This window comes from Pongo abelii, chromosome X (genome assembly GCF_028885655.2).
Source record: "Pongo abelii isolate AG06213 chromosome X, NHGRI_mPonAbe1-v2.0_pri, whole genome shotgun sequence".
NCBI lineage: Eukaryota > Metazoa > Chordata > Mammalia > Primates > Hominidae > Pongo > Pongo abelii.
This window is the reverse complement of record NC_072008.2, coordinates 112365953-112491038: the sequence shown is the minus strand read 5'-3', so window position 1 is coordinate 112491038 and position 125086 is coordinate 112365953. Positions and strand designations below refer to the sequence as shown.

Sequence of the window (125086 nt, the reverse complement as noted above, 5' to 3'; positions counted from 1 at the left end):
GGTAGGTGTATATATTCATGGGGAACATGAGATATTTGAATACAGGCATGCAATGTGTAGAAATCACATCAGGGCAAATGGGATATCCATCACCTCAAGTATTTATCTTCACTTTGTGTTATAAACAATCAAATTATACTCTTCTGGTTATTTGTAAATGTACAACAAATTGTTCCTCTGTTGTGCTATCAAATACTAGATCTTATTCATTCTACCTAACTATATTTTTGTACCCGACAACCATCCCTGCTTCTTCCCTCTGCACTACTCTTGCAGGCCTTGTAACCAACCTTTATCTTTCTATATCCATGAATTCAATTGTTTTAATTTTTATCTTCCACAAATAAGTGAGAACATGCAAAGTTTGTCTTTCTGTGCCTGGCTTATTTCACTTAACATGATGATCTCCAGTTCTACCTATGTTGTTGCAAATGACAGAACCTTATTCTTTTTATAGTGCTCTATTATGTATATATACCACATTTTCTTTATTCATTCGTCTGTTGATGGACGCTTAAGTTGATTCCAAATCATGGTTATTGTGAATAGTGCTGCAATAAACATAGGGGTATAGATATATCTTCGATATGTTGAGTTCCTTTCTTTTGTATATAGACCCAACAATGGGATTGCTGGATCTTATGGCAGTTCTAGTTTAGTTTTTTGAGGAACCTCCAAACTGTTCTCTACAGTAGTTGTACTAGTTTACATTTCCACCAACATTATATGAGAGTTCTCTTTTCTCCACATCTTCATCAGTATTAATTATTGCCTGTCTTTTGGATAAAAGCCATTTTAACTGGGGTAAGATGATATCTCATTGTAGTTTTGTTTTGCATTTCTCTGATGATCAGTGATGTTGAGTACATTTTCGTGAATCTGTTTGCCATTCGTATGTCTTCTTTTGAGAAATCTTTTATCAGATCTTTTGCCCATTTTGATTGGATTATTAGATTTTGTCCTGTAAGTTGCTTTTGTTCCTTATATATTTTGGTTATTAATCCCTAGTTTATAGATGAATAGTTTGCAAATATTTTCTCCCATTTTGTGAATTGTCTCTTCGCTTTGTTGATTGTTTCCTTTGCTGTGCAGAAGCTTTTTAACTTGATGTGAACTCATTTTTTATTTGATTGCCTGTGCTTGTAGAGTATTACTCAAGAAATCTTTGCCCTGTCCAATGACCTGGAGAGTTTCCCCAATGTTTTCTTGCAGTAGTTTCAGAGTTTGAAGTCTTAGATTTAAATCTTTAATTGATTTTGATTTGATTTTTGTATATGGTGAGAGATAGGGTCTAGTTTTATTCCTCTGCGTATGGATATCCAGTTTTCCCATCACCATTTATTGAAGAGACTGTCCATTCCCCAATGTATGTTCTTGGTGTATTTGTTGAAAATGAGTTCACTTTAGATGTATGGATTTATTTCTGGTTTCTCTATTCTGTTCCTTTGGTCTCTGTGTCTGTTTTCATACCAGTGCCATGCTGTTCTGGTTACTATAGCTGTGTAGTACAATTTGAAGTCAGGTAATGTGATTCTGCCAGTTTTGTTCTTTTTGTTCAGGATCACTTTGGCTATTCTGAATCTTTTGGGGTTTTATATAAATATTAGGAATTTTCATTTTCTCTTTGTGAAGAATGTCATTGGTATTTTAGTAGGGATTGTGTTTAATCCCGTAGATCGCTTTGGGTATTGTGGACATTTTAACAATTTTGGTTCTTCCAATCCATAAACATGGACTATCTTTTCATTTTTTTTTTTTGGCCTCTTCAATTTCTTAAGTCAATGTTTTATAGTTTTCATTTTAGAGGTATGTTATTTCTTTGATTAAGTTTACTCCTCTGTATTTTATTTTGTTTTTAGCTTTGGTAAGTGGAATAAATTTTTTGGTCTCCTTTTCAGATTGTTTGCTATCAGCATATAGAAATGCTACTAACTTTTTTTATGTTGATTTTGTATCCTGCAATGTTACTGAATTTATTTATCTGTTCTAATAGTTTTCGGTGGAATCTTTAGATTTTCCTACTACAAGATCATATCATCAGCAAAGAAGGATAATTTGACTTTTTCCTTGCCAATTTAAATGCCCTTTATTTCTTTCTCTTGTCTGATTGTTCTAGGTAGGATTCTCAGTACAATGTTGAATAATAGTGGTGAAAGTGGGCATCCTTGTCATGTTCCAGATCTTAGAGGAAATACTTTGTTTTTCCCCGTTCAACATGATACTTGCAATGGGTCTGTTATATATAGCTTTTATTGTGTTGAGGTATGTTCTTTCTACACGCAGTTCTTTGAAGGTTTTTATCATGAAGGGGTGTTGAACTTTATCATAATGTTTTTAAGCATCAATTGAAATGATCATATGGTTTTTGTCCTTTATTCTGTTGACATGACGTATCACATTGATTGACCTTTTTATGTTGAGCCATCCTTGCATCCTTGGGATAAATCCCTCTTAGTCATGATGCGTGAACTTTTTAATGTGTTGTTGAATTTGGTTTGCTAGTATTTTGTTGAGGATTTTTGCATGAATGTATATCAGGGATATTGGCCTGTAGTTTTCTTTTTGTTTATTTATCTTTTTCTGGTTTTGGTATCAAGTTAATACTGGCCTCATAGGAGTTTGGAAGTATTCCCTCCTTCTCTGTTTTATGGAATAATTTGAGTAGAATTGGTATTAGTTCTTCTTTAATATTTGGTAGAACTCAGCAGTTAAACCATTTGGTCTCTTGTTTCCCTTTACTGGGAAAATTTTTATTATGGCTTAGGTCTCGTTACTTGTTATTGGCCTGTTCAGGTTTTGGATTTCTTCATGGTTCAATCTTGGAAGGTTGTATGAGTCTAGGAATTTATCCATTTCTTCTAAGTTTTCCAATTTATTGGCATACAGTTGCTCATAGCAGCCTTAAATGATCCTTCAAATTTCTGTAGTATCAGTTGAAATGTTTCCTTTTTCACTTCTGATTTTATTTATTTGTATCTTCCTTCTTTTTTTCTTAGCTAGTTTAGCTAAAGGTTTTTTCAATTTTATTTATCTTTTGAAAAAAACGAGTTTTTGTTTCATTGATGTTTTGTATTTTTGTAAATTTCATTTTCATTTATTTCTGCTCTGATCTTTATTACTTTTCCGTACCAATTTCAGATTTTGCTTGCTCTTGCTTTTCTAGTTATTTAAGATGTATTGTTAGGTTGTTTATTTGAAGTTTTTCTACTTTTAAAATGTAGGTGCTTACTGCTATAAACTTTCCTCTTAGCACTGCTTTCGCTGTATATGATACATTTTGATATGTTGTATTTCTATTATCATTTGTTTCAATACATTTTTTAGTTTTGTTCTCAGTTTCTTCATTGGCCCATGGGTCATTCAGGAGCATATTATTTAATTTCTATATGATTGTATAGTTTCAAAAATTCCTCTTGTTATTGATATCTAGTTTTATTCCATTGTGGGCAGAAAATATATTTGATATAATTTCATTATTTTTTGAACTTTAAAAACTTGTTTTGTGGACTAATATATGGTCTATCATTGAGAACGATCCACGTGGTGAGGAGAAGAATGTGTATTCTGCAGCCATTGGATGAAATGTCCTGTAAGTTGGGCTGTGACGATGACATTGTAGATATGGTCATTGCCCAGGAGGTTGCCGGGCTGGCCTAGTTCAGCCCGAATGAGGAGGCTTAGGGCAGTGCCTAGGACTCCAGCTCATGCGCCGAATAACAAGTACAGTGTTCCAATGTCTTTGTGGTTCGTGATCTACTAGGTCCATTTGGTCTATAGTGCAGATTAAGTTCAATGTTTCTTTGTTGATTTTCTGTCTGGAAGATCTGTCTAATGCTGAATGTAGGACGTTGAAGCCTCCAGCTATTATTTTTTGAGGTCTCTCTGTCTTTAGCTCTAATAATATTTATTTTATATATCTAGATACTCTAGTGTTGGGTGCATATACATTTACAATTGTTATATCCTCTTTCTGAATTGACCTGTTTTTCATTATGTAACGATCTCTGTCTCTTCTTATAATTTTTGTCTTGAAATATATTTTGTCTAATGTAAGGATAGCTACTCCTGCTCTTTTTTGGGTTTCCTTTGGCAGGGAATATCTTTTTCTATCCCTTTATTTTCAGTCTATATGTGTCTTTAGAGGTAAAGTGTGTTTTTCATAGATAGCAGATAGTCGGGTCTTGTTTTTTGTTTCATCCATTCGGTCATTGTCTATCTCTTGATTGGAAAGTTCAGTTCATTTATAGTCAATCTTATTATTGATAATTAAGGGCTTACTCTTGACACTTAGTTATTTGTTTTCTGGTTGTCTTGTGGTCTTCTCTTCCTTCTTTCCTTCATTGCTGTGTTTCCTTTAGTAAAGGTGATTTTCTCTGGTGTTATGATTTCTTGATTTTTATTTTTTGTGTATTTGTTGTAGGTTTTTTGAGGTTGCCATGAGGCTGGCAAATAATATTTTATAACTGATTATTTTAAACTGATAACTACTTAACACTGATTGCATAAACAAACAAACAAGCAAAGAGAAAACTAATAAAACTCTATACTTTAACTTCATCCTCCCATGTTTTAACTTTTTGTTTTTTCTATTTATATTTTATTATACTACCTATTTCTTGAAAAGTTGTTGTAGTTTTTATTTTTGATAGGTTCATCTCTTAGTTTTTCTACTCAAGATATATGTAGTTTAGATACCACAAATACAGTGTTATAATATTTTGTGTTTTTCTGTGTACTTACTATTACCAGTGAGTTTTGTCTTTTCAGATGATTTCTTATGACTCATTAACATCCTTTTCTTTCGGATTGAAGAACTCCCTGTAGCATTTTTCATAGGACAGGTCTGGTGTCGATGAAGTCCCTCAGCTTCTGTTTGTCTGGGAAAGTCTTTATTTCTCCTTCATGTTTTAAGAATATTTTATCTGGATAGTCTATTCTAGGATGAAAGCTTCTTTCCTTCAATACTTTAAATATGTCATGCTACTCTCTCCTGGCCTGTAAGGTTTCCACTGAAAAGTTTGCTGCCAGGCATATTGGAGCTCCTTGGTATGTTAGTTGTTTATTTTCTCTTACTGCTTGTAGGATCCTTTCTTTATCCTTGACCTTTGGAAATTTATTACTTAATGCGTTGAGGTAGTCTTCTTTGGGTTAAATCTGGCTGCTGTTCTATAACTTTCTTGTACTTGAATATTCCTATCTTTCTCTAGGTTTGGGAAGTTCTCTATGATTATTCCTTTGAATAAACTTTCAACCCTGATCTCTTTACTTCCTTTTTAAGACCTATAACTCTTAGATTTGCCCTTCTGATGCTATTTTCTAGATCTTGTAGGTGTGTTTCACTCTTTTTTATTCTTTTTTTCTTTTATTTTCTCTTTGTATTTTCAAATAGGCTGTCTTCAAGCACACTAATTCTTTCTTCTGCTTGATCTTTTTGTTGTTGTTGAGAGACTGATGCATCCTTCAGTATGTCATTTGCATTTTTCAGCTCCAGAATTTCAGCTTCTTTTAAAATTATTTCAATCTCTTTGTTAAATTTATCTGATAGGATTCTGAAATCCTTCTCCATGTTACTTTGAATTTCTTTGAGCTTCCTCAAAACAGCTCATTTGACTTCTTTGCCTGAAATATCACATATCTCTGTCTCTTCAGGATTGGTCACTGGTGCCTTGTTTAGTTCATTTGGTGAGGTAATGTTTGCTTGGATGGCCTTGATGCTTGTGGACTTTGGAAATTGAAGGGATAGGTACTTATTGCAGTCTTCACTGTCTGGGCTTGTTTGTACCCATCCTGCTTAAGGAAGCTTGCCAAGTCTTTAAAGGGACTTAGGTATTGTGGTCTAAGTCTTTGGTCCCTGCAGCCATATCTTCATTAGGGGGCACTCCAAACCCGGTAATTCTGTGTCTCTTGTCGACACACAGAGTTACCGCCTTGGTGGTCTTGGGTAAGATCTAAAAGAATTCCCTGGTTTACCAGGCAGAGACTCTTGTTGTCTTCCCTTACTTTCCCCCAAACAAACAGAATCTCTCTCTCTGTGCTGAAATTCCTAGAGCTGAGTGAGGGTTGATACAAGTACCCCTGTTCCCACCACCATTGGAAATGTGCTGGGTCAGATCTGAAGCAAACAGCACTGGGTTTTGCCCAAGACCCATGGTGACCATTCCTGGCTACCACCTATGTTTACTCAAGGCCCTATGGCTTTACAATTAACAAGTGGCAAATGCAACCAGGCTTATGTCCTTCCCTCCAGGGTGGCAAGTTCCTCACCCAATCCTGGGAGGGTCCAGAGATGCTATCCTGGAGCCAAGGGCTGGGGTTGGGACCTTAGGAATCTACCTGGTAGTCTATTCTACTGAAGCTGATGTGGTACCCAAGTTGCAAGACCAAATCTTTTTTACCCTTTCCTCCACTTTTCTCAAGTGGAGGAGTTTTTTCCTGTGGCCATCACCACCCCAGGCTGTGGCAAGTACTGCCTGGCTACCGCTGATGTTTAACGGCCAAGGGTTCTTCTGTCAGCCTGTGGTGAATGCTTCCAGGTCTGGGTCTCTCCCTTAAGGGCACTGGCTCTCCTCTGACCCAGGGAAGGTCCAGAAATACCATCCAGGAGCAAAGGCCTGGTATCAGGAACTCTAGAAGCCTGCTTGGTGCTCTACCCCAATGTGGCTGAGCTGGTGCCCAAGCTGCAAGACAAAGTCCCTTTACTCTTCCCTCTCCTTTCCTCAAGCAGAAAGTCTCTCCCTGTAGCCACCACAGCTGGGAATGTGCTGGGTCACACCTGAAGCCAGCATGTCTCTGAGTCTCACCCATGGCCCACAGTGAGTACTGCCTGGCTACCACTGCCGATTATTCAGGACCCAAGGCCTCTTTAGTCAGCAGGTGATAAATCCTGCTAGCACAGTGTCTTTCCCTTCTAGGCAGTAGGTTATTGTCTGGCCCAGGGTGTGTCTGGAAATGTCATCTGGTAGCTGAGACCTGGAATGGAAGCCTCAGCACTCTGCCTGGTACCTTATCCTACTTTGACTGAACTAGTATCCAAGTTGCAAGACAAAGTCCTCTTTAGTCTCCCCTCTCCTCTCCTTAAGCAGAAGGAAGGAGTCTCTCCTGGAGCTGTAAGCTGCACTGCCTAAGGTTGGGGGAGGGGTGATGCAAGCACTCCCTTGGCTGCCTTAGCCAGTGTCTCACTGCCTGTGAGCCCTGTACAGCACTGTTGCTTGCCCAGGAATTGCAGTCTTGTGGCGTAGACTGCCTTTCATTTATTTAGGACCCCAGAGAACTTCAGCCTGTGGTGGTGGGGCTTGCTGGAATTCAGGTTCCTACCACTGGGATGGAGGATTCCCCTGGCTAGGGCTGTTCTAAATGCTCCCTCTGTGAGCACCGGCTGAATTCTGCCGTGTGTTGCTTTCTTCTGTGACAGGGCAGCACTGAGTTCCAATGCAAAGTCCCACAATCACTGCACTCTCCCTCCCCCATGCACACAGATTCTCTGTCCACACCACATGGTTGCTGCTGGTGGATGGGTGGTGTAGGCAATTCAAGATTGTCTTTTCTACCCTCTTCAGTGCCTCCTTCCTTAATATGTTAAAACCAGGTACTGTGATCACTTGCCTGATTTTTGGTTCCTATAAAGGTGTTTTTGTGTGGATAGTTGTTCAATTTTGTGTTACTTTTGTGCATATAATTGGTGGAGTCTTCTTTTTGACCATCTTGCTCTGCTTCCACCTGAAGTACATGACGTTATGGTAACCATCGTCATATATAATGCACATAAGTGCTTTTACATTTTCCTTTTATGGTTTTCAGAGAGTCATAACTTGCAAATACAATTTTCAATTGTTTTTAAAAATTTGCAGTTGAGTAGAATTAGTCCTAAAATAATAAATATCCATCAATACAATTTTCTTTCTTTTTTTTTTTAAACTCTTAAGATAATTTGCTGCAAGGTGAATGGTCTAAGTGCTTATTCAGTGTTTTTAGTTTGTCTGTGGAACACCTACATTAGGATCCCTTGGAAGCTTACTAAAATGAAGGTTCTTGGGTCCCACCCTCCATCATCTTGAATCAAAATCTGAGGGGAAACCTAGGAAGTTGCTTTTTAAATAAGCTCTCCCGGTAATTTCTATGCACTTTCAAGTTTAAGAACTTTAGATCATACAACTTCTATATGATGTATAGTAACTGGATCTAGTTCTGGTTTTGACAAATGAGTTGCTACCATTTCATTTTAAACTAATTGTGCTTCAACTTCCAATCTATAAATGTTTGATGTTTACTTTTACTTTAAGTGGTACTCTGAACATTTATGGAGCATCTCACAACCCAAAACTTTCCACAAGTGCCAACTCTGCAATAACTAGTATCATATCCTTGGGAAAATAAAAATCTCTCTGGGACCTTTACTTCATTTGCACAATAAACAAGGTTAGACTAGGATTTATCTATAAGGTCTTTTCCAAATGAAAGGCACTAGAGCTCTGTGAAAAACTTGTTTACAAATTACCAATTTCTAATATTTTCCTTCCCAGCAGCACAATTCATAATAAAGCAGAATTAAGAGTACATGAAATTACAGAGCCTAAATAGGCGGTGAGTTTAAAGCATTGTGTGATGCTTGAGCTCTAATAAAACTAACAAATGCTTGAAACAGCACTATATACCAATGATTTGCAAAGTTATTTGCACATTAAAATCACCTGGGGACCTTTTAACTACTCCAGTGCCCAGGCCACACCCCAATTAGAGGTGCATCTCAGGCACAGTAATTATGAAGCTTTCTAGGTGATACCAATATGAAGCTAAGTTTTAGAACCACTACTATATATTGCTGTCAAAATTTAACATTACTAGACCTTTTCAACTACTTGTACTTAATATTAAGTACCTGAATGAAAGTACTTATTACATTTAAAAATCTATATTTTAACTGTAACAAAATCTGCATTTTAATGTTACCTTTAAAATTTATATTGAATTTATCTACCTCTCTCAATATTATTTGTTACCTAGCTGGTCTCCTTGCTTTCACCTTTGCCTCCTACATTTGTAGAATACAGGTTTAACTTCTGTTCAGATACTCAAAATAACAGTGACTTAAAGAAAATAGTTTATTTTTTGTCTCATGTAACAGCCAAAACTGTGGTAAGCAGTGTACAAAGCTGGTATGGCAGCTCCACAATGACAGGGACCTCGGCTCCTAATAGCTGGTTGCTCTGCCATCCCTAGGGTGTTGCTCTTCTCTGAGTGATCCACAATGTCTCATGACTATGCTCACTTTACAGCTAGCAGGAAGAGGGGGGTGGACGGAAATAAAACATTCCCTCTTAACCTTTGAGGAATGGTTCCAAAACTGTACATATCACATATGCTCACTCCCGTTGGTCAGGACTTGGTCATAGGGCCTACGGGCCTACTTAGCTACAAAGGAAGCAGAGCAAGGTATTCTTTATTCTAGGTGGCTTTGTTTCCAGATAAATATTGGGAGATCTATTACTATAGAAGAGAACAGGTATTAGGGTACATCTATTATAGCAGTCTCTGCCAATCTCCTTATAATCCGTTCTCCTTCCAGCAGACAGTGACCATCCTAAAACAGGAATTGAATCATGGCATATACTAGCCACAAATCTTTCAATGGCTTCCCAGTGCTTTAAAGATACAAACTTCTAAAGTCTTTGCCATAGCCTATAAGATGGTACAGTCTGTAAGAGCTTTTGTCTATTTGCCTGTCTCATCTTGTATCTCACTTTCTGCACTCCAGCCATATCAGTCCTTATTCAGTTGTCAAACACACCTTTTGCTGCATGTCCTTTATATCTCAGGAAAAACTTTCCTAGTACCCCCCACTTTGTTAAAAAGCTCTAATATAAATCACGTTTCCATTGACACATTTGTCTCACTTATTTGTGCAATTATTTGGATGTGTTTCTCCTCCATGAGACTTTTAAGTTCCATGAGAATAGGGGCCTTGTTTATTTTTGTTTGTATTGTATTGTGTTCCTAGTGCTAGCTCAGTGCTAGGCATGGAGTGGACACTCCAAGATTTGAATATAAGCTGCAATAATTTAGCTCATTATTTCATGAGCCCCAAGGCATACAATCTATTGTGTAGTGATCTAATATACTAATAGAAATTGTATTATTATTTAAACATTTTACTTTTCCTATTTTTTTAGATGCAGGGGTCTTACCATGTTGCCCAGGCTGGTCTCGAGCTCTTAAGCTCAAGCAATCCACTCATCTTGGCCTCCCAAAGTGCTGGGATTACAGGCGTGAACCACCACACCCAGCCTCAAACATTTTACTTTTTGCTCTAATTAGAGTTTAAAGAAATAGACTTTGGAATATAAGCTCGACCTTACCATTAAATTGTCTTTACTGATTTACATTAAGTCATTTAGTCTTTTTCTCTTTCAGTTCCCCATCTACAAAATAGATATTAAAACCTTGTTAGGGGCAACTTCTAGGTCTCAAGCTACTAGAAGTCAGGTACAATAACCTTAGAATAACATCAGAGTTACTTGAGTTCTTTTAGGGATATTGCTTGATTTTCACTGAAAATGTGCATATAATTTTTCAAAAAGCTAATATAGTTCAGATTTGTTTTGACAACAGTCTTTAAACCCATATGGAAGAATCATCTTGGCTCATTTAGTAAGTATACATTTAGGCCAAAAATATGAAGGAAACGCATCAAATTCATTCAAAATGAGACAGGAGACCAAAAAGTTATTGCATTTTAACTTCTTTAATAATTCACTCAAAACTGTAACACGAGAGGAATCCACTATTTAATTAACATTTACACACAATCATAAAGAATAAAAGACTGAACACATTTATGAACAAACTGCAGTATGTCTTTAGGTTCATAGGCTGCTCAACACATTTAAAGTGTATAGCAAATGAAGTCACAGAACTATGGGGCTACAAGGAAATCCCACAAGTTTATAGCTTAACTGGAATCAGATTTATCTTGATACAGAATAATCTATAAACTCATTTAATGGTCATTTTGTCTCATCTAACAAACCACACAGATGTCAACCACCGGGGCCTTGCAAATGCAGAGTGGCCATTTACATTTAAAATGAAGTATTATAGACAACCAGAATAAAATCAATTCCCGTATTTACTATTTTCCATTTTCAATATGAGCATTTGAAGTGTTAATATGAGATACAATTTCACTATTTAAACTCACATTACATATACTGAAACTACCAAGGAGTACACCAAGAATATAGATATACTGCAGCCTTTGACTTTAACATCAACACACTGGTTAAAATACTGAGAAATTCGAACCACACAAAGTCACAAAATGAAGTGGAAAAACCTTAAGACAATTTAATTTAGCATGCTTATTTTGCAGCTGAGCAAGCTAAGGACCAGGGGCAACTAGACCCTAATAATGTGTACTTTTGAAAATGATACAAACTACCTTGGTTGTGAGAAGTGCAGGTTGAACACTTTAGAACAGTCTTCAAACTGGCAATTCAAAATTTCCCATTATATGTGAATAAAATTGGAAGGATGTTAAATGTCCATGGAAAGTTACTCTTGTAAGTTAGGATGCCTTATACTGAGGCTTTAGAATGAAAGTACACTTCACAAATGGAATAGTGAACATAAATTACTACAAGTCAAGATAATAGTCATACTAGTAAGGTAAGCAAGGTAAATTTCCTTATACATAAAAATTACTTTGATGACCTTTTTCAATAATGAATCTAAAATGAAGTGTTTTAGCTCCCTAAACACAAAACGAACATAAAACTGCTTAATAACTTTAGAGCTCATGTAATATTCTTGCTGAAAACAGTTACTGAAATTACCAGCAAAATGACGGAATATCTTTAAAGCAGTACACTCGTATAATCTGTAATAATTTCATTTGCTAACTTTTAAGAAGTATTCTCTGGACTATAAATCTTGTGCAAATAGACTTCCACTTTATTATTACCCAAATTACAGATATCCAAGATACCGACGATATGCACTCTATCCAGTTCAGTTGCCGCTTTTATAATATCACCTAAAAGTAAAAAGCAGATGGTAAGTACTGTAAAATAGTTAAATATTTACTTGACTTTAGTATCACATAAGCTGTTAATTTTTTCTTATAATATTAACACTGTGTCCCATCCTCTTCCTCTTCCCTCCAATTAATTACATGCATTTACCAAAATCATATGGCAACTTCTGCAGATAGAGGTGAACACATCAAACAGATACACTAACAATGTCAAAGCATGAACTGGTATTCGAAAGCCACATTTAGCTTTTGGGTTTTTGTTTTGCTCTTGGTGGAGCAAAATAAATTCAGATATTTTCAAGGTCATTTACAAGCTTCCAAATAAATAGCTTATTGGTATACTTCAAAGGAATGCAAAGATAAAGTTTTCTATTTTGAAATTCAATTATCAATATTTTTGTAAAACTATAAGCCATAAAGCAAAACTGTATTTGCCTTATATATTTTACCACATAAATATATGTATACATATGTGTATATGTGTAACTGATGCATCTTTTAAAGTGTATTTCCTTTAAAGTGGCTTTATTAATTAAAACTTATCTTTGGATACTCTTGAGAAACTCTGTGAAAAATGTATCAGGTCTCCAGTAAGACAATTCGCTTCTTAGAAAAAAAAAAAAAAAAAATGGATCAGGTGAGTGACATGGCAGAGTAACGAGTTCCAAGGCCCTGTCTTTCTATAAAGCATCTTATAAGCTGACAAAAACTCTTAGAATCAACTTTTGCAGAACTCTAGAATCTACACAAAAACTTAGAGCAACTAGGGAAAAATTAATAAAGAAATAAACTGCTACACGGTGGGTAGAGTGTGCTGTGGTGTTTTAAATTGCTTGCCTACCACTCCTCACTCCGCAGATAAGGGGCAGTCATGAAGACGGCTGCTTGCACTTCTAGTGCAGGTTGCTAGAACCAAAGGGAGCAATGCAGACATTATTCTCAAAGATGTGGTCATGTGTTCTCATCTTTACAGTAGCTCCCTCAAGGAAGATGCAAGGGTTTACTTTTGTTTTACCCAGTTTGGAGCATTCCCACAGCTGGCATGGCTTTTCTGGTGGTGGCATTGCTGAACGCATTTAAAGACAAAAATACTAGCCAGTGCAGCTGGGCAGGTTATAAAGTTGGGACAAGCAAGAAGCAAACCAAAAAATCCTGGGCAGAAAGAAGCTGAGAAAAGATATATATGGTGGAATGTGGGCTTTAAAAGCTCCTTTGTACAACGGGGAATCAAGAAGGCCACATGCATACCCAGGGCAGACATATGGTCAGAAAAAGGCTGAGAAGACTCTAATCACTCATCTGTGGCTGACCTTCATGCTCTGAGCAAGCAGAAAGTGAAGGCTAAGGCAGAATTGTAAATGGCCTGGCTAAGTGTCGAAGGAGTGTTACCACTCCGGGTCAATCTACAAAAACTGGGAGAATATATTTTTTCTTTTTCATTTCTGGGCTCCAGGTGTTTAAGGAAACTTAAAACACTAGCTGACTACTGCTAAGATAATGCATCACAGATTTTAGTGGCTACGCATAAAAATACTTTATTTTCAATATAAGAAAATGAAAACACTTAGAGGTTAAGTAACAAGCAAAGTCACATGGTGATTCTTATCCAGACAAGCTGGCATGAAGGCATTTGCTTTTAATCTTTTATGCTAGAGCTACATCTCTACAAAACTGTGCTACAATATAGTAGTAGATCCAGGTTTTGTGGGACCCCAAGGGTACACTATTTGGGGGCACTTTTTAATGAAAAAATACAAAATATGTAAGAATGCCAAATGGGTTTTAGAAGGGGTTTGTACAAATTTAGGCTACATTAGCATCACAGTAAATCCATCTCTGCTAGACTTATCAAAAGATCTAATTAATGATTTAAAATTGTGTAAGTTCACTAAATCATAATGATTACAACTGGTAGTACTATATAATTTTCTTTTGCCTTGAGTGGGTGGACTTTAATCCAGATGCTTTGGAAAGATTTCAAGATCTTGAGATCTGATGCTAACAGATAATTCTAATTGTTATCATATTTTGACTTTTATGAACAATGACTTACTTCTATCCACAACATAAAATATAAATAAGTCTTCTGTTCAGGTAATTCTGCCTAGTTGTGTAATGCTTTGAACAAATGACAACTTCTCTATGCCTCAATTTGCTTATCTAGTACCTACATCATAGGGTATCTTGAGGATTAAATACACATAAAGCATTTAGAATGGTAGTTGACACATAGCAAGCATTCAATTAAATATTAGCAGTGATAATCTTTACTTAAGGAAACCTATTATGAAATTAGGATAGTATTTATATCATAAAAATTCTTTAAAAAGGACTATAGATTTTACCTAATAAAACGAGCTACTCTTCAGTTCATTTTAAATTGCTAGAATTACAAAAATTATACATTTTTAGGAACCTTACAAATGCATAAGGTAAGTGTGACAAAGGCAACACTATGTGTTCTCCACTCCATTTCTTCTCTTTGGTCACAGGAAAAAACAAAGTGTTCTGGCTTCCCTTGTAGCTAGGCTGGGATCATGTAACTTAGTTCTTGCAAATGAGAATGCAAGTAGAAGTAATGTGTCAATTCTGGTCCAGCGTAATTAAAAGCCAGCATCTCCTTCATCTTTTTCTTCCTCTGCCTTGACGACCCTAGAAGCCATTTTTTCCTGCTTGGGCAGCAACAAGATGGAAGCAGACTGGATTCGTGAATTGCTGCTGGGAAGAGAGCTGATGATTGATTGCATCAGACTTGAGCAAGAAATAAACTTCTTGAGTTAAAGTCTCTGTGACTTTAGAGTTGCTTTGTAATTGAGCATAGTCCAATAGATATTGTAATACAGTGTGGTATTCCTGTCTCTGAAACTAATAAGGGAAACCTTGATTACCTAGAGAATAATAAAATTGTTTTCTTAGATGTGTTAAAACATTTCCATATTATGCTGTACTTCCAAAATGATATCCTTGGACTTCAAAGTTAAAGATGACACCAAGTAGGATATCATATCAGTAATCAGTATTCAATAAATGACTTGGGATAAATGGCTATTTGGAGAAAAATATGAAGCTGGATCCCTATCTCACTCTTTTTTTTTTTTTTTTTTGAGATGGAGTCTCGCTCTGTTGCCAGGCTGGAGTGCAGTGGTGAGATCTCGGCTCACTGCAACCTCCGCCTCCCGGGTTCAAGCGATTCTCCTGCCTCAGCCTCCTGAGTAGCTGGGACTACAGGCGTGCACCAACACGCCTGGCTAATTTTTGTATTTTTAGTAGAGACAGGGTTTCACCATGTTGGCCAGGATGATCTCGATCTCTTGACCTCATGATCCGCCCGCCTCGGCCTCCCAAAGTGCTGGGAGTACAGGCATGAGCCACCGCGCCTGGCCAAGGATCCCTATCTCATTCTTTACACAAAAATAAATTCCAAATGGATTAAAATTTTAAGTTGTAAAGATGAAGCCATATCAACACCCCCCAAATCAAATTCAGACATGGGCAAAGCATTTGAGTAGATATTTCTCCAAAGAAGACATACGAATGGGCAGCAAGCACATGAAAAGATGCTTAACACATCATTAGTAATTAGGGAAAAACAAATCAAAACCACAATGAGATACCACTTCACATCCATTAGGATCGCTGTTGTCAAAACAACAACAACAACAAAACAAAACAGAAAACAAGTGCTGGTGAAGATGTGGAGAAATTGGAATCCTCATGCATTGCTGGTGGGAATGTAAAATAGTGCAGCTGCTATGGGAAAGCTTGGCAGTTCCTCAAAAAGTGCAACATAGAATAACCATTTAATCCAGGAATTCCACTACTGGGTATGTATCCAAAGGAAATGAAATCAAGTTGAGGGATTGGAGGCAGAGCAGGAGGGCGGAATAGAAGGCTCCACCAATTGTCTCCCACCCCTCCCCTGGCAAGGACATTAATTTAACAACTATCTACACACACAAAAAAACATCTTCATGTGAATCAAAAGTCGGGTGAGCACTCACAGTACCTGGTTTTAACTTCATATCACTGAAAGAGGCACTGAAGAAGTAGAAAAAACACTCCTGAATCACCAATACCACTCCCCACCCCCTGCAGCCATGGCAGGGTACAGAGAGCATTTCTGTGCCCTGAGGAGAGGGAGATCCAGCAATTGTGAGGCATTGAACTCAGTGCTGCCCTTGTTACAGCAGAAAGCAAAAGTGGACCAAATTCAGCGGATGCCTGCTCATGGATGGAGCATTGAAACCAGCACTAGCTAGAAAGGAATCACTAATCCCAGCAGTCCACAAGCCTCACCACCACAGGCTGAAGTGCCCTGAGGTCCTAAATAAACTGGAAAGGCAGTCTAGGCTACAAGGACTGCAGCTCCTAGGAGAGTCCTAGTGCTGAACTGGACTCAGAGACAGTGTACCGGGGCGGGGTGTGTGTGTGTGTGTGTGTGTGTGTGCGCGGGGGTGGGGGGGAGACACAACCTACTGAGACATCAGCCAGGGTGTCTAAGGAAGTGCTGGCATCACCGCTCCCTTAACCCCAGGCTGCACAGCTTATGGCTCCCAAAGAGGCCCCTTCCTTCTGCTTGAGGAGAGGAGAGGGAAAAAATGGGCAAAGCATTTGAATAGATATTTCTCCAAAGAAGACACAGCAAGATAGGGCATAGCAGGATAGGGCACCAGTCAGAGTCGTGAAGACCTTGTTTCGGGCCTTAGCTCCCAAATGTTATTTCTAGACACACTCTAAGCCAGGAGGGAACCCAGTGCCTTGAAGGAAAGGATCCAATGCTGGCAGTATTCATCACCTGCTAACTGTAGAGCTCTTGGGCCCTGAATAACCCGCAGTGATACCTCAGGTACTATGTCAAGGATCTTGGGTGAGACTCTGAGACTGGCTGGCTTCAGGTGAGACTCAGCACATTCTCAGCTGTGGTGGCTTTGGGGTGAGACCCCATTTACTTGTGAAAAGCAGAGGGAAAAGTAAAGGGGACTTGTCTTGCATGTTAGATACCAGTGCCGTCACAGGGAGGTAGAGCAACAAGTGGGCACTTGGGGTTCCCGATTCCAGGACTTGGCTCTTAGATGGTATTTCTGGACCTGCCCTGGGCCAGAGGGGAGCCCACTGCCATGAAGGGTGAGTGCCAGGCCAGGCAGCATTCAGCGCAAGCTGACTGAAGAGCCCATAGGTCTTAAGCAAACATTGGTGGAGGTCTGGCAGTGCTCCCCATAGGCCTGTGGTGCTGATAGCCATGGATGAGGTCCCTCCTGCCTTTGGAAAGGGAAGCAAAGAGGGGGAAGGACTGTGTCTTGTTTGAAAGCCAGCTCACCTACAGTACAATACAATACCAGGTAGACGTCTAAGATTTTTGACTCTAGTCACTGACTCCTGGATGGCACGTCTGGACCTGCTTGTGGACTGGAGGAACTAGCTGCACTGAAGGGAAGGTCACAGGCCCGTCTGGCTTTGCCACCGCCTGACTATAGAGCCCTAGGGCATAAGGTGAACATAGGTGGTAGCCAGCGAGTGGTTACAGCAGGCCTTGGGCCAGACTCAGAGTGGTGCTGGCTTCAGGTCTGATCCAGTGCAGTCATAGTGGTGGCTACAGGGCAGCTTGTGTCACTCCAGCCTCAGCTTCAAGTGGCTCAGAATAGAGAGAGAGAGAGAGAGAGTATCTTTGGGAGAAAGTAAGGGAAGAAAACAAGAGTTTCTGCCTGGTAGTTCAGAGAATTCTCCTGGATCTTGTCCAAGACCATCACTCAGCCATAGCCACAAAAAGGAATGAAAAACAGGCAAATTTCTAGAGACAGAAAGTGGAATAGCTGTTACCCAGGGATTGGGAGAGGGGAGAATGGGGAGTTACTGTTCAATGGGTGCAGAGTTTCTGTTTGGGATGATGAAAATGTTTTGGAAATGAATAGTGGTGATGGTTGCACAACATTGTAAATGTACTTAGTGTCATTGAATAGTACATATAAAATGGTTAAAATAGTAAATTTTGATCTGTATGTTTTATCGCAATAAAAATATATCAGTATATATGGGTGAAGCTCTAAAAGTGCTGGATAAAGACAGTGAATTTAAAAAAATGTAGTCTTGATCTGAGTGATGCCTGAGTATGACATAAAACCAGCAGCTACAAGATAAAAAGTCTAGTGTATTTGAGTACATATGAGTAAAATTACTTAAACAACCAAAACAAACATCCCATTGAAACAATGTCAAGCTGGGTAAAAGTCTTTGTAACACATGATAAAAGGTTAATTTCTTTAATATGCAAAGAGAACTTACAAATTATTAAGAAAAAATAGAGACAAATGAAAGGCAAAACTAGCATAGAAAGTATATAGAAAGAAAAAACATATAAATGGCCAAGAAATGTATTAAGATTTTAAAGCTCAGAAATAATTGATAAATGCAAATCAAAATAATAATATATATTTTTGCTTATCTATCCACCATAGATTAGTAAGACCAATAATATCTAGTTTTTACAAGGGCATGAGTAAAGTGGCACTCTTGCTTTTGGTTCTAGTGTAAATTAGCATAACCATTTTAGAGAACCATTTGACAGTATCTACCAAAGTCACATATCTCTTGTATAAGTATGCCCTGTGGAATACTATTTAGCCATAAAAAGAATGAAATTATGTCTTTTCCAGGAACATGGGTGGAACTGGAGGTCATTATCTTAAGTGAAACAAGTGTAAAGATTTTATTGACACACACACAACACATAATGGATATTCATGCAGTACTGTTTGTTAATAGCAAAAACATTTGGAAACAATCTAAATATCTACCAGTAGGAAACTGGTCAAATAAATTTTGGCACATCCACACAGTGGAATACTTTGCGGTTATTAAAAAGAATGAGGTAGCTTTCTATATACTAATATGAAATATGTCAAAGACATACTGTCAAAGGGAAAAAGCTGGATATAGAACCATATGTTTACTAATTCCATTTTTGTGTATTTATTCGAGAAAGAGAGAGAGCAATAGAATACATACTTTCATATGCAAAAATCATTTCTTAAAGAGTTCAAATAATACTGGTTATCTCCTGAGAATAGGTGAGTGAGTTGGTGGAAAGGGCTGGACCTGGGAAGGCAAGGAGGGGAGCTTTCATTTTTACCTGGTACCTTTGTGTACTACTTGAATTTTTAAATTATTAATGTGTATAGCTTTTGTAATAAAAAAGAAACTATAAAGAATGTTTGAAAGATGACACTAGTATTATACCATGAGACACTGCATTATATCATTTTGTAACTATTTTTATCTTTCAGTTGAGAATCATGAAAGGAAAGAAAAAGTTTGGAATCGGATCAGGTTTCAAAATCTAGCTTACTCATGCTAGTGAATCTCTCTGATTTTCAGTCTAGTTATCTATAAATAGGGGATAATAAGGTTCACCTTGTGAGATTCTTATTAGGATTAGTTGTACCATATAAAATGCCCAGGTACAGTGCTTGGCACAGAATTAAATGGACACTATTATTATTATTATATTATACATATTATTAATGCTATGTCATGAAAAACATGGTATTCCTCTCAAAATGAACCACTTTGTTTGTGATTACCAATTAATTTTTCTTCCCTAGTGATTCTTATCCTTCACATCTCAAATATTACCTGTGTTGTCAGAAGGGTACCAGGTATATTTCATATGACCATGTTAGTGACTAATGGAAGAATACTGGCACTAGCACCAAGCAGTTAGCTGAGAACACTGAACTGGTATTTTATATCAATAATAGTATAGACATACAGCAGAAGACACATAACATAAGTGGATATTATATGAAACATGAGCATATATGAGTGCACAAATATTTAAGCTGCATGTTAGGGCACTAATTAAGAAATGTGAAATTACTGAAAGTCTAAGGAGCTCCAATGTAGAAAGTAATACTGCAAGTGTACATCATCTCTAAAATGGACTGTGGAAAAAATAAAAAAAAATCATCTCTTATAAAATTAGGTACCCAAGTTCAATTTGCAGCAACTGTTACTGCCCCAAATTACTTTGTCATCAGGCACAGCTCATAAGACTTGTTCAAAAACAACATACACTCAAGAGTTTCATCAGCTTAGAAAGACCCGCCACAAAATCCCAAGATAATAAGGCCTTTCTTAAAAGCCATTTTAAATGTAATATCCTGATAAGCTCAATGAAAACTGCTAGAAACTTTACCACATGATTAGGAATTAGAAATAACAAAAAAACGTGAATGGGGCAATTATAATTGGACAGATAATTTTATAGGTACATAGAAACAATTTAGAGTTCAGCATATTATGCAGCAACCTGAACAATTAGCTGGTTGAAGAGTTTCATTATTGGGAATACATATGCTCCTAGCAGTTCTCAAGAAATTTATTGCATAGCACTGGAATAACTAAACATTTATAAGAAAGAACAATTTTACTGTATTATACTATAGAGGTATTGCAATTTCAGGCAATTACAAGGTGAAAGGACAAATTGTGTCGCCTGAGAAAAAGGAAGAAAAGAGTAGAATTTGTACTGTTCCATGTGCATACCACTTATGTCTGATGAAATAATTATACTTGGAGTTGTATTATAAGATAATATTCTTAATGCTTGCCTAGAGTAGAAACAGCTATTCAATTTATTTAAAAGACATATTCTCATTTATAAGTCTTGGGGAACATTTACCAAATAACCCTTTAATTAAAACTACATTAAATTTTAAAGCTAAAACTGTTTACATAATAAAATCTTAAGGTTAGGGCTGTTTATAATTATTTTTTTTTTCTGAGTGAAAAGAACACTGAGATTGTTTTACCCGCAACCGCTCTTGGACCTGGCAATCGGTCATTTCCAGTTGTGTCCTGTGGATATGCACAGCTGTAATTCATGGAGGTCAACAGTGTGTCTATTTGAGATGTTCGAATATCTTCTGGACAATACATGGGTAGGAATGCAACATCGATTGCTATCTCATGGTTCAGACCTGTTAAAGAAAATTCATACATTATTAAAAGTTCAGTGGGTTAGCATGTGGTGCTGATGCCGAGTTTGCTGGTTTGATCCCAACATGTTCCAGATAGCTTTAGATCTGAAAAAACCTGTGTTTGAAAACTGGAGACTAAACTCCTAGTATTGCAATTTATGAATACATGGTATTTGTTGAAAGAGTAGACACTCCAGTGCAGCCTTTCACCACTGCTGGAAATAACAGTTCAAAAGGTTTCCCCTACTGATGGAAGATTGGAATCTTACTATCCAAAGGATAGCATGGTCACATAAATGACACGTAGAGTGTTTCCTTGGTCATTTAGGACAGGTGCTATTCTGGGGCAGGGGAGTTTGGAGATGACTATTCGTTCCCTTATTGCCATTTGGACTCAAGGATATCTGACTAATGCAAGGTCAGGGATGACGTAGTAGCTAGATCTCATCTGTCCTCAAATATACAAGACAAGGTTCGCACACTCACCATTAGGGCCATACAAGGTTGTGCTAGAAAAGGGGCTAAGGGGGAAGAACTAAAGTGAATCCTGACCTTTGGCTGTCATCTTTTTATGTGGGTCAATGTCAGTTGGGGTAGATAAAAAAGACTTCCTAGAGGAAGAAAAGAATTCTAGCTATGTACTAAAGGATGAATAGCATTTAAATAAACAGAGAAGAGGGCATTTTAGGCATGGCAGGGAATAGCACAAGCCAAAGGTGTAGACCAGAGTAAAAGACCATCTTGGCTAGAGTAAGGGTAAACAAACACACAGAGCACAGCTTCAAAACTATGAATCCCATTTAGTGACCCAAATCAGAAACCTGAGAGTTATCCTTAACTCCTCCTTTTCGGTCTTTCCCAGATATTTAGTCAGCTAGATTCTATGACCTTAATATTTCTCTGATTCATCCCTTATAGTGATTCGTAAGTACTGAGTACGGGCCAATGATGGGTAACCAAATCCTTCTCGTTAAGCTGCAAATCAATCCAGAAACGCAAGTTCTTTGCTTTTTATGAGGAAATGACATTAAATCTCATATATTTAACTTAACATACAGCTAAAGGCCACTTAGCGCTTTCTAAGGATTATTAAAATTTGGTAGCCATAAATTGAAATAATCATGTTATCTAGAATTTTCCAAGAATTCTAATTCAGTATTATAAGAAGCATAGCCACGTCACAACTCCTAGCAATGCTGCAAGACTCATATGAATGTGCCCATGCTGGTATCTTATATCCTTGATTCTAAGACTAGATTTAACTTAGATATATATCATTAATTTTATTTTTTAATAAAAAGAAAACACTGCATTAAATTTACCATTGACCATTCCAACTTGCAAACAAAAAAGGAAGGACGCCTTAAAACTGAGAAACTATCAGAATTTGGAAATCCTGATATTTTCAAGAAAGTAGACATATTAGTGTGTTATTGATATTATTTTGAGTTGCTTTCTACATTATAAAATATTGGGAGTAGAGCTTCAGCATTATCAGTGAATTTTTTACTGAGCTGTTTGATTAAAACTAGAGTTCTGGTCGGGCGTGGTGGCTCATGCCTGTAATTCCAGCACTTTGGGAGGCCGAGGTGGGTGGATTGCTTGAGTCCAGGAGTTCGAGACCAGCCTGGGCAACATGGTGAAACCCTGTCTCTACTAAAAATACAATAATAAAAATAATAACTGGGTGTAGTGGTGTGCGCCTGTGGTCCCAGCTACTTTGGAGGCAGAGGTGGGAGGATTGCTTGAGCCCGGGAGGTGGAGGTTGTTGCAGTGAGCCAAGATTGTACCACTGTACTCCAGCCTGGGCAAGAGAGTGATAACCTGTCTCAAAAACAAACAAACGAATAAACAAACCACTAGAGTTCAAAGTACAAACGTTTAAGTCAATAGGCCTCAGGGCTTTTGTGCTTGCTGCCTCTGTGCCTAGAATGGCTTTTCCCCAGATAACTACTTCTCCACCAGACCTCTGTTATTTAAAATTTAACCCTTTCCTACTACAACACTCTCCAGCACCTGTTTTTCTTAGCACTTATCACCACCCCACTCTACTACAAGCTCTCATAGGGCAGGGTTTTTATCTGTTGTGTTCACTAATGTGACTTTAGCACTTAGAAGACTGCTAGGCACACAGTAGCTGCCCAGTAAATATTTCTTAAATTGAGTAAATAAATATACATGTGTGCATTTTACCTACAATTTTTCAATAATAGAATTTAAGACATTTGTGCAAGAGCATTCAAATATAAATTCATCCATATTGCCATTACCAAGAAATGAACACAAATATCCTGTACAAACCCCAAGAAAAATGGCTATGATGTAAGGAGAGCTGTTAAAATAATCTTTTCTAGATTTTTTTGTCAAAGCATTTTTTGGAAAAATTTGTCATATGGTTTGTTCTTTTCCTTTACTGTAAAATGCATTTAAAAGATAATTTCAAATTTTAATAACATTAATTGTGACATCAAGGTAATTTAATATACTATAGATACACTGAAATAATAAGGCTTTACTCATCTTTATATTTTCTTTTGTTAAAGCAGTCAAGTAGACCAATATAATTCTTTCCCTCCTTGGTATTAGCCTGTGGGCTCAGGATCAATTATTTCTACCTCTGGGATATGCTGCCTTTCTTGCTGAAAGCCTATTTGAAAGATTAGCTGAGTAGCACTGGGTTCCCTCAATGTTGATTCCCTTACCAATTAATGCTATTATTGGGGTTTATATCTTTTGACTTTTAAAAGACAAATAGGCAGCCTTCAGAGACTTGGAAAGGCTGGCTGGATTATGTTCCTAATTATCGAAGTCAAATGAAAATTGAGGAAATGACTTAAACTTTGATTGACTCATCAGATTTCATGGGTAACCAAATTAGTGTTAGTAGAGCAAAGATACACTATAACATCTGTAAGTTCAATTAAAACTTTTGAAAGGTGTATTCTTATATTTAAGGTGAGAAATAATTCTTAAAATTGGGAAAGACTGACCGACAGATTTTACATTTTGTACTTGGGCTAAGGGCACTGAAAATCTAGTGCGTTACTTCATCTCAATATATTCTATTTAAAGTGTGTGATCTTACATGGTAGGCAATGAGCTGAGGTTTTAATGGTTATAATCTATTGATTTGAGGCAAGTGAGATGGCCCAGCAAGAATTTAAAGGCAAGAACCAGTGCTTCTAGGATAGGTTTCTGACATTGCCATGGTACCAAGCTGGTGGTTGCTGAGAGCCATTAGGACTGTGGGAAAGAAGGAAGACTAATAATTCTACTCAATGTTTTCAAAAACAATTCACCCTTCCAGTCAGAGGTAATGACCAAGTAACAGGTTTGTGGTCCAAATAACATTTTTGGCTCCAAGAATAAGGCACTTCAAAATTATGAGGTCTTCTAGAGACTTGCAAGATATTGAAGAGGTATAATAAACCACTAGAAGATAGTATCACTAAATTAGACAATCTTCGTGCTTGGAGAACCTTAAACATCATACAGATTTATCTGCCTGGATTGGTTTAGGCAGTCTTAACTAAGAACAGGGGTCTAGAACAGGGTAAACGATGACCGGCGGGTTGGGGGGGATGGAAATTCAGCCTGCCCCTGGTTTTGTACATTCCATGAGCTAAGAATAGCTTTCACATTTTTAAATAGTTAAAAAAATCAAAAGAACAATATTTTATGATACATGAAAATATGAAATTCAAATTTTAGTGTACATAGCTTTTTTCAAACAGCCATGTGCATTCATTTACATATGGTCAATGGTTGCTTTCACATTAATACAGCAGAGCTGAGTAGTTGCAAAAGAAATTGTATGGCCTGTAAAAACCTCAAACATTTACTACTTGGCCCTTTACTGACCAAGTGTGCCACCTTGTATAAGATACACTTAAAGTCATCTTTCAGTTTTAGGATTCTACCTTTTAACAAATAGCACAGTAATAAGAGATTTATTCCTCTCTTCTGAGTTTATTGCTCATGTCCATGCTTAAAATATATACAAACCATTTGTCTGGTCTTATAATACAACTTGGGTTCATACTTTTATAAAAGATATGACAAATTCAGCACTTTCACATCAGATATTCAACTCTCATTCCAAGTAGTACTTGAAGTATAGATGTAGATAGTACTTGAATGAATGAAGATATGAATATAGATAGTACTTGAAGTATAGACAATGTATACTTCAAGTACTACTTAAAGCATAGTAGTTTTCAACCTTTAATCTATTCCTTTTTACCTGATGGACAGGATGTGTTCTTGGCAGTGGCATTCTCTCTGTGGCAATAAGTCTCTCTTATGAATGGAGTAGACTGAATGGGCTGCTTCTCTAGTGTGTATCAGAATTCTAAGAAGTATGAGTAGGTCTCTTGTAGATGACTTTGATAAGCTACCACCTCCCACCAAGACTGTATGAGAATCACTGGATCCAGTACCATTTATCCCAGTCCTCTAGGTTTTATCCCTTCATTAAGTTAAACTATTAGAGCGTGAAGTACTTGGATTATATAATAATAACGTGAAAATATATTCCTTTATAGAAATGCTTTATTAAGGTATGACTAATGATTATACTGATTAGGTATATTAAAATGTTGATGCACAAAGCAACTATCTGAAGATCATTTACATAACTTTTTAAAAAAAACTACAGTTGAAGTTTCATACAGTTAATTCAGACATGAATTTTGTTTGAGAGAAAAAATAGCAGGGTTCCTATATGTAATTGTTTTCTCTGCAACAGATGATACGTTTAGAGAATCAGGAGATCTGATTTCCAATCATGGCCTGGCTTTTACCTAGCCAAGGGTAAGACTAGAAGATATCCAAGGTTTTGTTTGGCTTTAAAATTAAATATCTCATCAGAAAAAAAAACAACAACTAAAAAAAAAAAAAAACTCTTCTCCCTTCCTGCCAGAAAACACAGAAAATTATTGCCAATGGTAGAAATTTGGTTATTTGCAAGTACCTAGTAATACCTACTTTTGTGCTTCCTTTAAAATGTTCTGTTTTGTTTCATTCATAAATGGCTTATTTTCCACTGTCTTTTAACTATGTAAACCATCCTTGGAAAAATGTAGGATATAAAATATATATAGAAACAGCATACTTCTAACATGGATTAAAGCTAGTGGGAGGAATGATGAAATTTCCTTCTTCACATTTGATTCCTGCTTTTAGCTGACTCATAGCCAAAGCTACACAAATTTATAGTTACATGTAATACAGCTGAGAAGTCTTAGTCAAGCTGTTTTAATAGAGCACTAACATGTTAAAAGTAAGAAAAAAAATCAAGTTCTATGTTTCTAGATGAACTCATCATTTCCATGGTTACCTTTTTAATTTTTAATTTTGTGGTTATTAAGTGTATATATTTATGGGGTACATGAGATATTTTGATATAGGCATGCAATATGTAAAAATCACATCAGGGTAAATGGGGTATCCATCTCCTCAAGCATTTATCCTTTGAGTTACAAATGATGCAATTATACTCTTTTAGTTATTTTAAAATGTACAATTAAATTATTATTGACCATAGTCACCTTATTCTGCTATAAAATTGTAGGTCTTACGCATTATTTCTAAATTTTTGTATCCATTATCCATGATTATTATTTTTTTGATGGATGGGAAATTTTGCTATAATTTTTGTTTCCTAGATACAAAACTAAAGTTGATGAACTACTTGAAGAGACCAAGTAATACATTCTAGTGAAAAAGCATTTGAAACTTAGGTCTGTGGTTGTCTAATGGAGTCAGTGAGAATTCAGACTTTTCATAGATTACATACATACTCACATGTCTGTACATATTTATATGTGAGGAGGTAGGGAAGAGGGATTGGGAGAGAATAAAAGGGAAAAGAGAATCTTGATAAAGATCAAGGCAATTCATCCAAGGACTGCAAATGTTAGCACCACGCTCTCACCAACTGAGCTAACTGGCCAAGATGTCCAGTACTACAAATGTAAAAATCCATGAACTACATTATTCGGTCATTAAGTTAATTTGCTAATAATTTTTTCCTCATTCCTTCATTTTAAGGTAATAAGACCTAGTACTAAGACCTTCCTGTGAAACACAAATGCATTGTTTTGCTTGACACTGAGAGTCATTTAAACTAAGATTTTGTTTTAGAATTTTTTCGTGTGTAAATTTTTCATCTTTCAGAAACAAAAAAAATCTAAGTTTTAAAATGTTTTGACTTCTTTAAATTTCTGTAAGTTCCATAGCTACATCTCAATTTTGAAAAACCTGGGTAAATCAGCTTATTTTCTCTTATCAGACAAGGGAAGTTTTTTCAATAACTTATTTCTAGTCAACCTCAGTTACTTGATTATTTTATTATCTTGAGGGTCTAAACAGATCTTTTTTTTTTTTTTGTAGGGGCTTCTTTTGATTAGTATTCTTTCTTCTCTTTAACTTACACTTTACCCTTCAGTGGTTCCAATGAATGAAGAGGCAGAGAATATAGGCAAGAAAGTGGTGGCTAAGGGAGAACAGAAGCTGCCTCAGAAGTAGACTGATAGTCAGGAATGAGGAAAATTCCCTTAGTTCTCCCATTCTTCTCTCCCCAGATACTTTCCAAGGACTTGCCAGTGTTTAGAAGCACACAATTAGAGCTTCATTTATTCCATAATTAGTGCTCCATTCCTTTTGTTGGAGCCAAACAAGAACTTCCCTTGGGCTTAATGTTTTTGTGGGAAGGGCTTAAATTTTTAAAGCGAAATAGTAGGTATATTTAAAATATGTTAAATTAATGATATGCAAAAAGAACAGTGAACTTACCTAGTATGGTTACTTCAAAATGTCCAAGGCTTCGGGCGCTCTTAAAATCATCAAGTTTTGGGGGCCTTCCTTCTGGTGGTACATATTTCGCAGGCTGAGAATTATACTGGTCACTAAGAAACTTTCTGTGTTCAAACATAAATTTCCGTGGAATACTTTCAGGATAAACACGGCTGTAGTGTAGGTGATCTATTAAGCCAAACTTTTTCTCTCTCCACAGCTGACTCTCCCACCTATCACTTATAGTTTTTCTGGCTTTCCCTTGCAGACTAGTATTTATATTTGCTCGACCTGTTAAAGACACAAGGAGATAGACACAATTGATCTATAAACTAATCAAATCAAGTCATTCACTGCAAAAAAAAAAAAAAAACACAGATTAATGAGGAAGAGTTTAAGTAACATTAAAAATCAAACCACCACCTACAAAATATAAAATGAATACACAAAAGAAAATTCTTATTAAAGTGAGGAACTAAATTCACTTTCAAAATAAACTTTTACCGTAAAATACTAAAGTGACATGGTTTTCTCTGTTGTTGGAATTACGTAGATTTGTAATTACCTTCTTTCTACTTTTTCTAAATGTTCTAAATGCTCTTAAACATATGTTCTTTTTATATTCAGCGACAAATTCAAATTAAATCAAATTCATGATTGGAGATCACCCACTCTTGGTGGAAATTTGAGCCTAAAATAAACTTTTGTTAATCTCTGCTAAAAGTAAACTGAACAAATACAGTCTCCTTCTTCAATACTTCTCTCCTTCAGAGGGGCCATTTAGGGGTTGGGCATGGTGGCTCATGCCTGTAATCTCAGCATTTTTGGAGGCTGAGGCAGGAGGATCACTTGAAGCCAGGAGTTCAAGACCAGCCTAATTAACATAGAGAGACCTGTCACTAAACAAACAAACAAACAAAAAACAAATAAACAAAAAAGAACAAAAACAAAAAACAAAGGGGCCATTTATTTATTATATATGACACTCCTTTAGGGAAAACAAAAAGGGAACGAAATTGAGATGAAAGACCCCCTCAATTTTTGCTGTTCTCTATCGTCAAATCATCATTTATGTATGATTAAAATCTAACACATTAAGTTTCTAATGCAGAATATAATTTATCCCTTATTGATATGGTTAGGCTTTGTATTCCTACCCAAAACTCACCTTGAGTTGTAATCCCCAGGTGTTGAGGGAGAGACCTAGTGAGAGGTGATTGGATCATGGGGGTGGTTCTCCCATGCTGTTCTCATGAAAATGAGATAGTTCCCACGAGATCTGATGGTTTTATAAGTGTTTGACATTTCTTCCTGCACACATTGTCTCTCTTGCCTGCCACCATATAAGACGTGCCTGGCATGATTGGAGGTTTCCTGAGGCCTCCCCAGCCATGTGGAACTGTGAGCCAATTAAACCTCTTTTCTTTGTAAATTACCCAGTCTCAGGCAGTCATTTATAGCAGTGTGAGAACAGACTAATACACGTATACATTATGACATTCGTTCATCCATTCAACAAACAATTACCGAACACCTATTATGTGCCAGACATTGTGCTAAGGAATTTGGTACAAGTAATATTTTGATTAAATAATGTACCATGGTAGAATCAGAAACACTGTAAAATCAGAATAAAAATTGATTTTGGAACAACAGTTCTGCTAGCTGAGATAGGCTGACAGCTTAAGAGTTTACCAAAGTTGCTGACTTTCTTTCTTGCCTATGTCCTGGTATTCTTATCCTAGCATAAAAAACCTTGCTGAGGCAGAAGGTGGCTGCAATAGCAAGGTTTCAGTATGGTTAAAATACTACTTCTGATTATCAGACTTCATTACATATTCCCAGAGTGCTTGCTTGATTTCTTAAGCCTAGCTGGAGACTTACTGAAAATGTATTACAAGGTAAAGTATTAGTTTGAGTTGTAAGGGAAGATGAAGAAGTTGAACACATACTTCTTACCAGGAATTTAAAATATTGCAATACTACAAAAGAGTTTTTTAAACTAAAAATTCAGTTGATGAACACACAAATTCCTATAATAATGATTGATAACAAAAGGGATAAAAAACTTAGTCACACATGAAAAGATCAAAAGGAATAAATCAAAGCTGAGAAAAAGAGTTAGTAGGACTAAATCAATGATTGGGAAATGCTTCATCTTTGGTATCTTCTAGAAATAAATCTCTTCTCAAACTAATAAAAGTACATAATCAGAACAACAATTAGTAGCTATTGCAATGATCTAACCCATATTAAACATTCCTGCTTGACTTATTTTAGAATACAGCACGCAAAAGAAAAAGTGATATGCTATTCTAATTTTTAAAAATTAAGTATTTACATCTACCTTATAGAAAATGATTATATGATTGACCTGTTTGGAAAAAGCCAGAATATTTTCTATGCATATTTTCTCATTTGAGTGTTAATATTAAGGACTGCCAAGGTACAAATGTTTATATGAAAAATTCCTCTAAAGAAACATGCTTTATTTTTTTTATTTTAGTAACTGGGGACTACAATTACCTACCTCAATTACATCTTCATAATTAAGTAATACAAATGGGTATGAAATCAATACAGGAGACATTGGCAGTTATTGGTTGTGAATAGTAACAAATCAAAGGCAATAAATAGGAAAGAGACAAAATATATCTAAAGCTCAGGTTTTTCTAAAAATAAGATGGAAAATCATGAAGTAGTTTTTTTTGAATATTAATAAAATTACTATATGAAACATGTTATATTTTAAGCTTAATGCATAGCTAAAATACAGGTTACTTAGCAAAATTATATTTTTATATTTTACAATTATAATTTTCATTCTATTATTTCAATTATCTATTTTACTCTTATTTCTGGTGAGATTGGTTCAATGTTTTAATGAGGAACATTTATATTTAGGTCGTAAGGTTAAAAAAAGAATGCAGTTCAAACGTATGTACGTAGGCATCGTGAATTTTTTTTTTTAAATCTACTCCAAGCATTTCATTACGTGGATAAGAGTGGTAGGTTGATAGAGGCAGGCTCACGCCTGTAATCCCAGCACTTTAGGAGCCTGAGGCAGGAGGACTGCTTGAGGCTGGGAGTTCAAGACCAGCTTAGGCAACATAGGGAGACCCTGTCTCTACAAAGTAATAATAATAATAATAGTAATAAAATAAGCAGGCATTATGGCACACACCTATGGTTTCATCTACTTGGTAGCTGAGGTGGGAGGATCGCTTGAGCCTGGGAGGTCGAGGCTGCAGTGAGCCATGATTGTGCCATTGCACTCCTGCCTGGGTGACAGAGCAAGACTCTGTCTCAAAAAAAAAAAAAAATGTAATGGGGTGTATGGAGGCAGGGGGAGGGAAAGGAGCTATTTTCTTTGCCTCTCCTTCTTGCTTGCAAGTATATAACAGACTTTTTAAAGACTAGTGAAAGCCAGAGGCTACCTGTAATGCCTTGTGTTACTGTTAACTTTTCAAATGTATGTCTGAGTTACTAGATAGAAGCACAAACCACACAAACATATTAATTGTATATTCACAAAATGAATGACTTTTGAATTTACAAGCATATAAAAAGCCAAAGTTATCATGAAACTACCTGGGAATACATTAGTGACCATGTTGACACATATAGATCTAATTCATTCATTAAAACTGCAATATAATATTACAGTATATTAATATGCTATATTTATAATCATCTGTTAATTAGCATTTAGCTTTTAATTTTCTCTATTATAAATAATTTTCCAGCGAACATCTTGGAATGTGTCTTCCTATGTGGCCAAAGACATAAATGGAATTTCTAGGTCACAGAGTGTAACACATTTCCAACAAATTAGGTATTGTCAAATTATTCTCAAATGGTGGTTGCAGCATATTTATTCTAAGAAAGGGGGGAGGTGCATGAGTATCTCCCTAATACAAATGCCTACTCCAGCTGGAATACTGAGTTTGTTAAAAAGAGACAAGGAGTAGGTAATTGAGGGATCCTTGACTCTTCTCATTTCTCTACTTTAAATTTTTATCAATATCCAGTTATAGTTGATTGTATCAGAAATCTACTTTTCTGATATAAGTATAGACACTCAAGCTTTCTGTTGTATGGTATGTACTTTTCCATCTTTTTATATCATATCTTTACATTTAAATTGGTTTTCTTTTAGATGGTATATGGTTGGGTCTTACTTTTATACCCAATATAATATTCTCCACTTTTTACTTGGGGTATTTATGCTATTTATTTTAATATAAAGGCATACCTTGTTTTAATGCACTTTATTGTGCTTCACAGATATTGCATTTTTTTGCAAATTGAAGGTCTGTGGGAACCCTGTGTTGAGCAAGTCTATTGGTGACATTTTTTAAACAGCATATGTTCATTTTGTGTCTCTGTGTCACGTTTTGGTAATTATCACAGTATTTCAAACTTTTAAATTATTATATATATTATGGTGACCTGTGATTACTGATCTTTGATGCTACTATTGTAATTGTTATGAGGCGCCACAAACCACACCCATATAAGATAGCAAACTTAATTGAAAAATACTGTGTGTGTTCTAACTGCCCCAATTACTGGCCATTCCCCTGTCTATCCTCTTTTCCTCAAGTCTCCCTATTCCCTAAGACAAAATAATATTGAAATTAGGCCAATTAATAACCTTATAATGTTTTCTAAGTGTTCAAGTGAAAGGAGAGTCACACATCTCTCATTTTAAATCAAAAGCTAGAAACAATTTAGTTTAGTGAGGAAGGCATGTCAAAAACCAAGATAGGCTGAAAACCAAGGCCTTCTGAGCCAAACAATTAGCCAAGTTGAGAATGCAAAGGAAAAGTTCTTGAAGCAAAGTAAAAGTGCTATTCTAGTGAACACATGAATGATAACTAACTGAAACAGCCTTATTGCTGATCTAGAGAAAGTTTTGGTGGTCTGAATAGAAGATCATGCTAGCCACAACAATATTCCCTAAGGCCAAAGCCTAATTCCTAGCAAGGCCCTAACCTAACTCTCTTCAATTCTATGAAGGCTAAGATAAGTAAGGAAGCTGGAGAAGAAAAGTTGGAAGCTAGCAGAGATTGGTTCATGAGGTTTAAGAAAGGAGCTATCTCCATAACATAAAAGTGCAAGGTGAGGCAGCAAGTTCTGATGTAGAAGCTGCAACTTATCCAGAAAATCCAGCTAAGATAACTGATGAAGGCGACTACACTGAACAACAGATTTTCAATGGAGATAAAATACCTTTGTATTGGAAGAAGATGCCATCTAAGACTTTCATAGTTAGAGAGGAAAAGTCAATGCCTGCCTTTAAATCTTCAAAGGACAGGCTGACTCTCTTCTTAGGGGCTAATGCAGCTGACGACTTTAAGTTGAAACCAATGCTCATTTACCATTCCAAAAATCCTGGGGCCCTTAAGAATTATGCTAAATCTACTCTGCCTGTGCTCTAGAAATGGAACAAAGCCTCAATGACAGCACATCTGTTTATAGTATGGTTTACTGAATATTTTAAGCCCACTATTGAGAACTACTGCTCAGATAAAAAGATTCCCCTCAAAATATTACTGCTCATTGACAATGCACCTGGTCACTCAGGAGCTCTGATGACCAGGAGCTCTGATGGAGTTCCATCAAGGAGTTCAATGTTGTTTTCATGCCTGCAAACACAAAACCATTCAGAAGCCCATGGATCAAGGAGTAATTCTGACTTTCAAGTCTTAATTCTTAAGAAAAGCATTTCATAAGGCTATAGCTACCTTAGTGATTCCTCTGATGGATCTGGGCAAAAGTGAAAACTGAAAACCTCCCGGAAATTTGAAAACCTTCTGGAAAGGATTCACCATTCTAGATGCCATTTAAAGTATTTGTGATTTATGGAAGGAGGCCAAAATATCAACATTAACAGGAGTTTAGAAGAAATTGATTCCAAACCCCATAGATGACTTTGAGGGGTTCAACACTTTAGGGTAGGAAGTAACCGCAGAAGTGGTGGAAATGGCAGGAGAACTAGAATTAGAAGTGGAGTCTGAAGATGTTACTAAATTGCTGCAATCTCATCATAAAACTTGAATGGACGAAGAGTTGCTTCTTACAAATGAACAAAGGTGGTTTTTTTGAGATTGAATCTATTCCTGGTGAAGATGTCGTGAACATTGTTAAAATGAAAATAAAGAATTTAGAATATTACATAAGCCTAGCATAATAGATAAAGTAGTGTCAAGGTTTGAAAGGAGTGACTCCAATTTTGAAAGAAGTTCTACTGTGGGTAAAATGCTGTCAAACAGCATCACATGCTACAGAGAAATCTTTCCTGAAAGGAAAAGTCAACTGATGTGGCAAAATTTATTGCTGTCTTATTTTAAGAAACTGTCAAAGCCGATTCCTCAAGGATCTAGAACTAGAAATACCATTTGACCCAGCCATCCCATTACTGGGTATATACCCAAAGGACTATAAATCATGCTGCTATAAAGACACATGCGCACGTATGTTTATTGTGGCACTATTCACAATAGCAAAGACTTGGAACCAACCCAAATGTCCATCAATGATAGACTGGATTAAGAAAATGTGGCACATATACACCATGGAATACTGTGTAGTCATAAAAAAGGATGAGTTCATGTCCTTTGTAAGGACACGGATGAAGCTGGAAACCATCATTCTGAGCAAACTATCGCAAGGGCAGAAAACGAAACACCGCATGTTCTCACTCATAGGTGGGAAGTGAACAATGAGAACACTTGGACACAGGGTGGGGAACATCAAGCACTGGGGCCTGTCATGGGGTGGGCGGTGGGGGGAGGGATAGCATTAGGAGATATACCTAATGTAAATGACGAGTTAATGGGTGCAGCACACCAACATGGCACATGTATACATACGTAACAAACCTGCACGTTGTGCACATGTACCCTAGAACTTAAAGTATAATAAAAAAAGGAAAATCTGAAAAAAAAATAAAGCTGATAACAACTTAAAAAAAAAAAAAAAAGAAACTGCCACAGCCATCAGCATAAGGCAAGACCCTCTGCCAGCAAAAAGACTATGACTCACTGAAGGCTCAGATGATGGTTAGCATTTATTGGCAATATAGTATTTTTTAATTAAGGTATGTACATTTTTGGATATAATGATATTGCATACTTATTAGAACGTAAACATAACTTTTATATGTACTGAAAAACCTAAAAATTTGTGTGATTTGCTCTACTGCAATTTTCACTTTATTCTAATGGTTTGGCACCTAATCCACAACATCTCTGAGGTATGCCTGCAATTAACCATGGAAGGACTTAAATTTGCTACTTTTCTATTGTTTCTCTTTGACTCATCTATTCCTTAGATCGATTTTCTCTTTTCCTGTCTTCTCTTGGATTGAATGTTTTAAAAAACAATCCCTTTGTAGATTCTGGATATTAGCCTTTTGTCAGATGAATACATTGCAAAAATTTTCTCCCATTCTGTAGGTTGCCTGTTCGCTCTGATGATAGTTTCTTTTGCTGTGCAGAAGCTCTTTAGTTTAATTAGATCCCTTTTGTCAATTTTGGCTTTTGTTGCCATTGCTTCTGATGTTTTATTCCTAAGTCTTTGCCCATGCCTATGTCCTGAGTGATACTGCCTAGGTTTTTTTCTAGGGTTTTTATGGATTTAGGTCTTATGTTTAAGTCTTTAATCCATCTTGAGTTAATTTTTGTATAAGGTGTAAGGAAGGGGTCCAGTTTAAGTTTTCTGCACATGGCTAGCCAGTTTTCCCAACACCATTTATTAAATAGGGAATCCTTTCCCCATTGCTTGTTTTTGTCAGGTTTGTCAAAGATCAGATGGTTGTAGATGTGTGGTGCTATTTCTGAGGCCTCTGCTCTGTTCCATTGGTCACTTAAACAAATTTACAAGAAAAAAATAAACAACCCCATCAAGAAGTGGGTGAAGGATATGAACAGACACTTCTCAAAAGAAGGTATTTATGCAGCCAACAAACATATGAAAAAAAAGCTCATCATCACTGGTCATTAGAGAAATGCAAACCAAAACCACAATGAGATACCATCTCATGCCAGTTAGAATGGATCATTATAAAGTCAGGAAACAACAGATGCTGGAGAGGATGTGGAGAAATAGGAATGCTTTTACACTGTTGGTGGGAGTATAAATTAGTTCAACCATTGTGGAAGACAGTTTGGTGATTTCTCAAGGATCTAGAACCAGAAATACCATTTGACCCAGCAATCCCATTACTGGGTATATACTCAAAGGATTATAAATTATTCTACTATAAAGACACATGCACACATATGTTTATTGAGGCACTGTTCACAATAGCAAAGACTTAGAATCTTCCCAAATGCCCATCAATGATAGACTGGATAAAGAAAATGTGGCACATATACACCACGGAATACTATGCAGCCATAAAAAAGGATGAGTTCATGTCCTTTTCAGGGACATGGATGAAGCTGGAAACCATCATTCTCAGCAAACTAACACAAGAACAGAAAATCAAACACTGCATGTTCTCACTAACAAGTGGGAGTTGAACAATTAGAACACATGGACACAGGGAGGAGAACATCACACACTGGGGCCTGTCGTCATGTTGGGGGCTAGGGGAGGGATAGTATTAGGAGAAATACTTAATGTAGATGATGGGTTGATGGGTGCAGCAAACCACCATGGCACATATATACCTATGTAACAAACCTGCACGTTCTGCAAATGTATCCCAGAACTTAAAAGTATAATAAAATAAAATAAAATAAAAAATAATCCCATTAAGCCCTGCTATTGATTGGCTACACTTTTTTTTTAGTGTTTTCTCTAAGGTCTATAATATACAACATTAACTTACTACAATCTACCTTCAAATGATGCTATGCATCTTCATGCATGTAGTGTAAGAATTTTAGAACAGTGTATTTCCATATCCCCTCCAGTCATCATGCTATTTTTTCATAACACTTTACTTCTATATAAAGTATAAACTCCACAATATATTTTTATTATTTCTGATATAAAAGAAAAATGAGAAAATATATTTTATTTTACCCACCTATTTACTATTTCTGGTGCTTTATCTTCCTTTACTTAGATAAAAATTTCTATCAGGTGTTATACGTTTTCTGCCTGAAGAACTTCCTTTAATATTTTTCATTGTGTAGGTCTGGTGGTGATGAATTCTCTCAGCTTTTGCAGCTTTTGTCTTTATTTTTAAAAGTTATATTCACTGTGTATAGAATGCTAAGTTTACAGTTTTTTTTTTTTTTTTTTTTTTTTTTTTTGACAGAATCTCACTCTGTCACCCAGGCTAGAGTGCAGTGGTGCAATTTTGGCTCACTGCAACCTCCGCCTCCTGAATTCAAGTGATTCTCCCGCCTCAGCCTCCCAAGTCACTGGTAATACAGGCATGCTCCGTGATTACATGATTTCTTAAGAGACATCTGCTGTCATGCTTGTCTTTGCTCCTTTTGACTTATGTGTATTTTTTTCTTTTCTCTTTTGCTTCTTTTAAGATTTTGTTTGTCCTGGTTTTCAGTGGCGTGTGTGTGTGTGTGTGTGTGTGCATATAATGATGTTTTTGTCTCCTTGTTCTATTATTTTAAGAGGAGTGCACCATGATTGTTATGTGCACCAACTGCTCTTTTAAAATCCACCAGGTTGTTTACCTTTTTAAGATTATATTATATGTTATATACATTCATGATTGTTACTGTATTCTTAGTGGAATGTTGATTTATCATCCTATATATTCTATATTGTCCCTATTTATCTTTACTTATAGTTTTTACCTTAAATTCTATTTACTTCATATGAATATTGCTATACCACTTTTCTCTTGGTTAGTATATATCAGGTATATATTTTGCCATTCCTTTATTTTCAACCTTTTATATAATTTTTCTTGAGTATGTCTCTCTCTTAAAAAAATTTCTTTTGAGATGGGTTCTCACTATGTTGCCCAGGCTGAAGTGCAGTGGCTATTCACAGACATGATCATAGCACACTACAGTCTCAAACTCCTGGACTCAAGTGATCCTCCTGCCTCAGCTTCCTGAGTAGCTAGGACTATAGGTGCATGCCACTGCACCAGGCTTAAGTGTGTCTCTTATGTGTAGGATGTAACTGGATTAATTTTTAAGATTGAAATATGAAAGTTTAATATGTTTACATTTATTGAAATTGGTGATAATTCAGAATTATCTCAGCTATATTATTTTGTGTTTTATCTTAAAAAAAAAAAAGAGATGGAGTCCCATTATGTTGCCCAGACTAGTCTTGAACTCCTGGCCTCAAGTAATCTTCCTGTCTCAGACTTCCCAAGTGCAGGAATCACAGACATAAGCCACCATGCCCAGTCCATGTTTTATCTTAATCATGCTTTTTCTTTGCTTTTTCCCCCTTTTTTCTACTTTTACTGCCCTGAAAAATTTTTCATAATTCCTCCCCTTTTTTTCTGTGCTGCTTCAGAAGTTACACATTCTATCCTATTCTTTCAGCTTGATCTTAAATTTTTAACTCACATGTTTAAATTTACAAAGCCTGCAGTATATAAATCTCTACTATTTTCCATAAAGATACAATGATCTTAGAATGCTTTAATTCTCATCTTTCCATCCATTTCACCTTAAATAGTATTTTCATTCTACTTTGTTTCAAATCCCATGAAATAATTCATTACCATAGTTATTAATTTCTACTGCATATATTTATTTATATTTACCAATATTTTACTAACTTCTTTGCTTACCATTGCTTCTTACATTCTGATATTTCCTTTTGGTTTGATTTTCCATCTCTCAGAATTCTTTAGTAATTCTTTCATTGAGACTCTACAAGTAATAACTCTTTTAGTCTCTATATGAAAATATCTTTATTTCACCCTCACTCTTGCTTGATTGTTTAGGTAGACATAAAATTCCAGGTTAGGAATTATCTCAACACTTTGAAGACATTTCACTGTCTAAAGCATTATTGTTTCTGGGAAATTTTTCCAAATTTTGTTTTCTTTGTTGATAAATCTCTTTTTTTTTTATCTCTGGTAGTTTTAAGGATGTTTATCTTTGATGCTCTGCAGGTTCACTATCATGGTCTGTATCATTTATCACATATCATATGTCTAGATACAGATTATTTTTATTTTACTCAGAATTCACTGTGATCCTTCAATTTAATAATTCATTTATATATATATACAATTTTGAAAAAATACCCTCTTAAAATACTGCTTCTTCCTAACTATCTCTGTTCTGTCCTCCTGAACCTTTATTAGATATAAATTGGACTTTCTCATCCTATCCACTATGTCTTTCAACTTGTATTTTACCTTTCTAAACTCTTTACCACTCTCTAGTGTGATTTCATCAGTATCTCCAAATACACTAAATTATTTCTTCATCTGCATTTATCTATTATTCTACTCATCCTCTACTGATAAGTGTGTGTGTGGATACCTTTTTCACATATGTCAGTTCTTCATATTGATCTGTTTCCAACTTACTGACTTTTATTTATTCCTTTAACTTTTTAAACTTGTTTATTTTAGAGCTGGATGTGGTGGCTCACACCTGTAATCCCAGCACTTTGGGAGGCTGAGGCTGGAGGATCACTTGAGGCCAGGAGTTTGAGATCAACCTGGGAAACATAGTGAGACACTATCTCTATTAAAAAATTATAAAAATAATAAACATATGTTTCAAAGCCTCTTTCTGATTGGCCTAGCATTTCTAGTTTCTGGGGTATGAATTCTTCCATGTGTTACATCTGATCACATTGCCTTTCAGTAGTAGCTCATTTCCTTTGGAAGTTTGTAATTTTTAACCATGAATCCACTTTCTGTAGACATTGTTTTCCAAGGGAATCCCAAGCACCCTAGGTTACAAGAAACCTCCCTTTTAGGAAGTTTCACAACTGCCTTTGTCTAGACCTTAGGGTCTTGATTTCACTGATTTTGGACCAGATATTAGTATTAACTCCTTAGTTCAGTAGCCTCACCATTTTAATCATGTGAACTGCAACCATACTTCCATGCTGCACAGGTCTGGGATTCTACTTTCTCTCAGATGACTTTTTCTTACCCATTGCCCAGGAGATACAGGAAGCTCTTTGATACCTCTCCACATTGATGGTCACAATTTTTCTGCCCTTCTGCAAACTTCTAACTTTACATTAGTTTTACTTCTTCACAAATAGGAGGTCTGTGGTCTGGACTCTCCTTCCCATGTGGTTATTATACCTCAGCCCATGAAAATTAAGGCCTCTATCTAGTTCTGAGATGTCCATGAACACTTTTAGTTTTGGTTCCTACTCACTATTAAATTTAAATTCCTTTTTTGCTTCTGGTACCTGGTGATTTTTCATTCTTGTTTAGAGCTTGATTAGATACTTATATTACAATGTTTTTCTTTTGTGGGTTTTCAATCGGCCAGATTTACCATAAGGCAATCCCTCCTTTTGCTACTGGTCTGTCAGGCTATTCTTGGATTTATTTCTTTCCCCAGCCTAAGACTCAATTCATTCTATCTTTCAATTTTAGTTAGCAAGTGAATGATTAACTTACATCTGAACAAGAGCTTTCTCCAAAACAGCATGGAATAGGAAGGAAAAGTTGAAATTAATTTCAAATAACCACTCCCTGTGAGATAAACAAAATGTCCATAAACCTCAGCACAGTGCCTGACACATAAATGCTCAATAAATGGCTGGTACTACTATTATATAATTGTGAGAAGTACCATATTATCTTCTGTAGGTAAAAGAGATGGGATAATCTTAGCAGATGATAATATAGAAATCTGTATGAAGTTTAATCACCAAGCTGACAAGCTGAAGAATAGAATTTAATTGCTTTCTTGGATATTAAACAGAGAATCACAAAACCTGGGAACAATTATGGTTTTCTCCTTCATTTTTAGAATTTAGAGTCCAGGCAAGATCCATTGTCTGAGGAACATTTTTTTTTTAATTCAAATTATGCTTAGCTGGGAGAAATAATCTTTTTCTCCATAAGTCCCCAAATTACATTTTTTACTGAAATCATCTGAAGTGCTCATTGAAACTTTTGGACAAAGTATTCAGCCTTATAGAGAATAATCAATCTAGAATATGACAGGAGAAATGAATAAAAATCTATTATTAACTAACCCACATAAATCTAATAGGTAAGGACAGATGTTTCTACAAAGATTTAAAATGTTTAGAATGGACTTGTTCACAATGCCCCAATTTTATATCATGTAACAATCAACAAAAGTCATATTTAAATACTTTGGAAAGGTTCGTTGAGACATCAAATTTAACAAGGTAGTATTCAATAAAATGACAGTATCACTTTTGTCTAGGTGGAGGATGAAAACAAAATAACACCGAAAGCAAAGCAAGGAAATAAAGTGCTAAAAAGTCTAATCCAGAGAGATGATACCTGATAAGATCTGACTTAAACCAAACCACTCTACGGACACCCCACCAGAAAAAATTGTATTACAAAATCACTTCAGAAATGAGGCCAAAGTTCAAACCAGCCAACCCAATAGCAAAGAAAGAAGACACAATTTACTTTTAAGAGATATCCATATTTGTTGTCAATTAAAAATTAAACTTCCTACTTATTCTTCTATTAAAAATAGTACATTTGATGAAATATACTATTACTAATGAAACAAACTGTAAGTATAAGTTTGTTTACAATTACTTTCACTTTTGGGATGATACCAAATTGGTCACTACACTTTTGACAGTGACCTAAGCTAATATTACTATATGCAAAGTATACATTCTAAGCATGTATTACTTGTGCTTAGTAATTAAATAGTAATCTTCATAGAATAATGTTTCATAAAGTTTTCATAAATAATAATAACAAATAGTAACATACGGTTGAAGATGCTTGGCATGCCTGGTTTAATTCCCTTTGTTTGTACAGAAGCTCCTGGTTGAGGTACAGCAACTCTATAAAGGATAAGAAGAGTATAACCAATCGTTATAAAAAGAGCCTCAAATGAAAAACAAATCAACTGGTTCTATTCAGAGTTTATTTTAATTCAATAAATTTAGAAAATATACAGGTTAAGTTTGTTGAATAATACATTAACATACACTAATAATTATGAAAAATATCCATATATAAAACAACTCAAATACTGCAATAGATTTAAATTTTAAGGATTATTCAATAAAAGGGATCATTAATTTTATTAAATATTAACTGAAGATAATATTTTTATTCTTTACGACAGAAATTTAAAATTTAGTGCATGCAGAGCAAACGAAATAATCAGTGAAGAGACAACCCACAGAATGGGAGAAAACATTTGCAAACTACTCATCTGACAAAGGATTAATAACCAGAATACACAAGGAGCTCAAACAAAACTGTAAAGGAAAAAAGCTAATAATTTGATGAAACATGGGGAAAAGATTTGACATTTTTATGAGAAATGACATTTCTCTAACAGACATTTCTCAAAAAAAGACATATAAATGGCAAACAGGTATATGAAAAGGTGCTCAACATCACTGATCATCAGAGAAACCCAAATCAAAACTACAATGAGATATCATCTCACCCCAGTAAAAGTGGCTTAAATCCAAAAGACAGGCAAATAACGAATGCTGACAAGAATGTGGAGAATGGGAAAACCCTGTATAATGTTGGTAGAAATGTAAATTAGTATATCCACTATGGAGACAGTTTGGAGGTTTCTACAAAAATTAAAAATTGAGCTACCATATAATCGAGCATCCCCCCTGCTTGGTATATACCCAAAAGAAAGAAAATCAGTATATCAAAGAGATAGCTGCACTTCCATGTTTGTTGCAGCAGCTTTTACAATAGCTAAGGTTGGAAGCAACCTAAGAGTCCATCAACAGATGAATGGATAAAGAAAGTGTGGTACATATACACAATGGAGTACTATTCAGGCATAAAATGAATAAGACCCTGTCATTTGCAGTGACATGGATAGAACTGGAGATCATTGTGTTAAGTGGAAATAAGATAGGCAATAAAAGATAAACATTGCATGTTCTCATTTATTTGTGGGAGCTAAAAATTAAAACAACTGAACACATGGAGATAGAGAGTAGAAGAAGAATGGTTACCAGAGGCTGGGAAGGGGAGTGGGGGAGTTTGGGAGAGGTATGGATGGTTAATGGGTACAAAAATATAGAAAGAATGAATAAGACCTACTATTTGATAGCACAACAGGGTGACTATAGTCCATAATAACTTCACTGTACATTCTAAAATAACTAAAAGACTGTGTAATTTAATTGTTTGTAACACAAAGGATAAATGCTTGAGGGGATGGATACCCCATTCTCCATGATGTGATTATTATGCATTGTACGCCTGCATCAAAACATTTCATGAATGCACCTAACATATACTTACAAAAATTAAAAATAAATAAGTAAAAATAAAATAAGTGCAATGGCCTAGTTTTTACGTTTTCTTTGTTCAAAAATTATGGGAAACAATCTGGCCTGCCTTTCCAATTTCATTTCATAGTTTTTTATGAGTCCCATGGTGCTTTAAACCTTCATGCTTTTCTTTCTGCCTGGAACAATCCTATGTCCCCTTTCATTTGCCTGGTTAACTGTTACTCATCCTTCAGGATTTAGCTCCAGCATAATTTCCTACAAGAAGCTTCCCTTGATCTCTTGCCAAGGCTAACTACCCCTTGTATATGCTATTACTGTGAATAAACTTCTATCATGGCATTCACCATATCATACTGAAATTACAGGTTTAAAAGTCTGTCTCTTCCACAAGACTTAGCTCTCTATGAAAGTATTAACTCATCTTTATCAGTTACATCTGCTATGACCCTATTTCGAAATAAGGTCATATTTAGAAATCCTGAGGGTTAGGACTTCATCGTATGAATTTTGTGGGGACACAATTTAACCCATAAGTCTGCCCTCTGGTCCCACAAAATTCCTGTTCTTCTCATATGCAAAATAGGTTCACCCCATCAAAACAGCCCCAAAAGTCTTATCTCATAGCAGCAAAATCCATTGATCTGTTGCTTATAAGAAACATACTTTACCTATAAAGATACATGTAAACTGAAAATAAAAGGATGGTAAAAGATATTCCATGTCAATGGAAACCAAAAAATCATAGGAGTAGTTATCTTTATATCAGACAAAATCGATTTCAAGACAAAAACAATAAGGAGTAGCTATCTTTATATCAGACAAAATCGATTTCGAGACAAAAACAATAAGAAAAGACAAAGAAGGTCACTATATAATGATAAAGGAGTCAATCCAGCAAGACAATATAACAATTTTAAATATGTATGCACCCAACACTGGAGCACCCAGATATATAAACCAAATATTATTAGAGCTGAAGAGACAGATAGGCCGCAATATAATAATAGCTAGAGACTTCAACACCCCACTTTCCGCACTGGACAAATCTTCTAGAAAGAAAATCAACAAAGAAATATTGGACTTAATCTGCACTGTAGATCAAATGGATCTAATAGGTATTTGCAGAACATGTAATCCAACAGTTGCAGAATACACATTCTTTTCCTCAGCACATGGATCATTCTCAAGGATAGATCATATGTTAGGTCACAAAACAAGTCTTAAAACATTCAAATAAACAAATAATATCTAGCACCTTTTCTGTCCACAATGGAGTAAAACTAGAAATTAGTAACAAGAATGATTTTGGAAACTATACAAATACATAGAAATTAAACAGCATATTCTTCAATTACCAATGCATCAATGAAGAAATTAAGAAGAAAATTGAAAATTTTCTCGAAACAAATGAAAATAGAAACAAAACATAACAAAACCTAAGGGATACAGCAAAAGCAGTAGTAAGAGGGACGTTTACAGCTATAAGTGCCTCCAACAAAAAAGAAGAAAACCTTCAAATAAGCAACCTAATGATGCATCTTAAAGAATTAGAAAGGCAAGAGCAAAACAAACCCAAATTAGTGGAAGAAAACAAGATCAGAGCATAAATAAATAAAATTGAAATGAGAAAATCAATACAAAAGATCAATGCAGCAAAAAGCTGCTTTCTTGAAAAGTTAAACAAAACTTACATTTAGCCAGACCATGAAAAAAAGAGAGAAGAGCCAAATAAGTAAAATTAGAAATGAAAAAGGAGCTTTTACAACTGATATTGCAGAAATTCAAAGGTTCATTAGTGGCTACTATGTATAACCATATGCCAATAAAATGGAAAATTTAGAAGAAATGAACAAATTCCTAGATACATACAACCTACCAAGATTGAACCAGGAAGAAATCCAAAACCTGAACGGACCAATAACAAGTAATGAGATGGAAGTTGTAATAAAAAGTCTCCCAGTAAAGAAAAGCCTGGGATCCAATGGCTACACTGATGAATTCTACCAAACATTTCAAGAAGAGCTAATATCAATCCTACTCAAACTATCCAAAAATGGAGGAGGAAGGAATACTTCCAAACTCATTCTGCAAGGCCAGTATTATCCTTATAACAAAACCAGACAAAGACACACCCATAAAAGAAAACTACAGGTCAATATCTCTGATGAATTTTGATACAAAAATCCTCAACAAAATACTAGCAAACCAAATTCAACAATATATTAGAATGATCTCTCATCGTGACCAAGTGAGATTTATCCCTGGGATGCCAAGATGGTTCAACATATGCAAATCATTGTGATATACTATATCAACAGAATAAAGGATCAAAACCATACAATCATTTCAATTGATGTTGAAAAAACATTTGATAAAATTCAATATCCCTTCATGATAAAAACCCTCAAAAAGCTGTGGATAGAAGGAACGTACTTCAGCATAATAAAAACCATATATGAAAGACCCACAACTAGTATCATACTTAATGGGGAAAAACTGAAAGCCTTTCCTCAGATCTGGAAGACAATAAGGATGCACACTTTCACCCCTGTTATTCAACATAGTACTACTGGAAGTCCTAGCTAAAGCAATCAGACAAGAGAAAGAAATAAAGGGCATCCAACTTGGAAAGGAAGAAGTCAAATAATCCTTGTTTGCAGAGGATATGATTTTATATTTGGAAAAACTTAAAGACGCCACAAGAAAACTATTAGAACTCGTAAACTCACTAAAGTTGCAGGATACAAAATCAACATACAAAAATCAGTAGCATTTCTCTATGCTAAAAGTGAAAAATGTGAAAAAGAAATAAAAAAGTAATCCCATTTACAACAGCTGCACATAAAATTAAATACCTAGGAATGAACATAACCAAACAAGTGAAAGATGTCTGTAATGAAAGCTACAAAACACTGATAAAAGAAATTGAAGAGGACATTCAAAAATGGAAAAATACTGTATGATCATGTATTGGAAGAATCAATTTATTACAATGTCTATACTGCCCAAAGCAATCTACATATTCAATGCAATCCCTGCCAAAATACCAATGACATTCTTCACAGAAATAGAAAAAACAATCCTAAAATTTAGATGGAACCACAAAAGACCCAGAATAGCCAAAGCTATCCTAATCAACATATGCAAATCAATGTGATATATCGTATCAACAGAATAAAGGATCAAAACCATACGATCATTTCAATTGATCAACACACAAATCCACACACCTAAAGTGAACTCATTTTTAACAAAGGTGCCAAGAACATACACTGAGGTAAAGACAGTCTTTCCAATAAATGGTGCTGGGAAAATTGGATATCCATATTCAGAAGAATGAAACTATACCCCTATCTCTCGCCATATACAAAAATCAACTCAAAATGGATTAAAAACCTAAATCTAACACATCGAGATATGAAACTACTACAAGAAAACATTGGGCAAAATCTACAGGACATTGGTCTGGGCAAAAAGTTCTTGAGTAATACCCCACAAGAACAGGCAACCAAAGCAAAAATGGACAAGTAGAATGACATCAAGGTAAAAAGCTTCTGCACAGCAAAGGAAACAATTAACAAAGTGAAGAGACAACCCACAGAATGGGAGGAAATACTTGCAAACTACCCATCTGACAAGGGATTAATAACCAGAATATATAAGGAGCTCAAACAACTTTATAGGAATAAATCTAAAAATCCAATCAAAAACGGGCAAAAGATTTGAATAGACGTTTCTCAAAAGAAGATATACAAATGGCAAACAGGCACATGAAAAGTTGTTCAACATCACTGATCATCAGAGAAATGCAAATCAAAAGCATATAATCGTTTCATCTGATGCTGAAAAAAACATTTGATAAAATTCAACATCCCTTCATGATAAAAACCCTCAAAAAGCTGTGGATAGATACCATTTTACCTCAGTTAAAATGGCTTAAATCCAAAATACAGGCAATAACAAATGCTGGTGATGATGTGGAGAAAAGGAACTCTGTACGTTTTTGGTGGGAATGTAAATTAGTACAACCACTATGGAGAACAGTTTGGAGGTTCCTCAAAGAAACTGAAAATTGAAATACAATGTGATCCAGCAATTCCACTGCTGAGTATACACCCAGGAGAAAGGAAATCAGTATACCAAAGAGATATCTGCACTCCTATGTTGCTGCAGCACTGTTTATAATAGCTAAGATTTGGAAGCAACCTACATGTCCATCAACAGATGAGTGGATAAAGAAAATGTGATACATATACCCAATGGAGTACTATTTAGCCATAAAAATGAGATCTAGTGATTTGCAACAACGTGGATGGAACTGGAGATCATTATGTTAAGTGAAATAAGCCAAGCATAGAAAGATAAACATTCCATGTTCTCACCTATCTGTGGGATCTAAAAATCAAACAAGTGAACTCATAAAGGTAGAGTTTAGAAGGACGGTTACCAGAAGCTGGGAAGGGTAGCAGGGGGGTGCGGGGAAGTGAAGACCTTTAATGGGTACAAATAAATAGCTAGAAAGAATGAATAAGACCTACTACTTGATAGCACATCAGAGTCACTATAGTCCATAATAACTTAATTGTACATTTAAATGTAACTAAAAGAGTGTAATTTGATTGTAATACAAAGGATAAATGCTTGATGGGATGGATACTCCATTCTCCATGACATTCTTATTTCACATTGTATGCTTGTATCAAAACATCTCATGTACCCCCATAAATATATATATATACCTACTATGTACCCACAAAAATTAAAAGTTAAAAAATTTAAAAAAATAAATTAAAAATTTTACCTATTACTTATTCACAACCAAAAACTGCTGTGCACCTGGGCACACTCTAAAAGACTGGAATTTTTAAAATCTTAAAATCCAAAGTGATTCTGCACTCTGCTTTATGAGTGTTTGGGCTTTCCTGACACTTTAAAGAAACCAAAACTTCCAATCATGTACAATTCATAATGTATGAATGTTGTAGTAAAGACCCATACTTAAACAACTGGTAAGCAAACGTAAGCTATAATGTTCTTGTTCAAGAAAATGGAAGAATGACCTTGGGAGTGAGACTACCTCCTTGGTTTCAGAGGACAAGGGCTCCCTTTTCAATTCCAGAGGGTGGGTTCATTTCCTTGGTTCCAGAGTGTAGGGCCATCACCCAGGGTTGTAGGAGTGGGTATGCTACCCCAGTGAGCCCAGAGGACATAAGACTGTGGCAAAGAGAATAATTCTGAAGCCTTAAAAACTAATGCAATTTATTTGCCTTGCTAGGTTTTGGAGTTGCTTGTGACCCATGATCCCCCTTTTCTTTCCAATTTCTCTCTTTCAGAATGGGAGTGTCTATCCTATACCTATCTCATCACTGTATTCTGGACAGATAACTTGTTTGACTTTATAGGTATACAGATGCAGAAGAATTTTGCCCCAGGATAAATCACCCTGATCATGGATGGACGAATTACATCCATATGAGATTTAGATGAGATTTTGGATTAGAATTGATGCTGCTGTGGGATGAGACTTTTGGGGATGTTGTGATGGGGTGAACCTATTTTGCATATGAGAAGGACAGGAATTTTGTGGGACCAGAGGGCAGACTTATGGGTTGAATTGTGTCCCCACAAAATTCATATGATGAAATCCTAACCCTCAGGACTTCTGAATATGACCTTATTTCGAAATAGGGTCATAGCAGATGTTACTGATAAAGATGACGTCATGCTGGATTAGGGTGGTCCCCTAATCCAATATGACTGGTATCCTTATGAAAGAGGTGAAATTTGGACAAAGACATTACACCGAGAGAACTCCATGTGAATATGAAGGCAGAGATTGGGGTGATGCTTCTACAAGTCAAGGAATGCCAAGATTGCCAGCACACTAAGAGGCTAGGAGAGAGGCATTGAACAGATTCTCTCTCGCAGCCCTGAGGGAACCAATGCTGTTGACACCTTGACCTTGAACTCTATCCTCCAGAACTTCGAGACAACAAATTTCGGCGTTTAAGCCACTCAGTTGTGGTATTTCATTATGGGGGCCCTAACAAATTAATATAGCTTCTACGAAAATTGCTTATTTTACAGGGTAGAGATAAACCAGAAGAAAAAATATACTTTACATATACTTAATACAAATGACTTACGGATTAGCGTGTGGGCCTTGAAGAATTCTTATTTTATTGCTCAGACTCAAATTTGTAGATGTAGTTTGGAAATACTGAGAATTCACAGGCTCATCATCTTGATGCCGTTTACCATTTCTTTCTTGAATTTCTACTCTAGCTGCTTGAGAGGTCGAGGGTCTGTTAGCGTTCTAAAACCAATAATTTAGAGAAAACACTTTATGCTAATTCACAATTATTAATCTAATAAAAGACTACAATTTTAGTATATTCATTTTTCATAATCAAGAGTTCTGGCAAAACTTTTCAATCATAACAGTGCTTTTATGAAAATGATTAAATCTAATCCATCTGCTATTAAAATATTTTTTAAAAGGAAGACAAACAAAAGTCCTTCTTATACTACTATCTGAAAAGCTGGATTAAACACTTATTTCCATATAAATAGTAGTAGTCCTAGACATACTGTTTAAAAAGATAAACTCATGGGAAAAATTAACTTGTTTGTCTTGATTGCGCCAAGATTCCAGAACTGGCGTCTTCTATAATACTAAACTATTCTAGAAGAGTTATAGAACCTGGGTAAGACTACTATGCCAGATATAGAGAAAACTTCCCATGAAAGCTTTCCTGTAGTACTGGCCTGGACAAAAGATAGGAAATTAATATAATCATAGATACCACCTAGAAATTTAAAACACCCACAATAGCCTCAAATTACACAGAATGCAAAAACAGGATACCAAGTTTTGAGGGCCTTGGGAAATGTCAAGAGGCTATAATCATTATTGGCCTAGTCTGCCCCCAGATAAATGACACAAAAAGGAAACAAACAAAAAACTAAAAATATTAGGTTGGTGCAAAAGGAATTGTGGTTTTTGCCATTACTTTTATAGGCAAAAACCACAATGCCTTTTGCACCAACCTAATGTTTTCTCTTAGGCTTACATTATTAAGAGTCAACACACGTGAGCTCTGAATAAAATGTAAAAGGTACCAATTGCAATCATAATCACAGTGCTTTCAGAGAAATACTATTAATTCTCTGGCACCATACCCGAAGTGTTTCTGATGCCGAGGCACTTTCAGTCGCACTGCTATGGGGGATATACTTTATAGCAGTAATTATCCCCTGAATTGCAATGCGCTTTTGTTCCCTATACTGCAAGTCTTCAATCTCCTTCCTGACTTCACTTATAGCTGTCAAGAGCGACTCAACTGCAAAAGAGTAAGTCCGAGAAAATTGTAAGTTTTAAAGAACTGAAATGATAAAAATGAGAATTAGATTTGCAATGTAATTTCACAACACAAAATTATAAACTTACTACATTAACTGTGAGACACTGTGTTTATATCTGGCATCCTTTTATATAATTTTGTGAAATAGGCAAAATACTTTTATCAGTTAAATTTGAATACAGGCTTCCACTCTGTACCCCTCATTTGCAAAATAAATTTTGCATATTAAATGCAATTTACATATTATATTTCAAACTATAAAGTGTTGCCTAGCCACTGCATAGAAAAACACATTTTAATTATTTCAAACACTATTACATATTGCTAGCATTATGATGTATAAGAGGATGCCAATATTTCGATGATAATAGGTCGGCATTTTAAAGTTTCTCTTTTTTTCCAAAACCATGCAATTATCTCATAGCTTTTTAAAAAAGAACATGCTTGTGTTAAACTTTTCAACTGTCATATATTAATTCTACTAAAAAGTATATTAATAGTAGGCTTCTCATCAGTACTTCAATTCCAAATTCAGCATCTCATTTATTTTGGCATCATTTTATATTTAAAGATAGCACTCAATTGTGTTAAACACAATATATATCATTCCACAAGAGTCGCATAATACAGTTGTCAGTCTCTGAATATCAAGTTACCCAGTGTCTCCTTTAGATATCTTTAGTCTTTCTGTATAACATCATAGCAATTGAGATCTACACCAAGGTCAGATGTGATCTCAATGACATTAAATAAAGATATGTATAGGCTGAACATCCCTTCTCTGAAATATATTGGACCAGAATATTTCAGATTTCTGATTTTTTAAATTTTGGAATATTTGTATTTTACTTATCAGTTCAGCTTCCCTAATGCAAAATTCCAAAATCTGAACTGCTCCAATGAGTAGTTCTTTGAGTGTCACTTCAGTACTCAAAAAGTTTCAGGTTTTGGAACATTTCAGATTTTGGATTTTTGGATTAGGAATACTCAACCTATATCTCCAGTTGGTTATCTTCGGTGTTTTCTCTTTTCTTCCAGTCTGATAAAAATCAAAGTATTAATCTTTAGACCACCATGCGAGATATAGGGAAAACTATATAGAAAATACGTGACATATATTTTTAGATCTGCATTGACAGAACTATTATCGGCGAATGTTGCTAAACTTTAGTTCACTCCCATAAAATAAAAGAATAAAGATGACTAATTGAAATAGCATAAGCCATACGTATAAAATATAAACATATTTAGAAGGACTGGCAATTACATTAGTACCTTTAATAGAACTACTATACTTGGAAAATGTCTCTGGCACTGGTGGATAGGGGTAATATCCACCAATAACCATATTCTTCTGTTCCCCGGAATCGGACTTTGTTCTAATCCATTGAATAAAGTTTTTTACCTTGGCATCATATGTATACGGCTGGCCTCTATGACCTCCTCGCGGGAAGGGTAAATCATAAAAAATGAGAAATAAAAATGTCACTGTAACAATCTGTATGAATATTTTTGTGTAAAAACAGTTTACTATTAAAACAATCCCTCTTTTATCGCCAAGAAAAAAACAGTCAAGTTCACTTATTCACTATGTATAATTATCCAAAGACAGTAAATAAATCCTAAGAAGGAAATCAGACACACTGTGTATTAGAGTTTAAGTGGACTCAACTGTAGCTAGCTATAGGATGCTAAAAATCACAGGAAGAAGAAAAACTAATAATTTGAATTTTTCTGACTATCCAAATGGTTGACATCTTCTGAAATAACCGATTTTTAAACTACAAATTAACCTGAAATTATGGCATCATGTATGAATGAAACTTCCTATGAATATGGCTCAGCATTTAAATTTATGTTCTTAAAGCATACTTAAAAGTGCCGTATTCACATCTGATAGTATTTATAAAAGAAGATATGCATTGACAAAGATTTATGTTACACCTTTTCTAGGACTCTTCTTTTAACAAATTTCTTAATTACCAACATGGTAACAACCTGGTAAACACCCCATTCCACACTATTTCCTCACTCTCTCATTTAGAAACGTTTTTCTTTAATGTTTTGATCTTATTATTGGAGGGAATAGGGAAAAATAATATACTTGCAGACAAGTAATGAGACCTCTCTTGTTATATAAATAAAACATAGGATCTTGGGGCTGAAATTCGACACTCATTTTTGTTTTCATTTAGAATTTTAAAATATTGTTAACAGAATCCATATTATGATACCAGGCCTAACCAGGTCTTCAATCTATCAAGCAATTTATGATTATTACATTCTATGCCAAGCAGGAATCAAAGTTGACTGAAGGATATAAATGCAATTTTCCACTGAGTCACAAAATCATTGCCTCATTCGTAAGTAATCCATAAGCAACGTATTTCACAGGCCAAAAATTCTTTGCTAAAACACTCTTATAGTAATAAAGGAAGTCAAAATAAAGCTGTCTTGTAGTTGAATGTTATTATGTAAAAGTTAATATGTACTGAAGGATTCTAGGGAAGAGAAAATATATTTCTAATAATATACACAAAGAAATTACTCACCAGTAATAAACACTCCACTCTCATTTGTAGTGGTGAGGTAAAGCAGCTTAGGTACTTGATTGTCATTTCTGACAACTTTCAACTGTGTACACACAAAATATGCCACTAGAAAACAAAAACACTTATGAAATTACTTTTCCATTTCAAATAGGACATAACAAGATCAGGATCTAACACAATGCTTCTCAAACTTTAATGCACAAAGAAATCACATGGTACCAACGTTAAAATGCAAATTCAGATTCAGTAGGTCTAGGGTGGGGCCTGAGATTCTGCATTTCTAATAATCTCCTAGGCAATTATTAGTGCTGCCAGTCCTGGGACCACACTAGGAACAAGAAGGATTTAACACTACTCTGCTTTTTGCGAGAGGCCCCTTTTTTTTCAGAAAGTACAACAGCTGCAACTAACTAAAGTCATTTGTTTGTTGCACAGATAAAGAGTGCAAGTCATTTTAACTGGGCACACAACTGAGTGTGAACAGTGATTTCCAACAGAGAAAAAAAAAGCTTAGTTTCTCCATGATACTTTCACTGACTAACCCTATCTAACACTAAACTCTGAATTACTCTCCTTCCATCAGATAGGGCTTATACATTATTGATTCGTATTTGCTTATGCAAGTGTTTTTTATCTTTTATGTATTTATCTTAATTAGATTTTAAGGCCAATGGCAGGGCTTATATCATCTGTTTATTTTATTTTCACCTTGCTAACTTTATGGGCTAAAAAGAATATCTAAAAATGAGAGTATAATGTCTTCAGATTTCAACTACTTTCAACAGTTATCAATTGTTTTTACCTAACAGGCTATCTAATTATTATAGTTTCATTAATCCAACATTATTTTTTATTTTAACTCATTATATGTCAAAACACTTAACGGTTTTACAAACTAGGAAATGAAGAAATAAATGTAAATTCTTATAATCACACAAAAGTAATTTCTCATTTGAGAATAAAAATTTATCCAGAGCACAACTGTACATTCATTTACTACATCTCATATTTACTAAGTTCTTTATTCTGTAGCAATGAAAATGAAGAAATTCTGTTCAAATGCTAAGAATTATCTTAATTTATATTAAGAATTATCTTAATTTTTCCTCTATTTCAAAAACTACAAGCATATGAATATTAATGGCTAAAGGTGTTGATACAGGAATATTAAAGAAACCTCTAAAATATGTTAAGCCAGTAGATCTCATGTTATGTGTTCTTACAACAATAAAATAAATTTAGAAAAAAATAAAGAAACCTCTAATTCTAAATTCATGGCCACTAAAAATCTGACAGTCAGATCTAACACTTCCTAGCTATATGAAATCCAGGAAATTACTTAACCCTTCTGGATGTTTTCTTTCTCACCTGAAAATTTATAACAACATCAACTCTTCAAAAGGTAATTAAGAGTACAAAATGAGATAACATCTATAAGCATCTGGTACATGGTAAACACACAACATTACTTCCCCTTAGTTCTTCACTTTTCTTATGAAAAAAAAAAAAAGTCATACTACCAAAGAATTTTGGTATTATTCCTGAAGACTTTTGGCCATGCTCCCCTTCTTGGACCTGAAGCCCCCTTAATACTCACCATTAATTTAATGATTTTTTCCTTCACTTTTGCTCAAAAGATAAAAACAAATTGTGACTGTTGTCAACTATTATACTAGAATAAATCTCACCAAGATCTGAATATACGTTTCTTAGGATACATTTCACATTATCACAAGAAATACAATATGCGTGCTTGGCAAAGTTCCTGCGAGAAATCTTTATCCAAAATTCTTGTTAGCTTGTTGTTTAAAGTGGTTACAAACAAACAAAAAGGAAGCTGGCAATAAAAACCAAAAAGGAAGCTGGCAATAGGATTATCACCAGAAGTCATCACTGCCAATTACTTATGCCCTAAAAGAAGTTATATCAGAGTTAATAGCCCACTCACCTTGGAAGTCCATGCCTTGGTTTGGCCAAAAGCCTCTTTCTGTTCCATCCCCCATAAATTGGGGTGAGGTTTGGTTCTATTCAGATATATTTTTAAAATTTAATCTCACAAGCCTAGGGTGGAATCTAACAAAGCAGAGGTGTATAATACTGTTTTGTATAGAGAATAAAGGGGCAGCAAAACAGCCCTATATATAGTGTCTAGGTCTCTTGATGTTCTACAATGTCTATCTTATTGCTGGTTAAAAAAGTAATAATAATAGATATAGGCCAGGTGCAGTGGCTCACGCCTGTAATCCCAGCACTTTGGGAGGCTGAGGTGGGCAGATCACCTGAGGTCGAGTTCGAGACTAGCCTGCCTAACATGGTGAAACCCCGTCTCTACTGAAAATATAAATATTAGCCAGGCATGGTGGTGTGCTCCTATAGTCCCAGCTACTCAGGAGGCTGAGGCAAGAGAATCATTTGAACCTGGGAGGTAGTGGTTGCAGTGAGTCAAGATCGTGCCACTGCACTCTAGCCTGGGTGACAGAGTGAGACTCCATCTCAAATATACATATATATATATATATATATATATATATATATATATGTATGTATGTATATAGATAGATAGATATACACACACACACACACACACACATATGTAGTAAATATTGGGAGTTTCTTCAGTGTTGGCCAAGCATTTAACACAGGTAGCAATTAGTGCTTATTCATGTAATTATTTGGAAAATAATAAAATGTCATCCCCTATCTAAAATAGCTTTATATTCTAAATTTAAATAAGGAAATATTCATTGAAACTGCTGAAAAGTATTATACTTTTTTCCTTATCATAATAGATCTGAAGACTAGCCTGTTATATGTAATATGTAATAGGACAAACCTAAAATAATTTCAAATAAATAAAACTAGTGGAAAAAATACTTTTATATCTGAATGAATCCAGGGGAGAAAGTCAATACCAAAGTAAGCCAAAGTAAAATATTGACCAGCCGGTATAAATAACACTACCAGCTTACTTGAATAATTTAATATTCAACCGGAACTATACTTACCATTGTTTTTATGTAATTACATAGTCCACCAATCATCTACCAATTAATGCTATATAAGTCTTCGATGTCTTTAATGCGGTCTATTTAATCCATTTCCAAATGTATAAAAAGGGAATTGACTGCCTATGTTTTAGTCTTACTGAAATTTAAGGATTTTTTAATGTGTGGAATTTTTACAATGAGAATTGATAAGAGGACCTGTTTTCTGAAAAACTGGTTTCAATCCCAAGTTAATTCTGAACAGACAACCAACGGGTTGTTAATGTCTATAAAAAATGATATTAATATAGAAAAGATTTAAACATGCTACAGACTGCTTGAATTTGCCAACTCAATGTCACCCTACTTCTGTAAGTCAGTTTACTCTACATTTTTAAAGTTAATTCTCCTACTTCCAAACATAAAATAAAAATATTAAAAATTGCTTACTTGGGTAAATATTTTCAAAGATTTCTGGCTGCGATGTTGAAAACAGTTCCACTATAAATGGTTGTTCTGAAGTACCGTCAGCAATGTGAATCCAGCGATATGACCAAAAATCTTCACGGTTTTCTATATGGATAGAATATTAAAATAAATGAAGGTAACTGTTATATACATATGAACACAAAATTATTCACTGAAATACTTATGATTTTCAATTTTAAAAGCTTACCTTTCTTTTTTGACCGCTGGACCCTTCCTACAAAAACTAAAAGGCCAATAACATCACAGATGCAATTTTCTGGCATATCATCCAGTTCTGACCTAAAAAGGTAAAATCACTAAATTAATATTTTATTTTTAAACAGTGAAAAAGCATTCTACAATTATTATTTTGAAAATGTATATCTACATAATTGCTATAGCCTAATTCTGGGTAGATTTTGAGCAAATTATAATGTATTGTTTTTCAGTAACCAAGACTGAAGATTAATATTTAAGACATTTTACAAGAAATTATTTTACCTTGTGGTAAATCGGTGATTTAACTTTGGCAGTCTCCATTCTGGTTTCACCTGCTTTTCTGGAATGATAATTATATTTGTTGGGGGATCTCGAAGATTCAGGCAGATTTCTGAAAAACAAATATATTATTTTAATATGCTATTTAATACACACCAAAGAATATACATGAATATATATATATTAAAAAGCAAAATAGTAGACTGAACATTTTGAACCCACCACTAAACTCAAGAACTAGACTATTATCAATGTTCTTCTGCCTCCATTATCACATCCACTTATCTCTCCACCACAGTTTAAAAAGTTTAACCACACTTTGAGAACTTTGTGTTCTATCATTTCTTTAACTTGAAAAGGGTTTTATCACTTTGCCCAGACAAAATCCTATTTGGCTTTGTTTTTGAACTTCATACGAGTGAAATTATATTCTGTATTTTATGACTACTTTTTTCACTCAACATGATATTAATAAAATTCATCCATGTAGCTGCATGTAGCAGTCTTCTTGTCATTTCCACAGCTGAATAATGTTCCAGTGTGTTAATATACTACAATTTGTTAACTAAAATTTATTTATCCATTATTGTGTTAATGGACATCTGGATTATTTCCAGGTTGTTACTATTATATATAGGGTTGTTTAAAAATTTTTGTATATGTCTCCTTGTGCACACAGGCAACTGTTTTTCTAAGATATTATATGTAGGTGCAGAAATGCTGGATTATGTGACATGTAAATGTTCAGCTCTATAGCATAATCCCTAATCATTTTAAGTAACGAGCCTATTTGTGTTTCTACCAGCAATGTGTAAAAATTCCCATTGATACACATCCTCTCCAAACCTTGGTATTGTCAACTAACTTTCTTTCTTTCTTTTCTCTTTTTCTTTCTTTCTTTTCTTTTTCTTTCTTTCTTTTTCTTTTTCTCTCTCTCTCTCTCTTTCTTTCTTTCTCTCTCTCTCTCTCTCTCTCCCTCCCTCCCTCCCTTCCTTCCTTTCTTTCTTCCTTCTCTTTCCTTCTTTCTTTTTTTTTTGACAGGGTCTTACTCTGTTGCCCAGGCTGGAGTGTAGTGGCACAATCATACAATCATGGCTCACTGCAGCCTTGAACTCCTGGGCTCAAGCAATCCTCCTGCCTTAGCCTCCTGAGTAGCTAGAATCATCATGTCCAGCTAACTTTTGTAATTTTTGGTAGAGATGGGGGGTTCTTATGTTGCCCAGGCTGATCTTGAACTCCTGGCCTCAAGGCTTCCTCCAGAATCAGCCTCCCAGAGCACTTGGGTCTCAGGTGTGAGCCACTGCACATGGTCAAATTTAGTACTTTTGGCCAATCTAGTGATATGACAATTTGTTGTGATCCTATTTTGTACTTCCCTTATTACTAATCATATTGAATGACATTTCATATACTTATGGTTCATATATGCATTCTCTTCTGTGAAATGCCTTGGTCTTTTGCCCATTGTTCTATTGAATTGTTGAATTGTCTTTTAAAAATTTGCAAGAGTTGTTTATATGTTGGATATTAATTCTTCATTGATTATGTAGTGGCAAATACAATCTTTACCCAGTTTATTTATCTCTACTTATTTATTTAAGGCTTTCTTAATGTCTTCCAATAATGTGTCACAATCATCTCCACACAGGTCTTACACATCTTCTCTTACATGTATTTCTAGACATCTTATAGTTATTGTTGACAATGTCAATGACTTTTTCAAGTTATAATTTCTAACTCTTTATTATTGGAGTATACATAATCAGTTGACTTCTTTTGTAGCTTTGCTAATATCTTATTATTTTTAATTTTTATTTTTAAAAACTTTTATTTTAGGTTCAGGGGCATATGTGCAGGTTTGTTATATAGGTAAACTCATGTCACGGGGGTTTGTTGTACAGATTATTTTGTCACACAGGTACTAAGCCTAGTACTCGATAACTTTCAAGTAGGCCATAGTGTGTGCTGTTCCCCTCTTTGTGTTCTCATCACTTAGCTGCCGCTTGTAAGTGAGAACATGTGGTATTTGGTTTTTTGTTCCTGCATTAGTTTGGTAAGGATAATAAATCCTATTTTTTTAATACTTTGTGTTATTTTTTTCTCTGTATAAAATTTAATTTGCGAGTAATAACAGTCTTGCACTTTTCTTTAAAACCTTTATACCTTTAATTCATTTTGTCTTCTCACGCTGGCTAGGACAGCCAGTACAACATTAAATAGAAATAGTAAAAAAAATAAAAAATAAATAAATAGAAATAATAATAATAGGAGACATCCATTTTCCCCATTTTATAAAGGAATGTATCTAACTTTTCCCCATTAAGAATTGTGTTTGCCGTTTGGTTTTGATTTTGTAAATACCCATTATTAGGTGTTTTTTTTTTTGGTTTTTTTTTTTTTTTTGTAGTTGTTGTTGGTATTGCTCTGTCGCCCAGGCTGGAATGCAGTGGTGCAATCATGGCTCATTGAAGCCTCAACCTCCTGGGCTCAAGCAATCCTCTCTCCTCAGCCTCCTGAGTAGCTAGGACTACAGGTGCATGCCACCACAACTGGCTAATTTTTTATTTTTATTTGTAGAGACAGAGTTTTACTATGTTGCACAGGCTGGTCTCAAACTCCTGGCTTCAAGTGATCTTCCTGCTTTGGCCTCCCAAAGTGCTGGAATTACAGGCATGAGCCACCATGCTCAGCCCCCTTACTTAGTTTAAGGAACGTTCCTTCTCTTGCTATTTTTTTAAAATTAATGAATAGTTGTAAAATTTTAATAAAAGCTTTTTGTGTATCTATTACAATGCTCATTATCTAATTTGTAAAAATGGTGGGTGACACAGATTTTTATATGTAAAACCAATTTTGCACCGCTGAGGAAAAGTGCAACCTAGTCACAGTATGTGAACTTATTTTTTTTTTTACACATGATGCAGTTTGCCAATATTCCATTCAGAATATCTATATATATGTTTATATGTTAGTGGCTGAAGCTGACCTATAATTTTTCTCCTTCATACTATTCTTGTTTGGTTTTGATTATCACGGTTATATTGGCAGCAAAAAATGAGTTTGAGAATATACTTTCTAGTCTAGTCTCTGGAATAGGTTTAGAATGATATATTCCCTAAATGTTTGGCAGAATTTCTCTATAATATGATGTATGCCTGATATTTTCTTTGTGGGAAAAATTTAAACCTCTGATTCAATTCCTTTAATAGTTATAAAGCTATTTGGGCTTTTTTCTTCTTGGTTAGTTACATTTGTCTAAGAACTTTCTGTGTAGCAAACAAGGCTTAAACCAGGATGAAGATATTTTATTTCTATTTCTGCCTGTTACTAGTCATGTGATAGGAAATAGTCACTTTACCTTTATGAGTTTCAGTCTATTCATATATAAGCAAGCAAAGTTTGTATTACGTAATATTACCTTGCATCATAGTTTGCATATTCCAAAGTACTTTCATTGTCATAGTATCACTTAATTATATTCAAGGTCCCTTCCAGCTCTAAAATGCTAGGGTTCCTAATTAAAGAAATAGCCCCTGCCCGCCAAAATCAAAAATTCTTGTTGCTATCATCCAATCAATATGCATTATGTAATACAGTCTGAAAAATCTCAAGATTTTAAAGGGTGTATTATTTGTGTATGCCAGCTACATACTATTTTGTAAAAGATATACAGAATAATGTACAAAATTCAATATACAAAGCCATACACATCCAGCAAATAATATATCCTTTGTTTTGTAATAGAATTTCCATCTTTATAGATTTCCACTTATTCAGTCTTTTAAAAAAATTACATTGGCCAGGCGCGGTGGCTCACGCCTGTATTACCAGCACTTTGGGAGACCAAGGTGGGTGGATCACTTGAGGTCAGGAGTTCAAGACCAGTCCGGCCAATATGGCAAAACCCTGTCTCTACTAAAAATACAAAAAGTAGCCAGGCGTGGTGGTGGGCGCCTGTAATCCCAGCTACTTGGGCAGGAGAATCATTTGAACCCAGGAGGTGAAGGTTGCAGTGAGCCAAGATTGCACCACGCCACTCCAGCCTGGGTGACATAGCAAGACTCTGTCTCAAAAAAAAAAAAAAAAAAAAAAAAAAAATTAACATCTTAGTTCTTCTAACTTGGAACTATGTGTGGAAATATGAAAAATAAACCAAGATAAATGACCCCAATAGTTTTTCTTCCAACATGAACACCTAGAAGGCAGTGATGGTACCACAAATCCTTATTCCTTTACTGACCAACTCTCCTCCCACTATATACTGTTTCTCATTTATAATGCTTAGAACATTTAAACTCCACTGATATTTTTCCTAATCTCTGCTTAACACTTTCTCCCATGCAACACATTCTCCTACTTTACTGTCCATTCTTTCTTCAATTACATTTTTATTCATTTCCTTATCCTTTTTGTCTATTACATTTTTAATATGGTTTATTGTCATTCATCTTTCATTTTACTATAATTTGTTTATCTTACATAGCTGTCACCCCATTAGACTAATTTTTAAGAGTAGGACTGTATATTACTTACTTTTGCATCTCCTGTGCCTAACATGATTTACATAACTGCCTTTTTTTTCTCTTTAAAAGATAATTAATCACCTTCCGGCCAGGTGCGGTGGCTCACACGTGTAATCCTAGCATTTTGAGAGGCCGAGGCAGGTAGATCACTTGAGGTCAGGAGTTCGAGTCCAGCCTGGCCAACATGGTGAAACCCCGTCTCTACTAAAAAAACAAAAATTAGCTGGGCTTGATGGCGTGTGCCTGTAATCCCAGCTACCTGAGAGGCTGAGGCAGGAGAATCGCTGGAACCCAGGAGGTAGAGGTTGCAGTGAGCCGAGATTGCACAATTGCACTCCAGCCTGAGTGACAAAGTGAGACTCTGTCTCAAAAAATAAATAAATAAATAAATAAAAACAATAAAAAAGATAGTCACCTTTCTACTCTGTTTCTATGGGATCAGCTTTGTAGATTCCACTTACGAGTTAGATCTTACAGTATTTGTCTTTCTGTGCCTGGCTTATTTCAATTAGCATAATGTTCTCCAAGAATCTAAAAAAGTCAATCTCATAGAAACAGAGAGTAGAAAGATGGTTACCAGAGGCTGGGGAGTGAGTGGGGAGGGATAGGGAAAAGCGAGATGTTGATCAAAGGGTACAAAATTTCAGTCAGATTGCAGAAATGTCTTAGGGATCTATCACATTGGATGGTGACTACAGTTAATAATAATGTATTGTATATTTCAAAATTGCTAATAGATTTTTAATGTTCTTACCACAAAAAAGTGATAAATTGGTAAGGTGATGGATATGTTGATTGAGTCTTTCTACAATGTATACACACAGATCAAAACATCACACTAGACCCCATAAATATATTTTATTATTATTTGTCAATTAAAAATAAAGAAAATGCCAGGATAAAAAGATCATTAGTCAGTTTCATGCAGGTAATTTTTAAAGATCATAAAGCCATAGTTCCCAACCTTGACTGTACCTTTGGGATCAGCTGAGGAGATTTAAACCCATAGCAATGCCTTGGTCCCATTCTCAGAGTAATTAAATCAGAATCTCTGAGGGTGGGGCACCAGTGGCTCTTTAAAGCTCCCCAAGTGATTTCAATATACAGCCAGAGTTGTAATCCACTTATACATGTAGGCTAGGCAAACTACAGGCTGCAGATGGCTGCAAGTTTTTGTAAATAAATATTTATTGGAATATTGCCATATCCATTCCTTTACATACATATGGCTGCCTTCAGTCTACAAAGGCAGAGCTGAGAAGCTGAAACAGAGACCATATGGCCTGCAAAGCCTAAAATATTTACTACTTGGCGCTTTACAGAAATAGTCTATTGCTTCCTAAAAAAAGAGGGCAAAAGTCCTGTTACTTATCAAAAATATAAGGAAGAAAATAGAGACTGCTGCTAACATTAATAAGAAGTAAAACTGTTTTAAAGACCAAAAGGTACATTTTAAATATATTATCACCAACGCTAACATTACTAAGAAGTAAAACTGTTTTAAAGACCAAAAGGTTCATTTTAAATATATTATCACCAAGGCTATCATTTATAAAATAATTTCTGTATCTGCAATTACTTACTTCAAAGCATAAATAATTTCTCATACCTTAGAGAATTTCCATTATGAAAATCTGGTCCTATAATTCTATATAGCAGAGGTAGCATGCTGTAAATCAGCGTCCTCTTGCCAACTTTTATTGTGTTTTCTTAGTAAGTCACAATATCTCTACCAGTTTAGTTCCTTACCTTTCTATAGCAAAAACTAATGAGGTAATAGACTGTGTGTACCAGACTACCTAGGTAATAACTTCTTCATCTAGCAAGATCTGACCAATGTCTGCAAAATGCTTAAGATTTTAATAAATAATCATATAAGGTTTTTGCAAATAAACACAAGTTTAAGAAAACAATGAACAACTGCTACCTTTATCTGAATATTCTCTAAGTAATTAAGCTTAATGGATTAGCTGGGGAATTTAGAGTACACAGAAATTCAGGTTCAGAATAAAGGTATTATAAACCAAAAACAATATTTAAACTTAAGCAATGTATTCTACAATTCTTACAAATGAAAGTGAAAAAATCACGGTCATATCTAAAAACAATTATTTAATATATTAATTTTAATGGTCCAAAAATATTTGTGATGTCAATATATCAATACTAACTAGGAAAAGCCCTTTCAAGATTGCAGCAATTGGCAAAATTTGAATACTGACTATAGGTTAGGTATTAGTATTGTATCAATTTTAAATTTCCTGATTTTGGTAATTGTACTCAGATTATGTAATAGAATGCTCTTGTTATTAGAAAATATACGCTGAAATACTAATGAAGTGTTTAGGCTTAAAGGGGTATGTATGATGGCTGCCACTTTCTCTTACTGGATCACAAGGAATATATATACATACACATGTGTGTATGTGTGTGTGTGTGTGTAAAGATATGTATATGTATGAAGAGAGATATATAATGATAAAGCAAAGGTAAATGCTAGTAATTGCTGAATATGCGTAAAGGGTATATGGGAGTTCTCTATACCATTCTTTCAACTTTTATGTAAGTCTGAAATTATTTCAAAAAGTTAACAGAAGTTCTTTTTAGATAGCACCTACTAGTAAGTGCAAAATATATTCGTTATTAACTTAATATTATATGACCAAAAATAAAATAAAACAAAATAAGTACAACCCAAGTGGAGCTCATTCTTCAATCAACAATAAATGTCTCAGATAATTTTTCTTAATAAATAAAATAATAAATAGGTATATTTATTAGGTTATGTGATTGCTTGAAAATTTTATGGACAAATAAATTTAAAGATTTCATAGGTTCTAACAGCTTTAGTAATTTTTATGGTCTTTTTTCCTAATATGGTATGTTGCAAATTTATATAAACAAAACAGCGATAAGACAACAAATTCACTGAATACTTAACCCATTGTAGAAATTAGTTTGATCTGTGGATCCACGGGGACAGGCTGTATTCTGAATGGATAACTCTTTTTAACAGAATAGTCTTGAAGCAGAAGAACTAAACCAACCCGCAAACTTTTATACCACTCAGGACACAGGGCATTCCACATAATCACTGACACTGTGCCTGAACTGTCAGCAACTTCCAAAAAGGTCTAGAAGGAAAATGAGTAAAAGCACATACATATTTGTCACTTTTATCTATACAGATAATATATAGCATATTATTTGTAATCATTTAGAGTGATGGAAAATAACATCTAAATTTTAATTATTTATTAATAATGATTCAGTTGTCAATTCTGCTAATATTGATCATCTAAAGTTTAGAGATAGAGAAATCTATTGAGGTGGAAAGTATTTGGAGTTTTTCTCAGTATTAAAATACAGTGACAGACAACTTCAGTTCTGCCTAAAAGGCAGTCTGTAAAGTGTTTTCTAATTCTTAATTTCTTCTTAAATAATGATGTTATATTCTCAGACCCTTTCTCTAAATGATGAATATACATTTTGGGTAATTCATTCCTTTATTAATTAAACATTTACTGAATCCATATTCCAGACATTATGTTAGGCCCTGGAATGCAGAGATGAATCAAACATTGTGCCTAATAATAATAGCTAAAATATATATAGGACTTGCTATGTGCCTGGAACATAGGTAAATCCTTTACTAATTCAATCCTCACATCAATCCTGTAAGGTAAGTACAATTAGTATCCATATTTTACAGATGAGTAAACTGAGGCTTTAAAAGGATAAATAATTTTCCCTACATCACAAAGGTAAGAAATGGTAAACAGAGCTGAAACTTGAATTCAGTTCATATGACTACAGGGCATGAACTCTTAAGCACTATTAGATACTTCTCTACAGTCAGGGAGCGCACAGTAGAGTAAGATTAGCAAATCTATTAACAGGTGTGTGTAACTGGGTTATGCATGCTTTGATAGACCTATGTAAGGGCATATAGTGGGGTCCTTAGTAGCATGTAGTTGATTCTCCCAGTGACTAGGCATATGGGTATACATGGAAAGACTTAAATCAGAGGTAAGCACTGAACTGAATCTTAAAGATGGCTTTGCCAATCTGATGAGAAGTGAGAGGAAGAGGATTCTAGGCAGAAGAAACAACATGAGCAGAAGTATGAAAGGTAGAAAACAATTGGTTACTGTTAGAAAATTTGCTTAGTATGATGCATAGAGAGCTCAGGAAGAGATGAGACTGGAGAGGCAAGCAAGGGCGAAATGATGGAGGCACAAAGAGGTAGGAAGGCAACAAATAAGCGGAGTTAAAAAATCAGGGAGGAAAGTATTGCAGCAATGAGAAGGCAAAAAACTATCGGGGAATGACTGAATAATTTATGATAGAATGTGCTAAAAATATATAACTGTAAAGTATTATGGATGAAGAATTTTTAGTGATATGAGAAAATATTTAAGAAAATGTTAAATGATACAAAATTGTATGCACAATATGGTTCCCATTTTGTAAAATAATTTAGTGTGATATACGATAAACACACTCACATGAAATATATAATACATATACATATGCACATATATGTGAAACATATGATTAAATATCATAGATATGTGTATGTATATATATATATGATATGCTTGTATATGTGTATATATGTGATTTACACACACACAAGAAAGGGAATAAAACACACCATGTTAACAGTGGCTCTCTCTGAGTGGTAAGATCTTCAAACAGCTTTCTAAATTTTCCAAATTCCCTACAATAAGCATGTATAACTTTTATAATAAAAGTTTAATGAAACATCTAAAATAGTTCTTGATATCATGGGAAAATACAATATAATATTAAGTAAGAAAAAAATAGAACACAAACATATCAAGAAAGTAGAGCTCATGAGCATTATACGGCAGAGTCAAGACAATAGAGAAGTATCACACAGATTTGACAATTAGAGTTACTAGTGAATGATAAGCTAAGGAAAAAAGCCAAGCTAATTGTGTTGAGAAATGGGAGGCAAGAAGTAAAAACATCTAGTGTAAACTACTTCTTCAAGAAGCTTACCTGAAGAGAAAAGATAGGAAATAGAAGAGTCATAAGGCCAAGGGAGATTATTTTCTTTTCTTTTTTTTAAATGGGAGACTAGAGTATGTTTATATGTTGGCGCAGAAAGCATAGGTGAGAAGAAAAGGTTGAAGGAAAATAAAAAGGTGGGAAGGAGACCACCTGGATCAGGGAAATAAAGGGCACCAATACAGAAATAATTTCTTTTTGTACAATAAATTATGCAGAAAAATACTTTATAATATACATTTATATACATTTAAAAATTATTACATTGAACTTATGAAATGTCATTTAAACGAACAGGTTACACTGTGGAGTGAGGTGTGTAAGTTATAATTTATAACTTTTAAATTAACATATGATATCTTATTACTTGTACCTGATATGGTTCAATCATCTTTTTATCAGGTTTTCCATAGTATCGCAGTTTTGATTTATGTAAGATCCTCACAAGCAATGCAGGAAAATTTCTTCTGTTAGTCCAGGTCATTTCAAGGTGAGAAAGGGAAATTATTTTGGTATCTAAAATATAAAAAAGAGGAAAGAAATCCTGTTTAACATGTAATGGTAACTTCAAAGATCTATTTTAATGGTTAAAAATAGTAGCTTGATCATACCTAAAGTGACTCCTTCTTGCCAGCTAAACCTTGCCAGCTAAGTCTATATACCTCTCATAAACTACATTTGATCCCTAAAATTAACAGCTGAAATATATGTAGGGCTTACTATGTGCCTGGAACATAGGTAAACACCTATATTAACCAACACGTTGTCCCACCTAGAATGCCCTCCATCTTACCAAACCATTTAATAACTTCCTGGAAAACCTGGATCCAAACTCACCTCCCTTAAGATATTTTGTGGAAAAAAAAAAACAAAAACCTCAATGTCATGGAATTTTTTTCCCATTACTAAGCACTTATATATTTAATTTATAGAAATGGGCCAGGTGCAGTGGCTAATGCCTATAATCTCAGCACTTCAGGAGGGCGAGACCAGCAGCTTGCTTGTGCAGAGGAGTTTGAGACCAGCCTGGGCAACATGGCGAAACCCCCCATGTCTCTCCAAAAAGACAAAAATTAGCTGGGTGTGGTGGCATGTGCCTATAGCTCCAGCTACTCAAGAGGCTGAAGTGGGAGGATCACCTGAGCCCAGGCAGCTGAGCTCACTGCAGCCAGGCTGCAGTGAACCATGATCACACTACTGCATTCCAGCCTGAGCAACTGAGAGCCTGTCTCAAAAAAAAAAAAATCATAGAATTGTTTTATTACACATTTTTGTATTGCCTTCACCTCAGTTTCATATGTATAAATTCTATCTCCCGCAAACATGACAGACATGGCCCTGTATCAGGACCTTTGCAATTGCTGTCTTCCCTTTAGATATCCAAGTGACTTTCTCCCTTCTCTCTTCAAGTTTTGCTCAAATATCACCTTCTCAGTGATATTATCCCTAACCATCCTATTAAAAACTGACCCCTTTACTTATCCTCCATTCCACTTTATTTTTCTACATTGTACTTACTATCTTCTCATATGCCATATCATTTACTTAGAAACGTTTTTATCTGCAAGCTTGCTGGCAAGTTCAAAAACTGCTAAAAAGCTATTCATCAACTTAAAGAATTAATTTGTAATACTGATGTATTCTTCCTTGGATTAAGAGAGGTTCCACCTGCAATTGTCTCCACATTTTTCTCTCTCACAGCCCACAGTTTCAACTATTAAGACTTGAATTTGCATTAGTACCAGTATTTCTTTTGCTAAGGCTACCTTCATTTCTAGCTTTGTTCAAATAATGTTTTACCTAGTCAACATTTTTGACACAAAAATCACACTTGTAATTTCTTTTTAATAAAGGATTAAGTGGTGTTATATAATTATGTCTATACTATAAAACACACACACCATTTTTAGTATTAGGATACTCTGTAATTTTCCTTCCAGATTCTCCCAATAGATTACTATCCCAGGATCACAGGTCCTAACATTTGATCTGATATAATTAAGTGATTTCATTTTAACGTCAGATGAATCTCAGATCAGCTTTGAGTTGTCTGGGATGTACATGGAACATTCTTGATCAATAAAGGCACATATAGCTCCTTTATTGTCTGGAATAAATTCAAGAGCTACATAGTTTTGTAAAACCAGAGTTCTAAGAGCTTCTGTTTCTGTTATAATTAGGTCCAGAGAGTTAGCTGTAATCAGACATCTTTCTGGTTAACATTTTTCCCAGTTTGGGTTTTTAACTCACAAACTTCATGGAATACACATTTTATCTCTCAAATCTAAAAAAGAATTAGAGGCTGTTTACAGACAATGAAGAATTTGTGTAAATTCATAGTAATAAATGTGTTCATTATCAAAAAAGAAATAATGAAAATAAACTGGTTATTCAATATGCAATAGAACAGTGATTCTCAAAATGTTTTGGTCTCAGGATCCCTATACATTCTTAAAAATTATTGAAGATCTTGAAGAGCTATTTTTTTTTCTTTGTTGAGATGGAGTCTCACTCTGTTGCTCAGGCTGGAGTGCTGTGGTGTGATCTCGGCTCACTGCAACCTCCACCTCCCGGGTTCAAGCGATTCTCCTGCCTCAGCCTCCTGAGTAGCTGGGACTACAAGCATGCACCACAATGCCCGGCTAACTTTTGTATTTCTTAGTAGAGACGGGGTTTCACCATGTTGGCCAGGCTGGTCTCCAACTCCCGACCTCAAGTTATCCACCTGCCTCAGCCTCCCAAAGTGCTGAGATTACAAGCGTGAGCCACCATGCCCATCCTGAAGAGATTTTTACTGTACTATAAAGCAGACTAAGAACTTTTTAAATGACCAATTCATTAAAAATAACAATAAACTAATATGTATAATTATAAATAACATTTTTTTTTGAAAAATGACTATATTTTCCAAAACCAAAAAATAATGTAGTGAGAAGCGTGGCATTGTTTTGCATTTCTGCAAATCTTGTTAATATCTAGCTTAATAAATGACAGGTGGATATTCATATCTTCTTTGATACTCAGTTTGCTTTTATGTCACACGTCATTTAGCCCCTGGAAAGCTACACTGTACACCTGTGAGAGCATAAGAGTGAAAAAAGGTAAGTAAAGCCTTAGTATTGTGAAAATAGCGTTGACCTCATGAATCCTCTGAAAATGTCTTGGGGCACCACTAGAGGTCCCTGGACCATACCGTAAAAATCATAGCAGAAGAATAAATCTAAGGAATGCAGAAGGAATAAAAATTAAAGCTAAAAATAATGAATCAGAAAACACTATACCACAATAAAAAATAGAATTGATAAATTCAATTCTCTGGAAAAATTAATAAAAAGGTACATCTTTGGCAAGTCTAATCATGAAAAAGAAAACAAAAATGTAATACTCAGAATGTAAACTATACACACAAATAAAAATTGTTAAAAGATTATTATGTATGATTTTATATCAATAAATTTGAAAAGATCAGTGAAATAGATAATTTCTTAGAAAAATGTGAATTACCACTATTGCCATAAGAAGCAAAATAAAACCAAACTAGGTCCTTAGCCATGGAAGAAAATGAAAAAAGTTTATGAATGATGGCTTCCAAAACTGGCGGCAGGTTCACATGGTTTTACAAGAAAATTCTAACAAATTTCAAAGAACAGCTCTTTCCCTGAGCTATAAATTGTCCCAGAGCCTAATAAAGTATAGAAATTGTACCACTTTGCTTTATAAACTTAGAACAATCCTGAAAAATTCCAACAGAAATAGTACAAGAAAGAAAACTGTAAACCAAAAATCAGTTATGATGGCAAAAATCCTAAATACAATACTTATTTAGAAGCATGCACAAAGACAACTGTGCCATGATCAAGTGGAGTCCTAAATATCTTCTCTTATTCAGTAGGAGTATATTATATATTTTGAATAATTCTGGAGACTGAAACAGACATGTAAGTTTAAATAATTTTGTTAAAACGTTAATACATGTACCCCATATATATCTACACCTACTATATACCCATAAAATTTTTTAAAAAAACATTCAGTAACAACTAGGAGACTAGGAGAATACAAATATAATGTATAATTTCCAAACTACTAGAAGAAAAAGAAAATTTTAATCTTGCAAAAGTAAAAAAAAATAAGGTGGCATATGGTAAACATAAAGTAGAATTTCAAGAACAGGTACAAACACCATTATTCACATTAAATTTAGATAAATTAAATTGATCTCTTAAAAGAAAAATAATTGGTTTGGATCAAAAGGCAGTCTTAGCTATATACTTTTTAAAAGAGACAACCCTAAAACAAAATGGAAATAAAGCGATGGACAAGCATACACTAAGGCCAGTGGTTCTCTTTTTTTATTTTTTGAGACAGGGTCTCACACTCTTTTGGTCCAGGCTGGAGTGCAGTGGCATGATCAAGGCTCAGTGCAGCCTCAACCTCCCAGACTCAGGCTCCCCCCACCCCACCCCTGCACCAAGTAGCCGGGATTACAGGCACAAATCCATGCCCGGGCTAAGATATTTTTATTAAAGATGGGGTTTCGCCATGTTGCCTCGGCTGGTCTAGGCTGGTCTGGACCTAGGCTGGTCTCAACATGGACTCTGAACTCAAGAAATCCGCTCGCCCTGGTCTCCCGAAATGCTAGGATTACAGGCATGAGCCACCGTGACCGGCTTGCCAGTGGTTCTCAAAGTGTGGTCTCTGTACCAATAGCATTGTTACCACCAGTGAACATGTAAGAAATGTAAATTCTAGGGCCCTACCCCAGACCTAATGAATCATACACTGGGAATGGTGGTCAGCAATCTGTATTTTGTTTTATTTCTGTATTTTTGCATTACTCAATTACTGTAGTCATTTTTTAAATAATTACACTCCAGCCTAACAGCCTTTCTTTACTGTTTTCCATCTTTCAAATCCATTTAAAAAAACGACAAAACTGATTTAAACAATCATGTTGGAAACTAAATGTTGTGATAACTTATTGTGCATCAATTCATTTTGATTATATACTTTCATGACTTTCATGTATTCTGTTTAGCTTTTTGGGGTCTTTGCCATTTCAAGTGAGAATTTTACTGAGATGGTAATATCTTTAAACCCCTCTCCTTTATTTTCAAGGCATGCAATTGGCATTTCTTTTTTGCTTCAACATTTGAAACATACTGCCTTAATAATTTCTTTAAGTTTTGGTGTATTCTTTATCTTTGCAACGTTTTCCAAATATTTTTTTCTGCTTAATTTTTTTTCTCTGATTTTTGTAAGTGTAATTTGAACTTGTTAGTACCTGGATGCTTATTTGTCTCCAATTCCCATTGCTCATTTTTGCCCCATCCATTTTTTTGCAGTGTTTCTTGATATTATTTGTGAATTCTTAGAGTTAGGAAGCACTTAAGTTATTTTTCTGACTGGCACTCTTGAGGTGATATGCGTGCCTACTCACATTTGAGTATCATTTTCCTAATATGCTACCAAAAAGACTGTGGAAGTGGCAAACATTACCATTAGGAAAAATAGAATTCAAGGCAAAAGGGACAAAGAGGCAAATTCCATATTGATAAAGTGTAAAACTCGACAATAATACATTAATCAGTTATGAAATTGCACGTTATAGTAACATCTAAAGCAAAACCTTTTAGAAATATAAGGAGAAATAAATGCAACTATCATCATAGAAAGAAGCCAATATTCTTCTGAGAAATGGGCAAATAAAGTAGATTAAAAATAAGGATCTGGAATATGTGAATTACATTTTTAAAAACTTGGTATAATAATAAACTTTAAACCTAATAAATAAGCTTTTTCTGAACTTTCAGAGATTAAAGAAGCAAAAAAGACCGGGCACAGTGGCTCACGGCTGTAATCCCACCACTTTGGGAAGCTGAGGTGGGTGGATCACCTGAGGTCAGGAGTTCGAGACCAGCCTGGCCAACATGGTGAAACCCCGTCTCTACTGAAAATACAAAAATTAGCCGGGTGTGGTGGTGTGTGCCTGTAGTCCCAGCTACTCAGGTGGCTGAAGCAGGAGAATCGTTGCTGGAGAACCTGGGAGGCGAAGGTTGCAGTGAGCCGAGATCACGCCAGTGATCCAGCCTGGGAAACAGAATGAGACTGTCAAAAAACAAAACAAAACAAAACAAAACAAACAAACAAAAAAAAAACCAAAACAAAACAAAGAAATGCCAATTGCATGCCAAGAAAATAAAAGAGAGAGGTTTAAAGATATTACCATCTCTGTAAAATTATCACTTGAAATGGCAGAGAAGACCCCCAAAAGTGAAAATATCAGTGAAATTTAGACTCCAAAAGGCTAAATAGAATACAGGAAGGTAATGAAAGTATATATCAAAATGAACTGATGCACATTAAGTTATCACAACATCTAGTTTCCAACATGGTTGTTTAAATCAGTTTTGTCATTTTTTAAATGGATTTGAAAGATGGAAAACACTAAAGAAAAACCATTGGGCTGGAGTGTAATTATTTCAATAGTGATTACAATAATTCAATAATGCAAAAATACAAAAATAAAACAAGATAAAATAAGAAAATATAAATAACGAGTAACAATAAAATCTCTATACTTCCAAGCCTGGGGGATGCAGCCTAAGCAATACCCATGGGAAATTTCAGAATTTTAAATGCTTTTGGAAGAAACAAACAAGGAAATATATGAACCAAGCATTTAACTCAAGAAAGTAGTACAAGAAAAATATGAACAAAGGAAGTACGTAAAAGAAATTAAAGATGATAGCAGAAATTAAGTAGAAAACATCTCCTCATTATAGATTTTGTTATTAGTAAAACCAAGTGTCTTAAAAAACACCAACAATAAGACTGATAAACTTCTGGCAAGGCTCACCATAAGAAAAGGTGAACACACAAACATGAGGATTGTGAAAAGAGTCATGATTGACAAGATAGGTCAAAAAACATAGATTACTACATACAACTTTGAGATCTAGGTGAAATGAGATTTCCTAGTGAATTACCAACTCTCAGAAATGGGCTCTTGAAAAAGAATTATTGGTTTAATCATTTTCTCTAAAAGAAATTGAAAAAGAGGCATCCCCCGACAACCCCCAATCCCGGCCCAAGACAACAGGTTCAGATAGTTTTAGAGAGGAATTTTACTAAATCTTTAAGGAACATATAATTTCTGTAAGTACAGAAAGACGGGCAAGCTTTCCAACTCATTCCACTAGGCTAATATTAACTCCATATAAAAATTGCATTGAAAAAGTACTCTCCCTGCAAAAAACAAAAATAAAAACCAAACCCGTAGAACAAATTCACTTAAATAAACAGATGTAAAAATAATCATGACCAAGTGGGAATTCAAAAGTGGCTCAACATTAGTAAAAACATCAATTTATTTCATTCATTCCTTTATTCAACAAATACTGAATGCCTACTATGTGCCAGACATTGTTCTAGCTATAAGATACGGCCCACAGAAATGAAAAACAAAAGAGTTGTGGATCTTATAAAAATGTAAGGGGGGAAAGAAAAACAGCTAAAGAAAATAATTTCAGAATGCTATGATTCTACGAAGATCATTTGCAGGGTGGTATAATAAGAATAAATGGGGGAGGAAATATTTATTTAAAAGGCACTTTTAAAATGTTTTTATTTGAGCTGAAACTGGAAGATGGGAAGAAACTTTCCAGAAAGAGGAAAAAGCAGGTGCAGGAAAAAGACTGGAGGTTTGAGGATCAAAAAGAAGGCTGGTTGCTAGAACAAAATGGTGGAAGAGAGGGGTTAGAGATTAGAGAGGTGAGTAAGGGATTCTGTAGGGCAGGGGTCAGCAAATTATACAGCCCACAAGCCAAATCCTGCCTGTTGCTTGTTTTTGTAAATGAAGTTCTATTGCAACACGGCCAGACCCATTCATTTACATACCGCTTGTGGCTGCTTTCCATATACAATGGCAAAAGTGAATGGTTGTGACAGAGATCATGTCTGGAAAGACAAAAAGATTTACTGTTTGCCTCTTTACTGAAAGTTCGCCATCCTCTGCAGTACGGCCTGCCTTCCAGACCCCGGTAGAGTTTGGGTTGCTGCCTAAATGCAATGGGAGCCACCTGAGAGATTTAGGCAGGAGGGTGTGGCACAGGCTAACTTCTATTTTTAAAAGCTATACTTGAGGTTACAATATGTGCTACCTTTCAGATACGGTACTGACCAGGAGGAGGCATGAGGGAGACTTTTGGGGTAACAAGATACAGAAATGTTCTATATCTTAAAGGGAGGGGGGTGATGGTTACACAGGTATATATACGTGAAAATTTATCAAGCTGTATTTTTAAAATCTTTTTTTTTTTTACTGTGTAAAAGGTAAACCTTAAAGAAAAGTTTCAAAAGCACAAACGTGTGCCATAAACAAAGTTAAGAGAAAAAGAACAGAATGCAAGAAAATAATTTGCAGTATATAGCAGACAAAATTTTAATACCCATTAGCAAAGGAATCCTATAAATTAATTAGAAAAATGTCAAAAGATGTACTTAAAAATAGTAAGATATGGGGAAATGGGCATTCTTATATGTATGTTGGTAAATGTAAATTAGTACAACCTTTTCAGAAGATGATCTGTCTATATCCACAAAATTAAAAAAAAATTAAATACCTTTTAAGTCAGCAATTTCGCTAGAGGAAGCCATTCAACAGCGATGCTTGAACATAGTAAACAAAAATATGTGTACATTCTAATGATGCTTAGCATTGTATGTAATACTAAAACACTAATAAGTGCCTAAAACTACAAATTACCTATTCACATGGGCATGATTATAGAAATTATGGCACACCCATGCTATGGAATATTGTATGTACAGATGTACATGAAAGATGCCTGAGATGTATTTAGTGGAAATAGCAAATCACACAATGCGACATTAATTCCTTTTTTTAAAAAAATACACAACAAACTGCTGACAATTTGAGATTTTTAGAAGAAAGGTGAAGGCACTAGGGAAGGTGAAAGAGGTCTTTCACTTTTCCCTAATATTTTATTATTAACAATTTGAAATATATAGCAAAACTGAATAAATTTTACAGTGAACATCAATATGCCCACTTCCTAGATTTTATCACTAACATTTTACTATACTTGGGTGGTATATTTCTAACACAATATACTTTTAAATATACAGATTGGGTTTTATTTTGGCATACAGACATTGCCTTTTGTATTATAAATATGGTTTTAATGAATGAATAGATATTACAACAAAATACATTTTACAAAGTATTAATTCCCTCAACTTTTCTTGTAGGGCACCAGTTTTTCATTTACATATTCAATTCTAAAAATTAAAGTGATCAACATTTAGAGTAGTAATGCACTACTGCCTTATTTCACACTTGAGATAAAATCACTCCATTTTTTCATCCCCGAAATAGCTATCTTGCTTTTTAAAATTTAGTTATTTAAAACATCCTTGCCTACACATTTCTATAACATCTTTTTTTCCTTACAACTGGATGTGACTATAATTGCATGGTTTTTGAGCTAGTTATTCTTTTACTTTCAAGTTTGTTGCTCTTACACGTCACAGTAAGATTATCCATGATTTAGCATTGTGACAACATTGTAAAAGGGACTGAAAAGCAGTAATGTAGAAAATTATAGTCTTTCTCCTTCCAGTACTTTCTCTTATTTTATTTTTTGCATTTTATTTCTTTCCCCATTTCAAACGTGTTCATGCCTACAGTACTATCATTCCCCTTAATTTCATCTGTTAGAGAAAAAAAACAAACGTATTTTAGAGCAGTTGCTGATGGCAAGCTAGTGTTTTCAAGCTAACTTCCTACTTCTGATACAGAAAAATTGAAGTTCCCAGATCAATACTCTTTGTGGTGAGTAATAAGAAACAAGAAAATGAGAATGTCAAGCCTTCCCATAAAAATCACACAGTTAAAAGGTGATATTTACATAACTGTTACACGGCATTTCAATCAATGTAAAGTATTAAGGAATACATCACGGAACATCCTTTTTGAATGAAGATTAAAACATGCAAACCCGCAAATTTTTACAACCTTTATGCTAAATTCAAATCTATAAGCTCTTCAACCGACACAACGTACTATTTCCACAACTGGATTGGGAATAAAACTAAGATTAATTCCACCACACTCAAACATGTAACGAACGTATGAGGAATACTGACTCCCACATCAGTACGTTTGCCAGACTGAATTTTAAGATGTAGTCAGACACGCTTCCTGAATTGGCCACTTTTGCAATCAAACAAACAAACAAACAAAAAACACCAACAAAAACCACGGGCTGTGCAAATTTCATTGAGCATCCCTTGGTCATTTAAGAAAACTTGTCTACCTACCACTCCTGGCTTGTAATTAACAATACAAATGCATTTTCATTTCCTTTCCCGTTCACGCAAGCTCCTGAAAACTATTTTTTTAAAACCCTCTGCCGTTCTTTCCAAACACTTACCGCTAAAGTTGTGTTCCTCAGGTTGCTTGTCTGTTAACCAGATATCTCCATAGGGATCTTCGTTATTCCACAGAGCCAGGTAATGACTCTTCCCGCCTCTTAAAGGCCTCTCTGGTTTCTCCTGGTGCGCTCTATTTCTGAAGGGAGTTTCTAAAGAAATACTGTCTGAAGTCTCCCCACAGTGGACGTTATCTATGCACAGGATCCCCTGGCCTATCCTTTTCTCATTGTAAAGACATGAGACCCTGGAAATTCTCATTTGAATGCCAACTTTAAGAATATTTTGATATACGAGAGAGTTCAAGCTGGGGTCCAGGTAGCACTTCTCCTGGTACACCCCATCTGAGATCGTCACATCATAGCAATAAAGGGGAGGCTTGGGCACCGTGTCGCGTGGCTCATCCTCTAACAGGTACCTCTGGACGGCCAGCACAGTTACAGGCACCACCTCCGAGGGGGTGACACACTGGCGAGGTGAGTCCATAATCTGCTCAAGAACCTTTTGGATCCAGGACCTGGGCCCTTGGGAACCAGCTCTTCGGATCACCCCTCCCGGGACCCCAGCCCGATTCCTGTCAGGGTTCGGCCAATCTAGCCCTGCATGTGAGGGACCAGCCTCAGGCTGTCCTGACTCACCAGACATTGTTGGATAACTGCGTACCCGCTTCACTCCTAAAAGCTAGTTTGCCCCGTCCAAAGCGGAGAGAAATAAAACCGCGCGCTTTGGCGACGATCGCTACTCTGCCCCTGCTGACAGGCAAGGCTCCGCCCCGTAGCGAGGCTGCAAAGACTTTACGCGTGCGCGCGCCAGCTCTCCCACCCCGCCCCTCGCTCCGAGCGCTTCCGACTCGAGACACTGTTACTAGGCAGTCACACGCGCGAGTTACGTAGCAGGTCGTCCGACCTTGTGCCCGCCGGGTTGCCGTCTGGGGGAGGGATGACAGGGGAAGGGGAGGGGGAATCGGTGGTTGTCATGGTTCTCAAAGAGGGAGGGGGAGAGCGCTTGTGGTCCCCTGGAAAGGAGGATGCCTAGAGGCAACGGAAAAGAGAAAGTGGCAAGAATCAGGGTGCAGAGTCAAAGCTCAGGGATTTGGGGGTTTGGGCTTTGGGCCAGGAGCAGAAAGTAATTTAGAGTTGGTTAACATACGTTAATGTAATAACATGGGTTTCCTGTAGTATGAACAAAACCAGATAATTTATGCACAGCCTCCAGGACAGACCCTAGCACAAAAAGTCCTCAATAAACATTAGCTGCTATTGCGATTAGCATTAGCATAATTATCTGTAGTGGCTCCCTGAGTGTAGGGTGGGTGAATTAGTGTTTAAGTGCAAATGAAAATAGAAAACTAGAACTGGCTTGTAAAGGGCTGCCTTTAGATTAGACTTCTTAAAATGCACGTAGTTTTAATATAATACCTGGCCTAATATACATCTAGGGTATAGATTTCAGAAACTTTGTTTAATGTTTGTTTGTTTAATGCAAGGCATATATCAGGAACGAATGTAAAGTGAAAAAGCTGATGAGAATAGTAAAAAATTCAGGATAAAATATTTATCAGATGTACTTAGATGTACCAGTATACACAGAAGGGAGTAATTTTTCTAAGAATACTTTTTAAGATGGTTATGAGCTAATTTTGTTTATACTAATTTCCTTTGGCTCTCTATTTTATCATTCTTTATTCACTATTTATGAAGTCTCTATATGAGGTAGGCACTGTTTTAGGCCACTGGGGATAACTGTAGTCAGGGTCCTTCCCTCAAGTTTCTTCTCATAGCGCTTGGCATAAAGAGCCCTGCCGTTATTAATACTTAACTAATTTACTCATTATATACAGATTTCTTGAGTGTCTGGTCTGGGCCGGGTATAGCCTTGCTAGGGAGACCAAAAAACATAGTAAGGGGAAATAAAGTGGAGGGAACAGGAGTTAATATTTTATAAAAAGTATGATTACAGAAAGATTCTCTAGTAAGAGACTGAACAGAACAGAGATGTGCAGGAAGTGAGGAAGTGAACTATGTGGATATCTAGGGGAATGGCACTTGAATCAGAGAAAACAAGAAGAATAAATTCCATGAGACGGAAGCATACCTGATGTTTTCAAGGAAATGCATAAGCCAATCAGCTGCAGTGGAGGGGCGAGGGGGAGAGTGGTAGGAGGTGAGGTCAGAGAGGTAGCAGGGTTTCTTCTGTTATGAGCAAAGGAGTGACATGACACTTAGTCTTGAACCCCACTTCCTTCATGATGCCTCCCCTCACTAATTCAGTCTAGGATAATCTTTCTCTTCTCTGTATCACCCTGTATCACTCATTTGATACTTATCATCTAATACTTGCAGTTAAAAAAAAAAAAAACTTAATGTATGCATAACTCAGAGTTTCTCAACATGGGCACTCTTGATTCTTTGGGCCAGAAAGTTTTTTGTTGTGGGCTGTCTTGTGCACTGTAGGATGCTTAGCAGCATCTCTGGCCTCTACCCATTAGATGCCTGTAGCACCTCCCCTTCCAGTTGTGAGAACCAGAAAGATCTCCAGACATTGCCAAATGTCCCCTGGGGTAGCAAAGTCGCTACAAGTTGGAACATCCGATTATGATCTGCATTAACTAGATCTTAAACTTTTCGAAAGCAGAAACTGATTTGTTCTTTCACTACTGCTATGCATAAAAGGCACTCAAATATTTTAAATAAGTAAAGCATATAATTCCCAGTGCCTCTCTACCAAAGGGAATATACAAGTGTGGCTTTCCATAAACAAACAAATACAATATACAAAAATCCAAATTTACCAAACATAAAATACGTTGCCTGAGTGTAGGTACTTTGTTATGTAAACTGCAGAATCTCCAGTGGCAAAATAAGTATCTAGCATATAGTAAGTACTCAATAGTATTGTTGAATGAATAAATGAAATTATGGATTTGTATTGCATTTACTGTAGGGGTCATTAAATGTCGACTACCTCTGTTGTTTATCAAAGGAGAATGTGTTTGAAATATTTCAAATCTATTCCATCAGCAGCCCCTAAACTATATATGCTCAGTGAAATTTATGACTAATAGTATTGTCTCATCACATTCTGGGTCCTTCCAGCTAATTCATGAAAGATGGATATTGGCAGTGGTGCTTAGTATTTGGATAATTACTGGAATTGGGAAGAAATAGCACTAATGTTTAGTTTTACGCTACTACTAACAAAGATGTATGGTGACTGTGGGCACACATTTGGAGACTTATATTGCTCTACTGGCAATCTGCTGATAGTGTGCAGCTCCCCAAGAATTAATGTGCCTACTTGAGTAGTGGTCACACCTCTGAAAGTATGAATGCTCTCTGATTTGGCATTACTAAGCACCTGTTTTAGGATCAATTTCACAATAATAGAAAAAGTAAAGGATATGAACTTCAAAGCCAGTAATGAGTATTATTAAGTTTATTGATCTTTTTCTACTCTCAGATCTGGATGGTTTATTACAGTGCCTTCCAGGGTTTAAAATGGTAAAAGTAGGCAAAACAGAATTTTATAAAATGGAATGTTCTAAGATATTCAAAACACCTTAAATACATTATGAAATGTATTTTGGTTGTCCACTAAATTTGGTGCAGCTATAAGCCACATTGATTTTCTTCATCTTTAAAATTGAACCAATAAAAGTAGTCATAGTTGTTGAAAAAATTAAGTTAGTTCATATGGGCAAAGTGCTTAAAACAATACCTGGCACATAGTAAGAGCTCAATAATTACTAGCTATTGTTACTATTATTCTAAAAGGAAGATAAAGACATAACATAAAATGATAGAATGCTAGAACTATAGGGAGCCATTAGATGCCCACAGTTCAGTGTTCTTCAGACTGTGGATTGTGAAACATTAATGAGGCTATGAAGTCAATTTATTGGGTCGCAACCAGCAATTAAAAATATGTAAAAATAACAGCACAGAAAATATCAGGGTAAAAGGGTAAGAATTGCTTCGTAAAATTTTTGTGTTAGATTTGATGTATGTATATGTGCATACTGGGTTGTGATGTAAACTGTATTTCTTACTATAGGTTTGGCCAAAATGTTTAAAAACAACTTCTATAGTACAACTATCTTTTATTATAAATGAAGAAACTCAGGCCTAGAAAGGGGGACGAACATGAACAAGATAACAGTGTGATAAGTGGCAGAGCATAAGGCTTTCCATGATGTTAGGTAGGACAGATCCTGCATTATCTTCCAAACATATCAATTTTTTTGTTTGAAGAACCTTGTTTTTTTTTTTTTTCTTATCCTCACATTCACTTAACAATCCTTTCATTCATTTGCCTAGATGGGCAAATTAGCATAATTCTCCAGCCTTGGACATTGGAGGTACACATATAGGTTCATCAAATTCATAAGATTATGAGAGTGTGGGTGGAGTTGTGGGGGAGGAAGAAAAAGAAGTGGCATGACTAGTTGGTGCTAAAAGGATGTGGAGAGTTCGGCTGCTATCTCAAAGAGTATTTAGGTAAGCTCTCCAAACATCACCACGGTAACAAGAGAGGGCCTGAGGGTGGCTGCCTGGCAACGAGAGCACTACAACCTCCAGCGCAGTGCTGCCCTTTTCCAACATCTTTCCCTTTTAAGGCTGCTCTTGATGATTTTATTAACTAAATTGCCGCTATATACAAGGATAGATCTGTATAGCTTATAATACCCCATAGCTCATCGGAATCAAGGTTGCTCCTATGTTATCTTTCTATCAGATGTCGAATGAGGTTTGATTGATATATTTGAAGCACGTAAACAGAAGTCTTTAACACAGATTTACCATTAAAGTGGTTCTAGACTCCTTTTGCCCTTTAGTATCTCAAGCAAATGTTCATATTTGTTCCCTGCCTTTGCTCAACCTGAGCACATATTAAACATACTATGAATGGTTGATTGATGTTGTTCCCTTTTCCTTTCTTCCATCCAAATCCTACTTCTATTTTTAATAAAGACCTAAGCATGTTAGATTTTCTTCTGAGTCTTAATATTATATATCTGTAAGAGACTTGGATTTTAGAATGTAGATTTGCTGTTTTCAATTTATTAAGTCTTTCTTTTCTCTGACTATTAGAGAAAGTGGGATTGCCAGTTAAGTCCTGAGATTCTACAGATTAACTTAGTCCTTCTTATACTCACTTATAATCCTCATTTGTCATGATGTGTCTAGCACCCTTTAATGCTTATATTATTTCTTTCAAGATTTTGTTTGTTAAAATGTGTGGCTAAAATTTGATAACATTTTGGAAATCTGAACTCCAGTGTCTACCCTGGGTTGCTGTACTTGAAATAGAACTGGACCGGAAGTTGGTTCAAAATAGGCTATTTCTCTAAAGATGTCTTTATTAGTTTTTTTTTGTTTTTATACAACAGCCTTATTAAAATATAATTCACAGACCATACAATTTACCCATCTGAAGTGGAAAATTCAGTTGTTTGTAGTATATTTAAAGACTTGTGCAACCATGACCACAATCTAAGTTTAGAACATTTTATTATCCTATAAAGGAACCCCATACACATTAGCAGCCATTTCCAATTCCAACTGGCCACTGGCAACTGCTAATCCAATTTCTGTCACTATGGATCTGCCTATTCCGGACATTTCATATAAATGGAAACATACATTGTACTTGACTTCTTTCACTTAGCGTAATAATTTTAAGGTTCATCCATGTTGTAGTATACTTCATTCCTTTTTATGACTGAATAATATTTCATTGTATGGATACACCACATTATGTTTATCCATTCATCAGCTGATGGACATTTGGTTTGTTTCCACTTTTGGCTATTATGAATAAAACTGCTATGAATATTAGTGTATAAGATTTTGTGTGGACATATGTTTTCTAATCTCTTTTGTAGTTACCTAAGAGTGAAATTGCTGGCTCATACGACAAGTCTATGTTTAACTTTTTGAGGGACTGCCAAACTGTATGACAAAGGGTTGCATCATTTTACATTCCTACTGACAATATATAATTTCCACTTTCCCACATTCTTGCCAACACTTGTTATTTTTCCTTTTTTATTATTATAGCCATCATTGTGGGTGTGAAGTGGAATATTTTGTCAAATATTGCAAATATATTCTCCTAGTCTGTAGTCTGTCTTTTTATCCTCTTAACAGTGTCTTTCACAGAGCAAAAGTTTTTCAGTTTTTAATTTTGATGAAGTCCAACTTATTAATATATATATTTTAATTTTTAATTTTTTGGGTACATAGTAGGTGTATATATTTATATGGTACATAATATGTTTTGATACAGGCATGGAATGCATAATAATCACATCAGGGTAAATGTGGTGTCCATCATCTCAAGCATTTATCCTTTGTGTTACAAACAATCCAATTATGCTCTTTTAGTTATTTTAAGATATACAATTAAATTATTATTGACTGTATTCACTCTGTTGTGCTATCAAATACTAGATCTTCTTCATTTTTTTTTTTTTTTTTTTTTTTTTTTTTGAGACAAGGTCTCACTGTGTTGCCTAGTCTGGAATGCAGTGGAGTGATCTGGGCTCACTGCAACCTCTGCCTCCGGGGCTCAAGCTCTCCGCCTGCCTCAGCCTCCTGAGTAGCTGGGATTAAAGATGCATGCTGCTGTGTCTGGCTAATTTTGTATTTTTAGTAGAAGCTGGGTTTTGCCATGTTGCCCAGGCTGGTCTTGAACTCCTGGGCTCAAGTGATCTGCCCACCTTGGCCTCCCAAAGAGCTGGGATTACAGGCGTGAGCCACTGTACCTGGCCCATTCTTTCGAACTATATTTTTGTATGCATTAATTATCACCATTTCCGCCCAACCCCTTATTTGTGGGATCTAATATTTCCTTTTAGTATCAAGTCTGAGAACCCTTTGCCTTGCACTAAATTTCAAAAATAATCTCTGTGTTTTTTTTTTTTTTTTTTCCTAGAAGTTGTATCCTTTTACATTTTACATTTAAGTCCATGGTCCATTTTGAGTTTGGTTTTGTATAAGATGGGAGACTTTGGTCAAGATTCATTTTCTTACCCATGGATGTCCAATTATTCCAGCACCATTTGTTGAAGACCAAACTTCCACCGTTGAATTGCTTTTGCACCTTTGTCAAAAAATCAGTGGCCAGTTCTTTGGTGAGGATATTTCCAGGTTCTCAATTTTATTCCATTGATGTATGTGTATATCCCTCCAGAAATGCCATACAGTCTTTATTATTGTAGGTGGTCAACTCTTGAAATTAGATTTCTCCTTTCTCCTTTTATCAAATTTATTTAAGCTATTCAAATTTATTTACGTTTCTGTAGAAATTATAGACATATTTTGTCCATATCCACAAAAATCTTGGTAGGATTTTGATAGTAATGGCTTTAAACCTGTGTATAAATTTGGGGAGACTGACAATTTTACTACATTGAGCCTTTCAATGCATGAACTTTGTTTACTTAGATTTTCTTATCAGCATTTCATAGTTTTTAACATGTAAGTCTTGTGCGTGTATTGTGAGATTTACACCTATTTCAGTTCTTGAGCAATTGTAAATGATACTGTGTTTTAAATTTCAGTGTCCGTGTCTTCATTGTTAATATGTAGAAATAAATTGATTTTTGTATGTCGAAATTGTATCTTGCGAACTTGCTGAACTCATGTATTAGTTCTAGAATTTTTTGGTACCTTCTTTGGCAGATTTTACATAGACCACCATGTTATCTGCAAAAAGGGAAAATTTTATTTATTCCTTTCTGAATTGTATAACTCTTATTTTTTTTCTTGTTATGATGGTTAGGATCTCCAGTATGATGCTGAATAGCAGTACTGAGAGTGGACATCTTTACCTTGTTCCCAATCTTGGAAAGAAAGCATTTAGTCTTTCACCATTAAGCATGATGTTAACTGCATGTTTTTTGTAGATGCCCATTATCAAATTGAGATAGTTACCATCTATTTCTATTTTGTTGTAATTTTATAAAGCATCATGAATGGATTTTAGATTTCACCAAATGCATTTTCTGCATCAATTGGTATGGTCATGTGATTTTTCTTATTTAGTTCATTGATATGGTGGATTACATTGGGTGACTTCTGAATATTGAACATGTCTTGCATACCTAGAATACATTTTGCTTGGTCATGATGTATAATTATTTTTATACCTTGCTGAACTTGCGTGGCTAATATTTTGTTGAGAAGATTTATGTCTACATTTATGAAGAAAATTGGTCTGTAATTTTCTTTTTTTATTATTCTTTTTCTTTTCTTTCTTTTCTTTTCTTTTTTTTTTTTGAGACAGAGTTTCGCTCTTGTTGCTCAGGCTGGAGTGCAATGGCGCAATCTTGGCTCACTGCAACCTCCACCTCCCAGGTTCAAGGGATTCTCCTGCCTCAGCTTCCCGAGTAGCTGGGATTGCAAGTGCCCGCCACCACGCCCAGCTAATTTTTTGTATTTTTGGTAGAGACAGAATTTCACCATGTTGGCCAGGCTAGTCTTAAACTCCCGACCACAGGTGATCTGCCCGCCTTGGCCTCCCAAAGTGCTGGAATTACAGGCGTGAGTCACCATGCCTGGCCAATTTTCTTTTTTTGTACTGTCTGTCTGGTTTTTGTATTAGGGTAATAATGCCTTCATGAACTGAATTAAGCAATTCCACTCTTTTATTTTCTGGAAGAGATTGTGTAGAATTGTTATCTAAAAAAATTTTGATAGAGGTCTCCAGTGAAACCATTGGAGCCTGGAGATTTCTTTTTCAGGACCTTTTAAAAATTATAAATTCAACTTTCTCAGTAGATATAATAGGCAAATGGTGGAGTTGGTGTACATGAATTGAACCCAACGTACCTCCTAACTTACATTTTACCTCACGAGAGCAGAGTTTTTCCCACCAGTTTCAGCATGTAGTTGAAAGAATAGAGCAGAATGTACCATTGGCAGCAGGCAGAGATCACAGAAACCAGAGGATGAGGCTAAGCTGTGTGTGCTGAGATCATTACTCCAAAGTCATCAGTTTCATTATTCTTCCTGTGGGGAGGAGCAATTAAAGGGTGGGAAGAGAGGTCAAGAGTGTTAATCTAGTGGTGGGGGTTCTTCAGTCAAAAATATTAATTCAAGAGAAGGATGGGATACCCCCCAAATAGCTACATGACAGTAAGATTTCAGAAGCAAACTATCTTAAAATGAGTGAACATACTTTAGAGAATTTTCTGCATCCTACACGTAACAGAAAAGGATATTATTACATTTCTTTAAAAAACAAAATTATTTTAAGTCCATTTTTAAAATTTAAAAACTGTAACTCTAACAAGAAAAAAAATGTTCTAAGTAAAATAATAGAGGTATTTAGACTATTTTCAATATACATTAGCCTTAAGGATGCATATACCCTGATTACTGTGGATTGCATTCTCTTGGTTTAGATCCTGTTTGGTTATCCTCCTCCTGCTTCTCCTCTTCTTACTTCTTGATTTGACTCATCTGGTTCTTTGCCATCTTCATTAGGATCTTGAACCTCTTCATCAGAGGCATCATTATTATCTGTGACACCTCTTGAGTGATGTCATATTGATCCTGGGAGTCATGGAAAAAGTGCTCCACTTTATCTGCAGCAAGGATAGTTTCAGCAGCATCATCTAGAGATCATCCCCCAAGAACTTCAAGGGGACAAAAGTAATTAAATAAAGAATCATTATATACGTGTTAGATTGGCAATAAAAAGGGCATGGACCAATAAACCGCTAGTGGGAATGTAAATTGTTTCAACTAGTGGTTAAATTGAACATATGCACACTCTGTGATCCACGAATTGTGTGTATGTGTGTGTATCTCTAAGAATAGTGTTTGTCAAAGTGGAGGGTGATACTAACATTTCATGGGGAAATGATTTTTCCTTGTGCTGGAAAGTACCAGACATTTTAGGGTGTTTAACATCCCTGGTCCTAACCCTCTGAATGTCAGTTGTACTCCCCAATCACTGTGAAAATCAGCCCTTCCCAGGTGAGAACTATTGGCCAAAAGAAACCCAAATAGCTGCACTAATAGATGTGTAAAAGAATGTTCACAATAGCTCTTAACTGGAAATAGCCCAAATGTCCATAATGGAAGACTGAATAAATAAACTGTGGTGTAATCACACAACAGAATAACTTGTTGCCCTCATGATATCGGCATATCAGCCCTCACTTGCCTATGGTCAGGCTTTATAATGTAAGAGCAAAATAATCTGTCTTATTCAGCTACCTTTCCAGTCTGTAAAAAAAATACTAGTTTGAAAATTACTGTGATTTGGAAATGAGCCCTGTCCTTTAGTAGGGACCCTGCCAAAAAAAATGTGGTATTGTAATGAGATTTTGCCCCTTTAATCACCACACGAGATTATCCCCTAAAATGTATGAGACCCGTAGGGCTTAGATATAATGCTGGTTGATGCAAGTTGATTATGATATAACATTCTGAATTGAGGCACCGATATTTTTGAAATGAAAGTGTGTGGTTGGCTTTCAGCTATATGATTTTTAAGGTGGACTACTATGCCTGAGCAACCCAGTCTCTGAATGTCTGACCACCTTTGATGTAATTAAGTTGGTCAGACTCTGGATATCTGGTGGTCCTCCATGTGATTGGATAGCTTAAATCTTGAATGTTTGCTAATTTTCATAAAAATCAGGACTTAGATGGCTTCATAAGATAGAAGACTTAATGTTTTAATTTTTTAAACAGCCTGGAAACAATTCATATCACTAGTTTGTGTTGGTGCTATTATAACCTCTGACACATACTTTAAAATGTACTATTCCTTCTTTGACTAGACACAATTTTCTGGATGGCTAGGTTTCTTTGGGAGTACCCTTAGGCTCTTGAAATAATTTTTTCCATACTTCTCCTCTACCAATGTACTTTATACTCTGAAGAATGTTGAGACATTTTAACTCATATTTCTCTTTGGTTGAGAATCTTCCACTTTATTCCTCACTGGATCACAGGAGACAGGCATTGGCAACAACATATCTGTGTGTTTCATCCACAGTTTGCTTCTACTTTCACTACGAGAACTGGAAAGCTAACTTTTAATTCAACTAGTACAAATATGAATTCTTATTATTCCACGTACTAGTTGTTTCACCTTGTGCAAGTTACTTAAACTCTCTAGGCCTGTTTCCTCCTTTTAAAAGTGGAGTGGATCATCTACCTCACAAGGTTGTTATGAGATTTGAATTATACTGTACCTAGAAGGTCTAGAACCTGGCCTGTTTGAAAGTTAACACTATTTACAGGGTTAAAATAGCAATTCCTAAAGAGCAGTAGTCAGTAAAAAGATGTTTCATAATGTATACTACTCAGGCAGGAGAATGGCGTGAACCTGGGAGGTGGAGCTTGCAGTGAGCCGAGATCATGCCACTGCATTCCAGGCTGGGCGACAGAGCGAGACTCCATCTCAAAAATAAAATAAAATAAAATAAAATAAAGTAAAATAAAATAAAATAAAATAAAATGAAATAAAAATAAAAATAAAATTATAGACCAAATTGCCAGAAAATTTTAAAAGAGTGATAATGGGTTATTGTGAGGTAGCCATTTTGTCTCATCTCCAAGTGGTTGGACCTTAGTGAGGTGAGAGTAACAAGGAGAAGGACTTGTTAACCAAACTGTAGGGAAGGCACTTGGGCTGCTTATGGATCTTTCATGCTTTTTCTCCTTTCATACTATGGACTGATCCAAACTCTAAACATCACGTTAAAGCCAGAAGCCATCTCTTTTCTTCCCTCCAGAGGTGCCTCTAAGACAGAGATAAACCTCCGGAGGTGCCTCTAAGGCAAAGATATATTTTAGAATATAAAAATTATAGCTTGAACATTATGCATCAAGCTTTTACTTTCAGCTAGGATGGAGCAGCTAATATCAAACTAGCTCTACTATTGACAATATTTATAAAGGCTTGACAAATATTTTACAAAGCTGTTTGAAGACACTAGAGACCAACCAAGGCAGATAGGACATGACAGGATAGGATATAGTGAAGGGAAAAACATTGAGGTGAGTTTTGTATTTGCTGCTGCTTTCTACCTTCGAGGAATTGCCCAATTCACAGAGTGTTTGATATAAAGGCCAAACAGAAAGCAGCAATTAGAGATTATAGCACTCTTACTGGGCCAGGAAGACCAAAACTGAAGGTCACACCTACCAAGTGGCTGGGACTTGAATGGCCAAGGTCCCTGGGGGAAAAAAAGGAGGCTGTTATGGACTGAATGTTTATGTTGCTCCCAAATTCATATATTGAAATCCTAACCCACAAAAAGATAATATTAGAAGACAGAGTGTTTGGCAGGTCATTAGTTCATGAAGGTGGAGCCCTCATGAATGGGAATAGTGGATTTGTAAGACACATAAGAGAGATACTTTCTCTCTCCACTATGTGGAGATCTAAGAAGACGGCTGCCTGTAAACCAGAAAGAGGGCCTCCACTAGGACCTGACCATACTGGCACCTTGATTTTCTACTTCCCAGCCTCTAGCTCTTTGAGAAATAAATTTCTTGTTAAAGCCATCCAGCCTGTAATAATTTGTCATAGCAGCCTGAGCAGATTAAGACACAGCTAGAGAAGTGTGATTAACATTCTGCATGAAATTTCTCCTTGACTAGATCAGTAGAGAAAAAGATGGAAGGATACAGAAGAGAGAATAAGAAACATAGACAACATGATAAAAAGGTCTGACATATGTAGAATTGGAATCCGGCAAGAGAAGAGAGAGAAAAGAGGGCAAAAGCAATATGTATATATTTTTTCTTTTGAATTTTTTAAAACATTATTTTATTGTTTTTTTTTAAGTTCCAGGGTACATGTGCAGGATGTGCAGGTTTGTTACACAGGTAAACTCTTCACCTAGGTATTAAGCCCAGCATGCATTAGCTCTTTTCCCTAATGCTCTCCCCACACTGTCCTCCCCTGACAGGCTCCAGTGAGTGTTGTTCCCCTCCCTATGTTCAAGTGTTCTCATTGTTCAGATCCCACTTATAAGTGAGAACATGCGGTGTTTGGTTTTCTGTTCCTGCATTAGTTTGCTGAGGATAATGGCAAAAGCAATATTTAAACAAATACTTGCTGAGGATTTTCCACAAATTGAAGGAAGGCATCAAGCTACATGTCTGAAAGGCTATGTAACTGTGAAGGAGCATAATGACCCTAATTCAAAGAATCTGTGAATATGTTCTGTTACATAGCAAAAGAGATTTAAGGTTTCAGATGGAATTAAGGTTGTTAATTAGATGACTTTCAGATAAGGAGATTATCCTGGATTAGTTAAGATGTGCCCTTAAACATGGACAAGGAAGGTAGCAGTATTGATTAGGGAAAGACGTGGCATGAGAAGGATTTGATAAACCATTGCTGGCTTTAAAGAAGGAAGAAGGGGGCCATGAGTCAGGGAATGCAGGTGACCTCTAGAAGAAGGAAATGCTGATACTTATACCCAGTAAGAAAACTGGGAATTCAGTCATACAAGTGCAAAGTACTGAGTCCTGTTAGCAATCTGAATAAGCAAGAAAATGAATTTTCCCTTAGAGCCTACAGAAAGGAACTTATCTCTGCTGATACCTTAATTTTAGCCAAGTAGGACAATTTCTGGACTTCTGACCTATGAAATTGTAAGACAATACATTTGCATTGTTTTAAGTCACTAAATTTGTAGAAACTTGTTATGACAATAGAAAACTAATGCAGTGAGAAAGAAAACCAGACTTGGGTACATCAAAGTGAAGCTGATGGATATCAGAAAAAAGATAAAATTTTAAGAGTAACTAGACATCAAAGGTCCACGATCCTTAAAGGGGCAACAATAAGCTTGACAAATTTTTCAACAGAAATAGTGAAAGAAGACAATGTTGTGACATCTTCAAGTGCTGGAAAAAAATTAATGCCAACCTAGTAAACATTATTTCAAAATGAAAGTGAATCAAATGTGTTTCAAGATAAACAAAAATTGAGAGAATTTATAAGATGTGCACTAAAAGAAATACTACAGGAAGTTATTTAGGCAAAAGGGAAGTGATTGTAGATGGAAGCAAAGCAATTCAAGAAGGAATAAAGAACACTAGAAAGGATTAATATGAGTAAATCTATATGAATATTAGCTATTTAAAACAACAGCAATAATATCTTTTGGGGTTTAAAATATATGTGCAATTACAATACATGATTACAGCACAAAAGGTAGGAGACTATAAATGGAGTTGAAGTGTTTTAAGGTTCTTACCTAATATGGGAAGTAGTAAAAGCACTATCTTAAGGTAGGTTTTATTTTTATTTATTTTTTAATTGAAATGTGACCATTTATTTTTGATTTTAAAAAATTTTAAGTTTTAATTTAGATACATGGGGCACATAGTTTGTTACATGGGAATACTGTGTGATGCTGAGGTTTGAAGTATGGATCCCATCACCCAGGTAGTGAGCATAGTACCTGGTAGGTAGTTTTTCAGCCCATCCACCCTCCGCCCCCTAATAATCCGGTGTCTGTTGTTCCCATATTTATGTCCATGCATGCTTAATATTTAACTCCCATTTTTGTTTTCTGTTCCTGCATTAATTCACTTAGGATTGTGGCTTCCAGCTCCAACCATGTTGCTGCCAATGACATGCTTTCATTCTTTTATGGCTGTGTAGTATTCCATGGTGTATATGTACCACATTTTCTTTATCCAGTCTACCATTGGTGGGCACCTGGGTTGGTTCTATGTCTTTGCTCTTGTGAATAGTGCAATGATGAACATATGAGTGCATATGTATTTTTGATAGAATTATTTATTTTTCTTTGAGTATGTACCCAGTAATCGGATTGCTGGGTCAAATGGTAGTTCTGTTTTAAGTTCTTTGAGAAATCGCCTGACTGCTTTCCACAGTGGCTGAACTAATTTACATTCCTACTAATGGTATATAAGTGTTCCCTTTTCTCTGTAGCCTCAAGGTAGATTTTACTAAGCCAAGAAGGAATGGTGTAATTGTGGCAACTAAACTATTAATAAACAATATATCACAGACAAGGTATAGGAGTGTTAAAATGAAATAAAAAACAACTTGATTAATTAAAAAGAAGGGAGTAAAGTTGAAAAAGGAATAAAGAAGAGAGAGCAAATTGAAAGCAAATAGTAAAATTGTAGATGGAAGCAAAGGAATTCAAGGAACCACATTAAATATGAATAGATTAAGTACTCCAACTAAAAAATGAAGATTGTCAGACTGGGTAAAAATACTAATTACAACTATGTGCTGCTTATAAGAGACATACCTTAAATAAAACAGAATATTTGAAAGTAAAAGTATTAAAAAAAGATATACCATACAAACATGAACCAAAGTGAAGCTGCTGTATTTGTAGTAATGTCAGACAAATTTGACTTTAAGACAGGAATCATTATGAGACATATTAGAGAGACATTTCACAATGATTAAAGGATCAATTTAACAAGTTTTTTTAAAAAACTTAATTGGTATGCATATATGAAGTAGATCAAAAATACAAAAAGTGAAAACTGACAGAACTCTAAATATAAATATAAATAGATAAACCTATAAGCATTGTTGAAAATTTTAGCACATCTCCTCCAGTAACTGGTAAAAGAAGCAGATAAAGAAAAGTGTGGATGTGGAAGAATGGATAAGAAGACTAACAGGTAAGTCCTAGCTAATATATTTAGAACATTGCATGCAATAAATGTAGAATGCACATTCAAGTGTACATAGGTTATTTATCAAAACTGACCATGTGCTGGGCCACAAAGCAAGTATCAATAAATTTTGATTGGCTAAATTCACAGAATATGTTCTTTGACTACAGTGGAATTAAGCCAGAAATCATATCAAAAAGATAGTAGAAATCCCCAAATATTGGAAAATTAAGCAATATATTTCTAAATAAAGCAAGTCAAAGAAGCACTCAAAATGGAAATTATAAAATATTTTGTGCTGAATTACAATAAAAATATGACATCACATCTTGTACTTAGAGCTTTAAACCTTATATGCATGTATTAGAAAAGAAGAAATGCAAAATAATTATGTAAACACTCACATCAAAAGGGTTAAACAAACAACCAGTTAAATTCCAAGAAATGAGAGAAATAATAAGGGCTGAAACCAAAGAAATACAACAGAGACAATAAAGAAGATCAACAAAGCCAAAAGTTGGTTTTTTGAAAAGAATAATTAAATTGATAAATCTGTATTAATACCAATGAAGAAAAACTGAAGGCATAAACTATAAGTATCAATAATGGAAAAGGGACATTAGTACAGAATCTATAAATATTGAAAAGATGAGATGATATAATGAACAACAAATCTGATGATTTGCATAAAATTGCACAAATTACTTGAAATACATTTTACCAAAACTGATTTCAAGAAGATATACAAAATCCAAATAATCTCATAGACATTAATGAAATAGATTCCATAGTAAATATCATCCTGCAAAGAAAATACTGAATCCAGGTGCTTTCATAGTGAAACTCCCCAATATTTATGGGAAAAAAATTATACCAATCTTACATGAACTCTTCCAGAAACTAGAAAAAGAGGGAGGAACACATTTCCATACTTGTTTTGTGATGCTATTATAACCTTGATACTGAAAATCTATGAAGGACCTTATAAGAAAGGAAAACCATAGACCAATATCTCTTGTGAATATAGATGCAAAAATCTTACATAAAATATTAGCAAATTGAATCCAGGGATTTATAAGGTTAATACATCACAACCAAGTTGAATTTATTCCAGGAATGAAAGAACGGTTTAACATTTATAAAGCAATAATATAATTCATCACATTAACAGAAAAAAGAACATATGATTATTACGATAGAGGCAGAAAAAGCCTTTGATAAAACTCAACACTTGTTCATATGAAACAATTTTAGAAAACTAGGAATAGAAGGAAAGTTTGTTAATTTGATAAAGAGAATCTTTAAAAACTACAATACATCAATACATGGCATATTAATGGTGAAATATTGAAAGCTTTCCTCCTGAGATCAGAAATAGACCTGCTTGTCTGCATCACCATTTCTAATCACTGCATATTTTAGCCAGTAAAATAAGGTAAGAAAGATGAATGAACTTTACAAAGATTGTAAAGGAAGATGTAAATCTTTCCTTATTCACAGATGACATAATTATGTTTAGAAATTTCAAAAATATTTACAAATAACTTAGAAGTAATAAGTAAATTTTGCAAGTTTGCCAGATATAAGGTCAGTATACAAAAATTAATTGTATTTCTATATATTAGTAGAAAGCAGAAAATACAATAAAAAGCAATACCATTTGCATTAGTTTCAGAATAATCAAATATTGAGGATTAAAATTAGCAAAATATGTCCAAGATCTCTATACAGAAAACTTCAAAACATTGAAAGTAATTAACACAGACTTAGAGAATTATACATTGATTGTGAATTGGAAGACTTTATATTTTAAAGATATTATTTTTTCCTAATTTGATCTCTGATTCAAAATAATAATTCCAGTAGGGTTATTTTTCAAGGAAATTGACAAATGAATTCTAAATCTTAAATAGAATTGCAAATGTCAAGAGCAGCACTGAAAATATTGAAGAAAAACAAAGTTTAATGAATAGAAATCAAGATATTTTACAAAGCCACAATAGTTAAACCAATAAATTATTGTTATAAATATAGAAAAATGGCACAATGGACTAGAATAGTCTAAAAAGAGAACTATACATATTCTCTTTATGACAAAGAATTCATAACAATGCAGTGGGGGAAAGGATGGTCATTTTAATAAGTAGATCTTGATCAACTGGGTATCCAAATGGATCCAAAAGAAACTTTGCACCTATTTCAAACTGCATACGACATTTAATTCCAAATGAATTGTAGAGTGAATGTCAAAGATGAAACAAATAAAAGTTACTGGATATAACATAGGAAAATGCCTTAATGGTCTTGATGTAGTCAAGCATTCCTTTAAAAAGACACAGAAAGCACTAACACTAAACAAAAATAAAATAAATTCGACTTCATTAAAATCAATACACTATTGGAGTTAAAACACAAGTCACAGAGTGGAAAATATATTTGCAATACTTATATCTGAGAAATGGCTTGTATTCAGAATACATACAAAACTATAAATCAATAAATAAAAAGCAACCCAATTGTTGTTTTAAAATGACAAGTCTTGAACAGCCAGATCAAAAACAGTATATCCAAATGGTCAATGCAACAATAAAAAGGTGCTCGATTTTATTATTTGAGTAAATATAAATTAAAATCAGTATCTGGTAATACTATATATCCATCACAAATGCTAAATATTTTTTTAAAAAGCAAGCAGACAGGTGTCATCAATGATGTGGAATGTGAGAATTCTAATACATTGTTGGAGGGCATGTCAATTGTTACAACTTCTTTGGAAAACTGATGGGCTGTATATCTTAGAGCTTATGGTGTCACCCAGCAATTCTAAGTATATAAGTACAATAGAAATGCCTATATATGTGTACCAAGAGAAATGCATGAGAACATTGATAGCAACATTATTGTAATAGACAAAACCAGTAAATAACCCAAATGTCCACCAACAACAGAATGAATAAATCATGTTATATTCATAAAATGGGATTTTAGCAACAAAGGTAAAGAGTAAACCACAATTACAAATAACAAGGATGCATTTCACAAAAAGAATATTGAGCAAAAGAAGCTAGATACAAAGAATATGCACATATTATTCCATTTATACAAAGTTTAAAAATAGTCAAAACTCATCTAGGGTAATAAAAGTCAAAATAGTGGTTTATATCATGATGCCGGTGACTGAGCAGTATGGAGGAGGCTTCTGGGGTGCGGATGATGTTCTAGATCTAGATCTGGATGTTGGTTCCATGGGTGTGCTCATTTTGTAAAAAAGCAAAACAAACAAACAAAAACAAAACCCATCAAGCTGTTGGAAATACTCTTGCACATTTTTACTAAAATTTGACTACTTTGGAATATTGAAAATTGTACTTATGAGAAATTAAAATATACTTGTCATTGACCAAACAATTCCACTTCTGGGAATCTATCTGTGGTAGTCAATATTGTTTGCGTAATATTTCTGGTTTCTACTCTAGGTGTGTGGTAGGCTTGCTCTTCCCAGCTCCCTTGGATTTGGGTATTGCCATGGACTAGCTTTGGCCAATAAAATTTGAGTAGAAGTGACATATCCACAAACAAAATAGGTAAATAATGATTAGGTAAACAAACAATAAACAAAACAATTAAGTAAATTCAAATATAAATAGTACTGAGAATTGAGTTTTTGCCTATTTGGATATAAAAATTAGAAAAAGAACAAACACCATGTTGACAGTAGGGAAAGGAAACAGGCATTTTTGGGCCCCAGGTCACACAGCTGGGAAGTAGGGAAGCTTAAATCAGAACGCAGGACTGTCTGTATCCATAGCTCTCTCCTTGGAAAGCATAGACATACGGGTATCAGCTGCTGACTAGAGTTAGTCATTTATACAGGTAGATGACAAGGAAAACACACCCAGGGTATTTGGGCAAGTAGAGACAGTGGATTTATGGGCTGCACTGTTTAGCCAGGGAAAATTCCATTCTTAACTAAAGACAAGGATGTATGTGTATGTGTTCCTATGTGACAGGTTGTGATGTGTAACAAAATGAGATATGTCATTTTAAGCTTATTTTTTCTCTGATTATAATACTGTGACCCAAAGAGTGAGATGAAAAGAGAAACACACTCTAAGCAAGTCAGGCAACTCTTGACATCAAGTACCTATGCAGGACTCTGCTCTCCAGCTCCATGGAGAATTCCATTCTTATCGAAAGATAAGTCACGTGTGTGTGCTTAACAAAATAGGATAGGCCAGTTTCTGCTTCAATTTTTATTCTGATTTTATAAATGTCCCTTAAAAAAATCTAATAAGATGCTGAAAATTATAAAGGAGGACATATACATTATCAGTAATTTCTTCACCCAGAAATATTTGTTGTTAAGATTTAGGTCTATAAACTTCCAGACTTTTATCCTGCTTGTTGTGTGTTGAATGTGTCCCCGCAAATGATATGTTGAAATCCTAATCTCTGTTACCTATGAATGTGATCTTATGTGAAAATCAGGTATTTGCAGATGTAATCAAGCTTAAGATGAGATCATACTGAATTAGGGTAGGCCCTAATCCAATAGTGGAAGAAGAGACAGAGATAGAGAGAAAGAGAGAAGAGTGCCCTGGGAAGACACAGACGTATCGAGAGACGGCCATGTGAAGACTGAGGCAGGGTTTGGAGTCATGTATCTGCCAGCCAAGAACCAGCAATCACCAGAAGCCAGAAGAGGCAAGAATTCTCCCCATAGAGCCTTCAGAGAGAGCATGGACCTGCCAACACCTTGATTTTTGACTTCTAGCTTTCATAATTGTGAGAAAATAAATTTATCTTGTTTTAACCTACTTAGTTTGTGTTGTTTTGTTATGGCACCCCTAGGAAATTGATTCCTAAGGGTCCCATTATTCATACAATTTAAATAAACTATTTGAAAATCATTTTAAAAAAACAGCATATTTGACAAACTTCCATGTCCATACTATCTACATCACTACTTTGTGAATCACTTGCAGAAGGAATAATTTCTTCAGAGCTTCAAAATTGTTTACTTCTTTTACTTTTCTGACTACAAGGATAGTATATGTTTTAGATAAACAAATGGTAGGAAAAATCTGTAAAGTAAGATTTAGTTGCCCTATGACCCCACACCTAGGCTCCTTTCCAAGATATTCTCTATAAGCAGGTTTTTAAAATACGTTATTCCAGATTTGGTACCAAGAGAAATGTAACTGCCTTTTACTTTCGCTTACTCTCTCAATGAGAACTGCATATGTTTTATTGATGTACTCTATTAGCATAAGAATGCTTATTTGAAGCATTGTCTATAATGGCAAAATACCAGAAACTAATTGTATGTACATCAATAGCTGGATGCTTGAATAAATTGTGCTACATTAATAATAGACTATTTTCTTCAGCAATTAGAGGAAGAATGAGTTATAGCTATATTAATTACTAGAAGGATATTCATGATGTATTGGTAAGTGAAATGTACACACACTCAATATATTGAGAAAAGTGTACAATAATACACGGTAGGTTATCTGGAGTTTGGAGCTGAGGAAGGACAAGGTTTATGTGTATGTGAAATTTTATTTCTTTTTAAAAAAGATCATTATATTATTCCATTCCATTGCTTGCAGTGAATGCATATTAATTTTATAATTCTGGAAGAACATTTGATTACAGAATGAAATATGCACAAATTTGAAAACCTTTTGTTTAATATGGATATATCAGTTGAAGAATATATTTGAAACATTATCATTTATTATGTTTTAAACTTATAATAAACACATTACATAAAAGTAGAAAAAATAACACATTGCATAAGCCCTTGGTATTTAGGATCATAAACATAATAAATACATTTAATTTAGGAGTTCTCTTACAAAAACTTACTTGTGACACACACTTCCTTCATCAAAAAGACCTAATCATCACTCAATAACATAAATTATAAAATTTTATTTATTCAAAAATCCTCATTGATGACAGATAAAGATAGGGTACAATTACTTATCAGGAGGTTTTGTAATAGCTTAGGGTACAATTACTTATCAGGAGATTTTGTAATAGCATTTGCAGAAACCAAATAAAAGGATGTTACACAGAGCTCTTTTGAGAGGCTCTTCAGGGTCATTTACTTGTTCTTCCTGTGTGCTTCCTTTTCAGATTTCTATTTCAGCATGTAATTTTGAAGTAAGTCCTGATTATAGAAAATGGTCATTGTTCCACAAAATTTATGACATTTTAGCAAATAAAATAGCTTCTGTCACAGTAATTTTCTTCCTGACAACACATTGCTATCATCACAATCTTCACTTTAATTTACCATGGAGACTATAACAGTGTCAATATTTTTCCAGTCTGTTAAAGACTTAGTAAATGATTGAGAACTGTCATAATGTATATGTTACAAGTGGTGCTTCCATGATGTCCATAAGATTGTCTGAAGTAGCTTTCTCACTGGTCATGATCACAGCTTAGCAAGTCACAATATTTTTCTGTACCACACATCGTTTCAAATAATTAATTAAATGTTTCTTGTGTGCCAGGAACTGTGTTAAGCATTGTGCAAGCATATTATTACTCACACTTTAAACCATGGCTCAGGGTTTAAACCATTTGTCACGTAGCAAATGGAAGAGCTAGGGCTAAAATTTAGTTTTTGACTCCAGGTGTACTCTTTAACTACAAGCTATACTACATCCAGTAGTATCTGAGGTATAAATACTGGAGTTCAACAAGTATCTGGTTCTCCTCCATTTAACGGGTGCTGGAAAGCTATAATTCCTAGCCCTTTTGTAATTAGTCAGAGTCATATAACTGGTTCTGGCCAAAGGTCTGTTAACAGAAATGATGTATTTAGTTTCCAGGTTGCAACATTTAATTGATAATGTGAAACTCTCTTAGCATCTCTTTTTCCTAGTTGCAGCGGTGGAGGAGGCCCTGTGTTGAGATGCTGGAGCTTTAAATTTGAAGTAGCTTTATTACTTAGTCACCATCTAGAGGGCAGACACTCAGGAGAGTTGCCTCAATCCATAGTGTAATTTGTATGAGTCAGAAACATGCTTTTGTTGTGTTAAACCACTGAGATTATAGGACTGTTTGCTACCATAGCATAGCTTAGCCTATTCTGATTAATTCAGAAATTGATACTGAAAGTGGAGTATTTTAACAAATCCCTGAAACGTGACATTGGCTAAGTGGTTTTGTGGCAGGATTTTGCAGTGGCAAAAATTTGGTATAACTGTCACCTGCAATGAACACAACACATAAAATTAGAGAACTTGTAACTCTAGAAGAAAAAATTGTCAAACAAAAATGTTAGTAGAAAAGAGCCTGGAAAACAAAATGTTAGTAGTGTTAATAGGAGTGATAGTACTGCTTGTTGATTGCTGCTGGCTTTGATTGGCAAGACAGTACAAGAGTGAGGTGAGATCAGAAAGAATTAGCTGGTTTGCATGCATAAATAAAGGGGAATAGAGAGTACAGAAACTTCAAAGCTTGTATGTTTGAGAAAACCAACTGAGTTTCAACTTCAAACTGTAAAAAAGAAAAGATTTAGAGAGCTTTTGGGAAAAAGTTAGACTAATGGTGTGACACCCTATAAACCTTTTAGTTAAATAAAATTACTCAAGGCAAAGATTATCTTAAGGATATAGTCTTCCCATAGAAGACTAACAGTCTCAGGTTAATCCACATTGAAAGTAGAGGGAGATATGGGGGGCAAGAAAGCAAACAAATGAAAAAACGGGCTATAAATCTGAGAGCTTTGCCTGCAAAAGAATTCTTGGTGTGGTTATTCACACATGGAGCTGACCGAAACCAAGCCTATTAAGTTTTTGAGACAATTGAACTGTTAAATCATGAGCCTAAACTAAGAAAGCCTGTGACAAAGACTTAAAATAATCTTTGGGCTACCAGAATTAAAACAATTTAGGCCATCAGACACAATGTAGGCCATCAGACTTAAAACAATCCTTAGTCCATCAAAATTCTGTAGGCAAGAAGCAGGCTGAGAGAAATACATATCCCACAAGAGGACATATTCCATAATGCTCACTTTAGTTACAGCTGAGGAAGATAATGGAAAAGGAAGAATTTACCAAGAGGGTGAATCGTGGGTCCACAGAGAACAATGAACAAGAGAACTGCTACAAAGAAAATAATCAAGACCTAATAAATGAATATCTCTAACCTCCCTGGATAAGAGATATTCACAATGCCTGCTACAATTTGCCTCTGTGAATGAGAGTGTTCATCGTGGTTACTCCATCCTTGTTTCATCATTGCATATTGGGCGAGTGGGGGACAGATTACCTATCTTTTTAGTTTATAGGTCTCAGAACCAACGGGAATCACAACTTGACCTGATGGAGAGTATTGTAAATCACCTGGAGATTCTGGACTTTTAAATTGTGACTGAATGGAGTTTGTGGTGTCTTCCTTGGAGAAAAGGTGAGTTTTCCCTGTGGGAAGAATGAAGCAAATATTTTGTGGACTATGATAGAGATAACTGTGTTCAACAATATCTATTTCTCGTTTACTTCCTGGGCATATAGAATATCACACTTACCATCTCTTTTAGAGCCACATGACCAGTATGACATTCACTACTTGGCAGGAGCATTTAATTGCTTTTGTGTTCTCTCTTCCTTTTTTTGTGGCAAAAAGATGAGGTCTTGGATTGAGATAGCAGTGCCAAAACTCGAAGCAGCTTAGCCTGTGTCACCATTTGGAGGAGAACTGCCCTACAGAGCCAATTGAACATGCTGAGATTTTTGGGTTGTTTGTTACCAAGACCTGTTCTATTATTTTTGTCAGCAGATATGAAACAATTTTTTTAAAAAAAATAAAAAAAGTATAAAAACAAATGGAAAAGATTGTTAAATATTTCCTAAACAACTTCTAACAATAGGTATCTCCTATGCTCTACAAACTAACCCAGGCACACACAGAAATGTACGCAGATATTCAATTATTCTTATAAAGTAGTATAACCTTAACACAAACCTGATAAAGATAACTCAGAAAAGCAGACTAATTGCATTTATGAATAGAGGTACATAAACCCTTGATAAATGTAGCAAATATTGTGAATTAACCAACATAACCTCCATTCTACCCTTCTAATTATAGTTAGGGTTCTGATAGCAAATTAGTTTCTGTCAATTAGATAGACTTGTCTTATTTGTAAGGTGGAAGTGAGATGGAGGACATCTTTCTGCTACTATTGCTGCTGGCAAGGTCAAAGATAAGAGAATGGCAGCTGTGGCTGGACTCAGTATTCCAGAGTCTGGTCACCAGTCTTATGAGTATGTAAAGGCAATTACAGAGGCCAGTTTAGCATCCTAGTGTGTAGTTCCTAGCTTCATGGGTGTAGGAAGTAGTTGTGGGTGGCAACAGTAGTGGCTTCCCTTGAATTTAATGATGCAGTGGCAGCACCCTGATTTCCACCCTCTAGCTATTACAATAATTTTATAAGCACCTAAATTCGTTTATTAAGTTTCTTTCTTCTTGAACTATGTAGAGTGGCCTCTATTTCTACTTTGATTTGGTAGTATGTGTTCTTGAACTGCAGACATTTGCATCAGCTCAGAATCAGTGTCCAGTGATACCCTTAATGTTTGGCTATTTCCCTTCTCCTGTGTACACTTGGCCCATTAAATAGTCACAGGTTGATAGGCTAGGGGAAATATTTATTGTATATACTTTTAGCAGTATTACAGCATCCTGCTTCCAGGGTAATTGGCCTTCCCTTCATTCAATGGGCTCTGGGCTTTAAAATGGCCCAGGTTTGGGAACTGTGAAAGAGCCTGTGACTTTCTATTGTGGTGACCTAAGTCATGCCTCTGTTCACCAGACTTGAGTTATTTATTTATTTATTTTTTTGGTATACAGACCAAATAGAACTTTAGTATGCTGCCCATCTATTTTAGTCTTAGAGTTACCATGATCAATTAGCCACTGCAAAAGGTCAGCAAAGGTTCTGTCACTTGTCCTCTACTGGTTCAGGATCCTATGATACCCAATGAAATTCAGAAGCCTATTTCTGTGGCAGCAGTTACCTAGCCTCCCAGAGTGCAGCTGCTATAGTGATATTATAGTACTCTCCTCTCCAATAATTTCTCAATTTTTGGTGAAGAAAGTGTCATTTGGGTCCTTTTGGGGGACATAGTTGGCAAGTTAGTGGGTTATACATGATAAACCCATTTCGCCATTCTTATCTTTCTAATTCTTTGGCTTACTTCCTCTACATTATATCAAGGAATTTATGGTAACACCATTTAGTGGTGTACACCTTTGAGTACAGGTGTGGCAGGCACATCCAGCACTCCAAATCACAATTGCACAACCTTATCTCTGACTTGTCCTACACATGTCAGCCAGCCTCTGTCCTTGGCTACTCCAGTGTTTGCACAATGGGCCTAGGAATGGAAAAGCTACAATGGTAAGAATGGAGGCTATACATGGGCTGGAAAGCATGGACTACTCACCAAGGCCATCCAGCATCTTGAAGGCAGGTTGATTACTTCAGACCTTCCTACCATGAAAAATGCAATGATTTGTCCTTAACAGCATTGATACTTTCTCCATATATGGGTTTAGTTTCCTTTCCCTGCCCTCAATATTTCTGTTGGCATCATAATTTGAAGCTTACAAAATGACTGATTTGTGACAGGGATACTCCATAACATTGTCTTAGATGAAAGGACCCATTTTACACTGAAGGAAGTGTGGCCATGTACATCTAATCATAGGATCCACTGATCCTATAATTTAACATATAACTTAGCACCAGCTGATCCAGTAAATCAATTGAATGGCCTGTTAATGGCTCAGCTAAGGCACCAGATAGAAGATAATACCTTGCAGAGTTGGAATACTGTCCTCCAGGATGAGGTATATGTACTAATATACTAATAACTGATATGCAGTGCTGTGTTTCTAATAACTAGACTCCATAGGTCTGGGAATTGATCCAATAACCTACTTATAGAATTTGTGCTTTTTGTTTCTACATACTCAGGCTCTGCTAAATTAGAGGTTCTGCTTTACAAGGAGAATTGCTTCCAACAGGGGGAACTTTAAGAATTCTACCAAACCTGAAGCTACAATTACCTCTTGATCAGTTTCAGCTCCTCATTTTGGTGGACCAGGAGGCAAAGAAAGGAGTTACTCTGCTAGTAGAGATAATTGTCTCTGATTATTATTAGGATTAGGGTTGCTGCTACATAATGAAGGCAACGGTCACAACAAGTGTGTAGAAAAATTGTTGTGTTGACTTGTAAAGAAAATAGTAATTTTAACATAACCATTGAAATAAGAAAATAATTTATAATGAGATATTTAATAATCTCCCACTACATAACTACATATAGCTTCCACATACCATTCCATTTTTAACCAGTGATATATTCCTGGTGGATATCTTTCAACATTGTCAGGACAAAATCCATGTGATACTGAAGTATCTGTGGTGTAAGGGTTGGTTTATTTTTTCATATAAAAATATGGAACATATGCAGCTTATCAATATGTACATATTTACTTTCCAGATCACTTCATGAGCATCCATGCCAAAATAAATATGCATTTATTTATATTCAATTCAAGCTCTAAGCCTCAGGGAATGCATTATGGCGAGCATAAATGGGTGAAATTGACAATCTTTCTAAATTCTTCCATTAGGTCCTTCACTATAGGATTATATGGGGTTTCTAGAAGCTGAAAAACTTGCTAATATCCCATAGCCAAACCCTCATAGTTTTAATAATGGTATTGCAGATTATAAATATTTTGTTCCATGTTATCACTAATGTTTCTTATGAGTTCACTATTTTGAGCTTGTTCTAGATACTGAGCTAGCCCTGCATACGAGGCTCGACTTGAAGTTGTCAAACAGCCAAATGATGATTTATGGTAACTGGAGCAACTTTGCTACTTGTTGATACAGTTGGACCTTGGTAACCCACTTGGACTTCAGAAAATTGAGAGAACTCTAGAACCTAAACATAGCCAAATGAAATAGTGTTAATCTTTACTAATGATAGTAACATTTTCAAGGTTAATATCTTGTATGTTTATAAGTAGTCTCTAATTTGGAAATAACTGGCATTAAAATTTTGCCTTGATAGCTGTAATAATGGACTTTTTTATTATACTTTAAATTCTAGGGTACATGTGCACAACGTGCAGGTTTGTTACATAGATATACAATTATAAATCATACTACTATATTGTTCCTATCTTTACGCTTGTGTGTATTCAATGTTTAGTTCCCACTTAGAAGTGAAAATATACAGTATTTGGTTTTCTGTTCTTGTGTTAGTTCACTTAGGGTAATGGCCTTCAGTTCCATCCATGTTGCTGCAGAGGACATGATTTTATTCTTTTTTATGGCTGTGTAGTATTCTATGGTGTATAGGTACCACATTTTCTTTATCCAATCCACTTTTGATGGGCACCTGGGTTGATTTCATGTCTTTGTTATTGCGAATAGTGCTGCAATGAACATATGGGTGCATGTGTCTTTTTGATAGAATGAATTATTTTCCTTTGGGTATGTACCCAGTAGTGGGATTGCTGGGTCGAATGATAGTTCTATTTTAAGTTGAGAAATCTCCAAACTGCTTTCCACAATGGCTGAACTAGTTTGTATTCCTACCAACAGCATATTAGTGTGCCTTTTTGTCTATAGCCTTGCCAGGATCTGTTGTTTTTTGAATTTTTAATAATAGCAATTCTGACTGGTGGGAGATGGTGTCTTGTTGTGGTTTTGATTTGCATTTCTCTGATGATTAGTGATGTTGATCTTTTTTATATGATTGTTGGCCACTTGTGTGTCTTCTTTTGAGAAGTATCTGTTCATGTCCTGTGCCCATTTTTTAATTAGATTTTTTTTGGGTTTTGCTTGTTGATTTGTTTAACCTCCTAGTAGATTCTGGATTTTAGACTTCTGTCAGGCGCATAGTTTGCAAATATTTTCTCCCATTGTGTAGGCTGTCTGTTTACTCTGTTGACAATTTCTTTTGCTGTGCAGAAGCTCTTTAGTCTAATTAGGCCCCACTTGTCAATTTTTATTTTTGTTGCAATTGATTCTGGGGACTTAGCCACAAATTCTTTGCCAAGGCTTATGTTGAGAAGGGTACTTCCTAGGTTTTCTACTAGGATTTTTATAGTGTGAGGTCTTACATTTAAATCTTTAATCCATTTTGAGTTAATTTTTATTTATGGTGAGGGCTAGGGGTCCAGTTTCATTCTTCTGCATATGGTTAGCCAGTTATTGCCACCCAATTTATTGAATAGGGAGTCCTTTTCCCATGCTTGAAGTAATACAGTTTTAATGTATTGTTTATAATACAGCATTTAATAATTTCTCACTCCATAGCTTTCTACGCATATCCCATTTTACTCCTAGTATCAACTGCATGGGTATCATTCAAATACATTTGTCATATACAAAGAAAAATACACACACATTAAGATTCCACTGAAATGCAAGGTATGGGGTGGTTTATTTTGTTGTATTAATTTTGTCATACAAATTTATTTTCATATTTCATCATTAGAACATTCTTTGTCCATGACTATGAAACCAGTTACTCTTCAGAACACTTTATAGACAGCCACCCATGCCAATATGTATATATTGCTAGACAGATATGTAGATATATAGATACAGGTAGTTGATTTTAAAATGAACCTCTGGAAACCATAAATAATGACTTGTGGGAAGAATTAATTGTTGCTAATTGGAATATTGATTTTTTAATGTGAGATTCAAATTTATCTAACAGTATTTTATGTGTTCATTTTACTCCATTGTGCTCTTCATCATGTTTTTAGCCAATGCCATATTTTTTAAAAGCATGTATGACAGACCAACTGTGTACTATGGTGCCTGCTACTGCTAGTACTCCTTAGTAGACTCCTTTGATCAGTAAATATCTAGGGGGTTAAAAGTGGTAGTTCATGTTGAGCCTAACTAAATATTGCCTAGGTAGGCAAATATCAGTTGCAGTAACTGGAGCAACTTTGCTGCCAGTTGATATAATTGGTTCCTGGCAGCCTCATGTATTCCACTCAATCACTGGGTATTAAGCTTGGGTTATAGAATAGTGATTTTTAAATATTTTAAAACTAGGCTTTATTTTTAAGAGCAGTTTAAGATTTATAGAAAAATTTAGTGGAAGTTACAGAGGTTCTCCACACATGTATAACCTCACCCATTATCAACATCCTCCACCAGAGTGGTACATCTGTTAAGTTGACAAATCTACATTAATGCATCATTATTGCCCAGAGCCCATAGTTTACATCAGGGCTCTCTCCATACATTCTATGGGCTTGGACAAATGTATAATGACATATATTTATCATTATAATATCATACAGAGTATTTTTACTGCCATAAAATTCCTGTGTACTCCACCTATACACCCCTTTCTGTAGCTTGACACTTGGCAAGTTTTTACTTGATTTTTTACTGTCTGCATAGTTTTGCCTTATGTAGAACATCATATAAGTGAAATCATACAGTATGTAGCCTTTTCATATTGGCTTATTTCACTTACATATGAACTTAAGCTTCTTCCATGTCTTTTCATGGCTTCATAGCTCATTTCTTTTTAACATTGAATAATAATCCCTTGTCTGTATGTGTCACAGTTTGTCTTTTCACCTATTGAAAACCATCTTGGTTGCTTTCAAGTTTTGGCAACTATGAATAAACTGGCTATGAACATCCATGGGCAGGTTTTTGTGTGGACATAAGTTTTCAACTCCTTTGGATAAATACCAAGGAACATGATTGCTGAATTGTATGCTAAGAGTATGTTGAGTTTTATAAGAAACTGCTAAACTGTTTTCCAAAGTGGCTATACCATTTTGCATTCCTGCCAGCAATGTATGAAAGTTCCCATTGCTCCACATCCTCACCAGCATTTGGTGTTTCAGTGTTCTGGATTTTGGCCATACTAATAGGTATATGGTGATATTGCATTGTTGTTTTAATTGGGATTTTTTAATTGGGATAATATGTCATGAGGAGCAGCTTTTCATATACTTATTTCCATTTGTACAGCTTCTTTGGTGAGGTGTCTGTGTAAGTCTTTAGCCAACTTTTAAATTGGGCTGTTCATGATCTTATTGTTGAGTTTTAAGGGTTCTTTGAATGTTTTGGAGAACAGCCTTTTCTCAGATGTCTTTTACAAATATTTTTTCCCAGCCTCTGGCTTGTTTTTCATTCTCTTGACAGTATCATTCACAGAGCAGAAATTTTTAATTTTAATACATTCTAGCTTATCAATTCTTTCTTTCATGGATTGTATCTCTGGTTATGGAACAGTGGGTTTAAATTTTTAAAAATTAAACTATTTTAAGAGCAGCTAAAGATTAACAGAAAAACTGAGTGGAAGGTACAGAAGATTCCCAAATACTCCCTTCCCCATACATGCATAACCTCCTTTATTATCAACATCTTTCACCAGAGTGGTACATTTGTTAAACTGACAAACTTACATTAATGCATCATTATTGCCCAGAGTCCACACTTTGCGTTACAGCTCTCCAAATCCAAAAGGCCATTGCCAAACCTAAGGTTATCTTGATTTTATCCTACACATTTTTAGGAATTTTATAGTTTTGCATTTTGTATTTAGCTCTGTGATCCATTTTGAGTTAGTTTTTGTGAAGGGTTTAAGGTCTGTGTCTGAAATTATTTATTTATTTATTTATTTATTTATTTAGTATGTGAGTATCCAGTTCTTCCAGCATTATTTGTTGAAAACCTTATCTTTTCTCCCTATATTTGTATTGCCTTTTCTCCTTTGTCAAAGATCAGTTTACTATTAATATATCTATGTGGGTCTATTTCTGGGCTCTCTATTCTGCTCCATTGGTCTGTTCGTTTATTCTTCCACCAATACCACACTGTGTTGATTGCTGCAGCTTTACAATGAGTCTTGAAGTTGGTAGTGTCAGTTCTCCACCTTTGTTCTTCTCTTTTAATATTGTGTTGGCTACCCTGGATCTTTTGCTTCTCTCTGTAAATGTTAGAATCAGTCTGTCAAAATATACAGAATAACTTCCTAGAATCTTGATTGTGATTGCATTGAATCTGTAGATCAAGTTGGGAAAAACTGACATCATAACAATATTGAGTATTCCTATCCATGAGCATAGAATATTGCTCCATTTATTTAGTTCTTTAAATTCTTTGAATAGTTTTCCTCATATAGAAGTTATACATATTTTGTTAGTTTCATACCTAAGTATTTCATTTTGGGGGGTGCTAATGTAAGTGGTACTGTATTTTTAATTTCAAATTCCACTTGTTTATTGCTGGTATATAGGGAACTGATTTACTTTTGTATTATATATTAACCCTGTGCCTTGGAACTTCACTATAATTGTTTGTTAGTTCCAGGAGTTTTTTGTTGAGCATTTTGGGTTTTAACCATAGACAATAATGTCATCTATGAATATAGTTTTATTTCTTACTTCCCAATCAGCATATCTTAATTTCCTTTTCTTGTCTTATTGCATTGGCCAGGGCTTCCAGTATGATGTTGACAAGGAGTGGTGAGAGGAGTTACCCTTGCCTTGTTCCTGAACTTAGTGGGAAATCTTCTAGTTTGTTACTATTAAGTATGATGTTAGCTGTAGGTTTCTGTAGATATTCTTTATCAAGTTGAAAAAGTTCCTCTGTTCCTACTTTAGTGAGAGTTTTTATCATGAAAAGCATTTGTCAAATGCTTTTACTGAGATTTTAGGGGGGTGGAGCCAAGATGGCCGAATAGGAACAGCTCCAGTCTACAGCTCCTAGCGTGAACGATGCAGAAGACAGGTAATTTCTGCATTTCCAACTGAGGTACCAGGTTCATCTCACTGGGGAGTGTCAGACAGTGGGTGCAGGACAGTGGGTGCAGTGCACTGAGTGTGAGCCAAAGCAGGGCGAGGCATCGCCTCACCTGGGAAGCACAAGGGGTCAGAGAATACCCTTTCCTAGTCAAAGAAAGGGGTGACAGATGGCACCTGGAAAATCGGGTCACTCCCACCCTAATACTGCGCTCTTCCAACAGTCTTAGCAAACGGCACACCAGGAGATTATATCCTGCGCCTGGCTCGGAGGGTCCTATGCCAATGGAGCCTCACTCATTGCTAGCACAGCAGTCTGAGATCAAACTGCAAGGTGGCAGCGAGGCTGGGGGAGGGGCGCCCACCATTGCCGAGGCTTGAGTAGGTAAACAAAGCAGTCAGGAAGCTCAAACTGGGTGGAGCCCACCGCAGCTCAAGGAGGCCTGCCTGCCTCTGTAGACTCCACCTCTGGGGGCAGGACATAGCCAAACAAAAGGCAGCAACAACCTCTGCAGACTTAAATGTCCCTGTCTGACAGCTTTGAAGAGAGTAGTGGTTCTCCCAGAATGCAACTGGAGATCTGAGAATGGACAGACTGCCTCCTCAAGTGGGTCCCTGACCCCCGAGTAGCCTAACTGGGAGGCACCCCCCAGTAGGGGCAGACTGACACCTCACATGGCTGGGTACTCCTCTGAGACAAAACTTCCAGAGGAACAATCAGGCAGCAACATTTGCTGTTCACCAATATCCGCTGTTCTGCAGCCTCCGCTGCTGATACCCAGGCAAACAGGGTCTGGAGTGGACCTCCAGCAAACTCCAACAGACCTGCAGCTGAGTGTCCTGACTGTTAGAAGGAAAACTAACAAACAGAAAGGACATCCACACCAAAACCACATCTGTTTGTTACCATCATCAAAGACCAAAGGAAGATAAAACCACAAAGTTGGGGAAAAACAGAGCAGAAAAACTGGAAACTAAAAATCAGAGCACCTCTCCTCCAAAGGAACGCAGCTCCTCACCAGCAACGGAACAAAGCTGGATGGAGAATGACTTTGACGAGTTGAGAGAAGACGGCTTCACATGATCAAACTACTCCAAGCAAAAGGAGGAAGTTTGAACCCATGGCAAAGAAGTTAAGAACCTTGATAAAAAATTAGACAAATGGCTAACTACAATAACCAATGCAGAGAAGTCCCTAAAGGACCTGTTGGAGCTGAAAACCAAGGCACAAGAACTACGTGACAAATGCACAAGCCTCAGTAGCTGATTCGATCAACTGGAAGAAAGGGTATCAGTGATGGAAGATCAAATGAATGAAATGAAGCAAGAAGAGAAGTTTAGAGAAAAAAGAATAAAAAGAAATGAACAAAGCCTCCAAGAAATATGGGAATACGTGAAAAGACCAAATCTATGTCTGATTGGTGTACTGAAAGTGATGGGGACAATGGAAGCAAGTTGGAAAACACTCTGCAGGGTATTATCCAGGGGAACTTCCCCAATCTAGCAAGGCAGGCCAACATTCAAATTCAGGAAATACAGAGAACGCAACAAAGAAACTCCTTGAGAAGAGCAACTCCAAGACACATAATTGTCAGATTCACCAAAGTTGAAATGAAGGAAAAAATGTTAAGGGCAGCCAGAGAGAAAGGTCGGGTTACCCACAAAGGGAAGCCCATCAGACTAACAGCAGATCTCTCAGCAGAAACCCTACAAGCCAGAAGAGAGTGGGGGCCAATATTCAACATTTTTAAAGAAAAGAATTTTCAACCTAGAATTTCATATCCAGCCAAACTAAGCTTCATAAGTGAAGGAGAAATAAAATCCTTTACAGACAAGCAAATGCTGAGAGATTTTGTCACCACCAGGCCTGCCCTAAAAGAGCTCCTGAAGGAAGCACTAAACATGGAAAGGAACAACCGGTACCAGCCACTGAAAAAACATTCCAAATTGTAAAGACCATCGATGCTAGGAAGAAACCGCATCAACTAACGAGCAAAATAACCAGCTAACATCATAATGACAGGATCAAATTCACACATAACAATATTAACCTTAAATGTAAATGGGCTAAATGCTCCAATTAAAAGACACAGACTGGCAAGTTCGATCAAGAGTCAAGACCCATCAGTGTGCTGTATTCAGGAGACCCACCTCACATGCAGAGACACACGTAGGCTCAAAATAAAGGGATGGAGGAATATTTACCAAGCAAATGGAAAACAAAAAAAGGCAGGGGTTGCAATCCTAGTCTCTGATAAAACAGACTTTAAACCAACAAAGATCAAAAGAGACAAAGAAAGCCATTACATAATGGTAAAGGGATCAATTCAACAAGAAGAGCTAACTAACCTAAATATATATGCACTCAATACAGGAGCACCCAGATTCATAAAGCAAGTCCTTAGAGACCTACAAAGAGACTTAGACTCCCACACAATAATAATGGGAGACTTTAACACCCCACTGTCAACATTAGACAGATCAGCAAGACAGTAAGTTAACAAGGATATCCAGAAATTGAACTCAGCTCTGCACCAAGCGGACCTAATAGACATCTACAGAACTCCCCACCCCAAATCAACAGAATATACATTCTTTTCAGCACCACACCACACATATTCCAAAATTCACCACACAGTGGGAAGTAAAGCACTCCTCAGCAAATGTAAAAGAACAGAAATTATAACAAACTGTCTCTCAGACCACAGTGCAATCAAACTGGAACTCAGGATTAAGAAACTCACTCAAAACCGCTCAACTTCCATTTGTTTGTATCCTCTTTTATTTCCTTGAGCAGTGGTTTGTAGTTCTCCTTGAAGAGGTCTTTCACATCCCTTGTAAGTTGGATTCCTAGGTATTTTATTCTCTTTGAAGCAATTGTGAACGGGAGTTCACTCATGATTTGGCTCTCTGTTTGTCTGTTATTGATGTATAAGAATGCTTGTGATTTTTGCACATTGATTTTGTATCCTGAGACTTTGCTGAAGTTGCTTATCAGCTTAAGGAGATTTTGGGCTGAGACAATGGGGTTTTCTAGATATACTATCATGTCATCTGCAAACAGGGACAATTTGACTTCCTCTTTTCCTAATTGAATACCCTTGATTTCCTTCTCCTGCCTAATTGCCCCAGCCAGAACTTCCAACACTATGTTGAATAGAAGTGGTGAGAGAGGGCATCCCTGTCTTGTGCCAGTTTTCAAAGGGAATGCTTCCAGTTTTTGCCCATTCAGTATGATATTGGCTGTGGGTTTGTCATAAATAGCTCTTATTATTTTGAGATACGTCCCATCAATACCTAATTTATTGAGAGTTTTTAGCATGAAGGGTTGTTGAATTTTGTCAAAGGCCTTTTCTGCATCTATTGAGATAATCATGTGGTTTTTGTCTTTGGTTCTGTTTATATGCTGGATTACATTTATTGATTTGCGTATATTGAACCAGCCTTGCATCCCAGGGATGAAGCCCACTTGATCATACAAAAATCAATTCAAGATGGATTAAAGACTTAAATGTTAGACCTAAAACCATAAAAACCCTAGAAGAAAACCTAGGCAATACCATTCAGGACATAGGCATGGGCAAGGACTTCATGTCTAAAACACCAAAAGCAATGGCAACAAAAGCCAAAATTGACAAATGGGATCTAATTCAACTAAAGAGCTTCTGCACAGCAAAGGAAACTACCATCAGAGTGAACAGGCAACCTACAAAATGGGAGAAAATTTTCGCAACCTACTCCTCTGACAAAGGGCTAATATCCAGAATCTACAATGAACTCCAACAAATTTACAAGAAAAAAACAAACAACCCCATCAAAAAGTGGGTGAAGGACATGAACAGACACTTCTCAAAAGAAGACATTTATGCAGCCAAAAAACACAAGAAAAAATGCTCACCATCACTGGCCATCAGAGAAATGCAAATCAAAACCACAATGAGATACCATCTCACACCAGTTAGAATGGCAATCATTAAAAAGTCAGGAAACAACAGGTGCTGGAGAGGATGTGGAGAAATAGGAACACTTTTACACTGTTGGTGGGACTGTAAACTAGTTCAACCCTTGTGGAAGTCAGTGTGGCGATTCCTCAGGGATCTAGAACTAGAAATTCCATTCGACCCAGCCATCCCATTACTGGGTATATACCCAAAGGACTATAAATCATGCTGCTATAAAGACACATGCACACGTATGTTTATTGCCGCATTATTCACAATAGCAAAGACTTGGAACCAACCCAAATGTCCAACAATGATAGACTGGATTAAGAAAATGTGGCACATATACACCATGGAATACTATGCAGCCATAAAAAATGATGAGTTCACGTCCTTTGTAGGGACATGGATGAAATTGGAAATCATCATTCTCAGTAAACTATCGCAAGAACAAAAAAACAAACACCGCATATTCTCACTCATAGGTGGGAATTGAACAATGAGAACACATGGACACAGGAAGGGGAACATCACACTTCGGGGACTGTTGTGGGTTGGGGGGAGGGGGGAGGGATAGCATTGGGAGATATACCTAATGCTAGATGACGAGTTGGTGGGTGCAGCGCACCAGCATGGCACATGTATACATATGTAACTTACCTGCACATTGGGCACATGTACCATAAAACCTAAAGTATAATAATAATAATAATAATAATAATAAAAGAAAAGAAAAAAAAAAACCGCTCAACTACATGGAAACTGAACAACCTGCTCCTGAATGACTACTGGGTACATAATGAAAGGAAGGCAGAAATAAAGATGTTCTTTGAAACCAACGAGAACAAAGACACAACATACCAGAATCTCTGGGACACATTCAAAGCAGTGTATAGAGGGAAATTTATAGCACTAATGCCCACAAGAGAAAGAAGGAAAGATCTAAAATTGATACCCTAACATCACAATTAAAAGAACTAGAGAAGCAAGAGCAAACACATTCAAAAGCTGGCAGAAGGCAAGAAATAACTAAGATCAGAGCAGAACTGAAGGAAATAGAGACAAAAAAAAATCCTTCAAAAAATCAATGAATCCAGGAACTGATTTTTTGAAAAGATCAACAAAATTGATAGACTACTAGTAAGACTAATAAAGAAGAAAAGAGTGAAGAATCAAGTAGATGCAATAAAAAATGATAAAAGGGATATCACCACCGATCCCACAGAAATACAAACTACCATCAGAGAATACTATAAACACCTCTATGCAAATAAACTAGAAAATCTAGAAGAAATGGATAAATTCCTGGACACATACACCCTCCCAAGACTAAACCAGGAAGAAGCTGAATCTCTAAATAGACCAATAACAGGCTCTGAAATTGAGGCAATAATTAATAGCTTACCAACCAAAAAAAGTCCAGGACCAGATGGATTCACAGCCGAATTCTACCAGAGGTACAAAGAGGAGCTGGTACCATTCCTTCTGAAACTATTCCAATCAATAGAAAAAGAGGGAATCCTCCCTGACTCATTTTATGAGGCCAGCATCATCCTGATACCAAAGCCTGGCAGAGACACAACAAAAAAAGAGAATTTTAGACCAATATCACTGATGAACATCGATGCAAAAATCCTCAATAAGATATTGGCAAACCGAATCCAGCAGCACATCAAAAAGCTTATCCACCATGATCAAGTGGGCTTCATCCCTGGGATGCAAGGCTGGTTCAACATATGCGAATCGATAAACATAATCCAGCATATAAACAGAACCAATGACAAAAACCACATGATGATCTCAATAGATGCAGAAAAGGCCTTTGACAAAATTCAATAGCCCTTCATGCTAAAAACTCTCAATAAACTAGGTATTGATGGGACATATCTCAAAATAATAAGAGCTATCTATGACAAACCCACAGCCAATATCATACTGGATGGGCAAAAACTGGAAGCATTCCCTTTGAAAACTGGCACAAGACAGAGATGCCCTTTCTCACCACTCCTATTCAACATAGTGTTGGAAGTTGCCTAGGAAAACCTAGGCAATACCATTCAGGACATAGGCATGGGCAAGGACTTCATGTCTAAAACACCAAAAGCAATGGCAAGAAAAGCCAAAATTGACAAATGGAATCTAATTAAACTCAAGAGCTTCTGCACAGCAAGAGAAACTACCATCAGAGTGAACAGGCAACCTATAGAATGGGAAAAAATTTTTGCAATCTACTCATCTGACAAAGGGCAATATCCAGAATCTACAATGAACTCAAACAAATTTACCAGAAAAAAACAAACAACTCCATCAACAAGTGGGCGAAGGATATGAACAGACACTTCTCAAAAGAAGACATTTATGCAGCCAAAAGACACATGAAAAAATGCTCATCATCACTGGCCATCAGAGAAATGCAAATCAAAACCACAATGAGATACCATCTCACACCAGTTAGAATGGCGATCATTAAAAAGTCAGGAAACAACAGGTGCTGGAGAGGATGTGGAGAAATAGGAACACTTTTACACTGTTGGTGGGACTGTAAACTAGTTCAACTATTGTGGAAGTCAGTGTGGCAACTCCTCAGGGATCTAGAACTAGAAATACCATTTGACCCAGCCATCCCATTACTGGGTATATACCCAAAGGATTATAAAACATGCTGCTATAAGGACACATGCACACATATGTTTATTGTGGCACTATTCACAATAGCAAAGACTTGGAACCAAGCCAAATGTCCAACAATGATAGACTGGATTAAGAAAATGTGGCACATATACACCATGGAATACTATGCAGCCATAAAGAATGATGAGTTCATGTCCTTTGTAGGGACATGGATGAAGCTGGAAACCATCATTCTCAGCAAACTATTGCAAGGACAAAAAACCAAACACCCCATGTTCTCACTCATAGGTGGGAATTGAACAATGAGAACACATGGATACAGGAAGGGGAACATCACACACCAGGGCCTGTTGTGGGGTGAGGGGAGAGGGAGGGATAGCATTAGGAAATATACCTAATGTTAAATGATTAGTTAATGGGTGCAGCACACCAACATGGCACATATATACATATGTAACAAACCTGCACATTGTGTACATGTACCCTAAAACTTAAAGTATAATAAAAAAAAAACAAATGCTTTTACTGCATCTATTGATATGATCACGTGATTTTTCTTCTTTGTCTTATTGATGTGATAGATTATATTGAACTGATTTTCAGATGTTGAACCAGCCTTGCATACCTGGGATAAATTCTTCTTGGTGGTGGTGTATACATCTTTTTACACATTATTGGGTTTAATTGGCTAATATTTTGTTAAGGATTTTGCAGCAGTGTCTAAGAGAGATGTTGGTGTGAAGTCGTTTTCTTAGATTGTCTGTGTCTGCCTTAGTGTTAGGATGATGTTGGCTTTGTAGAATGAGTTAAGAAGTATGTCCCTTGCTTTTATCTTTTAAGGGAGATTATAAAGAATTGGTACAACTGTTCCTTAAATGTTTGGTAGAATTCTCTAGTGAACCCATCTGAGCCTGGTGCTTTCTGTTTTAGATGGTTATTAATTATTGATTCAATTTCTCTAATCGATATAAGCCTATTCACATTGTCTATTTCTTCTTGTGTGAGTTTTGGCAGATTGTGTTTTTCAAGGAATTGACCCACTTCATCTGTTATCAAATTTGACCTATTTATCATTATGTTATGCCCATCTTTATCCCTGATAATTTTCTGTGGTCTAAAGTCAGCTCTATATGAAATTAACATAGGTTCTTTTGTTTTCTTTTGATTAGTGTTGTCATGGTATATCGTTCTCCATCTATGTACTTTTAATCTATATGTATTTTTATATTAAAAATGAGTGTATTTTAGACTACATATAGTCTACAAGTGTCTTATTTCTTGGTCTACTCTTTCTTTTTTTAAAAACCTTATATTTTAGGTTCAGAGGTACATGTGCAGGTTTGTTTTATAGATAAACACATCTCATAGGGGTTTGTTGTACAGATAATTTCATCACCCAGGTATTAAACCTAGTACCCAATAGTTATTTTTCCTGCTCCTCTCCCGTTTCCTACCCTCTACCCTCAGGTAGGCCCCAATGTCTGTTGTTTCCCTCTTTGTGTCTATGTGTTCTCATCTTTTAGCTCCCACTTATAAGTGAGAACATGCAGTATTTGGTTTTCTGTTCCTGTGTTAGTTTGCTAAGGATAATGGCCTCCAGCTCCATTCATGTTCCTGCAAAGAACATGATCTTGTTCTTTTAATTTCCGCACAGTATTCCATGGTGTATATGTACCACATTTTCTTTCCATTCCCCATTGCTTGTTTTTGTCAGCTTTGTTAAAGATCAGATGGTTGTAGGTGTGTGGCCTTATTTCTGGGTTCCGGTCTCTTTATTTTGTTCCATTAGTCTATGTGTCTGTTTTTGTATCAGTATCATGCTGTTTTGTTTACTGTACCCCTGTGGTATAGTTCAAAGTCAGGTAACGTGATGCCTCCAGTGTTTTCTTTTTTTTTTTCTTAGGATTGCTTTGGCTATTCAGGCTCTTTTTTGGTTCCATATGAATTTTAAAATAGTTTTTCTAGTTCTGTGAAGAATGTCATAGGTAGTTTGATAGGAATAGCATTGAATCTATAAATTACTTTCAGCAGTATGGCCATTTTAATGATATTGATTCTTCCTATCCCTGAGCATGGGACGTTTTTCCATGTTCTTGTGTTACCTCTGATTTCTTTATGCAGTGTTTTGTAGTTCTCCTTGCAGAGATCTTTCACCTCCCTGGTTAGCTGAATTCCTTGGTATTTTATTCTGTTTTTAGCATGAGATTCTTTTGTGAATGGAATTGCATTTCTGATATGGCTCTTGGCTTGACTGTTGTTGGTATAAAGGAATGCTAGTGATTTTGGTATGTTTATTTTGTATCCTGAAACTTTGCTGAAGTTCTTTATCAGCTTAAGGAGCTTTTGGGCCAAGACAATGGGGTTTTCTAGATATATAGGATCATGTCGCCTACAAATAGGGATAGTTTGAATTCCTCTCTTTTTATCTGGATGCTCTTTATTTCTTTCTCTTGCCTGATTTCTCTGGCCAGGACTTCCAATACTGTGTTTAACAGGAGTAGTGAGAGATAGCATCCTTGCCTTGTGCCAGGTTTCAAGGGGAATTCTTCCAACTTTTTCCCATTCGGTATGATGTTGGCTGTGGGTTTGCAATAGAAACGTCTTATTATTTTGAGGTATCTTCCTTCAATACCTAATTTATTGAGAGTTTTTAACATGAAGCAATGTTGAATTTTATCAAAAGCCTTTTCTGCATCTATTGAGATAATCATGTGGTTTTTGTCTCTAGTTCTGTTTATGTGATGAATCACATCTATTGATTTGTATGTGTTGAACTGACCCTGCACCCCAGGAATAAAGCCTACTTGATTATGGTGGGTAAGTTTTTGATGTGCTGCTGAATTCAGTTTGTGTTGAGGATTTGTGCATCAATGTTCATCAAGGATATTGGCCTGAGGTTTTCTTTTTTTGTTGTGTCTCTGCCAGGTTTTGTTATCAGGATGATGCTGGCCTCATAGAATGAGATGGAGAGGGTTCCTCCTCCTCAATTTCTTTCTTTTTTTTTTTTTTGCTTTTTTTATTATACTTTAAGTTTTAGGGTACATGTGCACAACTTGCAAGTTAGTTACATATGTATACATGTGCCATGTTGGTGTGCTGCACCCAGTAACTCGTCATTTAACATTAGGTATATCTCCAAATACTATCCCTCCCCCCTCTCCCCACCCCACAACAGGCCCCGGTGTGTGATGTTCCTCTTCCTGTGTCCATGTGTTCTCATTGTTCAATTCCCAATTTCTTGGAATAGTTTCAGTAGGAATGGTACAAGCTCTTCTTTGTACATCCGGTAGAATTCGGATGTGAATCCCTCTGGTCCTGAACTTTTTTTGTTGGTGAGCTATTTATTACTGATTCAGCTTCAGAGCTCATTATTGGTCCGTTCAGGGTTTAACTTTCTTCCTAAGTTTCAATCTTCAGAGGGTGTATGTGTCCAGAAATTTATCTATTTCTTCTAAATCTTCTAGTTTGTGTGCATAGAGGGGTTCATAACATTCTCTGATGATTACTCGTATTTCTGTGAGGTGAGTGCTCATGTACCCTCTGCTGTTTCCAATTATCTTTATTTGGATCTTCTCTCTTTTCTTCTTTATTAGTCTAGCTAATTGTCTAACTTATTTTTTTTTCAAAAAATAAACTTCTGGATTTGTTGATCTTTTGGATGTTTCTCTGTGTCTCAATCTCCTTCAGTTCAGCTCTGATTTTGGTTATTTCTTGTCTTCTGCTAGCTTTGGGGTTGGTCTTCTCTTGCTTCTTTAGTTCTTTTAGTTGTAATATTAGGTTGTTAATTTGGGATCTTTCTAACTTTTTGATGTGGGCATTTATTGCTTTAAATTTCCCTCTTAACACTGCTTTACCTGTGTCCCACAGATTCTGATGTGTTATTATCTTTGTTCTCATTAATTTCAAAGAAATTCTTGATTTCTGCCTTAATTTCATTATTTACCCTAAAGTCATTCAGAAACAGATTGCTTCATTTCCATGTTTTGAATGATTTTCTTAGACCTGAATTCTATTTTTATTGTGCTGTGGTCTGAGAGTGTAGTTGGTATGATTTTGGCTCTTTTGCATTTGCTGAGGATTGTTTCATATCCAATTGTACACTCAATTTTATATGCCATGTGGCAATGAGAAGAATGTATATTCTGTTCTTTTGGGGGTACAGAGTTCTGTAAATGTCTATCAGATCCATTTGATCTGATAGGCATTTGGTCCAGTGTTGAGTTCAGGTCCTGAATATCTTTTTCAATTTTCTGCCTCAATGATCTCTCTAATACTCTTAGTGGGTGATGAAGTTTCCTACTATTATTGTGTGGGAGTCTAAGTCTCTTTGAAGGTCTCTAAGAACTTGTCTTATGAATCTGGGCACTCCTGTGTTGGGTGCATATATATATAGGATAGTTATGTCTTCTTGTTGAATTGAACCCTTTACTGTTATGTAATGACCTTTTTTGTCTTTTTTGATCTTTGTTGGTTTAAAGTCTGTTTTGTCTGAAGTTAGGATTGCAATCCCTGCTTTTTTCTGTTTTCTATTTGCTTGGTAGATTTTTCTCCATCCCTTCATTTTGAGCCAATATGTGTCATTGCATGTGAGATGGTTCTCTTGAAGACAGTATACCACTGGGTCTCGATTGTTTATCCAGCTTGCCACTCTGTGCCTTTTAATTGGGGCATATAGCACGTTTACCTTCAAGGTTAGTAGTGATATGTGTGGGTTTGATCCTGTCATCACGTCATTAGTTGATTATTTTGAAGACCTGTATGTGTGGTTGCTTTATAATATTACTGGTCTGTGTACTTAAGTATGCTTTTGTAGCGGCTGATAATACCCTTTTCTTTCCATAATTAGTGCTTCTTGCAGGAGCTTTTGTAAGGCAGGTCTGGTGGTAACGAATTCCCTCAGCATTTGCTTGTCTGAAAAGGATCTTATTTCTCCCTCACTTATGAAGCTTGGTTTGGCCAGATATGAAATTCTTGGTTGGAATTTCTTTTCATTAAGAATGTTGAATATTAGCCCCCAGTCTCTTCTGGCTTGTAGGGTTTCTGCTGAGAGATCTGTGTTAGTCTGATGGACTTCCCTTTGTAGGTTACCTGTTCTTTCTCTCTAGCTGCCTTTATTTTTTTATTTTGACCTTGGAAAATCTGATGATTATATGTCTTGGGGATTATCTTCTTGGGAAATATCTTGTAGGGGTTCTCTGCATTTTCTTGTATGAATGTTGCCCTGGCTAGCTAGATTGGGGATGTTCTCATGGATGATATCCTGAAATATGTTTTCCAAATTGCTTCCTTTCTCCCCATCTCTTTCGGGGCCATCAATGAGTCACAGATTTGGTCTCTTTACATAATCCCATAATTCTTGGCAGTTTTGCTTATTCCTTTTTAATCTTTATTCTTTATTCTTGTTTAACTGTTTTACTTCAGAAAGCCAGACTTCAGACTCTGAGATTTTTTCCTCAGTTTGGTCTATTCTGCTGTTAATGCTTGCAATTGCATTATCAAATGTTTGTAGCGTGTTTTTAAGCTCTATCAGGTCAGTTACATTCTTTTCTATACTGGCTATTTTGTGTGTTAGTTCCTATATCATTTTATTGTAATTCTTAGCTTCCTTGGATTGAGTTTCAATGTTCCCCTGCATCTGAATGATCTTCATTCCTACCCATATTCTTAATTCTACTCCTGTCATTTCAGCTATCTCAGCCTAGTTAAGAACCTTTGGCCTGGTTAAGAACCCTTGCTAGCGAATTACTGTGATAGTTTAGAGGAAAGAAATCACTCTGGCTTTTTGAGTTGTCAGAGTTCTTGCACTGGTTCTTTGTCATCTTTGTGAGCTAATGGTGCTTCAATCATTGAAGTTGCTCTCCTTTGGATGAGTATTTTTTCTTGCATCTTATTTGATGACCTTGGGGGTTTGATTGCAGTATTTCATGGACTCAGTCGACTGGTGTCTTTCTGGAAGATTTTGGGGGGCCAACGTTCAGCTCAGAACTCCTGGACTGCATGTTCTAACTCTGTTAGACTGGTACCAGACCCCAGCTTTGTTCTCTGGCTCCTCGAGAGTAGGAACCTGCTGCACTGGAGGGGCCAATTTGCTCCTGGACTGTTGGTCACAACACTCCAATGGGTGGTGCCAGCCAAAGCAATCTGTAGGGCAGTGGCAGCGGAATTCATCCTTGTTTGTATGTGTCAGCAGCAGCAGCAATGTGACAGGGTGCATGCTCCTTGGCTGTTGCAGGGTGCTAGTGGGTGCTTGGTTGCTGACCTCCATGTGGGCATTTGCAGCAGTAGCAGTGGCAGCACAGCTTGGGGAGGCAGGTGATTTTTGCTGGTGATTGTGCATGCATTCACATTAGTGGTGGTGTTAGCATGGGAGCAGGGTGCTGGTGGGCATAGGACTGTGTGCACCCTCTATGCTCGTTCATGCAGGCAGCAGTGGCCATTTAGGATGAGGGAGGATCCATTGATCTCTGTGCCTTGTTTCTCAGTGGAGGTAGTGTTGGCACAGGGCAGGGCTCTGGCAGGGGTGAGGCTGGCAGGCTTCAGATGACAATGATGGTGTGGCCAGGAAGGGGGTACAGGGTGCAACCACTCTGGCAACAGTGGCACGGCAAGGTGCATATGCACATGCGCACTGTCAGGGAAGGGAAGGCAAGGTCCAACTGTGCACACACTTGCTGGCAAAGTGATGTGGGGGGTGGCTGTGGGTAAGCACATTCAGGTAAGGTAGCACAGGGGAGGCTGCAGTAGGGGAAGGGCAGGGGTGGGCTGGTGCATGTCTGCAGAGGCCACTTTGCTGGAGCACTCTGCCAGTCAGGCACAGTCTGCCAGTGGAGGAGCTATAATCTAGGATCCCAGCAGGGTCTTGGGGGCTACACTGTAGGCAGACATGGCCAGGCTTGTGCCCCAACAGAGGCCAGCAGTCCGAGGTGTGCTCATGTTAGACTGGCACCATCTCATGGGAAAGAATGCCCTGCAGAATTCAGGACCAATAGTTCCCCTAGGGCTGAAGTCTGCTATGGGAGAAAGTTGAGCCTAGTCGGACGGGCATCTCTGGATGTGCTCTACTGCAGACGCTCTGGCACCAAACACTCTGGACTTGTGCACTGGCTGGAGTTCTGCCCCTATCATTTCTCTAACCAACTCTCCCTGCCAACTCAAGTGTCTGGTGGTCAAGGGTTCTGCCAGGATTCTCGAGGCCTGTGGCAAGAGTAGGTTTCTCCTTGCCTGTTCAACTCTCCCCTTCCGCAAGAGTTGTTTGGGGCCAGTGCACAGTAGCCCCATGCAGCATTCCCAGCTTTCTCCCACTTCAGTCCAGCATTTGTGTCTTCCCTCCATTTGCTCATTATGCACATTGTGCATTATGTGCACTTCCATTTGCTCCATTTTCCCTCTGAAAATCTGCTAGGAGTGTGCCAGTTTTCCTGATGTCCCAGTCTCTTGGTGGCCAATGTTCCTCCTTGCTGTGTCTAGTCAGCCATTTTGGAGAGACTTAGAGAGATAAGGTTTCTGTAGTTCTTTAACATGGCATCCCTATACACATTCTGCTGAGCAGCATCCAGGCTTTGCCACTCCTCCAGAGAGAATTCTATGGCCACATCCCGGAAAGTCTACAGTCCCTGCAGTTCACAGGGTCACAGAGGCTAGACCTCTAGGAGCAGAAGACACAGAGCAGTGAAGATGAGACCTGGAGCTCTGGCTGCAGTGAGAAACCCATATACATTCTTAATGTAGTACTGAAGCTGGCAGTGTTTGGAATCAGATGCTTCACAAAATGCCATGCACATGGTAAATATTCAAATGTAGGAATTGCTGTTACTACTTCTACTATTGCTGCTGCTACTGCTACTCCTACTACTACTCCTGCTGCTACTACTACTAGAGCTAGAAACTGCTGGAGGCAAGGTTGAACTCTTGTCTCCTGACTGAGCCCAGTTCTCTTTGTTCCCATTGCTCCTTTGCATATAATAAGTACATAGTTAATAGTGGACAGTGGAATATTTGATTCCACTCTCTTTGCCTCCTTCTGCATCCTCTTTTGGAGTCATGTGGCCAGGAGAGGGCATAGGGGATTTTAGTGAGCAAAAGAGGACTGGTTATTCCCCCTGAGCAGACATATATGTGTGCAGCACCAGAAGTCTAGTGTTGGAAGCTACCTTTGACATCATTTCCTCTGCAAACAATTTCTACAGCACCATTAGGAGGTTCACTCAGCTCTGCCTGTATTCACCTTTCTCCTTCAAAAGGTAGCCAGTCCCAGAACTGTTTAGCCCAGTAGTGAAAACTTTATTCTGGTGACTTTTGGTGCTTTTGCCTTATTCTGCCTGATGAAAAGACAGTTTTTCTAGCAGGGAAAGGGAGCCTTCCAGCTCTGACAATCCTCTTTCTCTTTTGTTTTACATGAGGGATCTGGCAGCCAAAGCAATCACACAAATTTCCATGCTTATCACTTTTCACTCTGTTCCTTTTGGCCTTGGTTTTAGGTCTTGGCTTTGAAAATATCATTTTGCCATTAATGCTGGGGTTAATGAGTAACTAAGTGTAGCTAGTTTTGCAATACAGAATATGTTATAGAGATGAAAAGGTTTTTCTTTCTGAGACATGCAAATGGCTTCTTGGGCATGCTTTATAAATACTTTTTTTCTTTTTGGGAAATTTTAACATCTCTATCAGCAAGTCAGAGTTCCAAATCACTATGAGGTCTGAACTGCCAGCTCCAGGATTCAAGGCTTAAGTGTGACCATCTGATCATTGGCTTCCTACCTGTCTCAGCAACTTTTTACAGAAAGAGGACTATGGCTACAATATGGAGTTTGGATGAAGTGTGAAAGAAATGAAGATGAGATGGAGGAGATAGAAGACTATGTGGCCTGTTTGGAGTTGATGCAGTAGTTCAGGCCTTGGACTTGATGCAGTGGCAGCAGGGATGGAAAGAAGGGAGTTTTGAGAGGTATTTAGAAGGTAATACTCACAGGACATCATG

At 36.0% G+C, this 125086-nt stretch overlaps 1 protein-coding gene across 2 annotated transcripts; it reads right to left on the bottom strand.

The window, feature by feature from the left end:
* Positions 1 to 10722: 10722 nt before the first annotated feature.
* RADX (RPA1 related single stranded DNA binding protein, X-linked) lies at positions 10723 to 77815 on the bottom strand. Of its 2 annotated transcripts, none has more exons than NM_001133558.2 (14): positions 77051 to 77799; positions 66967 to 67109; positions 64498 to 64690; positions 57037 to 57145; positions 56744 to 56835; positions 56518 to 56640; positions 53084 to 53188; positions 51807 to 51971; positions 50350 to 50510; positions 49314 to 49483; positions 41660 to 41733; positions 27799 to 28089; positions 20836 to 21003; positions 10723 to 12028 (listed from the first exon to the last, which is right to left on the bottom strand). In NM_001133558.2, the coding sequence occupies exons 1-14, from the start codon at positions 77691 to 77693 to the stop codon at positions 11898 to 11900; spliced, it is 2568 nt and encodes an 855-aa protein (NP_001127030.2). In that variant the 5' UTR covers positions 77694 to 77799; the 3' UTR covers positions 10723 to 11897. The 2 variants fall into 2 exon arrangements, with proteins under 2 accessions (NP_001127030.2, XP_054400053.1); XM_054544078.2 differs by lacking the exon at positions 10723 to 12028 and adding an exon at positions 14354 to 14893 and having other exon boundaries at positions 77051 to 77815.
* Positions 77816 to 125086: the final 47271 nt, after the last annotated feature.

What these genes read in the sequence shown, in the direction of transcription:
- RADX (NM_001133558.2), bottom strand. Translation starts at nt 77,693, where the DNA reads ATGTCTGGTGAGTCAGGACAGCCTGAGGCTGGTCCCTCACATGCAGGG. An exon ending in CAAACTAATTTCTACAATGG is followed by an intron (nt 57,146 to 64,497) that starts GTTAAGTATTCA and finishes TTTGTTTTTCAG; the next exon opens with AAATCTGCCTGAATCTTCGA. An exon ending in CCAGCGGTCAAAAAAGAAAG is followed by an intron (nt 56,641 to 56,743) that starts GTAAGCTTTTAA and finishes CTATCCATATAG; the next exon opens with AAAACCGTGAAGATTTTTGG.